General features: G+C 35.8%; 2 protein-coding genes and 1 long non-coding RNA gene across 8 annotated transcripts; 2 read left to right on the forward strand and 1 right to left on the reverse strand.

The window, feature by feature from the left end:
- The first annotated feature begins 609 nt into the window (after positions 1 to 609).
- On the forward strand, positions 610 to 16,427 carry POU1F1 (POU class 1 homeobox 1). Its single transcript, XM_047794372.1, has 6 exons — positions 610 to 751; positions 3,785 to 3,934; positions 11,763 to 11,987; positions 13,964 to 14,128; positions 14,844 to 14,904; positions 15,696 to 16,427. The coding sequence occupies exons 1-6, from the start codon at positions 610 to 612 to the stop codon at positions 15,904 to 15,906; spliced, it is 954 nt and encodes a 317-aa protein (XP_047650328.1). The 3' UTR covers positions 15,907 to 16,427.
- Positions 16,428 to 24,324: 7,897 nt separating this feature from the next.
- Positions 24,325 to 60,593, reverse strand: CHMP2B (charged multivesicular body protein 2B). Its single transcript, XM_047794373.1, has 6 exons — positions 60,326 to 60,593; positions 45,843 to 45,934; positions 32,646 to 32,840; positions 28,965 to 29,067; positions 25,403 to 25,509; positions 24,325 to 24,926 (listed from the first exon to the last, which is right to left on the reverse strand). The coding sequence occupies exons 1-6, from the start codon at positions 60,357 to 60,359 to the stop codon at positions 24,816 to 24,818; spliced, it is 642 nt and encodes a 213-aa protein (XP_047650329.1). The 5' UTR covers positions 60,360 to 60,593; the 3' UTR covers positions 24,325 to 24,815.
- Positions 60,594 to 60,604: 11 nt separating this feature from the next.
- LOC125134813 (uncharacterized) lies at positions 60,605 to 110,983 on the forward strand. Of its 6 annotated transcripts, XR_007136833.1 has the most exons (9): positions 60,605 to 60,712; positions 63,997 to 64,090; positions 66,022 to 66,092; positions 66,806 to 66,835; positions 71,582 to 71,701; positions 75,673 to 75,706; positions 83,344 to 83,385; positions 108,412 to 108,463; positions 110,958 to 110,983. It is a non-coding gene; the product is annotated as an uncharacterized LOC125134813 (long non-coding RNA). The 6 variants fall into 6 exon arrangements; XR_007136814.1 differs by lacking the exon at positions 110,958 to 110,983 and having other exon boundaries at positions 108,412 to 108,692; XR_007136829.1 differs by lacking the exons at positions 108,412 to 108,463; positions 110,958 to 110,983 and adding an exon at positions 85,924 to 86,420.
- The last annotated feature ends 33,196 nt before the right edge of the window (positions 110,984 to 144,179 follow it).

Here is a 144,179-nt window from a genome sequence, read left to right on the forward strand (position 1 = left end):
AGTTTCTCAAAATTATATGGAATGTGAATCAGTAGTTGGCAATATATTAATTCTCACATTTAGTCTTCTATGCTTCTTTCAATCTAAACTTAACAATTCAGTTTCTTAAAATTATGTAGCATGTACTTCTCTGTTTTATGTTATTTTTCAGATTTAATGATTAGTAATCAAAAATCATTGTATTAGCAAAAAGACACCTAGAGTTTTTCAATTAATTGTAGCATTACTTCTTTGAGGGACACTTTTTTTTTTTTTTTAAATATTCCTTTCTAAAAGATCTGAATTACTGAAGTTGTCCAAGTTTAAGATTTCTCCCTTGCCCTCAGTCTCTATACAAGAACCAGCTTCCTCTCTTGGGCATGCATTATATTTGGGTAAGAAGGAAGACAGTCCAAATTGATAAAGCAATACCCCTGGGAAAAGATAATTAACATGTATAAAGGGATTTCCTTGGCGCATAAATACCAGCACGCGCCCTCCCAGTGCTTCAGAACCTCCCTGATGTATATATGCAGGTAGTGAGATTTGAAACGGCCCTTTGAGATGATAATATAATAAAACTCTGAATTGGGAAGCAGCAGTTCTCCTCATTTTTCTACTCTCCCGGGAATGAGTTGCCAACCTTTTACTTCGGCTGACACCTTTATACCTCTCAATTCTGAGTCTTCTGCAACTCTGCCTCTGATCATGCATCACAGTGCAGCAGAGTGCTTACCAGCCTCCAACCATGCCACCAACGTGATGTCCACAGGTACTGACTCCAATAACGGTCTTCGGGTGGCTGGGCCTAGAGATGGTCAGGATGGACGCTTTGAATCTTGTTAGTTCACACTCTCATTGCTTCTTTTATTTTCCCCTTCATTTTAATTTGTGTTAAGTTAAATATTCGGGGTGTTCAAGAAGCCAAAACACCTAAGAAAAATTTCAAGAAATATTAGTAAGTGTAGTACTTTTGATTATTGTTGGTTTTATTGTAAAGAAAATCTGTTTTCTATATAAGTAAACAGTAAGTTTGAAAAACATTTTTATGTAAACTCATACGGATTAAGGGCAAAGCTAAAAAATAGTGTGAAATAATTCACTGTTTAAAAGGTGTTACTCCCTTATATTAGAGATGTATTTGGGTTTTTAGATTACATTTACTACCATGTCTCGAAATAGCCTCAGAATAAGCATAACCAGATGATTCCCAATACCAACAACCATGGGTTTCAAAGAATAAAATAATTCGGTGTTCCAATAAACATATTTTTAGCATAAATAAAAACTCAGAAATCAAATCTGGAAGCAATATAATATTTAGAACCCAAGAACTGAGTTGAATATTCTCAAAACTGAGTTCCGAAGAGACTTCACCTTCTAAGCAAGTTTTTTTTTTTTTCTTACATAGCTTTCTTAAATAAAAATTAAACTTGAGAATTAAAATATATTGTCCCAAACACAACCAAGAAAGTAAATATGTTTGTTAATGGGTCTATTTTTTATGCAGTAACAAAGTGCTTTGAAGTAGATATATGAAAAAAGTCTTGAGTAAAAGTTTCCTATTTACCTGCACTTTCCACTTGTTTTCAAAGCAATCTAAATATGAACTAAATTTTATATATTTAAAAATAAAAATTTGAGTTGATAGATTTATATGCTGATTTAAAGTATCAAACCTTATATTCTATTATGATTAAGCAGCGTCCAAACTTATATGTAAGCTTGGCATTAATCTTCAGCTGTATTTTAAAGTATCTAGAGATCATATATCTAGACTTTGGTAAAATTATTAATGTAGAGATTTTTTCTATCTACTAAAGATTCTCAGAATTTAACTAAAAATGTACTACAGAAAATATCCTCAAACATATTTTGGGGAAAATATAATAAAGTATTTTTATCACTTTATATCAAAGAGGTATGATATAAACAAACAATTATCTCATAGTTAATTGTATATTTTAAATAATTGGTATTTATATAGGTTGGGATGAGAAGAATAATATGTTGTTTAATCTACTGTGTGTGGATAGGATTTGGTCAGAATAAAAATAAAATTTGGTATTGAGGTTATAATTAAACAAGTTTATTCTCAAAACCCTATTTATTTACTTAAAAATAAATAACATATTAGTAAGTTAGCCTATCTTTTATACTATTTCCCCAAAATGGAGAAACAAAAAGTATTTAAACCTTGGAAGTAAAAAAAATTCGTAATCAGTAAAAATGACCTAACATGTTCTAAATAAACATAACATTGATTTTATAAATTTTCCATCAAATTGTAATCATATACACCTACTTGTCTAAGTAAGGAATTAGAAATACTGAGTACAATGATAAAAACACTTGGATATTGAATGTGTTTCGTATTTATTTGTTTAATTTGGGAATGCATTGTAATCATTATAGTGTAAAATGACTTCAGTTCTCTCTACGTGTCAGTTGTAAAGTGAAAATTTATGCAGGTATTTCAAAATATCAAAAATTGAGCTATATGGAGAGAAAATGTGTTACTCTCTGAAGAGAACTTATGTCTTTAATCACTAGATTATATCTTAATATTTTCAAATGATTCTAAATCTGTGTTTTATAGTAGCTCATATTATTCAAGAAGATACAATTATATTTATGAAAATTCACTACTATGAAAATTCAGGATATGGTGGGGGAAAAAAGAGAGAAAATAAAACACATCAGGAAACATTGGCTAGTGATGTTATTGTTAGTGGTCCATATTCTTAGCCAACTTGGTGATTCATGTTTAAAGCTTGACAAAAGTTTGGCGATGCAAATTTACTTTCAAAATACACATTAATTCCATGAGACCTATCACTATTTATAAATGAGGTTGTGTTTGTATGCCAGGTTCAACCTTTGTAAACCTCAAGTTGTTCAACAATCTATGAACTTTTTTTTTAACCAGCTTTATCATTAGAATTGTTGAATTAGTTGTGTGCATGCAAAAAACCTAAATCTCATGATTTCAGCATCAACCAAATACATCATACCTTGTCACAGGTTTTTCATAAACCTCTGAATTTAATGATGTTTTATGATTGTATTCAACTAAAGGTTAGTTTCTCTGCCATTCCCTCTTTAGTGGAAGAAATTTGTTAAGGTGAATAAGCAGAAATAAAGACTGTTCAAGAGTTGATTTCTGAGAGTTCCTGCTGCGGCACAGTGGGATAGTGATCTGACTTGTCTGTATTGAGGTTTTTGTTCGATCAACCTCCCCATGCAGTGGATTAAGGATCCTGTGTTGTTGCAGCTGTGGAGTGGGTCAAAGCTCCAGCTAAGATTTGGATTAGATCCCTGGCCCAGGAATTTCCATATACAGTGGGGCGGGGATGTTGACTGAAAAACAAACAAACAAAAAAATAGTTGATTCATTGTTACAGAAATATTCATTGTTAAAAATATTCATTGTTACAGAAAAAGACCATTTTATAATACCATGTAAAAGAATTTTAAGAGACTATCCTCTAGTTAGTTTTTTTTTTTTTTTTTGCGGTCTCTATTGGGTGGAACCTGCAAGAATTCTCTAACTCCTAGTTTTCTAAGGTTCAAACTGGTTGGTCATCCCAACACAGAGCACAGGATAATTAACGAAGGCTGTAGTCCACTTTAACAACTTATGATCTCATTACTTGAGACAAATTTCAACTCCTAGTTTTAACATACTCACTAGAGAACTACCCACAGATAAGAAATTATTGGCGTATAACTTTAAGAATAGCATAAATGTGTACTTTTGAAATAAAATGAATGTGTCTTGAATCCTCATACATTTTCTTACCAGTCCCGTCTATTTTGTCTTTGATCCAAACTCCTCAATGTCTGTGCACATATTTCTTGGTGACAACACTGGGAAACACAGCAACAGGACTTCATTATTCTGTCCCTTCCTGTCATTATGGAAACCAGTCATCGACCTATGGAGTAATGGCAGGTAAGAAAAATTGTCTTCATATCTGAGATTGAGTTTTGGGATACCTAGGTGGATTTCCTGGATGAGAGTATCAGGACCAGATTATATCAGGAAATTCAGATTTCTTGACCTTGGAAATTTCTGGTAAAACCACTGTATATTTAAGTGTTTACTGATCTGTATGCCTTTATAAATCATAATTATACCTGACTGCCCATATTCTGCATGACACTGAATGGCTATGCTTCTTAATTCTTATGTTTATATGATTTTTATTCTGATTCACAACTGACAAACAGCTGATTGTCATTTTTTAATGCCATCGGGGGGCTTACCTACAGAAATAATGATAGCCACTAGGTTAATGTGGCTATTTAAATTCAATGTAAATTAACTAAAATAACATCAAATTTAAAATTCAGTTCCTCAGTTGCACTGGCCATATTTCAAGTGCTAAATAATCTTATGTGGCTGTTAAAGCAGACAGGACTGGCTTCAACATCCTCCTCATCTCAATACTTCTTTTGGACATTTAGGCGATGGAGATAAAAAAGACATTGAAGGCTAAGAGTGATTTGCAGGTGCTTTAGCAGTCATTTTTGTTTCAGTCTTTGTTTTTTTGTTTTTCTTTCTTGTTAGGGCTTCACTGGCAGCATATGGAGGCTCCCATGCTAGGGGTCTAATCAGAGCTACAGCTCCCAGCCTACACCACAGCCACTGCAATGCCAGATCTCAGCGGAGTCTGCAACCTACACCACAGCTCACTGCAACGCCGGATCCTGAACCCACTGAGCAAGGCCAGGGATCAAACCCACCACCTCATGGTTGGTTACTAGTTGGATTCGCTTCTGCTGTGCCACAACGGGAACAATTTGAATCTTTGGCAGCCCTCTCTGAGTCTTAGATGAGATTGAAATAGTTGAAGTTACATATCTTTTTTCCTTCTAAGTAAAGCAGCACTAGATACAAGATAAATTATTTGTTTATTGACACTTGTATGAAGGTATTGACAGCACAAATCTTACGGGAAAGAAAATCTGATGTAAGAGATCCACTCATCACAAAACTTGTGACTTAATTCTAGGCTATGTCCAGGGAAAAAATTTTGTTGTGCGCAGAGGTTTTTTTTTTTTTTTTCTACGTATTCTTTAATCTTTTTTATTTATTTCTTCAGCAGGGAGAAAAATACTATGGGTGACAATAAACTACAAAGGCTCTATGTGAGAATGTTTGTGTGTGTACATGCACACTTGTGTGATATTGAGAAAGTCTGGATAGAGAAATCACACATTAGGGAAATCTTGTGTTTTGTTATCCATAGTGGGTAATTAAAAAAATCAAAAGTGAGTTTATGCCTACAAATTTGAAATAAAGTTGAACAAAGAGGAGTTCCCTAGTGGCCTAGCAGTTAAAGATCTGGCATGGTCACTGCTGTGGCCTGGGTTCAATCCCTGACCTGGGAACTTTTGCATGCTGTGAGCATGGCCGGGGTGGGGCGGGTGGGGGGAGGAATACAGCAAATAATTTAGTTCACCAACTTTTAATTTCTCAAAATATCTGTTTCAGACTCATTAAAACATTAAAAGTTTAAAATAAAATATCCCGGAACAAATTAGCTTCTCTTAGATTCTATTAAGTAGCATTCTGAATAAATTTGTATCCTCACCTTTGTGGTAAAATGAAACTGATATTCTTAATGGTTACCTTTAAGTCCTGCTAACTCTTTTTAATAATTAAGAAATAAGGAAAGCCATATTTTTCTTCCCCCCTTTAAAATGGATTTTATGATTCATATACTGAGTAATGAGTATCCATGGTTAATAAGAACAGCTCACATTCTTGAAGAACTACTTTCATTATAAAACAGTAGAATGATATGCATTTAGCCACTAGAGGTGCAGGCAGGATGTTTTCTATGGCCTTAAATGACCTTTGATTATGGAGACAAGAAATGAGAAGCTCATGGCCAAATGTTGCTCTTTCTTGGAGGAGATTTGTTGTTCATTCACAGTAATTCCCAGGAACCTAACTTTAGGTGCTTTCTCTACCAAGCAAGGGGCAGCAGTGGATTCAGGTTAGTACAAAAATAAAACTAGGCACAGACCAAATGTTTCAAGATGGTTTTTGCTATCACTTCCCTCCCATAAGATGCAGGCCAGTGGCTGCTGGCCTGGTGACTTCACAACTGGCCTGAGAAATCTAACATCCTCCCAGTTTCCAGGATTGGTGAGAACAGGCCAGGTTCACATGGAGAGTCTGCAGGTAGCTCAGATGGTGCTGGTACAGGTTCCTCTGGCAGGCACTCAGCAAACTCTATTCCTCATTACAGTTAAAAAGGAGAGGGCCCAGGAAAAGCCCTTTAAAATGATTCAAAGTCTGGGTTAGTGAAAATCAAGAAAAAAAAATGGTTGTCCTAAGATTGAGAGTTATCACTGTAGTCAAAATAAAATTAAATATATTTTGTCACTGAAAGAAAAACTCACCATGGTAAGCATAGAGATTATATTTGAATATTTTTGAGGAACAACTTTAAATTGTGACATGCTTTACAATGTGTTAAAATGTCACTATTTTGACATATATCCAGTATTAGCCTGTGTATCCTGGCAGATTAAATCTTGGGAAATCTGAACCCTTCTGCCATTGTCCCCAGAGATGCTACACAAATTGAGTTATAAAACACAGCAACTCAGAAGATTGAAAAGGTATAAAATACAGAGAAACCTGGTTATGTCATTTGAATTTTCTGAGAAGTCTCAAGACAGTCATCAAATCAGCCACTTCCACACAATCCACAGAAGTGTCTTATCATCAACAACCAAGACAGGTTCATTGTCACATACTCCATATGAAAGTGGAGCTGCAGAAAGGATAGTATTTCAAAGGGTATAAAATTGCTTTATTTGAATATGGTTATTTTATTATCATACTCTGATGCTTACATTTAATTTGAGCATTTCATTAAATTAATAACCTACTGGAAGGCAAGAGCAATAGCCAATATTCTGTAAAAGTTGGTAGGGAGGACTTTAGTCATTGGATGAATTCACTGTGCCTCATAGTTCAGGTGTGGGGATACCAGAGAATGACTGATGGGCTGAAATGAATTAAGCCACACCAGGAACTAATTACAAATCTCGCTCAAGTCAACATCTCAGAATGTCTCTTCATGTCCAAGTTGTGGTGGGTAGCTTCCCTTCAGATACACTTGCAACTAAATTCCTTCTTTTGTCTCTTCTCTCCTGAGAATTTAGAGTGTTCAACAGTGAATTATAAATGCTATTCAGAAGTCTCTCCTAGATAAGCACAAAAGGAAACAAAATAAAAAAACCCTTCAAAACTCTGATTCCCTGCCTACCTGAGATTGTGTCTGTTCTCTAAAACTGGGTGAAAGTTAGAAAACAAGTTTAATGAGCTGTGTACCTCATCCACTGTCCTGTGAAAACTGAGGTTAACTATTATTTAGTAATGATTGCTAAATCCTGCAAGGTTATGTGACGTAATGGCCACCTAAGACATGCTGTAACAGCCTTTGTGTAAAAACTAATTTTAACAGGAAAGCAAAATAGCTGATGTTTGGGAATTAATCCAGAAAAATAATGTTTTGGTTTTTTTTTTTTTTTTGACAATTGGATCACAAGGGAAAAGATTAGTATGGCCGAAAGTGCCTTTTCTACCTGGACTAAAGCAAAAGGTAACAGAAATCTGTTTGACAGTGACAGAGAAATAAACTTCAGAGTCTACCTCTTCCTTCTTGTCTTTTTTCTTCCCTCTTTTTTCCCTTTTTTTCATTCTTTATTTAGTTTTATTTTTCCCTGACTTGCTCTGGTTGTGTTGACACTAAGGGAGGGAGTAATTGTGACCATCTTTTGCCTCTGGATCTTGAAAAAATTTCAGTAGCATTCACACCTTGTTTTCCCTATGTTTTGTATGACTCTTTCTCAACTACACAACTGGGTGATTGTAAAGCAGACCTAGGCCTTATGTAAACAAATGGGCGTGGCCGTTCTCCAAATCAACTTAATTTACAAAACCAGGCAGAGGACCCCTGTTGCTCAGGGATAGGATGTGCCAATGCACAAAAGAGAAACAGGAGTTCCCATCATGGCGCAATGGTTAATGAATCTGACTAGGAACCATGAGGTTGCAGGTTCAATCCCTGGCCTTGCTCAGTGGGTTAAGGATCCTGTGTTGCCGTGAGCTGTGGTGTGGGCTACAGACTTGGCTCGGATCCTGCGTTGCTGTGGCTGTGGTGTAGGCCAGCAGCTGCAGCTCCGATTAGACCCCTAGCCTGGGAACCTCCATATGCCTTGGGAGTGGCCCTAGAAAAGGCAAAAAGACAAAAAAAAAAACCAAAAAAACAGAGGAACAAAAAAACCACAATACAAATTTATGATTTGTTATATATTGTCATGCATAAGGAAATAAAGAAAAATATATGGAAATACTCAAATGCACTTTGCTGTGCATATCTACGTTAAGGTGGGATTTTTTTACTGTGTCCCTCTGCCTGTCAGCATCTGGCAGAGCCATGCTGCAGAAGAGCAGTTTGCCCCGTATCATGGGGGCCTTGAGCCAGGTTCCCTGTAAGGCAAGCCAGACCTCGGCCTCCCCATCGCCTGCTTTAAAAGACTTAACTCTGTTCCTCTCCCAGCTCCACCACCCAAGTTCAGAAAGGCTGTGGTGGATTAATCAGCAGTGTGAAAATATGCTTTGGGCTGTAAACAGTGTGCAAACACTTTCAAGCTATTTAGGTGTATGCTTGTTCTAGGTTTTTAGAAAATTTTGCTGTCACGTTTTGGAAATTGTGAGAGACTTCTATTGCCTGTGATTCGCCGTGTCTTTTATATTCTTCCTTTCCCCTCCCCTCCCCTTTTCGATAATCTAAGCTTTAGAAAAAAACTTCAAAGTATCTTGGCACATATACCATACCGATCACTCCCCACTTCCCCCCCGCCAAATAGGATCATATGATAGAAGCCGCAATTTGTTTGGCTGTGCATGTGACTGTCATGAATCTCTGTTTAAGGTTAGTTCTAGGAAAACTGTGTCCCTGTGGATAATTATGGATACTTTCACTTAATGAAAAACAAAAACATATTACATACTGTGTTTTCCATTTTTCTCTGGATGCCAAACCTTGGAACATGGTATTTCCTGTGTACTTTTTATGGACCCATGTTCAAATTAATTTTCTAAATGTCCATTTTCTAAAAGTATTTATAATGTATAAACTAGCTTTAAATTTTTCCAGAAATAGATGGCACACTTCCAATGTTTTAGTAAATCATTATGGTACTTATGTCTGAAAGTGGAATTTTAATGTAGCCAAATGTGTTTAAACTGCATAAGTCTTTTAAAGTTATTTGATTTCTCTGCGTACAGACTACCTGAAAAATGAACGAAGTGATTATTTTGATGTGGTTTATGGCAATGTTTATTGGAATTTAGATCTAGTTTCATCTGTACAGTGAATTCCTCAAAGCACTCAAGGAAAGTTATTTAACTTTTTTTTATTTAAATTTTAAGTTATGGGTAAAAAATACATATCTTTTCTACCTCATTTGTTTACATAAGGATAAGAAGATGACAAATGTAAAATGAAGACAGCACATAGATTTGTAGCAGTGTAGCAATAATCAGCAAGAAAAATTGAAAATAATGATCAAAATTGCTAACAAACTCAGACTTTATGTCATATCATATGAATGAGATGCAACAAATGACATGTGAAATAAATAATTTGACCTAGGTTAAATGAATTATCCAAAGTGCCCTAAAATACATTAAATGTGCAAAATCAAACAGCAGACTGGTTTTTCCCTGTTTTTACTGTTTCTCAGAGTATTTCATCATTAAATGTTTTAAGCGACAACTGATATTTCTGAATGATGAAAGAAGTGAAGATTTTTTTTATATTTGTAAGAACAAACTCTGAAAGCAAAAGCAAAAGAAAAGTCATGAGATAATATTAAGTAAACGTTAAAATGATCAGTGTTCCTTTTTCTATATTAGGCTTTTCTTTGACTAGCAGAAATCTAAAACTAATTAGAAAGCTGAAAATGAAATCTAAGGTAATAAACATTTTCAAAAAATGAGCTATGTAATAAACATTGATACAATTTTTTTTTTTTTTTGCTATTTCTTGGGCCGCTCCTGCGGCACATGGAGGTTCCCAGGCTAGGGGTCTAATCGGAGCTGCAGCCTCCGGCCTATGCCAGAGCCACAGCAACGCGGGATCCGAGCCACCTCTGTGACCTACACCACAGCTCACAGCAACACCGGATCGTTAACCCACTGAGCAAGGGCAGGGACCGAACCCGCAACCTCATGGTTCCTAGTCGGATTCGTTAACCACTGCGCCACGACGGGAACTCCTGTTTTTTAAATTTTTATCTGGCCTGTTCAATATACCACTACCAAAGCAGAGAGTGGATGATTAACTTTTTAAAAAGCAAAACTGGATAATTTTGATTTGTAAAAGCAACAGGAATAGTTGCAGAAAGGAATAGTTTCTTCCATATATTTTTTACATCTGTAAAACAGCCAAATTAATTTTATGCTATTTTGTTTAATTTTTCAGTTGTATATGTATTTTGCTTCAGAAAAATAATATAGTCTGTTTCATGGGGTATACTTTATAATTACATATTCTCATATAAATAATATAAGCAAACAGTTTTCTGACTTATACTATTCTTTGCTCATTACATATTGATACATTAAGATTTATATATTCTGGCAAGATGCACTATTACCCATGTCTGAATTGTGAATGTATTTCTAGAGAAAGTACAGGTAGCATAAACTCAATGTGTTTTTTTCAGTAAGTTTCTAAGAATGACTACTGTATATATTCTGTAGTCATTATTTTTAGTTTAAACATTTATAAGAAAAAATTATTAATAATTGAATATTTTAGTCACATCAAAATGTCTTGATTATACATGTGTCACTGTATATAAATTAAAGTGAAATCTCTATGAATAAATGTGTAATGTACTGATGAAGAAAACAAAAAGTAAAATGTGTGGGAACTTGGCTTATACTACCCCCTCATTCCTGCTCCCTAACTGAGACAAACTCTTCTTTCCAAATGACAAATGAAATCTAGAAGCAATTAAAAAATTAGTCTTTCAGCATTTTATGATTTATCATTGAACTCAATGGACTCAATGTTTCATCATTTATGGGTGATTATCATTTCTAGAACTGCACCCGTCTTTCCCACTTATTTTTGCTTTTTATATAATCATCCAGAAATGATGCCATTATATACTTAAGAAATCTTGTTGCTGACTTTCTAATAGAACTTTAAAAATTATTTTTGTTAATGTCTATTCACTCCTTGAGTCTATTTAACCATATTAATGTATTTTATGTTCTCAATTTTTACCCGCCTTTATTAAATTTAAAAAAGGCATGGTTATTTCCCCTTGAAATGAAACATTTACTGATAAAACAGTGCAGCTTCTTGATACTGTAACTTTCAAATCCTAGGAAAATCTGCCAGCACATAAGTAACACTTAACCATGTGACTTGATTATAACAAACCTCATAGATTATTTGTTCAAAGAATTAGGAAAACAGAGGTAGAAATATACATTCTGGTTAGAGCTGAACCTTCTTTGGCTTTGCATTATCTTTGTTTTTGCTGCTTCAAAGGAAGGTGAAAAATAAATCATCACATTTATCCTGAACTACTCTTCTACTTCAAAAGACTGTCTGGTAACCTTTCAGAATTGAGACCCACTGTTATAGAATAATGGGCTCTAACGGGCCAAACCCCTGCATATATAGAAATGGGGGATAACAACAAATGGCACTTTCCTTTTCTTGTTGTTACAGGGAGCTTAACCCCTTGTCTTTATAAGTTTCCTGACCACACCTTGAGTCATGGCTTTCCTCCCATGCACCAGCCTCTCCTGCCAGAGGACCCTACGGCCGCTGATTTCAAGCAGGAGCTCAGGCGGAAAAGCAAATTGGTTGAAGAACCAATTGACATGGATTCTCCTGAAATCAGAGAACTTGAAAAGTTTGCCAATGAATTTAAAGTGAGAAGAATTAAGCTAGGTATGTTCTTGTTAAGAGCAGAGGGGCACAAAGTGTGGTCTGCAAATTCTTACTCTGTTACTGTTCAGTTTCTTGTACTCAGTGCAGGAGGCTATTCTCACTTTGCATCTCTACTATGGATTTAAGTTACTCGAATTATGAAAAACCTACAAAAATCTTCATTTACTTCTAAATTCTTAGTAGCCAAAATACATGGATTTTTTAAATTAATGGCACTCTTTATCAAAGATTAGTTTGGAAGTGTCTGTTTTTAACTATATTTTGAGTATATGATACATTGATATGATTCAAGGGCTAAAAAATATAAATGAAATGTATCCTTTCTGCTTGTCCTTCCTGTTTATCACTGTTGTTGGTTTCTTGTGTATCCTTCCAGATATTTTATGCATAGACATAGACATATAAGCAAATACATATATTTCTTCATATAGATATTTTAACTATTTACTTTGGAGAGCCTTTAGTATTAGTTTTTAGAGAGCTTTAAATTCCATTTTATGAATATACTACCAGTCTCCTACCAATGGAATTTAGATGGTCTTCAAGCTTATGCTATTAAAAGCAATGCTACAGTGATTAACTACATGTTATTTTGCACCAATATAAATATATGTGTAGGGAAAGTGCTAAAAGCAAAATTGCTTGATCAAAGAGTTTGTGTATTTGTTATTTGGATTGATGTTGTCAAATCGGTTTCTAGGGAAGTTGTACCAATTTTAACTACCACCATGGGTATCTCTTTTGCCACCCATTGGAATATGAGCTCTGTGAAGGCAGGGAGTTTTTTTAATCTTTTTGTTTCCTCCTTATTGGCATAGCCTTAGCCCTTAGAAAGGTGACAGACACATAGAATACATACATAGTTGTAGAAGAAAAAAATACTCTATAAATCCTTTGGACCTTTGCAAATCAGGTCAAAGTGGTATCTAATGGCAGTTTCATTTTAAATTTCTCTTATTAGCAGTAGAGGGTTAAAGGATGTTCTTTCATGTGTTTGAGTCATTTGTAATTCCTTTCCTGTGAATTCTCTGTTCACAGCCTTTGATCGCTTTCTATTAAAAAGTGTTAACGTAAAAAACTAGTGATTAACCTTGATTAGATTTATGAAACTGTATTTTTAATGGATTGAAATGGTAGTTCAAACTGCACTTGTGGAATGAACTATCCATAGTTTGTAATAATATTTATTGATGGGCATCATATGTGATCATTGTATGCATACCGGTATATACCCTTAGGCCCTGAATTAATGTATACTTACTATTTGTAATAAACATAGCAGTAGGCATGTGTATAACATTCATTTTCAATTTGCTATTTGTATTGCTGTGAATGTTTCAAATTCTTTATTGATGGCTTATATCAACTTGCATTCTAAAAATGTTTGAGACAGTCTATGAGAATTTTTTGCCTGGAGATAGAAGCATTACCAAATGACATAATAAATATGCTTGGAGGTATACATAAAAAGTTGTGTGATCAAAGTCTCATAATAAAACACCCTTTTCAGGAAAGTAAACACAATTCTTGGTTTTATTTGATACCCTTCAGCCTGTGGACTTTTTTCACTCTTCTGAGATACAAATATTTGTGATATAGCACCATATCTTTTAAGAGTAATATACTATATATTTTTGAGCATATACCATATTTGACAATGATTAAGAATTTTTAAAGTGTCTTCTAAAGCATTTATGACACATCTAAACCATCTGGCTAACTATTATGAATGGCAGATATTCCTACCTGAATTCTTTGGACTTCTAAAAAATTTATTAACTGGAAAGAATATTTTTTTGAAATACTAGATAATTCTATACTCAACCTTACTGTTATTCTAAATTGACAACAAATATATGGTTAAAGGCAGTATTTAATAGTTGACAAAGAAAAATACATAAATTTGTGAGATAATGGACCAAAATGAGTGTTTCTTAAAAAAACTGAAGCTAATGGTCTTTGTTGTTCTTTCACAGGATACACCCAAACAAATGTTGGAGAAGCCCTGGCAGCTGTGCATGGCTCTGAATTCAGTCAAACGACTATTTGCCGATTTGAAAACCTACAGCTCAGCTTCAAAAATGCATGCAAACTAAAAGCAATATTATCCAAATGGCTGGAGGAAGCTGAGCAAGTAGGAGGTACTAAAGCTGTGCTTCAGAAGACTGTGTTTTAACCTAAAAATGATGGCTTTCATTGGTTGGATTAATGCTAAAGCAAGAGGTTTGAGGTTTGGTTTGGTTTTTGAAATGAAAAATATCTTGTTTCATCACATAGCAAGGCAAGTGCAAGTGTAGAAATAATTTTTACTGAAAAGATAGTAAGAGAATAAACTGTGTATGGAGAGCTTCTGCACAATGTAGCATGGGTGTGAAGTGATGAAATTACTTTTTTAATACATTTAGATTTTTTTGCCCCATGCTATATACTAGAGCAATTGTACATGAATCATTTTATAACCTAATATTAGTGTAGCCAGAGCATCTGCACACACCAGTCTTCCTAGAGAATAACATAGGCAATTTCCAGTGAGCAATTTAATATGATAAGATATTCCACTTATATTAATGTCAAGCATGGATAAAGATCAAGGTTTGAGCATTTAGGGCAAGTGTTCCAACAAAAGGTACGGATGATTTAAAGACAGTTGTTTTGCAAACTTAGTATTTATTTCTGTATTAACATTTTAATCTAGGGCTTGTAATATAAAATGAGGTATACTGCAAAAACAACACAAAAATGTATGGTGATTTTATTTTGCACAGTCTTATAAAGAAAAATTGAAATCAAACACTGATAATTTTTTTAAAAAGCCCTACTTTGTTCATGTAATTCTTACTCTTTTCCCTATCACAGCTTTATACAATGAGAAAGTGGGAGCAAATGAAAGAAAAAGAAAACGGAGAACAACAATCAGGTATCTTTTGAAATTTTTTTTTTTTTTTTTTTTTTTTGCTTCTCAGGGCCGCACCTGCGGCATATGGGGGTTCCCAGGCTAGGGGTCTAATCAGAGCTACAGCTGCCAGCCTACACCACAGCTGCAGCAAGACCAGATTCTAGTGGCGTCTGTGACCTAGGATCACAGCAACACTGGACCCTTAACCCACTGAGCAAGGCCAGGAATCGAACCAGCATCATCATGGATCCTAGTCAGGTTCCTTAACCACTGAACCATGAAAGGAACTCCTACTTTTGAAATATTAAATTACTAGAGAAGAAATAGATACTTTGAAACTAGAATGAGCATTTGAACATAACATAGGGGCAATACAACATAAACATGAGTAGGGTCAATTGAAAAAACAAAATACAGGTTATATTTTGGTTGGCTAGTTGTACACAAAACAGTTCATTTATTCTAAATAACTTTAATAATTTCTATAGACATTTAGAAATGACTGCAGAATTATTTCCTTCTCAGAAAGTCAGTGCCCTCTTGTGGCACAAAGTAGGATACACATAAAGTCTAAGTTCCCCTGCTTATTTCTTCCTGTGACTCTGGTAAATGTAGCCTGCATAAGAAGAGCATTTAATGTTTGACAAACTGAATGTTTATCTTCGGTGAAGAGCTTTGAAGGTGTTTTCAAATTCTTTAACTTTTCTTTTTATGTTAATATTTAATAAATTCAACCTAACTTAATTTTGATCTAGCAAAAACATCCCTAAAACGGCATCTCCCTCCTTCTCTTGTCCCATCTCACCTCCCAGTATTGCTGCAAAGGATGCCCTGGAGAGACACTTTGGAGAACAGAATAAACCTTCCTCTCAAGAGATCTTGAGGATGGCTGAAGAACTGAACCTGGAGAAAGAAGTAGTGAGGGTTTGGTTTTGCAACCGAAGGCAGAGAGAAAAACGGGTGAAAACGAGTCTGAATCAGAGTTTATTTACTATTTCTAAGGAGCATCTTGAATGCAGATAATATTATCTATTGTGTAATAGCCAGTTTTTGTATTTCTCATTCTTTTCTCTTCTCCAGCCAAAATAGAAATTAGTTATTTGCTTAGCTTTAAAAAAAAAAATCTTATCAGTAACTTTTGCAGAGCCTTTTCGTTTCTACTTAAAATACAATTTAAATTATATTGATGAATTATTCTAATAAGCCACACTGTACATTATAAGCTAGACTAATGGAAGTAAAACAATGATTTTTCTCTTTCTCAATAGATCTCTCCCTCTTTCTCCCCACCCCCACTTCCATACATGAGTGTGCAGATGTGGTCTTTTAGTTTAAAGGCTTCTTTTCCAAAGGCTGTATATCTGCTTTTTAATATTCCAGTCAATAATGTCACATAAAGAACATCACCAGAGAAGATCTTATTAGAAAATTCTTTAACCAATGTTCTGGTTACCATCAGCTCTAATAGTTCGTTTGAACTAACAGTTTTGCATTTAAGAACTAGGGGTGCCTTAGAATTTTATTATTGCATTTAGGAATAAATCTGAATTACAAGTGACACCTTTGAAGTTAACATTTAGGGCATAGAGCCCAAAGAATTGTTTCAAAAGAGATTTGTAGAAATATTAATTTATGATCTTTTTATTCTTCCCAGACACTAGCTTTTTTGATGTTTAGCTATAAAAAATACGCTTTATAGATGCTTAAGCCCCACATTACTATTTCCGTAAGTTGTAACTGTTGAGGGAAGAAATCTAGCTTGTTTGCTGTTGCTTCTCCAGTGTCTGGGAAAGTGTTTACTCACAGTGGAAATTTAATCTTTGTTGAATGATAAAAATGGCTACAAATTTGACAGGTGTCTAATTTAATAACATAGCATACTTTTGAAATCTCACAACCTAAAACATCATCTGGGCTCCTATTAGAAGAGATGATCAGAGTTCCCGTCGTGGCGCAGTGGTTAACAAATCCGACTAGGAACCATGAGGTTGCGGTTCGATCCCTGGCCTTGCTCAGCAGGTTAAGGATCCGGTGTTGCCGTGAGCTGTGGTGTAGGTTGCAGACGCAGCTCGGATCCCATGTTGCTGTGGCTGTGGCGTAGGCTGGGGGCTACAGCTCCGATTCAACCCCTAGTCTGGGAAACTCCATATGCCGGCCCAAGAAATGGCAAAAAGACAAAAAAAAAAAAAAAAAGAAGAGATGATCATGTTTGGTTTAATTGGTTAGAATATGATTTATTCTTTTTTAAAAAAAGTTTGATTTATTGAGATTTCCAATTCAGGGAGCTGCACCTTAGTGAACATATTTATTTAACTTATAAAATTGTACGCTATACAGAATAGGGAATATAGCCAATATTTTATAATAATTTTAAGTGGAGTATAATTTATAAAAATACTAAATCACTATGTTGTATACCTGAAATTAACCTAATATTGTAAATCAACTATATTTCAATTTAAGGAAAAGGAATGCACTCGTTTGAAACTTGTAGGTAGAAGCAAACTGTAATGTGATATCACTATCAAATAGTGACTTTTCTGCATTTTGAATGTAAATCTGCTGGCAATGTTTAACTTATTTTATAGAACAAAATGGGAATAAGTAGACTAATTTTATTATTGACTTAGAATGTTTACTAAGCTATACTGCCCAGTCTCTTGCTTTTTATAATATCAATAAAGATCAAGCATTATATAGGTCATAATCTATGTAGATTACAAATGTTTGTGCACACATGCTCAACATTAATTGCTTGGCTAGAAACTGTGATATAAATAAAAAAAAATTAGTTTTCAGTGGCCTGATCATCCGTACACACCTAGCACCTAGGAGGTGTTAAATACAATATAAAGGCTTTTCTTATTAAAGAGAAAATTCCAAATTATTCAGCTATGTGTATTTATAAATACTTTATCTTGAAACTTCACCTGCTTAAAACATACAGTATAGGAGTTCCCACTGTGGCTCAGCAGTAATGAACACGACTAGTATCCATGAGAACACAGGTTCAATCCCTGGCCTCGCTCAGTGGGTTAGGATCCAGTGTTGGCAAGAGAGCTCTTGCATAGGTCACAGACATGGCTGGGATCCCGCGTTGCTGTGGCTGTGGTTTAGGCTGGCAGCTACAGCTCTAATTCAGTCCCTAGTTTGGGAACTTCCATGTGCCATGGGTGCAGCCCTAAAACAAAACAAACAAAAAAACCACACAGTACAGAGTTCTCTGGTGGCCTAGTGGTTAAGGATTCAGCGTTATCATTGTTGTGACTGGGGTTCTTGATCCCTGGCCCAAATTCTACATGCTGCAGGTGTGGCAAAAAAAAAAAAAAAAAAAGCAAAAAACATTAACTGGGAAGGGATTCTTTAGTTTGCAAAAGGCATGGTAAAATGTATATGCATATACACATAAAAATACATATATGCATGACTTTTAGACTTGCAAATGTAATGCAGTATAAATCCAGAATAGTGACTTTTGAACTTAAAATATGAATTTGTTAGGAATGTTTAATTTGACTTAATACAGCAAAAATAAGTATCTATGCTTAGTCATCATTACAATGTTTAAATCATATTATCAGGTATTTTTCTACAAAGTCATTCTTTTCAAGTTTAGATACAATTGGCACTGGAAAACAGTTTTTCCTCCCAAAATATTCTGAATCAATACTTAATATTGAAATAGCAATTCTTTAGTTATTTAGCTATTTGCTGGTTGTACATGAACTGGTATTTACTATTAACTCATTTGTATAGATGAGTTTTGAGACTATTTTTTCTCACTATATTGAAATAATATTTTAATACTTTTTAAAAAAATAGAAAATGGTTAATGTTATCTAAAATCCCAAACTGCAATTAAATAAATGACAAATGTAATTTACTGTGCAGTATATATGTTCATACATTTGGAAATAAATGTCAAAAGCTGACTTTAGCCACACAGCCTTTCTATCTCTTGTTTTTATGAGATCTTCTATTGTAAATCTTCAGGAATTCAGTAGAGTTCCACTGAAACAGAAAGATCTGTTTGTCACTTACACATGGTACACTTGTACCCACAATTTTACCCTGTAGAGGTGGCTGAGAAACTCTTTCATGGAATTTACCTTTCCATCTCTAATGGTGAAAATATTTGTTTAGTGAAAAGAAATATTTTCTGTGTTTGAGGACAGGGGTGTGTGTGTGTGTGTGTGTGTGTGTGTGTGGTGAATGGTAAAGTATTTGTTTAGTGAAAAATATTTTCTGTCTTTGAGGACAGAGGGTGTGTGTGTGTGTGTGTGTGTGTGTGTGTGTGTGTTCTCAGGTTCTTGGGAGAGTGGCTTGGCGGGGAAGGGAAGTGTGTGCTGTTCCATCAGGAGAGTACCTGAAATGAGGCTTCCCAATCCTCAGGCTTCCTGGAAGGCAAATTTAATCCAATTTATTCTTGAAGGAACTGAGTTAACAGGAACAGTCTTAAACACCTTTAAGGGTCTCAGCTTCTACAGAGAGGAAATTAGAATGCTGATCTTTTTCTGTAGCTGCAAAACCTTATGCACGAAGAGGAATGGCATCAAAGGAGAAAAACATCATTGGTAGGTCTTTTTTCAGATGTGCACATACACTGTTTTAATATGGGAGTGTATCAAATAAGAAAACATATTTAAATCAGACCCAACGGGGAGTTCCCATCATGGCGCAGCGGAAACAAATCTGACTAGGAACCATGAGGTTGCAGGTTCAATCCCTGGCCTTGCTCAGTGGGTAAAGGATCTGGCAATGGTGTTGCTGTGAGCTGTGGTATAGGTCACAGACGTGGCTCGGATCTGGCATTGCTGTGGCTGTGGCATAGGCCGGCGGCAACAGCTCCAATTAGACCCCTGGGAACCTCCATATGCCGTGGGTGTGGCCCTAAAAAGTCAGTAAAGACAAAAAAAAAAAAAAAAAAAAAAAAAAAACAGACCACCTGGATCAAGCTAGAATCATGGCTACTGGGCTAGAAAGGGATGTACATGTGGCCAAGGGGGTGAGTGCAGGCTTCTAAAGGCATTCAAATGCAAATGATAAAGTAGACATCACTAGGCAGGTCAAATAACATAAAGCTCAGAGGCTGCCAGACTCCTCACTCTGGTCTACAGGGTCACAACCCTCAAGTTCATATCCACTATCCCTGCCATAAGCACGTACTGCCCTCAAAGCACAGAGTACAGGCTGTGCAACACTATCACCTGATAGATGGCCATTTCGTTTTCTAAGATGAGTATTGATATTTTTTGTGCCACATTCTACTTTTGTGATACTCTGAAATCCCCATCCATGATGTTTACGTGCAGTAATAAAATGTGACATTAGGCCGTACCCCTTTTGGTAACAGCAAATTTGCTCTACTCTTCTGTTCTCTTTCTACTGGCAACCCTTTGTTTGAACATAGTTAAAGAAATCCTTTTGCCAAAAGAAGGAAATGAGGGAAATCAAGTTCTCAAAAGTCAATATTTTCATTAAACTCCATGTATAAGAATCCTAATTTCCCATCTTAAGGGTCTAAAAGGAAGTTATTTTTAGCATAACATGACAAATTTATAGTGCCTTTTTGTGAAAAATGCCACCATCCTTGAAAAATGTGGCCAAATCAGAATGACCCTACTCTCTCCTTTGGATCCTCAAGTGTTACAAGACATCCATGTTTAAATAAAACAAATCACTAAGACCCATCTTGTCGCGAGACATGTTTCCACAATATTTTCTTAGCCTCTTTGTTTCTATTTTCTATGCTGAAAACTCCATCTTGTCCTGCTTTTCTTTACCCCATCTTCCTGCTTGGAAAACAGTCACAGTGCTAGTAAATGACTTAAGCTTAAGAACAAAGACTTAAGGCATAAGTTATTCATGTGGTCAGCTGGATAAGGACATAATGCCTTGGTTTAGGCATGCCATTTGCACAGCATGATCTGTCCTCTAAAGAATAACAAGAAGATGAGCCTTATGGCCCCAAAGGGTTTATGAGGGGTCATTAGCAGGATATGCATTAGCAAGGAGAACCAAGATGAAAACCTAGGCATGCCAGGTTGTTGCCTATGGGTTGCTGCATATAGGCACGCTGTCTGCAGAAGCTCAATGGTGACTCTCTACAATACTTTGCATAGATAGCTGACACCAAGCTTCCCCAGTGCTAATAAGTGTTAAATGCCTGAAGGTCAGAATAAAAGCTCAATTAGCTACCTGCTATGTGACTTTTAAAATAATTTTAAAAAACTTATATCCTGCACCTACAACTCCCTCCTCACTTGATGTAATCCTAAAGAGCACAATAAAAGCAGTGTGGTTTCTTGAGGCCAGGCTCTTGGTCCCTGAGACCTTGAGTCCCCCGGTTCCCACCTTTAATTAAGATAAATGTCTCTGTGTCTTGTTTTATGTTAAATTTTTCCTTAAGTTTTACAGCACCTGTTCTTCAGCCCTAACCCGCTGAGATGGTCTCGGCACTATCTGTTTTAAAAGAATTTTTAAAAATGGTTATCCCCTGGAAGATCTAGGAAAGAAATTCTCAGATAAATTTTATGTGAACTGGACAGCTACATGTAAAAGAATAAAATAGAAAACTCTCTTAACACCAAACACAAAAATAAGCTAAAAATGGATTAAAGACCCAAATATAAGACCAGATATTATAAAACTCTTAGAGGAATACATAGGCAGAACACTCTATGACACAAACTGCAGCAATATCTTTTTAGATCCATCACCTACAGTAATGAAAATAAAACAATGGGGGAGTTCCCATGATGGCTCAACGAACTGACTAGTATCCATGAGGATTCAAGTTTGATCCCTGGACTTGCTCAGTGGGTTAAGGATCTGGCTTCACTGTGAGCTGTGGTGTAGGTCTTAGATGCGGCTTGGTTCCCACATTGCTGTCGTTGTGGCATAGGCCAGCAGCTACAGCTTCCATTTGACCCCCAGCCTGGGAACTTCCATATGCCATGGGTGCAGCCCTAAAAGGACAAAAAATAAAATAAACAGATAGGACCTAGTTAAACTTAAAAGTTTCTGCACAGAAAAAGAAACCATAAACATAACAAAAAGACAAGCCACAGAAAGGGAAAAAAATATTTGCAAATGAAGCAAACAAGGGATTAATCTCCAAAATATACAAACAATTCACGCAGCTCAATATCAAAAAAAGCAAACAACCCAATCAAAAAATAGGCAGAAGACCTTGATAGACATTTTTCCAAAGAAGATATACAGATGGCCCAAAAAACCACACAAAAGATGTTCAACATCACTATTACAGAAATGCAAATCCAAACTACTATGAGATAACACCTTACACCAGCCACAATGGCCATCATCAAAAAGTCTACAAACAATAAATCTGGAGAGGGTGCAGAGAAAAGGAACCTTCCTATACTGCTCCCTCTTCCCACTGGCAGGTTTGTAAATTGGTACAACCACTATGGAAAATAGTATGGAGATTCCTCAAAAAACTAAAAATAGAACTACCATATGACCCAGAATCCCACTCCTGGGCATCTAACCAGAGAAAACCTTAATTCAAAAAGATACACACATCCCAATTTGCAGTAACATGGATGGACCTAGAGATTATCATACTAAGTGAAGTTGGACAGTGAAAGACAAACTTCATATGATATCACTTATAAGTGGAATCTATAAAAAGGATACAAATGAACTTACCTGCAGAACAGAAACAGACTCATAGACTTCGGAAACAAACTTACGGTTACCAAAGGGGACCAGTCGGGAGGAAGGGGAGACTGGGGTTTGGGACTGGCGTATGCACACTGTAGTATATGGAATGACGGGCCAATGGGGACCTGCTGTATAGCACAGGGATCTCTACTCAATATTCTGTGATAATCTATATGGAAAAAGAATTTGGAAAAGAATTGGATATGTATATAACTGAATCACTTTACGGTACAGCAAAATTATCACAACATTATAAATTAGCTATACTTCAGTACGACTTTCAAAATGAAAAACAAATTTCATGTGAAACCACCAATTCTTAGACTTACTCTCTCAGTTCTGTAACAACTGCTAATTCTTAAAAAGATAATCATCTTAAAATGTAAATAGCATAGTTATCTGATTTTTCCTGCCTAGAAAGTAATAAATATAATCTTTGAAAAATTACCAGACACATATAAAACTTTTAACTTTAGTGGACACTAAAAGCAGAGTAAAAGAAATAGGGAAAAAAAGTATAAGTAATACATTTTTATTGGGATTTTTTTTAACAAAATAATTAAAAACAAAACCCCACATGTAAACAAGAAAGTAAAATAGTTAGCTGGCAGCATTATGTACATCCAAGAATCAAAACAAGTTCTGAGTTAACATTTGATAATCCAGTAAAATGTTTTGACCCATCAATGTTCAGGGTAGCTTTATTTAATACTATCAATAATGGAACCTTATCTTTGAACATTATAAAATGGATTATGGATTATAAACTGTATAGTTGAGGTTTTCATTTTTCCCACCAATCCATATGCCACATGTGTACTAATCCTCAAATATGTAATAATATTGTCAAAATTAGTCCAAAATATCCATTATCCCAAATTAACCAGTGTACAGCTAACTAACCTCCTCCAGAGATTTTGTGGTGAAATGTGCTAGAACCCATATATGACATCATTTTTCAAAGCTCACCTAATTCTAATCTCTAACTAATCTGCCACTTCTTCATTTCTCACTTTCTCTACATACATTAAATATCATAGCAACTTTACCTTTAAAAATACAGCTAAGGAGTTCCCATGTGGCTCAGTGGATTAAGGATCTGGCACTGTCACAGGAGTGGCTCGAGTCCCTGCTGTGGCACAGGTTCAATTCCTGGTATAGGAACTTTCATATGCTAGGAGCGAGTCCAAAAAAAAGAAAAAAAAAATACAGCCAATACATTAATATACATTCAAGCAATAATTTCTGACAAAGTTGTAGTTTATTTACCAAGGAAAAAATGCTAATTTTTATTATAAAATTCAGGTTGAGTACTGTCATAGTAGTGTTATTTAAATGAGAATGATGGCTTCAATTTAGAGGGTTCAGTATGTGTGTGTGTGTGTGTATATATATATATAAATACAGTTCAAAACTAAAGAGATTAAATGGTAATTCATATGGAGAGCTCCTCAGTTCTCAGAAAACCACAATATATTGTTTTATTACTATAAAGTGTTACTAATTCAGTGTCTCTTTTTGCTAATTCAATTTGTTTTTATATGCTTTACAAAAAACAGCCTGGGCAATTTTTCTAAGAGGCTTCAATTTAGGTTTAAAATGTAATTTTTTTCTGTCAGTTAAAATAATTTAAAGATGTGCACAATATGTTTGTGCTGTTTAAGGCAGGTGCCAAGTACATTTTGAAAGGTAATAAACTTACCAACTACAATGTTCTCCCAAAGGAAAAAAAAGAGAGAAGAAAAGCTCTTAAGTTTTTAAGACAGATGTTTAAATAGCACTTTTCTTTTAGATGACTTAAAAATAATTTGGCCTATGGTCATAACACATACCACTTACAAAGGACAAGTAACAGATACGGAATTAATGACATATTTTAATATTTTTACAAGTCTCTTTAAGTCCATGCCTGGTGGCTTTAACAAGATTTGTATTCAGTGTAAAAAGACTTAAGAACATAAACTACACTAAGTAATGTATATAAATTCTATATGCCATGCAGAAAAGAAGTCAACTTTTTACATATCATCACCCTAAACAGTTCTAATTAAAATCCAAACTGTTCCCATTTATATATCATTGTCATTCTTTGGCAAAAGATTCAAAATAGCCATGGGTTAGGAAACAACTGTTTACTCATGGTCTTCATTTTTGCAAAATAAATGTGTTTTGTAAAAGGAATCTGCACTGTGCCTGGTTTATACTAAAAAATTATAATAAGCAAAATATAATGGCTTTTTTGATTAATCTACTCCTAAAGCTTTGAGTTGCCGTTCAATCTCTTCATCGGAGATTGTAGCCTTTGAAGTAGATGCAGATGGTAAGCTTCGGGCAGCTGATGGAGCTTTGGCCATCTGTATTAAAGAGAGGCAAAGAGAAAAAAAGTATGTGTGTTATCAAACTTTTGGGTTAGGACATAAAGGATGTGCTATAAAGATGTGTAGTTATCTTTTCAAACAAATATTAAAAACATACAAGTAACATAAAGGAAACTTTAAAAAATTTAAGTGATGAAAGTGGTAGAGGAGTTCCCGTTGTGGCTTAGTGGTTCATGAACCCAACTAGTTAACCATGAGGTTGTGGGTTCGATCCCTGGCCTCACTCAGTGGGTTAAGGATCCAGTGTTGCCATGAGCTGTGGTGTTGGTGTAGGTCACAGACACAGATCAGATCCTGAGCTGCTGTGGCTGTCGGCTGGCAGCTACAGCTCCGATTTGACCCCTAGCCTGGGAACCTCCATAAGCTGTTGAGTACAGCCCTTAAAAAAAAGACAAAAAACAAAACAAAACAAAAAGGGGTAGACAAAATATTCCTAACTAAGACATTCATACCTTTCCAGAGATTTCAATTCCAATTTCATCAAGAACTTGATTCACAATATCTTGGCTTTCTTCTTCATCATCAGAGCCATCAAAGATGTCATCGAGTGTGTCATTGACTTGAGGGAAGGGAAGCAAACAAAACAGTTACTTTCGAACAGATTTATGGTTAGGCTGATATTTTTAGAAGTCCAAACTACATAAGTTTACACAGTATAAATAAAATTTATGGGAGTTCCTGTCGTGGCACAGTGCAAAGAAATTTGACTGGGAACCATGGGGTTGCGGGTTCAATCCCTGGCCTTGCTCAGTGGTTAAGGATCCGGCGTTGCCTTGAGCTGTGGTGTAGGTCACAAGACACAGCTCGGATCCTGTGTTGCTGTGGCTGTGGTATAGGCCAGCAGCTGCAGCTCCAATTAGACCACTAGCCTGGGAAGCTCTGTATGCCATGGGTGAGGCCCTAAAAAGACAAAATTCAAATAAAATAAAATTTATGGATAGATGAAGACAAGTGAAGAACTTAGGTACTTTATATTAAGTAGAAGAGAAAAAAATTAAACATCTTGTGATAAACAGAAAGGTAAATGATTATAAAACTTCAAAGGGAAGAGATTACATCCACTTGGGAGGAAGTAACACATGAGATGGTCCTGGAAGGACACAGGATTTGTCTAAACAGAGACAGAGCAGCATGAGCAAAGACATGGTGGAAGGCAACAGGGACAGATAAAAGGAAGAGTAAGTCCTTCTGTTTGTTTAAGATACATAAAATGGAAAATGGTTGGGACGTAAGGAAATACAGCAACTGGCTCATGAGCACTACTAACATGATCACTGGGGAATGTTGCCAAAGAAAGACAAGTCACGTAGTCTGATCTCTCTGTAAGCATGCTGTTAACTGGGCTTCTGGTAAACAGAAAATATCAACTATTTTCAAAGGAGTCACCGATATAAACCCACAGATTGTAGCTGTAACAATCCTAAAGTAAAAACAGCCCACTAAGAGCATTCCATAAACAAGGATTCTCTACCTAGCAGATATGACTCTGTTTACCAGCAGCCCAGTCAACTAGCTGACCATCTGAGGTATAAATTTAATAAATTTCCTAAGCTAAAGGCTCCCTTCAACACAGGATGATAAACTTATTAGATACATCATCTTTCATTCTGGGTCAAAGAGCTTCTTTCTGACATGGGAAGAAAAGATTTGGGAGTCACTGGAATGTCCTAGGCCTCTCCCCGTTTTGCCTGTGCATCTTAATAGCTTGTATCCTTGACACTGCTAATTAAGCTTAATATTGAAGATCTCTGATTGGTATGAGCATGGTTTGACAATTTGATTTTTTTCTGTTAGCTTAATAAAGTCAATTTGGAAAAGGCTAAAGAGCTTAAGGCCAAAAAAGTGGAATATCATCTCTGAAGAAATAAATCGAATGTTAAAAGACTTTAATTAGAATCTCTATTCTTTCATATAATACTTGTGCAGCCTTAGGGGAAGTCACTTTACCTCTCTGGGCCTCAGTACTCTCCCTGACAAAATAAAGGGGCTTGATCTGAAAACTGCTTTTGATTTATGATCTAGGATTTTATTCTGTAGTCAGAAAGAAGCCACTGTAGGAATCTGATCAATATGCTCAGAAGTAAGCTTCTAGAAAAAAAAAAATTAGCACTGGTGACACTCAGATGGCAGCAGAGTAGCAAGGAAGGTGGGGAGTCCAGGTCAGAGTTTACAAGGGCTTGAATGAAAAAGTACTTGCAGAAAAAAATGAAAGGATAGAGGAGAACCATCAGAATGGTGTAATTAGGGATTAGCAGAGAAAAATGCTTTCAGAAGACGTAACAAAATTAATCAAAGATAAAATAAAAAATTTCCAAAGATTTTGTTTCCAAAACTTGAAGTGAGTTAAGTTTTGGAGCAACACTGCACAATATAATTGTAACTGGAAAAAGATATGTCCATTTAAACCCTGAATTTATCTTTGGATGCAAATACTAATGTTAATATACATTCCTGAAAAATTGAGTAACCACCAATAACTCTATTCTTTCAAGCTCACTTGCAAATTACTAAAATACAAAGGAGAACAACTGTGATATGAGTTTTAAGTACAAGCTTAGTGATTCTCATTACAGATTAATGGAAAAGTTAATTCCTTTGCTAAGATCTGCTCACACCTGTGCCATCATTGGAATCCACATGAATATGTTAGATACTGCAATCAGTATATAAATGATGATTCTCTGTCATTAAAAAAATCACTAATTATGTTTTGTAAAAAATTTTATTTTTTGAAGTAAAAGCTAAAGAATTTTTGGAACTATCAAAGATTCATATACAGTATCATTAAATCTTGCAAGGAAAATAGACACTCTAAAACAGAATACTAGAACAATGGTGAATTTAGTAATCCTAGTTATTTAATTAGACATGATTTTACACAAGAAATGCTGTTAAATTAAAATGCTAGCAGATAAGCAGAGCTAAAATGGCATATCCCTACATAGCTAAAATAATACCAATTAAGGGAAATAATAATGAAAGTTTTGACATATTACACAAATAATGATTCAACATTGACCAGGGTGCTGTGAATGGTCACTCATTTGTTATCGGTGAAATAAAGATTGGGATAGCCTTTCTATAAAAAATTTGGCAGTATGAACCAAAAGCTTTATACAACTTAATACCCGAAGAACAATGAAGAAATTCAGCAGAGATACTATAGAAACATATTTATCAAAGGATTATCAAATACACTAAACATTTTAAAACAATCTTATTGATCAATATAAGGATGGTTAAATAAGTTAGAGTATATTGATTTGTAATATTAATATGTAATATATAATATTATGTAATATTAAACCCACTTAAAAAAAGACTTCAGAGAAAGTTCAAGGTAATGAGTACATGCTAATGTTATATTACTATGTTTTTAAAAAGAAAGATAAGATTAAAAACTATATATATTATCTTACCTTATAATATTTGGGGAAATACAGGAAAGAAACATACAACATTAACACTGTATTTGGGTGGTGTGAGTGATAAATATTTTTACATGCTTTGTTCCTTTCTACCACATATGCAGTTTATATTCAAAAAGAAGAAAAATAAATATTAAATTTAGACTTTGGAAGGAGAAAAAGCAAAGAGAATGAAAGAGCTCCATTAACTCTACTTCCAAAATAAATAGATCTTCTATAGTATGAAAGATAGATCTTCTATAGTATGAAAGAATCAACACAACTCTGAAACTAACTAACTTATACCAGAAAGAGTTATTTTATTCACAATTTGGTTTTGGCCCACTAATCAATATAGTGAAACTGCTTAGGCATAGAAATATGGCATAACATTTTTATTTTTCCTATTAATCATTAATAGAATAGAATTTTGAGCCTTTTATAAAAATATAATTATAATATAGTCATCTATCTGTAAGGGAGCTGTAATCATTTCTATTTTCATCATTTGTGCCTTCATAGATGAGAAAATGTAGTTGCTAGTAAATAAATTTGCTAATTCACAGATAAGAAAACTATAAATTTCATTTTAAGTTATTAAACTTACTCATTTCTTCAGTCATTTCCATTTTCATGTTTTCCTTCTGAAAATTCTGCATTGTTTGTAATGTCTTTTGTGGATCCATCTTCTTGTTAACTGCCTGCATTGTCTTTAAATTTATGAAAACATTCATGTTAGCTACATAATTATGAAAATTTTACTATGGAATAAGTCCAAAGGGAACACATCAGAAAAGGCAGGGTTTTTTTTAAAGATGTACATTCTGCCATAAACATAAGAATGTTAGTATTTTACAAAAAAAAATGAATACTCATTTGGAAACCATCTGCTTAACATCTACATAATATAAGACCACTGTGAAAACCTTATCTGAACAGTAGGCAAAAAATTATGTAATAAAAAATACTGCCAACATAAAACCCATTGCTATTCAAATGGGAAAATTACACTGGCCTATTATGTGGCAAGCAGGCAATGACTAAATTAAAAAGAATTTTTCAAAAATTTTCAAAAATTTTTAATGTCTAAATTAAAGGATATACTAGCATACATACTTATTAATACATTTTAAACCACTGTTTCAAGAAATGATCAAAACATTGAGTTCTGCAAAAACATGGAAAGAATTCTCTCACATTTTATATTAACAACTATTTTTTTAAAGGAAATTAATGCTAACTAGTATGGCCAAAATATTTTACCTATTATTGTTATCATATATGTGTCTGTAATATGTGTGTATTATATGAATCATGTTGGTTTCTGAGATACAAAACAGTCTTTTATGCGTGCTGAAGCCAAAATAACCATATCAAGTATGACAATGCACCCTCCCTACCCCCACCAGTATACACATACCTAACTCTCCAGTGGCTTTGTATTGCCCTTAGTATTAAAAGCCAAATTCCATAATTGACCTGTAAGACCAAACATTATTTGCACTCTGCTTAATAAGCCAGCCTCATTCTATACCACTGCCCTCTAGACACACTGATCTTTCTTTCTTTAAAAATTTAATTTTATTGGATTATAATTGATTTACAATGTTGTATTTGTTTCAGGTACACAGCAAAGTGAATCAGTCATACATAAAAAAACTGATCTTTCATTTCCTTAAATGGGCCATGATCCCTCCTGCCACAGGACCTTTGCATATACTGCCTCTCGCCTCGAATGTTCTTTTCTATTTGCTTTCACTATGAATACTCAGATTTCAGTTAATGTACCATTTTCTTATGGAAGTAGTCTCTGACACCCTAGGTTAAAATAGGTTAGTTAAATTCTACTCACTATAGATGAAATTTTATCCTATTTATTGGTGTAAATTATATTAACTTATAAATTATTGTTACAAAAATAAACTAACAACAACAATGATGATGACAGTGATAATATGCAGCTAATGCCTATATAGGCTTGCTTTGGCCAGGCACTGTTCTAAGCACTTTACATATAATAATTTTAAAGTAAATGATATTTAAACCTAACAAGTCTTTATGTGCTAGGCATTACTTTTTCCCCTCTATTACAAATGGAGAATGAAAGTACAGGAAGATGAAATAGTTTGTCAAGGTCAAACAGGTACTAAGTGAGATCTGAACCCAAATAATCTGATTCCAAAGCTTATGTTTCTAATCACTGCACTAAACTACCCCTCAAATGGGCTGCTTTTTAAATGAACTTTAACCTATTAAAACCTATTTAACCAGGTTAAATCCTTGCCTAGTTTTGCTTTCTATTTCATTCTCATTACTTATTATAGTTCTACTTAAAGGACCTAAACAAATATTACCTGAATTAACAATTTCTAAGAAATTTAAGTGAAAATTCTAATTCACACATCACTATACAGCAAGACCACATATGGTATCTTTTCCTACCCTATCACTTGCACAAAATTTCAAAATGAGTAGTTTTCCTCTTTAACATTACTCAAAGGTTATCCAGCCCAGTGTGTGATCTTCATATGTGATCTTTTCCGCAAACAAGAGATGCTTAGTTCTATTTGTAAAACCAAAAGAGGAAAACAAAAGTTTTTGCCCTTAATTGTGTATTTTTCACTGTAAAATGACTTAGCTATATCTGGAGTAAGATAACTGACAGAACAAAACTAATATTAAAATATTCTACTTTTTTAAGGAACAGAATGTGCCAGTGCACTTACTGTACACACATTCTATTTTCATGTGATCTGTAGTCAATTACAGCTGATCCTCATTATTCCTGGATCCCTTATTTGTGAATTTGCCTACTCACTAAAATGTATTCATAACCTCAAGTCAATACTCAGTACTTATGTGTACTTATGTGTTCATTTGTGGACATCCACACTGGGCGACATTCAAGTCGCCCAATACACGTTTCCGGCTCCGGTCAACCAAAGAGGCACTCTGCCTTCTTGACTCAGCCTTCATACTATAAATTAGTATCTTCTCTGTGGTCTATTTTGTGCCTTTGGCTGGTGATTTCACTGTTTAAAATGCTCCCACTCATAGTACTAAAGTATGGTCTAGTGTTCCTAAGTGCAAGAAGGTTGTGATGCACCATGTGGAGAAAATGCATTGGTTAGACAAGCTTTGTTCAGGTGTGAGCGACAGTGCTGCTGACCACGAGGTTCAATGTTTATGAATCAACTACAAGTAAGGTGTCTTTCAAAACAAACACCCATAAAACAAGATTAGGTACAGACTGGTTAACAAAAACTGTGATCAAAGGCTCAGAGGAACCCAACCCTGCATTTGCCCTAGGAGCAATGGTTTGATATTCCCTCATTCAGTGTTTCCAACTTTATAAACCATAACTATTGCAAATAATGAGAATCAACTATTATGTACTATTTTCCTAATACACATCTGTACTTTCTCTTCTCTGTGGCTCTTTTTCCTTTTGTTCTTCATACTCTTCCTTCCTTTCATTTAAGACTCAGTAGTACTTTTAAGATCTAGATCCCTTCTGCAAAGGCTTTTAGATCTTTCTATTCAGGATCTGTACAGTTCACTGAAACCTAGCACAGACTGATGTATACTGAGTTTCTTTTTTTGGACATATTTTAATCTTCTCCCACCCTCAAATGAACTATAAGATTTGTGAAAGCAGAGCCTTTGTCTTAAACTTCTGATTTCTCACAGTTCTTAATATACGACAAGGAGCTCATTATTTACTAAATGTCTGAAAGGCTCATAGTCCTTTAAGTTCTACAGTAAAAACACTGTTTTTTTTTTTTTTTTTGGTTTTTGTTTGATTTTTTACTATAAAGACTGTAAGGCAAACATAAGTTTCTAATAAAATTAATGGATAAATTCCACTGACAAGATTCATGTGTTTGACACATTCATGAAATTGAATCAAGAGGAAATCATTATTCAAATTATTATATCAAAATTTATGGCATAATTAAATAAGCACAAAAATATTTTTGAAATTTAAGCAAAAAAAGCAAACACCATTTTAAGTCAATTTAAAAAATTTAGAAGCTACATGTAATCTTGGGACTGTGGAATTTTCCTAAAACAAAAAATTTTATATTAAAACAAATCAATAAAAAAATCCAAAAATAATTATTTGGATTATATAACTCATTTTATTAAAAATTACAAGGTTCTATACATATATATATATATATATATATGAAGGCATTTTTAAATTTGATTTGAATACTTACATTTAAATATCTTCAATAAAATTTTATATATGTATATGGATATGGATATAAAGGTTCACACTTACTTTTGCTGTAGTAGACATTGCTCCTGCCATCTTCATCTGGGAATTCATCACTTTTGTTTGTGTGGACATAGAAGTGACTTTTGAACTTACAGCAAAAGTTCTTGTTTTCTGTTTCCTTAGATGTACAAGTTGTTTGGCTAAAACTCTACAAGCTTCTTTATTACCAATCTTGGCCATTTTCTTAATTTCTAATTCCTAAGGGGGGAAATAAAAAGAGGTGAACAAAAGCATTAAAGGGGAGTCCTCAATGTTTTAAGAAGAATAGATGGAGCATACACAATATACCCTCTCACCCTGATTATAAAGAGGCTATTATAAAGTCATAGGGAGAAACAGTAATTCGAGAGGGCAATTTATTTTTACATGGGGAAGAGAGAACTAGTACCTTCATCCACAAATACAAAACAAGTCTACAAAATAGTATTCACATAAAATAAAGCCCAGAAGAAAATTTAAAAACTCAATCCAAAAGTATGTAGAAAAAAACAAACAGTTGGCAGATTTAAAAAAAAAAAAAATAGCATAGTGGTAGATTTAAAGCCAGTAATGCGGACAATTACATTAAATGAAAAGGTCCACCTACCATGACAAAAAAAAGGCAGATTGTCAGACTAGATAAGAACAAAAAGCCAATTACATACTATCTCAAGAAACCAAATTTAATTACCAAAACAAAGCTAGGTAAAAAGATAGTAAAATATATTCTATATAAATACTTATTAAAATCTAGAAATCTGGAGTGGTTACATTAACATCACATTAAAAAAAAAAAAACAACTTTAAAAGAAATATTACCAGAATAAAAAGGACATTTCATAATGATAAAGGAATCAATACACAAAGATGTCAAAACAATCCTAATCATGTACACCCCTAAAACAGTTGTTTCAAATTCATGAAGCACTACTGATAGAACTGAAAGGAAAAACAAACACATACACAACTAGCAGAAGTGATATCAACAATTGTTTTTGTACTTATACTGCTATAATTGCTAGGACAATCTGTAACTATATGGAAGATTTACAAATTAACTATCACCAACTAAACCTGACCAAAATTTACTAAGAACTCCAATACCAACAACAGAAAACTCACTTTACAAATGTACCCTAAGAATAAAAAAAAATCACCAAAAGATACCACATTCTGCATCATAAAACAAGGCTCAACAAATATAAGAGAACTGAAATCAAAAAAAGTTATGTTCTCTAACTACAGTGAAATTAAACTAGAAAGCAGTAAGAAAAATATTAAAGGAATATCACAAGCAGAAATTAACATGGTTTGAAATGTTATGGGCTAAAGAAAAAATCAGGGGGGAAATGAGATAATATTTTGAACTCAATACAATGAAAATACCACATAACAAAATGCGTAAGCTGCAGTTATAATAGTTCTCAGAGATAAATTCAAATCATTAAAGCTTATATTTAAAAAGATGAGTATCCTGTAGGCTTTGAAACAGAAAAAGTAGAAAAAAGAATAGTAAAAAAACAAAGTAAGCAAAAGGAAGGAAATACTATAAACAAGAAAATATTTATAAACTAGGAAAGAAAAAATACAGATAATGAATTAGATCAAAAGCTGTTTTTTTACAAGAAACTGATCAAGCTGATAAACCTTTAGCCCATCAGAAAAGGGAGCAAAAATGAGATAGAACATACAAATGACAAATATTGGAACTGCAAAGGGGTAATCACTTTATATCCTAAAGATGTTAAAGGATAAAAAAAGTACTAAAAACATGATGTCACCATATTTTAAAATTTCGCAGAAATGGGAGGCGGATCAAGGTGGTGGAGGAGTAAGATGTCTCGTTCACCTTCTCCCACAAACACATCAAAAAAACACATCTACATGTAAAACGACTCACAAGGAACATCTACTGAATGCTGGCAGAAGAACTTAAACCTCAAAAGAGGGCAAGAAACTCTTGACAAGACTGGGTAGAACAAAAGAAAAAAAGAGAGACAGAAAAGGAATCAGGACGGGACTAGCATTCCTGAGAGGGAGCTGCAAAAGAGAAAAGGAACCCACATCCTGGGAAGCCACCTAACCAATGAGGAGATCAACCGAGAATGGAGGGACCTCAAAGTCGCAGAGAAAAGCGCAGCAGCTGGACTGAGGAGGGCAAAGCAGAGTGAGAGCCACACAGATCATCTGAACCACCGGCCGGGACACCACAGCTTGGGTGGGGGCTAGGCACTGAGACTTAGGCTCTAGAGTTCAGTCCTGAGGAGAGGACTGGGGTTGGCTGTGTGGGGACAGCCTGAGGGGCTAAGGAGCAGTGTGCCACAGGCAGGGGAGTAGAACACCACGGCAGAGGGAACATGGGACAGGGTCTATGCCGGCACAAGAAGCAAGGGGCCACTCTTGGGGAGGGTGAGAGGAGGAAGGGTGGACCGCCATAGGAATCTCCCTGCATATGCAGGCGCGGGCTCTCAAGAGGATGGGGCGGCTCTGGCGCAGACTACGGGTAGCGAGAAGCCACTTGCTCAGACTATGGGAGACTGGGCACTTCTTATGTGGTCTGTGGGTGGCCGGGCCAGGTGCTTCTTGTGTGGGCTGGGGCAGCGGGGGGCTAAGTAAGATCTGGTGCCTCTTGTGTGATCTACAGGTGACAGGGACAGACTGCAGAGGCCAGAGGGAGGCATGGTCTGTACCACACGTTGCTCTCACGCCCCTGGGAACACACACACCTTGCAACTGCCACTGCCAAAGGCTCTGGGTGGCACCCAGACACTTGATCACTGTCCCTTCTCAAGACCCTACAACTAGGACTAGGTGGTATAGCACCTCCTGCATGGGCTAAATGGGACAGGGTGCTTCCCGTGTGGTCTGCAGGTGGCAGGGGCAAACCACTGCAGTTATCACTGACTCCAGAGTTAGGTGTGGCCTACTGCCACTGGGGATCCCTGAACAAGAACCACTTGCAGCCCCAACCACCTCAAAGGGCACCACAGAGGAGGACATTGTGACAGAACACCACCTGTTGTTGCTCTTGAACCACCAGAAGCACACCAGCCCAGAAGCTGCCCATGCTGAACCCTCCAGGCAGTGCCCACATGCTTGATCCATGTCACTTCCCAGGATCCTGCAACTAAGAGCAGCCTGTGTGGCACCTCCTGTGTGGCCTAAGTGAGACGGGGTGCTTCATGAGTGGTCTGCAGGTGGCAGGGGCAAACCACTGCATTTATCACTGACTCTAGAGGTAGGCATGGCCCACTACCATGAGAGGTCCCTGAACTGGCACCACTGGTGGCTCCAAACATCGCAGAGGAGGGCACTGCAATCAAACACTACCTGCTGCTGCTCTCACTCCCCTGAGAACTCAGACACCCTGCTGCTGCCATGCCAAATGCTCTGAGCACCTTGTCAATCTGCATAAGGCTCATTACCACTTCACAGGGCCCTACAACTAGGTGTACCCACCAGTGGCACCTGTCAGCAGGTACTTGCTACAGTTAGGAGCCCAGTAACCAGGCACTGACCACTAGCCCTACCCATTGCCTCCTTCTCCCTGGAAACACACTCAGCACCCTGGGGATAATAGCCTGCTCACACTAAAGAAAAAGATAGCAAATACTCAAACTCCCACACCAAAAATAACTAGTAACCCCCCCACAAAATACATAGGGGTGCTCTTGCATACACGTAGCCCTGCAAGACTACAGTTTGGCTTCCCTAAACTCACAGAAAAAGAAAAACATAAGCAAATGAAGAAGCTCAGAAACAATTCCCGTTAAAGAAACAGGAGAATTCACCTGAATTGGCAAACAATGAAACAGACCTTTGCAGTTTGACAGACACTGAGTTCAAAAGGGAGATAATGAAAATACTGAAGGAATTAAAGCTGAATATCAATGAATTAAGAGCAGAGATAAAAAGTAATGCAGATTCCTTTAGAAAGGAACTAGAAAATATAAGGAGGAACATAGAAAAATCAGAAAATTCATTTGCAGAGATGCAAACTGAGCTAAAGGCACTAAAGGGCAGACTGAATAACACAGAGGAACGAATTAGTGACATGGAAGATAGAATACTGGAAATCACCCAATCAGGACAGCAGACAGAAAACCAAATGAAAAAACATGAATGCAATATAAGAGATCTATGGGATAATATGAAGCAGGTCAATCTACACATAACAGAAATTTCAGAAGGAAAAGAAAAAGAAAAGGGGATTGAAAATATATTTGAAGAAATTATGGCTGAAAACTTTCCAAATCTAAAGGAAACTGCTATCAAGATACAGGAAGAAGAGAGGGCCCCAAACAAGTTGAACCCAAATAGGCCCACATCAAGACATACAAAAAAATGGCAAAAGTTAAAGACAAACAGAGGATTCTAAAGGCAGCAAGAGAAAAATCGAGCATTAATTATAAGGGAATCCCCATAAGGCTATCAGCTGATTTCTCTACAGAAACACTACAGGCCAGAAGACAGTAGCAAGATATATTTAAAGTTCTGAAAGGGGAGTTCCTGTTGTGGCTCGGTGGTTAACGAATCCAACTAGGAACCATGAGGTTGCGGGTTCAATCCCTGGCCTTGCTCAGGGGGTTAGGGATCCGGCGTTGCCATGAGCTGTGGTGCAGGTCAGAGACACGGCTCAGATCCCGCGTTGCTATGGCTCTGGTGTAGGCCAGTGGCTACAGCTCCGATTAGACCCCTAGCCTGGGAATCTCCATATGCCACAGGAACAGCCCTAGAAAAGGCAAAAAGACAAACAAACCAAAAAATAAAGTTCTGAAAGGAAAAAATTACCAATATACAATACTCTATCCAGCAAGAATATCTTTTAAAATAGAAGGGGAAATAAAGAATTTCTCCAACAACAAAAAAAAAAAAAATAAAGGAGTACAGCTATACCACACCCATTCTAATAGAAATACCAAAAAGGCTTCTCTAAATAAAAAAGAAGTAAGAAGAAAGAGGATGGAGGAAACCACGATTGGAAAGCAATCACTTAAATAAGTCAGCATATAAATCTAAAAGAGGAAAAAACAAAAATAAAAACTACAGTAAAAGTGATGATAAACACAAGGAAGAGCAAAAAAAACCACTTGAAGATATTAAAAAAGGACTACAAAATTACAGAATGTGGGGAAGGGAAGGAAGAAAATATAGACTTTTTAAATTATTTTTTCTAATAATGTGTTCAATCCTATATGACTATCAGACTAAAAGCAAGCAGATATAGGAAGGGATTAACATACTTAAAAAGGGGAACCAAAAATCAAAACCAAATATTACATTCAGAAAAACTAAAAAGAAAAGTACTCAAGCATAAAATAAATGGAAATAATCCAACCAAAAAAAGAAAGGAACTGAGGAGAAACATAGAATCAACTGGAAAAAAAGGTTTAAAATGGCCATAAATACATATTTATCAATAATTACTTGAAATGTCAATGGACTGAATGCACCAATCAAAAGACACAGAGTGGCAGATTGGATAAAAAAGCAAAAGCTTACGATCTGCTGTCTACAAGAGACTCACCTTAGGGCAAAAGACACATATAAATTGAAAGTGAGAGGATGGGAAAAGATATTTCATGCCAATGGACAAGACAGGAAAGCAAGAGTTGCAATACTCATACCAGACAAAACAGACTTTAAAATGAAGGCCATAAGGAAAGACAAAGAGGGACACTATTTAATGGTTAAAGGATTCTTTCAAGAAGAGGATATTACAATTGTTAATATATATGCCCCTAATATATACCCAGATACCTACAACAAATACTAACAGACATAAAAGGAGAAATTGATAGGAATGCAATAATAGGGGACTTTAACATGCCACTCACATCAATGGACAGATCCTCTAGACAGAAAATCAATAAGGCAACAGAGATCCTAAATGGCACAATAGAAAAATTAGACTTAATTGACATTTTCAGGACATTACATCCAAAAAAAATCAGAATATACCTTCTTCTCAAGAACACATGGAACATTCTCAAGGATTTATCACATATTGGGGCACAAAGCTAACTTTAACAAATTTAACAGTATAATAATTATTTCAAGTATCTTCTCTGACCACAACGCAATGAAAGTAGAAATCAACCACAGGAAAAGAAATGAGAAAAAAACTAACTACATGGAGACTAAACAACATGCTATTAAAAAAACCCAGTGCATCAATGGGGAAATCAAAAGGAAATTAAAAAATACTTTGAGACAAATGATACTGAAGACACAACCACTCAAAATCTATGGGATGCCACAAAAGCAGTGCTCAGAGGGAAATTCATAGCAATAGAGGCCTTCCTCAAAAAAGAAGAAATCCCAAGTTGACAACTTAACCCAACACCTAAATGAATTAGAAAAAGAACAACAAACAAAACCTAAAGTCAGCAGAAGGAAGGAACTCATAAAGATGAAAGAATTAATTAATAAAATAGAGATTTAAAAAAAAAATCAATAAAACCAAGAGCTGGTTCTTTGAAAAAGTAAACATAACTGACAAACCTCTGGCTAGATTCACCAAGAAGAGGAGAGAAAAAACCCAAATAAACAAAATCACAAATGAAAAGGAGATATCACAAGGGATACTGCAGAAATACAAAAAACCATAAGAGAATACTATGAACAATTGTATGCCAACAAATTCGAAAACCTAGAAGAAATGGAAAACTTTTTAGAGACTTACAGCCTGTCAAAACTGAACCAAGAAGAAATAGATCAACTGAACAGACCAATCACTAGAAATGAAATTGAATATGTCATAAAATCACTCCCTACAAATAAAAGTCCAGGACCAGATGGCTTCACAGGAAACCAAACATACAAAGAGGAACTTATACCTATCCTCCTTAAACTTTTGCAAAAGTTTGAAGAAGGAACACTCCCAAAGACATTCTATGATGGCACCATCATCCTAATACCAAAACCAGACAGATACCACGAGAAAAGAAAACTATAGGCCAATAACTCTGATGAAAATAGATGCAAAAATTCTCAACAAAATTTTAGCCAACTGAATCCAACAAGATATAAAAAAGATCATACACCACAACCAAGTGGGATTCATCCAAGGTGCACAAGGATGGTTCAACTTAAGTAAATCAGTCGACATCATATACCACATTAACAAAAGAAAAGTCAAAAACCTCATGAGCATCTCAATAGATGCAGAAACAGCACATGACAAAGGTGAATAGCCATTCATGATCAAAACTCTTACCAAAGTGGATATAGAGGGAACATACCTTAATATAATGAAAGCCATTTATGACAAACCCACAGTAAACATAATACTCAATGGAGAAAAGGTGAAATCCTTCCCACTAAAATCTGGAATAAGACAAAGATTCCCACTCTCACCACTTTTATTCAACATATTATTGGAAGTCCTAGCCACAGCAATCAGACAAACTAAGGACAGAAAATGTATCCAAATTGGAAGAGAAGAGGTAAAATTATATGCATCTGTACGCAGATGACATGATACTATATATAGAAAACCCTGAAGACTCAACCCAAAAACTAATTGAACTGATCAACAAATTCAGCAAAGTAGCAGGATATAAGATTAACACTCAGAAATCAGTTGCATTTCTGTATACTAACAATGACATATTAGAAAAGGAATACAAAGATACAGTTCCATTTAAAATTACCCCAAAAAATCAAATACTTGGGAATACACCTGACCAAGGAGGTGAAAGGCATATATGCTGAGAACTATACAACATTAATCAAAGAAATAAAGAGGATGCAAAGAAATGGAAAGATATACCATGCTCCTGAGTTGGAAAAATTATTATAAAAATTTTATGCCACACTACCCATAGCAATCTACAGATTCAATGCAATCCCTGTCCAATTACCCATGACATTTTTCACAGAACTAGAACAAGCAATCCAAAAATTTATTGGAACCACAAAAGACCCACCAAAATTGCCAAAGCAACTCTGAGGAACAAAAGCAAGTAGGAGGCATAACTCTCCTAGACTTCAAACAATATTTATTACAAACCCAAGGTAATCAAGACAGTGTGGTACTGGTACCAAAACAGACATACAGACCAAAGGAACAGAATGGAGAACCCAGAAATAAACCCAGACAGCTACGGTCAATTAATCTTCAACAAAGAAGGCAAGAATATAAAACGGGAAAAAAGACAGTCTTTTCAGAAACCGGTGCTGAGAAAACTGGGCAGCCTCATGTAAAACAGTGAAACTGCAACACACTGTCACACCATGAACAAATAAACTGAAAATGGCTGAAAGACTTAAACATAAGACAAGACACCATCAAACCTCTGGAAGAGAACATAGGCAAAACATTCTCTGATATCAATCTTACAAATGTTTTCTCAGGTCAGTCTCCCAAAGCAACAGAAATAAAAACAAAAATAAACCAATGGGACCTAATCAAACTGACAAGCTTTTGCACAGCAAAGGGTAAGAGAAAAAAAAAAAAAAAACAAAGCAAAACCTTACAGAATGGGAGAAAAGAGTTTCAAAGGATCCAACTGACAAGCGCTTAATATCTAAAATATATAAACACTTAAACAACTCAACAGCAGAAATGCCAACAACCCAACTGAACAATGGGCAAAAGACCTGAATAGACATTTCTCTAAAGATAAACGGATGGCCAACAAGCACATGAAAAAATGCTCAACATCACTGATTATTAGAGAAATACAAAGCAAAACTACTATGAGGTATCACCTCACACCAGTCAGAATGGCCATCACTAATAAGTCCTCAAATAACAAATGCTGGAGAGGGTATGGAGAAAAGGGAACCCTCTTGCACTGTTGGTGGGAATGTAAATTGGTACAACCACTATGGAAAACAGTGTGGAGGTACCTTAGAAAACTATACATAGAACCACCATATGAGCCAGTAATCCCACTCTTGGGCATACATCAGAAAACTTTAAAAAAGACACATGCACCCACATGTTCATTGCAGCAATATTCACAATAGCCAAGACATGGCAAGACACGGAAACAACCTAAATGTCCATCAACAGATGACTGGATTAGGAATATGTGATACACACACACACACACACACACACACACACACAGAGGAATACTCAGACATAAAAAATAACACAATAATGCCATTTGCAGCAAAATGGATGGAACTAGAGACTCTCATACTAAGTGAAGTAAGTCAGAAAAAGAAAGACAAAAACCATATGATTTCACTTATACCTGGAATCTAATATATGGCACAAAGTAACCTTTCCACAGAAAAGAAAATCATGGACTTGGAGAACAGACTTCTTGTTGAGAAGAGGGAAAGGGAGGGTGTGGGAGGGACTGGGAATTTGGGGTTAATAGATGCAAACTACTGCCTTTAGAATGGATAAGCAATAGGATCCTGCTGTATAGCACTGGAGACTATGTCTGGTCAGTTGTAATGGAGCATGATTTGAGAAAAAAGAATGTATATACGTATGTTTGACTGGGTCACCTTGTTGTGCAGTAGAAAACTGACAGAACACTGTAAACTAGCTATAATGGAAAAAATAAAAATCAGCATAAAAAATTGAAAAAAATAAAATTTAGTAGAAATGGACAAATTCCTTGACAGATGCACACTAAAAAGCTCATTCAAAGAGGCAGATAGGAGTTCCCTTGTGGCGCAGTGGGTTAAGGATCCAATGTTGTAACTGCAGTGGCTTGTGCTGCTTACATGGCTCAGGTCTGATCCCTGGCCATGAGTGTAGCCAAAACAAAGCAAAAGACAGATAGCCCAATGCATTATATATCTTTTTCTAAAAGTTGAATTTATGGTTTAAAAATCTATCCACAAAGAAAACTTCACTCCCAATAACTTTAGGATCCTTTCAAACATTAAAGGAAGAAATACACAAACCATTCCAGTAAACATTAAGCGAAATTTGCCTCATACTTTAAGGTCAGCAGTATTCTGATGGTAAAATCACACAAAGACACTATACAAAATGATAATTATAGAAATAGCTTTTATGAACACAGATGATAATATTTGTATGAAAATTTCAGCAATTTTTAATTTTAATTTTTTTTTTTTTGGTCTTTTTAGGGCTGCACCTCCGGCATTCGGAGGTCCCAGGCTGTGGGTCGAATCAGAGCTGTAGCCGCTGGCCTAGGCCACAGTCACAGCAATGCCAGATCCGAGCTGCATCTGCGACCTATACCACAGCTCATGGCAACACCGGATCCTTAACCCACTGAGCAAGGGCAGGGGCCGAACCCGCAACCTCATGGTTCCTAGTCGGATTCGTTAACCACTGTACCACAATGGGAACACCAAGAGGAACTTCTTAATAAAAATATTTTTAAAAAAATTCATCATTACCAATGAAGCTTATCTCAGTAGCAAAGAAAAAAGCTTGATTCAACTTCAGAAACTCCATCGATGATGTAATTCACTACATTAAGAGACTAAAGAAGAAAAACTACATGATCATTATTTCCACAGGTGCAAAAAAAGAAGAAAAAAGTGATAAAATTTATTCCTGGTAAAAAACTAAAAACACTCAACAAACTAGATGAAAAAGGAACCTTCTCAATCTGAGGACTTCCTCCACAAAAAGCCTACAGTTAATATCATACTTAATAGTGAAAGACTGAATGTTTTTCCATAAGATCAATAAAAAGATGAAGTTATCACTACTTTTAACAGTGTTCTGTTAAAATTCTGGCCAGTGTAATAAGGAATGAAAAACAAAAAAGCATCAAGATTGAGGAGGAAGACAAAAAGTTTTATTTATTCTCAGATGGTACTATTGCCTATGTAGAAATCTAAAGGTATCCATAAAAGGGCTACTAGAATAAGTGAGTTCAATAAGGTTATAGGATAAAAGATCAATATATGAAAAAAGGAATGTGTTTTTATATACCAGCAACAAAAAAGCAGAAATCTAATGAAAGAAGCACAGGACCAGTATAATTACAAGTACAAATACTGCTGAGAAAAATTTAAAATTGAAATAAATGGAACAAGAGAGCATGCTTATGGATTGGAAGACTTAATATTAAGATGTCAAATCTTCCCAAATTGGTTCAATGTAATCCCAATCAAAATCTGATCCTTTCTTTTGTATAAATTGACAAGTTTATTTTAAAGTTCATATGGAAATACAAAGTACCTAAAATAGCCAAAACAATTTTGAAAAAGAGAAGTACAGAGCTGAAGGGTTAATGCTATATAACTTTAAGACTTAATTATTAAGCTATGGTAAAAACAGTGGGGTGCTAGCTTAAGAACAGTCACATAGGTCGATGGAATACCAGAGAGTTAAAAATGTGGCCCATGTGTATGTGGACAACTGATTTTCCACAAAGATGACTGGTGGAACAGAGAAAGATGTCAACAACAAATGGTATCAGAACAACTGAATTTCCATATGCAAAACATAAAGCTCCACCCTTACCTACCTATCCTACTTACCCACCTACCTATCTGAAAATGTGGTTAAAATTTAATTCAATGAGATTCATAGTCCTAAATGTAAGATCTAAAACTATAATGGTTCTAGAAGAAAACATAAGAGAATATTAGTGACTTTGGGTTAGGCAGATTTCTTAAACAGGATGCTATAAGTACTAATCACAGAACAAAAACAAGTAATAAATTACACTTAATAAAAATAAAAATCTTCTGTTCCTCAAAAGAGACTCTTCCAGGAAAATAAGTAACCAGGCCAAGAACTGGAAAAAATATCTGCAAAACATATATTTAATGAAGTACTTGTATCCAGAATATATTAAAAACTCTTACAACTTAATAATTAGAAAACAAGTTGATGAAAAAGATGGGTAAAATATTTCAACAGAACTTTGGCAAAGAAGATATGTAACTAGCAAATAAGCACAGGAAAAGATGCTAAATATCATTAATGATTAGAGAAATGTAATTTCAAATACCAATTTACTACATACCACCAGAATGGCTAAAATAAACAGACTGTCAACTCCAACTACTGGCTGCGATATGAAACAACTTTACTTGCATATATAACTCATGGGAAAAACAACTGTGCAAAATTGTTTAGCATTTTTATATAGTCAAGCATACATTTAACCTGTGATCTACACAGCAACCCCACTCCTAGGAAACATATGTTCAAATAAAGGCTTCAATTGACTGCTTATAGCAACTTTATTTAAAATAGACAAAACCTGGATATAACCCAAATGTCCATTGGCTGATGAATGGATAAACAAATTGTGAAATATCCACACAATGTAATAACATTAATCAATAAAAAAAGAGTTAATATTGATACATGTGACAACACTAATTAATCTTAAAATAATTATGATTGAAGCCATATTATGAAATTATGAAAGAAGCCATATTAAAAAATTCATTTTATGATTCCATTTATATAAAATTCTAAAAAATGTAAATTAATCTATAATCACAGACGATTGTTTGCCTAATTGGGGCAGGAGACAGGCTAGGATGGGTATAAGGGAGTACAAAGGAAATAAACTTTGGGTGATGTTAGATATGTTCATTACCTTCATGAGTTAATACATATGGCAAAATGTATCAAATTGCATGCTTTAAAAATGTACGGTGAGTTGCATGTCAATTATACCTCAATCATGCTAGTTTTTAAAAATACTTTAAACAACATATATTTTATTTTATTATTTATTTATGTTTTGGCCTCGCCTGTAGCATGCAGAAGTTCCCAGGCCAGGGATGGAACCTGAGCCACAGCAGGGACAACACCAAACCAGCAGGCCAGCAACATACATTTTAAAACAACATAAAAATATTTAAAGATAGTCAGATAAGCTATTTTAAAAAGTACACTCATTATCACAGACCCACTAATAGTTAAAATATCAAATAAGGTGCCTATGAGTTAACATAATTGTTTTCTTATAACCTCTCTCTTGTTTTCTACGACTATTTTATTTTTACTGTTAACTGAGAAGGGGCCTTTATTTTGAGCAATATTTCTTCTTAGACATTCATGTCTTTCACCAACTGAAGAACAATGTGATTTTATAATCAGCAGAATAGAGATTCCTGATAGAAGTCAGCAAAACGACACAGTAAACAAAGGTAAGCAGAAATTGCAGGAAGGCGTTAAATGCCATATCTTAAAGTAAATCACTTACCACCTGCCATGTGTCTTTTTCCTAGTTAGCTAATTATTCCAACACTAATTTCTAAATTTGTTTGAAAAGTTAAACTGAAATTTAATGTTCTACTTACCAGCTGTTTTTCTTGTTTCTCTAAAGCTGCCCGATCTCTGATTATAGCTCTCTGTGTGCCTCGTAACTCTCGATTCTGTTCTTTTATTACATCTAGGAGAACCACAAAAGAAATCTAAATGTATGGGTTTTAAAATCTTCTTCAATACCTTTTAAAATATTGAACTTAAAAATCTCAATAAAAAATAAACCTAATTTACTAGATATTAAAATGTTTGGTTTTAATTCAATATACTAAAAAATTAGACAAATGTTAGAAGTTGAATTATTAAAAAAACTATAGAAGTGCAAATATGCTATAGTCTAAGGGTAAGCCAAAAGTAATATAAATCACAATAAAATATTCCCTTAGAGAATTGATTAGTATACAATGTTTTATATGGTGCATATATATGTCACACACACACACACACCCTTTTCACCTCTCCTTACTCCAGTATTAATATGAAATTCTAAGAAGGAAGATAGGCAATGTGTTTGTTAAATCTTTTTTTTCTTCACTAAGTAATCATAACAGAGTGAAGCAGCAAACTTTCCAATGAAAAACATCTGGATTTGAATTGCACCTCTGCCATTTGATCCTTATATAATAGTTAATACTCTAAACTTTAGGTTTCTTACAAAACAGGAATTGTTTGTTAAGCGGTAAATAACACACACAATGTACTGATAGACTGTTAAGTGTCCACTCATTGTTAATGTCTTTCTAATTTATCTCAATTCATCTGGATCCATCACTCTTATCATCTGAAGAATCAGCAGTATTAGTTAAGTCTAAGCCTAATGGACTATAGTTTTGGGTTAGTTGTTACTAAACAGTAATTTCTTCAAAGGATCACAAACATGGATTGTAATTCTTGCCCAAACTGCTCTCTCACTGTCAGGAATCTTGCTAAGTGCTTTACAAATATTATACTGTAAAATGTTCACAATAATGCTATGGAGTTGGTTTTTCTATTATGTTGTATATAAGAAAATTGAGTGTTAGGAAATTTAAATAACATGCCCAAGGTCCCAACATAGTAAGCAGGGATGCCAGATTTGGATCCAAGTGTTATCTCCTGAGTTGGTGATCTTAATCACTTCACTAGAGCACCTTTTTAGTAAAAGAGGTAGATTTAAAACCACTACTACCAAAACAAATAAATAGTCTCTTCATCAAATGGCACTGGGAAAAACATGAAAAAGAATGACAGTGGACCCCTACCTAAAACCATACATAAAAATTAACTCAGGAGTTCCCGTTGTGGCGCAGTGGTTAACGAATCCGACTAGGAACCATGAGGTTGCGGGTTCGATCCCTGCCCTTGCTCAGTGGGTTAACGATCCGGCATTGCCGTGAGCTGTGGTATAAGTTGCAGACGCGGCTCGGTTCCTGCGTTGCTGTGGCTCTGGCGTAGGCCGGTGGTGCGGCCCAAGAAATAGCAACAACAACAACGACAAAAAAAAAAAATAGCAACAACAACAACGACAAAAAAAAAAAAGGAAAATAAACTCAAAAAAGATTAATGAGCCAAATATAAGAGGAAAATGATAAAACTCTTATAAGAATACACAGGAATAAATCTGTATAATCTGGGATTTGGCAATAGATTCTTAGATATGACACCAAAAGCACAGGCAACAAAGAAAAAAATAATTTGGACTTCATAAAAATTAAAAGCTGTGTATCAAAGGCAATTATTAAATGAAAAGACAATGCAGAAAACAGAAGAAAACATCTGATTATATATGAGTCTAGTACTGGAAAATATAAAGAACTCTTACAACTCAAAAATAAAAGACAACCCAATTAATAAATGAGTGAAGGACTTGAATAGACATTTCTCCAAAAAAGATATTCAAATGGCCAATGAACAAATAGAAAAGATTCAAAATCTCATTCATAAGGGAAAGAGATATACCACTTCACATCTGTCAAAATGGCAGAAAGCAGGTATTGATGAGGATGAAGAAACTGGTACATTTGAACATTGACAGTAGGGATGTAAATTATTTCAACCACTGTGACTAACAGTTTGGTGGTTCCTCAAAAAGTTAAACATAAAATTACCAAGTCACCTTACAATTCCTCTCCTAGGTATTTACCCGAAAGAACTGAAATAGGTATCTAAACAAATATTCTACACAAATGGTCATAGAAGCACTATTTACAATAGCCAAAAGGTAGAAAGAACTCAAATGTACAAATGAATGAATAAACAAATATATGATTATATATGATTATATATATGATTATATATATATGATTATATATATGATTATATATGATCATATATAATCATATATATAATCATATATATGATTATATATATGATTATAATGGAATATTATTCAGCTATAGACATAAATGAAGTACTGATACATATTACCACATGCATAAACCTCCAAAGTATTATGTTAAACGAAAGAAGGCAGATACAAATGGTCTTTTATGATTACAGTTACATGAAATATCCAGAATAGGTAAATCCACAAAGTCAGAAAGCAGGCTGAAAGTTGCAAGGAGTTGGAAAAAAGGGAGCCTGGTGAGTCACTGCTTAATGGAGTCAGGGTTTTATTTTGAGGTGATAAATGTTTCAAAACTTGTTCTGGTGGTTATACACATTGTGAATGTACAAAATGTCACTGACCTGTTCATTTTTAAAATGGTTAATGTGGGAGGTCCCCTTGTGGCTCAGTGGTAACAAACCCAACTAGTATCCATGAGGATGTGGGTTCAATCCCTGGCCTCACTCAGTGGGTTAAGGATCCATCATTGCCATAAGCTGTGGTGTAGGTTGCAGACTCAGCTCAGATCCCACGCTGCCGTGGCTATGGTGTAGAAACTCTGATTCAACCTGTAGCCTGGGATCTTCCATATGCTGCAGGTGTGGCCCTAAAAAGCTAAATAAATAAATAAAATAAAATCATTAATGTTATGTGAATTTCATCCAAATTAAAACAGCAACAAAGCCAGCAACTATTACCCTTTTTGTGATGGTTCTACACATTTCTGTTTTAACTTTATTCACAACACAAATAACTAATTATACTAAGTAACAGGCACTGTACAAAGTGCTTCACAACAACCCCAAAAGGTAGAGACTATTACCTCACTTTTTTCAGAGGAGGTAATCTGCCCAAGAGAAAAAAGTGCTATGATTCATATACAGACATTCTGATTCCAAGGCCTCTAATTTTAAATATAATATTATGCTATGAAGCTTTTAGGAAAACAAAAAGTGAAGTTATCAAAGACATAATCCCTATAAATATAGATCCATATTAAAAATACACAGTTCAAACAGGATGAAAAATATTTCAAGTTATTATACAGAACATAACTAATCAATTACAATGACTTCCTGAATAAAAGTTAAAATAAGATGCCAGAGCTCCTACATCCTACATAGAAGACATCTATTTTCCCTGCTTTGCTCACTCTGTTTGTCAATGAAGTTATATTGGTGGATATCTCATGCTCAGGATTTGCGAACAACACACTCTATATGTCCTTAAATATGGGAATAGGAAACCATACAATATCTATATGGGAGATGAAACGACAGCTGACTCTCACTTCACCTACCTTCTTCTAATGGGAAATGCATATTTCATTTTAAAAAGACGAAGGAGATAGTTTTTTGGTTTTTGTTTGTTTTGCTTTTTGTTTTTTTTTAGGGCTGCACCTGTGGCATATGTAAGTTTCCAGGTTAGGGGTCGAATCAGCTGCAGCTGCTGGCCTACACCACAGCTACAGCAACACCAGATCCAAGAAGCATTTGTGACCTATACCACAGCTTGTGGCAAGGATGGATCCTTAACCCACTGAGCGAGGCCAGGAATTGAACCTGCATCGTCACAGAGACTCTCTCAGGTTTTTAACCTGCTGAGCCACAACAGCAACTCCAAGGAAGCAGGTATTCTATACAGTTATACTGGGGAAATTTTCAAGTTCAAAAAAAATCAAACCTATTTATTTGCTTCCAGTCTTCTAAGAACATTTAGTATATGAATATGCATTGTTGATGTATATTTGGACTTTGTCCTCAGTTCTTGGCACAGAGCTCCATAAACTCTTGGAATTCCCTGAGTGAGAGGAATATCTTTGACTCAGAGAAGGGCAGCTTCAGGATGGGACTAGTGACCAGAAAGACCAAATATATGATTAGAGGGTGAGGACTTTCAGCCCTACCACTTAGGGGAAGAGCTATGTAGGGCTGGAAATTGGGTTACAAAAACTCCTGAACAAAGAGACTAGAAGAGTTTCTGGTTGGTAAACACATAGAGGTTCTGGGAAGGTGACATGTCCAGAGAGGGCTTAGAAACTCTAACCACCCACCCCGAATAATAACTTCCATTTGGCTGTTCCATGATGTATTCTTATAATAACTGTAATGAAAGTACTTTCCTGAGTTCTGAGAGTTGTTCTAATGAATTATCAAACCTCAGAAGAGAGTTGCGGTGATGCCGAAATTTATAGCCAGTCAATCAGAAGTACTGGTGGCAACCTGTGACTTGTGACTGGCCTCTTAAGTGAGGACAGTCTTGTGGGACTGAGCCCTTAGCCTATGGAGTCTGTGCTAACTCCAGTGTTAGGATTGACTAAATTGTTGGAGACACCTAGATGGTGTCAGAGAATCAGAGTAAAGAACAGAGTACAGAGAGTTCCCTTCGTGGCTCAGTGGTAAACGAACCCGACTAGGATCCATGAGGATGTGCATTCGATCCCTGGCCTTGCTCAGTGGGTTAAGGATCTGGCGTTGCCATGAGATGTGGTGTAGGTTGCAGACGTGGCTCGGATCCCACATTGCTGCGGCTGTGGCAGAGGCTGGCAGCTGTAGCTCCAATTCAACCCCTAGCCTGGGAACTTCTATTCTGCAAAAAGCAAAAAGCAAAAAGCAAAAAAAAAAAAAAAACCAACCAGAGTATAGCCGTCTTTATCGAAAAACAAGTATTATAACAGGAAGTTTCAACAAATTATATAATTTATTCAAAACAGCCTGACTTTACTTTTCTTAATTTTATGCAACTATATTTACCATAACTGTCACTGTATATTAAAGGAGGAAAATAAAGAAATTAATTATTGCATATTCCATAGCCTATTCTTAATAGACCTATTAATATTTAAGTAGATCTAAGCTATAAACCGAGAGTATCTAATGTTATATACTGAAACAGTCATAATACTTTAAAATATATTATGCAAAGTAGAAAAAGACAGTAAAATATTTTTTCATATGAGATGGTAGGCATATTTTATAAAACAAATTAATCTTTAATTTTTTTAAAAATAGTCCCTATACTAAACTCACAGTTAATAATGATCTTCAGAAAATTCAGAAGGAATAACATGAGGATGGCTCTGAAACATTTTTAATGTTTTTAAGGCCAAGTTTATTTTCCATTATATTTATTTTTTAGTAGGTCTGATTTCTTGTTAAGAAGTTCCTCAGAGTTCCAATTGTGGCTCGGCGGAAATGAATCTGACTAATATCCATGAGAACACAGGTTCGATATCTGGCCTTGCTCAGTGGGTTAAGGATCTGGCATTGCTGTGATCTGTGGTGTAGGTCACAGATGTGGCTCGGATCCAGCGTTGCTGTGGCTCTGGTGTAGGCTAGCAGCTACAGCTCTGATTCAACCCCGAGCCTGGGAACCTCCATATGCCTCCTGTGTGGCCCTAAAAAGACTAAACAAAAACAAAAAAAAAACAGTATTATGAAGTAATAGGTGATTACATGAAATTTTCAAATGGTTAAAATGTCAAAAGTACATGGATATGCCTATGGTATGCTCTGTTACCATCTGGTTAGGTACAAAAACCCTAGGAACTATCCTACCCAACACTCTTTTCCTCACCCATATCTAGCACAACACTTAGAAAGGGCCACTTAGGCCAACTCCACTATGGGAATCAAATGCCTGTCTTGAGCTTTTTTGGCTCTTCTTACTGAACTAATTAACACATGAGTACATAAGAGTGCTAAGATCACTGACTTAAATTTTAGACTTAAGAAGACATAGAAAAGGTCATTTTATACTCTTTGGTTCCAAGTCAATAAGGTCTCTCTGCTTACAGAAAAAACGAAAGAAAAAAAGCCAAAAAAAAAAAAATCTAAAAAGGCCTCACATGTTGTCTAGCCTAGCTCACTAGAACTCCCTACTGGGGTTTGAGGCCAAGCTCCAACTTGAATTAAGGCTGCCCTTCTAGACCCTACTTATTTACATACCATTTGCACATCTGTGGATTAAAGAAAAAAGTAGTTACCAAATGTAAATACGGAACTCATTAATTTGTGAATAATATCCTTTAAAGTACTATCTTTCGAAAGAAAGGAGGGGGCCTGTCTCAAGCTTGCAAGGTAGTTCAGAATTACTGCCCCAGTAGCACTGAGACACAACTCAGAGTTCATAATATTCAGGGGATACAAGCTGGTCTCCTAAACAGCATCCACTCCACCATGTATTGGGTTTTGTGCTTTACTGTAAGACTGAGGCAGAATATTAACTCAGGTGCATTCTTTGATATGGCCATTGATTAACATTTGTGGTTTAAGGGCTCCAGGGAGCAACATCCCCAGGCCTTGTTTACTATAGGGAGTGTACCTAAACCCAGAAGGACATTAATCTCTAATCCCCTGTGACCCAGTTTATGGGAAGAAAAAGGCAAAGAAACCAGGAGACCTACAGGACATTTCCACGCCTACTGGATAAGGACTAATATAGATAACTGAGCAAGGCCAATGGGAAAACACCATATCTTTCTAGACCCCATGTTGGTACCCTCCCATCTTTAAGGGATTAAAAACCCCTATAGGACAATAGAGAATGGGGGGGGGGGGGCTCCTCTCAACCCCCCAGCAGCCCTGGGAGCTATTTGCTTTCCTGTAATAAAGACTGTTTGGGAGTTCACAGTGGTTAACGAATCCAACTGGACTAGGAACTATGAGGTTGAGGGTTCGATCCCAGGCCTTGCTCAGTGGGCTAAGGATCCGGCATTGCTGTGAGCTGTGGTGTAGTTTGCAGATGCGGTTCAGATCTTGCGTTGATAGGGCTCTGGCGTAGGCCTGTGGCTGTGGCTCCAATTCGACCCCTAGCCTGAGAACCTCCATATACCATGAGAGCGGCCCCAAAAATAGCCAAAAGACACACACACACACACACACACACACAAGACCGCTTCCCTGGTGCCTGTGTGTTTGCGGAGTTCATTCTTCGACTGTGTGAACAAGGACCCAGATTCTGGTAACATCTTCCTGGCATCAAGATAATGATGGACTTTTTTAATCTAATATATTATCTGCTTTTAAACATATTTCTTCAGAGAAAATATTATTTTGATCATGCAACTTAATTGCCTATCAATTGTCCTGGATCTCACCACACATGAACTGACATAGGAGCATGAAATGCTTGAACATCTTGCTTCAGCATCTCCATTAACAGGCTTTTGGAGATCAAGATCAGAGAAGAAAGTGAGCTTCTGCCTTAGATTTCATCTGCAAGTTCTGTTAGTCTGTATCAGTGGAAACAGTAGGTACTCTAGCTGTGGTAGAGTGGGATAAGGGAGATTATATAAACCCTGACTGTGGCTATGAACTGAAGAGCTGGAGTGTGAGTTCAGCTAGAGAAGAGATGGCGGAGCTCACCAATTAAGAGTAAAGGGGAATGGGGAACCTCGCCATGTGGGGATATGCCATCCTCTTGGATTGATGGGGAGAAAAAAACTGTAAAAATGCTGCAAACTCAAAGGTTAAAGGGTAAGAAGAATATTTAAGGTCAATAACTAGAAAATGCTGGCTGTAAAAACCAAACTTACTCAGAGGCAGAAGAACAATGACAATGAGAGAGTGGGAGGGAGAAATCAGAATGTGATATGCAAAGCAACTTTGTTTCTCAGGCTTTGGAAATGGTATATCAGAAATCAGGGAGGAATGGTATCTGCCTAATTAACCAGTTTTGATACATGGTAAAGAAAAAGTAAAAACAAAAATAAAAACAACTATGGGAAACAGAAAGGACAGAGAGGATCATACCAACAGCTTTATTCTACATATGGTCCAGGGAGCCAAGGATCCATTTGGGAACTAGGATGAAGTTAAAGACTCAGCAGGACTTGCTTGCAAGGAAGAGGTGGGACACTAAGGAGAGAATAGGGGTCCCGCCCTATGGTAGCATAAAAGGAAGTAACAAGGAATTTTTTTTTCCCCTCTGCCAGTAAAATCTTGAACATCACTCAAGCTCTGAGGAATTTATTATTATTATTAAAATAGTATTTTAAAGAGCTGAAGGAAGATCTGTCAGCAGATCTTTGGGTCTCATGTGGTTCTCAAATACACAGGCTTTGGTACCATTATCAATCAATAAGAGCTTCAGTTCAGAAAACTGTCAAAGGACATTTTTCAGCTTAGATAAGTGAGGGAATGAGGGAAAAATCCTCTGAAAGAACAATCTCACAGACATATGGACTTAAAGGTAGAAAATGGTAGAGTGAAAAGAAATACTTCTTTGCTGTTATGCTAAAGATGGAGAAATAGAGAAAACATTTTCCTACAGAAATACCATTCTAGGAGTTCCCATTGTGGCTCAATGGTGAACAAATCCGACTAGGAATCATGAGGTTGTGGGTTTGATCCCTGGCCTTGCTCAGTGGGTTAAGGATCCAGCACTGCAGTGAGCTGTGGTGTAGGTCGCAGACTCAGCTCAGATCCTGAGTTTCTGTGGCCCTGGTGTAGGCTGGCAGCTACAGCTCCAATTCGACCCCTAGCCTGGGAACCTCCATATGCAGCAGGTGACTTTAGAAAAGACAAAAAATTAAATAAAAATTAAAAAAAATAACCATTCTAAAAGTTGGAGAACTTTTCCTCAGAAAAATGCTGAGGGTACTGTGCTCCTGAATCCCACATTCAATTACCTTTCTTCAGTGTTCCAATAATGTAGAAACCAAACAGAAAATAAAATTTGAGGGTTTGTTTGTTTTTTTTAGGGCCACACCCATGGCATTTGGAGGTTCCCAGGCTAGAGGTCGGATTGGAGCTGAAGCCTCTGGCCTACGCCACAGCAACTCAGGATCTGAGCTACATCTGTGACCTACACCACAGCTCACAGCAATGCCAGATCCTTAACCCACTGAGCAAGGCCAGGGATCGAACCTGCATCCTCACGCACTGTGAGCCATGAGAGGAACTCCAAAATTTGAGTTTTAAATATTCAGAATAATTAGCACCAAGGGAACACTACAGTACTCTAGGAAGCACCATGATATTGTTGTATTTTATTTAGAAGAAAGCAGAAACATTTCTAGAGGGGATTTAGTTTAATTAGATGGTGGATTTTATTCCCTCCTGAGCTATCAGAAATGCAGCATCACAACTGACTCTTGACATATTTATCCAACTTAGTCAAAGATTCACAGTTCTGAGCTCTAGACCACTAGCATACATGGATACCACCCCAATGAGGGAAAACCCAAGAAGCTTTGTTCCTCTTCTGTCAGTATCATTCCTAAAATTATCTCCAAATTTGCACTGAGGTTCAAGGTAGGGGGTGATAATATGAATGTAGACTATAGTAAGCTCTGGGTACTGGGAACACTACTTTTGGTTAGTAAACGCTACTATTTTGGAATTCAGTCTGTAAATTCTAAAATGCTGCAGAGTTATTTTTCTTTTATGCTTTAGACTCGACAACAAATATCGAATACAGGAAAAACTTAGAATAAGCCTAATCCTACTTTGGAAGTGTGTAAATATCTACTTTAATTCTGGAGAAAGCAAGTCAAGAAGCAGATGCTAAACAAACAAAAAAAAATGAAAAAACAAAAAAAAAATACATGAAGAGTGAAGTATTTAACTACTTAACATAGTTTCAGGTGGCATTAAAGAAGAATTTCTAGAGAAGGATAAAACCCTGAGTTCAGGATAGCTAAAGGAAGAAAAAAAGAGAATTCTATGCATAAAGGTATCATAAGCAAAAATACGTCAGAGTGAGAAAGAGTATGGTATATCCAGACAAATATGAGAACAGTGTTGCTGGACAGTAAAATGTCCAGAGACATGGCCAGAAAGAAAGACAAGGACCAAATCAAGGAGGGCTATATTTGCCCTGTTAAAGAGCACTCACTGGATCCTGTTGGTGCTAAAGACTCAACAAATGGGTTTACACTGAGGAGTAGCATAGCATTTGGATTTCAGGTATGTCAATCACACAAGCATCTTGGTAGATGAATGATTTAAGGGCTATAAAGGTACAAGAAAGAAACACAGAAAAGTAATGTAGTAAAGTACAAGACAAATGAGATCTGAATAAGAGCAAGAAAGATCATGTGCCAAATATTTAAGAGGCAAAAGGAGTAGAACTTGGTAATTAATTGTGATAGAAGGCAAAATCAAGAACTGCCAAACAGGAAGAGGAGAACTCAGAAAAGGAAGTTGCTTGTAAGAGATGGTGATGAATTCTGTTTAGGATCTCTTAATGTGAGGTACTCTGGGGCATCTAGGTTGAAATACTCAGCAAACTATTGGTATACTTATCTGAAACTCAAAAAAAATATCTCTAGAGATATACTAAAATAATAAAAGTTTAGATAAGATTACTTAGGGAGAAAATGTATAATTAGAGTAGTGGTAGCCCAAAACATTAATATTTAAAGGGAAGATTAAAATAACAAAGGAAGAGGAGTTCCCATTGTGGCTCAGTGGTTAGTGAATCTGACTAGGAACCATGAGGTTGAAGGTTTGATCCGCATTGTCATGAGCTGTGGTGTAGAACACAGATGTGGCTCAGATCCTGTGTTGCTGTGGCTCTGGCACAGGCTGGCGGCTATAGCTCCAATTGGACCCCTAGCCTGGGAACCTCCATATGCCGCAGGAGCGGCCCTACAAAAGACAAAAAGACCGAAACAAACAAACAAACAAAAAAAAAAAACAAAAAAAAAAGAAAGAAAGGAAGAGAGGAAGGAAGAAAGAAAGGAAAAAGAGTAGTTAGAAGAATTTGAGGAAAATTAAAACACTGTCAGGCTACACAAGCTAAAAGAGAATTTCAAGGAAGACGTTATCAAGACCAAATGCAAAACATAACCCCAGAAGATGATCACTAAAAAGGATCATTGGATTTGGTGATCTAGAAGTCACTGATGATTTTAGCAAGAGCTCATTACATCAGATGTAAAGCAAACCACTGTAGAAGGAGATGAGGGTGGGGGGTCAGAGAAGTACACAAGTGGAGGTAGGAGACATTACCACTCCTTTGAGATATTTAGATGAAAAGCAAAAAAAGACTGAACAATACTTCCTAAGAAAATGTTGGCTTAAGAGAGAGTCAGGAAAATGAGGGCTGTTACCAGCATTAGAAGCTACAGTTTTACTACTAATAGTGAGAGAAGAGTCTGGTTCAGACAAAAGGTAAACATTACATGTACCAACCAAAAGCTGCGACTCCCATGTAACTTATTAGCAAGAACAGCAAAATTGAATTGTGCCACAGGATCTCTAATAAGAAACAAAGAAACAATGATAAGACTCAAAGGGATGAGGTTTCTGGCTCTGCCACTTAGTAGCTGTGTGATCTTGGGCAAGTTAGTTCTTTGGCTCTCAATTTCGTCATCTAGGAAGTGAGGATAATAATAGTACTTATAAATTTTCTAAAAATTGAATAAGATACTGATACAAAATGCTAATAAAGTGCTGGCTTAGAGTTGGACCTCAAATTTGTCTTTATTGAAGACAACACAAAAATTATACAGTGCTTAAAGAACTTCACTTTTTTAAGAGGCATAATTAGTTGTGCCTTCATGACAGGTCCTCATGGCATCCTGATTTACAGGTTCATAATTTAAATAAGTATAATCACAGGTCCATAATTAGTTTCAATAAATAGGTCATCATTAGTCCACTTAGAAGAAAAAAAAAAAAAAGCAAACCAAAAAAAAAAAAAGACCACTGTAGGTAAACACACTAACACCACTGTCATACATGTATATATGTATACATGCTATAAATCAGTACAAGAAAAACCAAGTACTCAACTGTGATTTTAAATTCAAAAGAATCTTTCTCTTCTATGGCACTGAGGTACAATTCTCATTAATTTCTGTAACAAAGTATACACTGCAGAGACTTGTTCATCTCCGTGTCAAAAATGAATTAAACATAACTCTGAATAGTAATAAGTGCTGTAATGTTGTCTCCCTTTTTAATTTACATGTGCAGTATTCTTTAATGATATAGTATGCAACTCTGCTAGCCAATCCAAAGACACAAAAAAGATTCAATTATTCGCTAGCTCTGTAAGCAGTTACATATTTTCCTTATGTATCAGAATTTCATTACTGCTGAAACAGATAAAAAGACAACATATAGTAAAATATCTTATGATCAATAATCGAGTCTAAGGATCTGGGAAAAATGCTTAAGAATACGTTTAATTTCATAATATAAGTCCTCATTATTGCTAAGATGAATGCTGTCACCTTTTAAAACATCTTCTTTTTAATAAAAAAAAGAATAAAAACATTTGTAAAGCTTTAGGCAAAATAATAAAAATACAGGTCTATAATTAAGATGTCATTAAGTAATCTGAACTGACATGATTATTTAAGAAAACATCAAGTATGCTGTTTGGTAGTTACAGAAAATGTATATAGTGGCCAAATTTACATACAGAAATTATCATGCACAGATTTTTAAGTCAGTAGGAACTACAGTTTCTTCCAAAAGTCCTTAAGTTCTTTTTCTCCAAATAAGTTTACCTAGCAGAAATATTATTTCTTGGGTGAATTAATGCAGCTGCAAATAAGTATACAGTTAAAACCTTCACAGCACATCCTAATTATCTTTTTAAAATTCAGCTCTATACTTCAAGTACAGTAGTCACTAGACTGCCAAAAGGACAGGAAGCACAGCAATGAGACTAAAGAACTGGAATTTATGCCTTTGAAAATATTTGACAGATATTAAGCAACTAAAACTGGGATGTTTGGCTTTTAAAGTTAATTTTTAAATTTAATTTGTAACATCAAAGTAAGAAAGATGCAACCCTTTTCCTGTTTAGTAAATTCTCACTTTATAAAACTGAAACAAACAAACAAAAAAAACCTTTTTCCTCCCTGCAGTACCATACAATAACTGAAACTCACAATATTAGTACTGAAACACTGAAAAAATAAAGTGCCATGTTAAAAATTAAATAGCGTTTTCAAATAAAACACACATAAAACTCATTTCACATAATTGCATTACTTCTTACACCCACCTGGTAGTTATTTCAGGTATTGTAAATGGTATTTCTGTTAATAAAAGGCAATTTCACCCACTCAGGGAAACCAAAAATGTATTACGCTGTGTGATAAATTAAGGGTAAAATGACATTATATGTTGAAGTGAAGGGTAGGGTGACAGGGTAAAGACAATGCCTTTGTCATCCTTCACAAAATAATTTTGCTGGCATTGGAATAGTCAATACAAAGGAATGAAGGAGTTACCCCAGGTCTGGACTGAATACCCTGTTTGTACCAATCACTGTCTAGCTACCACTGTTCCTTTTGTGGCAGTTAGACCCTTACAAAGAAGTGATTCTTTGATTAAACCAACAACAACCTAGATTCAACATGTAATGAAAAATATAGTTTTTAAATAACTTGAATGAGTTTGATTCCTGGTAGAGTCAATGAAAATATCAAGATTAATTAAAGCTACATAAACATATATTACAGGCAGTGCTTATAAAAACCAATTTGTATTTCCTGTACACTTCACTTTTCTTCCCCTTAACAAGATATTGAGCAAATGTCTAAATTAATTCAAGTATCTTAAAATGTAAACTTCTATGCAGGTAACAGATACCACATCTCTTTAGATAGCAAAAGATAATCATAAGGTAGAAAGAAATATAGGATGAAAACTAAATCCATTTCTTTCATTTTTTCTACTGAAGTCAGTCAAGAAGCATTTGTTTCACATCTCTATTGATGAGGTGTTCCCAGGGCAAGATCGGCCCAAACGCAAGTTCATTTAGTAGCTGGAGCCTATTACACTTTCCCCTCCCCACCTCAATACCGGTTTCGGGTTTGGATGCCCTTAAATAGTACGGTTCCAAACTGAAGGAAGAGAAAACCAAGCACACTGAACCAACAAGAAATTTATCGAAGCACCAAGTCTAAAGACACTGAAGGGCTAGCTAGCTGCATCCTGCCTCCAAGAAAGGCTCAGGATCCCGCTAAAGGAGAAACCTGAGGTGGGGGTGGGTTGGGGAGGGATGGGGGGCAGGGTTGTTAGCTGTGTTATCAGAAGGAAGAAACCAGACTGCTCAGGTGAGTTTGAGGTGGGGCAAGTCGGAAGAGACAGGGAAGCAAAAAAGTGACGCATGAAGGCGGTCACCTGTGGGGCCACTAGATCCCGCCCCGCCCCCAGGAACAGCAACAAGAATCGCGGCCTGAAGCCCCCAAAATACGCCATGAAAACGCAGGGCTGGGCCTCTTCGTGCCAGCCTGGAACTCACCATCCACGGTTTTCTTCTTGAAGAGGGACGCCATGGTCAGAAACCGCTCCCGTGCTGCCCGGCTCGGCCCGGTCCGGCCCGCGACTGGGAAAGGACAGGAGAGAACGGACAGGCCTTTGGAATGTTCGGGATGGCGGAGCCGATGAACAAGAGAAGAAGGGGGGGTAGCCAGACAGAACCCGCGGAGGGCGAGTATCCACCAAGCCTGCCGCAGCCGAGTTGCCGGAGCTCAGGTGACCGCGAACTAAAGCACTTTTTGGAGAAGTCACTTCTAGGCGGCGCCTGCGCGGTCTGCGCGTGCGCCTGCGCACTGCGGTGCCTGAAGCCGCGGCTGCTGCCCTCACTTCAGACGCTGCCCACTCCTCCCTTTTACCGGGTGGCGGAGGGGTGAGTTCCGCAAAGCTTGCCCTGGTACAAGCGAGCTGGCGACCGCGGGTGGTGTTGGTGGGCTTTTAGGTGCGGGTCCTTTGCTGAATGCTGACAGAGATGAGCCCTACCTGGCACTCTCCTAGCCCCGAGAGAAGCTGGAATTAGGGGTTCCCAGGGTGCTGAGATAAGTGTGGGTAGTTCTGGAACCAGTTGATTTACGACCGGCCCTCTTGCAGTCAGTATGAAGGCTTCCCTAAGTGTAGGGGCTGGTGGTAAATGCTGAGGTCCGTGCCCGGGTAGTGTGTGTCTCAGGAGTTCACACCCTTTTCTGCCCTCTCTTAGAGATCTCCCGAAGCCCACCGCGCAGTCTTGCAGGACCGAGGCCCTCGCTTCGACCCCGGGTGTAGGGCCAGGGGATTCAGTTTCTAGGCTTGGGGGTGGCAGGGGTGAAAGGTTTTGAGGAGTAACTTTCTTAATGTGGCATTTTTTATCTAACGTTCTTGGCTAGAAACAGGAAAAAAAATCTACACAGATTTGAATACCAGTTTAAATGTCTAAAACTATTAAAGAAATAGTTTTATCTAAATATCTAAATATCTAAATATCTAAATTTCTAGTAATTGCTCAAGAAAAAATTGATGGCCCACACTGGGAACCTGTTAGACTGTTACATAGCTGTATATTAGTGTTCACTGTGGAAAAAAGCCCTATATTATGTAAAAGGAAAAGCATAATGAATTATTTAGAGTCCTGTGTATAAGCATAAATATGGGAAATACTGTCTTTGGATCAAGACCTTGAGTTCATTGTTCATTTTGTGAATTTGTGTCTCTCTCTGTGTGTGCACATCTCTATTTAATATATTATTTTATTATTTAGAATCTTAATTTTGCTTTGAGCTTTTTTCTCCCAAACTAGTCATGCTTTAAGCAATGCTACCTTCCACAGGATGAAAATAATAGTACCTTTTTTCCAAAGATGTGTTTCTGATAGGAAAACTTCTCAATAACAGTGTCAATATTATTAGTCACCTCTGGCTTTATGAATCATGTCTCAAGGGTTTTTATGTATTTGGGGTAGTCAGACTTCCTTTACCCATTTCTCACTGCCCCCCCCCCCCCCATAGGACAGCAAAGCCCTCAGGGCCGCTGATAATCCTGCTGTTGCTGCTACAGTTTAGCTAAGAGTCTGTTCATGAAAACTTTTCTCAGAACGACATAGTGGTATGCAAGGCATAAGTGTCTTACTCCCTCTCAAAGTACTTGAGATATTGTGAGAAGGTGAAGAGCTAAGGAAATGGGGAAAAAAAATGTAGGCAGAAGATAGTCTTTGCACCCAAGGCCTGGCCTTTCCTGCAGTAAGCTGTATGGCAAGAAGGAGGTTTGCCCTGGCTGCCTACTGTAACAAATGGCATTGAGCTGTGCTTGAATGCCTGAGAGGCAATAAGCTGTTATGTGTCTAGTAATCGTACTCCTCCCTGCTGCAGTCACCCTTGTTTTATTACTCCTATACAATCCCCCCCACTGACCCAATTGTAACAGTTGGGAAAATGCCAAAATACTTAGCAGCAACCATATGGAAGACCCTCAAAAGTGCTCAGCAGGAGCTAAAGATAGGGCTTGTTCATTACAATAAAGACAGAATAGAAATACTTAGTATTTACACTCAGCACTCTAATAGCTTAACTCTCCCCTAGTTTGAAGCAGGCTGATATTCAGCTGATGTGCACCAGGCTGATGTGTATCCATTCTGTTTAGTTCTTGGCCAAACTGTACCTGTTCATTTTTGTAGATCACTTCTTATTGAAGGGTATATGCACTTAAATATAACTGAGATTTAGGACACCAAGGAGCCATAAACTAGAATGCAATGGTATTTTTCATTAGTTTAAAACCATCATCATCACATACAAACTCCCTGAATCCAGACACATTTATAAGCATAGCAGATAGAGAAAACATTTTAATATTATTCTTTTTAAGTCTCATTTAAAAAAAATGAACTACTATCTTATGGCCACATCATTATGACCCCATACATGTCTTCCAAATTGCTCAGTGAAAAGTATTATATATCTAATGACATAAACCATGTTATATGCTAGGGATATAACTATAAAGAAACAAATACAGTTCCTCCACCATTTTCTCTTACCCACCTCCCTACCAGATTTTTCATCTTTTATCATTCACTTGTTACTCTCTGACACCAGTTCCAACCTGTGGGATTTTTTTCTCCAACACCAGCTCTGTCCTACAATTCAACTCAGTTAGGGTTAGGGTTCTGACACTGTCTACTGAGAGACAGAGTCAGATCCACAGCATAAGGGCTTGGTCCCAAAAGACTGTCCCCACTTCGGGTCCCAATAACAAGTCTAGGTGGTTACTTGTGCTTCTGACCATCTAGCTGTTAATCAGAGTTTTCTATTACCCCTACCTTGGGTTCAAGTGACTTCTTAGATTATCTCACAAAACTCAGGAAACCAGTTTACTCACTAGGCTACCAGTTTATTACAAAGGATATTGAAGGATGCAAATCGACAGCCAGAAGAAGAGATATATATAGGGCAAGGTCTTGAATGTAGGACCTTCTGTCCCCAGGGGTTTGAGGCCCAAGTACAGTGGCACATGGATGTGTTCTGGTTCACCCAAGCTGGAAGCTCCCTACACCCTAATCTTTTGGAGTTTTATGGAGGCTTGTTCCATGGGTATGCATCATTAAATCATTGACCAGTGGTAACTGAACTCTAGCCCCTCTCCCCTCTCCAGAGTTTGGAGGAAGGAGACTAAAATTTCACCCCTCTAAACTCATGGTTCCCCTGGTAACCAGCCCCAACCTTAGATTCTTTCCAAAAGTCACCTCATTAACATAAACTCGGATGTGTTTGAAAGGTATTTGTTATGAATGTCAACACACCTTTATTGCTCTTATCATTTAAGAATTCCCAAGGGTTTTAGGAGCTTTGTACCAGAAATGAGGATGAAGACACTATATATATACATATATATATTCCTCATTATAAATCATAATATTGCAATTGTCCATCACAGAGAAATAGGATTATGCTCCATATAAGAAATAGAGCTTTTAAAAGCAGAGCTTTTCTAAAATAGGATAGGTGCTATGTGAGTTTTTTGTCACAGAAGTGTTCAAGCAGGAGCAGGCTGTTGTAGAAAGAATTCCTTTAAATGATCAAAGGCTTGACTGGAAGGTTTCTAAGGTTCCTTTACATTTTGGATTTTTGTTATAAATAAAATATTGCTCAGACCAAATTGTGTAATATGATTTTTCATACCCTACAGATAATCCTATCAAATCTTCTTGGCTTCACCTTTAAAGATATGGTAAAACCAAAAAAGACATAGCATTTCACCACTTTGAATCATCTTAATTGAGGTAACTTTCACTTTTCTTCTATATCATTACCACCTGTTATTTGTCTGCTTGCATCCTTACCTCACTCCTCTCTTGTCTTAGTATAAGAGTGATCCTATTAAAATGTAAATCAGGGCATGCTATTCTGTTTCTCAGAAAGCAACATAACCTGAATACTTACGTCTGGACCACATATATGTGTGTGAACTCGTGCGCCCACACATATCTGTTCTACAGATTGAACTTCTGTTATTCATTCATTAAGTGTGCAAATTTTGCCATCCAGGTTGAACTCCTAATTATTTCACTTCCTTTGTCATTCACATGGAACATAATTGTTTATATGTGATCCTAAAATTATACTGTCTATTGTCTGCCTTCTGTACATGGAATTTCTGATAGCACCTTCTTTGATTTCATTACCATTTTTTTTTTTTACCTTTAGAACATTCCATCTGACTTTTAGTTATTTTTGTAATATTTTTATTTTTTCTATTATAGTTTATTTACAATGTTATATTTATGCTGTACAGCTAAGTCTAAGTGACCCAGACATACATACATATATATATATATATATATATATATATATTCATTCTTTTTTTCATATTACTCCATCCTGTTCCATCACAAGTGGCTAGATATAGTTCCCTGTGCTATACAGCAGGATCATATTGCTTATCAACTCCAAATGCAATAGTTTGCATCTACTAATCCTAAACTCCCAGTCCATCTCACTACCATTTTTGACTATCATATTCCTTGAATTGCGTCAAACTTTTAGTCAAGTAAAACTTTTAATATTTTTAAAAAATATAAATTCTTACTCAGTTCTCCCATCCTATACTTGATTATGGACAATTTTAACCTAAATACAAAAGTTTTTATGCATCACTAGAGAGGACATGCATACATCTTTGTATTGATTCACTTATAAGTACTTTTGGGGCATTGAAACTGTGAATCTATTCACACAAAATCATCAAGGTTTCATTTAACTTTCATTTTAAAGACCATTCTGAAGATTTCTGTAATCTTTAAGAAGACAGAAAAACTTTTCTGCCAAGATCAAGGTATAGTATGCCTATGTTGTATCACATTTAATCAGTTACAGCAACCAGAAAGATAAAAGAGGTGAGTTGAATTTGGCATAATTCATTCAAGTGGAAATAATATTCACGCCATGAGATCAACAATTTCTTTTCTGAATATTAATAAACATAACAACCTATTTAAGAGTGTTTTCTAAAGTATTTTATAACAGTTTCCTCTTTGAGTACCAGTATATTTGCCATTTTTCAATCCTTTGATAACTTAGGTTATAATTTTAATGGAATCCTCTTCCATTCTTTTGTCCCTTGAAGGTATATATCATGGCATCATAGTTGATAGTGATAACTTTGGACATAGACTGCCCAGGTCTGTAACCAGCTCATCCTCTGTATAGCATCAGACATAGAGCAAGTCATTGAACCTCTCTATGTTCATTTTATCCCATGTAAAATAGGATATATTAGTACTACTTGGAAATGAGTGTTGAAAGAATTAAATGAGCTAATCTATATACGCACAGAGTAGAACCTAATACACATTAAGCACTGTAGGATATTGGGTCTCTATGTTATTCTTCCTAGCTTTTACCTTTTCTGTGTTTTCTCAAGAGTAATCGCTTCACTTTGAAATCCACTCATCTGTAATGGAGAAAATATAAATCTTCAATTTATGTTTTTTGATTCAGATCCTGGTTACCTTCACTCTATCAACCACCTCACCCCACTCTACCCCCCCATTAGCCCATATCTTTCTCCTTAATTAGAAAAAAAAATCTGTTTTTCTTGTCCTTGATTTTGTCATTTATATAAGTTGACTGTGGGAATATGTGTCTAACATTGGTATTTATTGTATTGAGAGGATTAATTACAGGTTTGTTTGTGTTGTTTTTTTCTCTCCAGCATCTGATCCTAAGCTCCTTAGGTTCAGAGAGACTCTCTTGCCATACTCTTCAGTCATTTCCTACTGGAATGTAAGTATATTTAGTCAAAACTTAATAATACAATAACATCTTTTATTATCTATGTTTCATATTTTAATTCCAAAATGACATGATATATATATTTAGTACCTTTGTGTTGACTTGACACAGTCAGTTTCAAGTCTTAATCTATCTGAAAGTAGCCAACAGATCCATCCCCATAACCAACATAGGTCTGGAGAGCTTGGTTCCAAGTCAAAAATAATCTAAAGATAAATGTGGATATCCCTTTTTTTTTGTTTCTGGTTTCACTTAGGTTCAAATTTGGACAGACTATAAGCTGTTTTGCTATTTCACTAACTTACCCCCTATATTCTGCCTTACATTTAATAATACTATAGTATAAAATATGACTCTATAAACAAAATTAGGAATAGCATGTCAACTTATATAGCATTAAAAATTTTAGAGAAATAGAAACTTAGGATAGAAAGAGTCATTGGCAAAGTCTAAATTCTCTTGTTTCTTAAAAGACATAAACAAGAGAGACATTTAAAAGCCCTTCAAAGTTGTATAGCTAACAGGGTGCTGAGTCAACATGTGGGGACAGACTCCTTTGGTGTGTTTATGCTTCATTGTCAATGATGTCAGCTCTGTTTGTCAGTTACCATGTGACTGTGACTAAATAGGTCATATGTGCTCAGGGAGCAAGACTATGAAGAGTATGGACTGTCTAATGTTCCCACTTCCCTATTTGCTCACAGGTGAACACAAGGTTTGATTTCAGGAGAAAGGTAAGCAAGAGTAGGATCTCCTGTTGTACCTTCTCTTTCTAGTTCCCATCTCTTGTCAGGGCTTATAATGTACATGTAAATCCCTCTCTCTCAGCTTCTCCAAATTCAGAGCAGATTTGGCAGTGCTTGTTCTATCTATCTATCAGGACAACACTCAAATGAGATTATCTCACTACATGGGAATAATTTTTGTCCATTTCACATCAATTAATGCATGCAGTATTTTCCCATGTTTTACCGTGTTCACCAAGTTTTGGCATTAAAAGACTGATTTTTTTGCTATAGTTTCTGCCCCCATGATTTTATAGTTCCAGAAATTCATCTTTTTTCTCTTTGTCAAATCTTGCTTTTAAAAATATCTGCAATAAAGAATGAGTCAGACTAGTCAGACATTTAGTCAGTGAAAAGCTAAATGAGTATCCTAAATGTGTATGGTTGCACATCATTGGTTTTATAGTGGAAAAGAGTTCATATGTTATTTGGAATATGTAGCAACATGATCCTTTTTGAAAAATAAACTAAACTTTGCCCTGAATTCCTCACAGTGTTAATAGGAGTTGCACATGAGTAAATCAAGACAGAATTTCTGCCCCCTGGCACAACACAGCATATGTATATATTTGCTCTTCAATCCAATAAGGACTCTAGAGTATAGAACTACTACCATACAAAATAGAAATGAACTTCAACATAGGGGTAATGGATTTGGTTCTTCAATAAAATAAACCTTAATAGCTATCTCACTTTCTTTTTCAAATGAATAGAAATTAAGAGAGGTTCTGGATCTTGGTAAATTAGTAAGTATGAATAATTTACTAAAATAATGGCATTACATTTTCTATACACATAATCTGGCCTTTGATAGAAATACTTATTTCAAGCTACATTTAAGTGGCCTTCTTGTCATTGCTTTACTCAGTCATGTAACAAACACTTAAAGAGCGCCTATGGTATGAAATATTTAGTGCTAGTTAGTAACTATGAGGGATCTAAAAATGAACTTGACATGGATTTTATTCTAAAGAAGTTAAAAGTCTATTAATATTATTAGAGGTACATCAAGAATTAAATGATAAGTCATAATATATGGCCATTGGAGCATTAACAAAATTAATTTATGACTGTAAATTTGAAATTTGGTAATCTTTCAGATAGTTGGGCTATAATTAATATATTGTGTTTAGAAATATATCTTCATTGTTTTTATAAAGTTTTCCTCTTAAATATGTTTCTCTTACATGCAAGGACGTGACTCAGAAGCTCAAAGGTGCCTAAGAGTAGACAAAAAAAAACAGTTGTGAAAATAATTTTCAATATTATTGATGCAAAGAAATTTAGGAATCATCAACCTGAACTTACTGATAAACACAATAGCAGTGATAAGTAATATCTGAATTATGTAATGTTCAGACTCTGGAGGAATGCGGTATTACATTTTCACAGTTTAATATGAGAATTGCTTATCTCCTCTCCTTATTTCTGCTTTATTTGCAAGAATTACAATTCAGTTTTCAAAACATGTAATTAAAAAATTAAACACAATGTTATTTTTTATTATAAAATTTTTAAGATAATCAGTCATAAAAAAAGGACCTGGGCCTGGGCATTCAGTTTGTTGAAATGTTGTTAATATGTATGTAGACCCAGTTGTGGGATTAGTCTCTCTACCTGAGACTAAGTTTTTACAAGGTCCTTAGGATAACACAATCAATCATCATATTTGATGGTGATTTATTTTGTGTATGGAATAAATAGGTATAAAGAAGGGAGTGCCCATTGTGGCTCAGTGGGTTAGGAATCTGACATAGTGTCCTTGAGGATGAGAGTTTGATCCCTGGCCTCACTCAGTGGGCTAAGGATCCGATAGTGCCACAAGCTGCAGTGTAGGTGGCAGATGTGGCTGGGATTCAGCGTGGCTATGGCTGTGGCATAGGCTGGGAGCTGCAGCTGATTCGACCCCTAGCCTGGGAACTTCTATATGCCACAGGTGAGGCCCTAAAAAGAAAAAAAAAGGTATTAAAATATGTTTTCTGCCAAGTTAAGAATAATCTATTTTACAAGATGACAGCCAATCCCACAAGCAGAGCAACTTGTATTAAGAGGGTTAAATTGGTAGTTAAGAATAACAAACTGATTTGTCACATGGTAACAGACTTAATTGGTTAAAACCGTTTTTATGACAACAGCTACTGCCTTTGGAGATGTGGAAAGTCTCAACTACAATTTTTAGATTAGTTGGAACAGGATATTGATCTATAAAAGAAGCTGTTCAGAAGTAGATTACTCCCAACTTTTCTCTTGGATGTCTACCCTTGGTTTTACTACCAGAAGGATATTGTATGAGTTTCCTATTACTGCAGTTACTTACCACAGACTTAATGACTGAAAACAACTCAAATGAATTATTTTTCAGTTACGGAAGTCAGGAGTCTGAAATTGGGTCTTAATGGACTAAAATCAGGGTTTCATCAGGAATGTGTTTCTACTAGTGGCTGCCTGAATTCTTTGGCTCATTGCTTCTTCTTCCATCGTCAAAGCCTGCAAGGCAGCATCTTCAAATCTGTCTCTCTGACTGTTCCAACCTCCTTCCACGTGTAGTAAGTTGTTACATTGGGCCCACTCAGATATTCCAGGATAATCTCCTTATTTTCAAGTCAGCTGATTAGCTACCTGAATTCTATCTGTAAATTCCTTTGCCATGTAACATAACATATTTGTAGGTTCCAGGCATTAGGATGTGAACATCTTTAGGGATAGCATTCCATCTACCAGAGGTGAGACTAAGTTTTTATAAAAAGTATGAATCGTCAGTCCTGCGTCAACATTCTTTGGGCTATTCCAGTTGTAGATCATTTCCCCAATGCTATCTAATTCCTCTCATTTGGTTCTAAACAGTACTGTCGACCTCACTGATATGATAGACTACTCTTTTCTGCTGTTGTGCATCATGGTTAGATGTGTTCAAAATGTTAACTTAGCTAACTTTCATTTGTCAGGAGTGTTCTTTTTTTCTTTTTCCTTTTTAGGGCCGCACTTGCAGCATATGGAAGTTCCCAGGCTAGGTGTTGAATCAGAGCTGCAGCTGCCTGCCTACACCACAGCCACAGCAATACCGGCTCCGAGCTGCATCTGCAACCTATACCACAGCTTGTGGCAACCCACTGAGCAAGGCCAGGGATTGTACCTGCATTCTCATGGATACTATGCCAGGTTCTTAACCTACTGAACCTCAGTGGGAATTCCAGCAGGAATATTCTTAATGCTTTCTCACATCAGCTCTAGCAGATTTCTAGGAAAGGGACTAAAAGACATTTGGATGAATCCTGACATGGAAGTTTTCATTCAAACAGACTTGGCTTAATACTTTGTTCCAAATTCTGCCTTATGGATAAGGTGCATTTGTATTGAATCAAGTTTTTTTAAATTGGTGTTTAATTTGGGGCTCAAGCTGCATTCATAGTGTTGACAATCAACATATTTAGATGTTTAAATGATGGACTGCCTTTTTCTTTTATCCCCCACATGTCTGGCAAATAAGCTTTCAGTGAACATTTGTTATATCAGTCAATATTCACTCAGTATTTAGCTTATAATTTAAATATATTTCAAAAATACGCCTTTGCATAATACCACTGAATTTTATTGTAAGAAAGGCAAACTGTATAGAACTAGATCAAAATGCTCAATAATTTATTGTCGTGTATTTCTTCATTTGTTCATTCACTTATGCTAGAATTTTAGAGGTGAACTGTACCTTATAGGTCATCTATTACAAGCTCTTTTTTTTGCATATAGATAGCAGAGTCCATAACAAAGAATTGCTGAAGCTCACTGTTGGTCAGTGGAAGTTCTACAACAAAAAGCCTCAATGACCCAGGACTCAAGTCAATACTTGTCCTATTCTATAGATATATGCCTTTTATTTATTCATTTATTTATTTATTTAATTTACTTTTGTCTTTTTGCCTTTTCTAGGGCCACTTCCCGTGGCATATGGAGGATCCCAGGCTAGGGGTCTAATCGGAGCTGTAGCTGCCGGCCTACGCCAGAGCCACAGCAACTCGGGATCTGAGCCACGTTTGCAACCTACACCACAGCTCACGGCAATGCTGGATCCTTAACCCACTGAGCAAGGCCAGGGATCGAACCTGCAACCTCGTGGCTCCTAGTCGGATTTGTTGACCACTGTACCGCGACGGGAATTCCAATCTGTGTGTTTTTAATTTTTTTTTTTTAACAAAATGAAGTATAGTTCATTTACCATGTTGTATTAGTTTCAGGTGTAGAGCATAGTGATTCAGTTATACAAATATGTGTATATACATATATATATATTTTATAGGTTATTACAAAATAATAAGTATAGTTCCCTATGTTACACAGTAGGTCTTGTTGGTTGTCTACTTTATGTGTGGCAGTGTATATATGTTAATCCTAACCTCCTAATTTATCCCTCAGCCCTCTTTACTCTTTGGTAACCATTAAGTTTGATTTCTATGTCTGTAAATCTATTCCTGTTTTGTATATAATTTCATTTTTATCATTTTATTTTAGATTCTACATATAAGTGATATCATATATTTGTTTTTGTTTTTTTCTATCTGGCTTACTTCACTCAGTGTGATAATCTCTGTGTCCATCCAGGTTGCTGCAAATGGCATTATTTCATTCTCTTTTATGGCTGAATAATATTCCATTGTATATATGTATCATTATCTTCTTAATGCATTCATCTGTCGGTTTCAGACCCTGAAAGGAATGATGCGGAAATGAGATTGGGATTGTGGAGATGGGGTTTTTTTTTGAAGCCCTATCCACAAACTGCTAAAGGACCTAGAAAGTGAAGAAAGCAATTCCCATGACCAGGTAGGGATGTACACATGTACAAGCTCATCATTCAATTTTTAAGCCATTTGAAGCAGTTCTTAAGTGTTATATCCCCTTCACACCCAGTCTAAATTTATTCACGTTAGGGTGGTGAAATAGAGATTGAGAGAAAAAAATATCAGCATTTCTGAGGGACACATTCTGCTATGCAGAAGGAAATGGCCTTTTTTAAAAAATGCAGACATTTCACCTCAATTAAAATTCTGAAGATTTGGTATCTTCCAGAATATTGTTTAAAATTGAAAAATAAATTACAATAAGTTTTATATCAAGAAAATGCCTAATGATAAGGAAGACTTTTCCAAAATCAAGTCAGAAATGTTGGTCAGAGAGGTTATATGAATACCAATACAAATTGTGGTTAATCTTAGTCATCTTAATAATGTCTGACATTACAAGAGGGGGCATTTTCTCTTTCTACATTTTGCATATAACCCATTAGATAATAAAGCAGAACTAAGCACAGGGTGGTGTTACCAAGGGAGGTTGGGGACTCTCTCCTTGGGGTCATAAATACAGTTTTCCATCTGCTGGAAACAGTTTAGGTGAAACATGCCTGAAGTCAGGGGCTGCATCAGATGATCTCTGGGGGTCTCTTCCAGCCTTTTGAGTCTTTGTGAGAAATTTCTAATCAGCATGTTAATGAGTACTTTAAATTTGTATTCTGGTTTCCTTGAAGATAATTACCAGAAACACTAAGCAGAGAATAGCATTTCTTAATGCCTGTTTAAAAGAAGAGAAAGAAGAAAGAAAAAAAAATGGGATTCTGTTGAAAAAGAAAAAAAGAGGTAATAAAATGTGACCCATTTGATATCAGAGAAGGCAATTACCTGAGAAGGTAGTATGGTTCACTGGTCATGATAACATCTGAGAAAGTCCAAGGTTGCTGGATCTTTTCCTTGCTCTTATGATGTCTTGCTGTGTGACCCAGGGCCAGTCACTTGACCTAGTGTCCTCATCTGAAAACACAAGACCCCAGGAGTTGTGCTTGATTACCTGACTAATATCAAGCTATAGGAATTAAATGAAGAATGGAATTTCACTTTGAGCTTCATCACTGTTGCAGCGATGACAGATGGGAATCATATGAATTAGGTTAGGCCCCTGCGCTTCATTAACTGACAAAAAAAAGTCTGAGCCACATGGATGGTAAACTAAACTTGAAAACCCTTTAAGAATCTTCATTTGGATATTATATAGGTGATAAATAGAGCAAAGATATATTTTGATTTCTGTATTATTGAAAATCAAGTCTAATAATATTCTCTATGTTCAGTTAATTTAGTGACTCCAAAATTGGTCCCAGAAAAGGAATGGGAAAAATTCATACATTAGGTCAATATCTTTTCTTCCTATACTTAGTTTTTGGAGGGAAACAACACTTTTTATTATTATTGATGTATAGATACTTTATAAATAAGAACAATCATGTATCATTCAAAAGTATATTTCTCCCTATGTCCTTTCTTTTACCAGTAGTAAAATAAGTTCAGTCTAAATTTTCATGTATTTATTGGCATAAAATATCATTTACCCTGGGTGACTAAGCTGAAAGGTTTCCAAATGTGGCATATTGGGTTAAATGCATAGCTTCATGCTATTTCCAACAATACATTTTCCCCACCAGAGATTACGGCTTGTTTTAATAAACCTGCTCTAAAGAAGAAAGCAAATGAGGAAGGAACTAAACTTATGCCTAACACAGAAGATAATGTTTTCTAAAATTAGCTAAAACTTATCTCCGGGTACTACTAATACCCAGTATTTATATCTTAATAAATAACATATTCTTGATTCTAGTGAGAGAGCCAAACCTATTCTGAAAAACTAGTTGGCATTTTGATTAAAGATTGCAATTATGTGCAGCCTTTTGTTCACGAACATTAAAGAGAGAGCAAGGGTATCACAGGAAATCCTACTCTATAGGAGGTTTGGGGAATCATAAATTCTGGTTCCAACTCTGCTATTCAGGTTTTAGATGGCATTATACCTTAGTCCCACCATCTGTACAGTGTGAATAATCATATTTTGCTAACTCACAGGTGTGTTGTAAAGAACAGAAAGTAACTCTGAATAAACAACCATTCTTAGAGCCCAGATGATAAGGAAAACAAATGGTTAAGAGATAGAAAGTAAGTGGGTTGAACTAACTTACTTTCTTTCTTTCTTTCTTTCTTTCTTTTTCTTTCTTCTGTCTTTTCAGGGCCACACCCGTGGCATGTGGACATACCCAGGCTAGGGATCTAATCAGAGCTACAGCTGCTGGCCTACACAGCAGCCACAGCAACGCCAGATGCCAGATCTGAGCTGCGCTGCGACCTACACCACAGCTCAGGGCAACACAGGATCCTTAACCCACTGAGCGAGGCCAGGGATTGAACCCGCAACCCCTTGGTTTCCAGTCGGATTTGTTTCTGCTGCGCCATTATGGAATCTCCTGGGCTGAACTTTCTAATAAAACTCTGAGAAGCACATTTAACCTGACAACAACATATTCTAACAATGTTTACTTACCAACATTTTTATACAGCTCAATTTTATCTACAAAATACATATGATTTGGACTCTGGGACTTTATTCCAAATTCTGTGAGGGATAACAAAAAGAGAAAAACACAGACCAATCCTACAGTGTTTTGTTATCTCTTACATGAGGGATCAGCTAATGGTATATTCTCACTGTAAGTCTATGCAATATTTAATAATGAATTACACCTTTAATTGAAAGATTGAACAGTATACCTTAGTTGCAGAACAAGGAGTATAGCAACTGTTAGGATTTGAAGAAATGCCTTTTTACTCCAGATATTGGCATTTGTTAACATGACACAGGCAAAATGCCCAGCAAGCCTTTGTGTTTCTCATTTTTAAATTCTGAATTCCAAGATTACCAAATCTATATTCCCAAATTAGGCCAGACATTCAGATACACTCAGAATAGAAATGTTATAGTGTACCTATGGCCCATTTTAAGCACCCGTTTTAGCTTTTTAGTGGGATATTCCTAGGTATAGAAAAAATCACTGTGAACCAAAGACTCACCCCTGGTGTTGACTTCTAAAAGCATGTTACTACATGTGTTGCTATTAAAAGTTATTAAAAGCAAGTTAGCATTCTTTGGTATATGGTAGAAAGATAACATGCTCACTTTTTTCATTCTCGAAAGAACATTTCCTATCTCTGCTGCCTGATAAACAACTTTAAAGTCTTAACTTTTCCCCCTCCACTGAAGAAAATCAGAGTTTTGGAATGTGGAGTTAGAAGTTGTATGTTTCCAATTCCTTTCTTTGTATGACTTTCTGTGAAGATTTTGCCTCAACATACTTTTTTTTTTCCAACCAATCTCTCAGATTCTTACTTTTGTAAATTTGAGCTCCATTAAAGAAAAATGAAGTAAATGACACAAATAAGTTGAGGAGCCCTGGTTTAGTTCTAGGAAAGTCAGAAGGAAAGAGAATTTCAATGATAGGTAGTCAAAACTGTGAAAGTCATGTTCAGTAGATGAAAAGTATAGGGCAGAGAAAAAGGCCATTTGATTTTGTGATTGTCACTAGTGACCTTCAGAAATGTAGTGTAGGGTAGAAGGTCAGAATATTTTGAGATAAAGAACAAATGATGGTGGGAAAAAAAAAAGTGGAATCATCGAGTAATGAATACACTTCAAAATTTTGAGAGTTAAATAAAAGGAGGTAGCTTGTGTTCAAGATACTTAAAATATAACCTTAGGACATCTGATGGGATGTGTGTGTGTAGGTCCAGGAAAACTCTTTTAATTAGTGGGCCTGAGCATGCTTAAGGAAAAATGTGAGAAATACCTTCATGTTTTGCATAGGATTATTTGTAGTCTGTGCCCTATCAGCTTTGAATGGGCATTAACAAATACACTTACTTTACAAAAAATCATTAATAACTTTTACCTTTTTTAATCCTTTTCATTCTCCTCACCCTCAGAGGACCAAGGTCAACAGTGTACTTTGCTGTCAAGGTAACTAATATTGTTTTGGCGTTTCATCCTGTCCTGAGTTTGAAATGGTTTTGAGCATCTGAATTCTTTTGAGTGAAATATCTAAACGGTAAACAGCTCTCTGCTAATATTGATGACTTTAAAGGAAGGAAGTGCAGAGAAAGAATAGGAAACTCTCTTCCCCCATGAGTGTATTTATAGCAACATGAGAGCTTCTAGTAGAGACAGAGATGAAAGATGGTGGCACCATTGTTTATCAAACTGGGCTAAAGACTACCTATATCACAATCATCTGTGATATTTATCTGTGTCATAGATTTGCCAGGCAAAGCACAAAGGAAAGCTTATCTTTAGAAAGGAAAAGGAGTATCTTTGCCTCTGAGATTTGGGGGGGGGGGGAAGAAAAGAGCTTGGATGTCCTCTATGGAAAAGTGGACAAGTGAGCACATAAATATCTTGTTTATAATATCTTGATTCTCTAAGTGATGTGGAAAGTAAAGTCCTCTTTGGAAAAAGAAGTAAATAGGTGGAATTGTGGGTGGGGAGAAAATAGAGAAGTTTTGGGAGGGTCACTATATTAAATTCCTTAGGAATCAACAATATTTTTTTTTAAGGCATATTTTTTTTTAACATTCTAACAATTTATGGCAACTTAAAATCAGTGCTAGCTAAGTCTTAATGAAATTGCTATTTCTGGCACATATGGGAACTCTATCACAGCTATTCATATTGTCACTTAAATTGAGTTATGTGCATTGCTGAAAATGTCATCAAAATGATTACTCTGTGATTCAGCAAGGAAACAATAAGTTATTTTATACTTAGAAAGGCATGGCAACAGAGCAGTGGGACATGAATTTGATATTAATGAAGGAAATATTCATCAGAGTAGGAATGAATACAATTCTCTAATTTCTTGCAAAGAACAATCAAATGCATTAATGAGATCCAGGAATATAAGATATATATATATATATAATAACTGAGATGTTTGTAAAAAGATTGGCAATCACACACCAGGCAATGTAACTGAAGGAAAGAGAAATCCCCATATACCTCAGAATAGATGAATGAACTTTCAAATCAATGAGAAATTGATGTGACCAATGAAGTTGTAACACAGAATTATTTTAAAATTGTTTGACATCCATTTGCCAGAAATTTCAGCTAATTGAATAGTAGCACTTGCACTTCCAGCAACAAGTGATTCAGTTGAAGAAAACTGAATATAAATTTAGTCAAATAGGATAAGCTGATGAATCCTTTAGCTCTTTGACGTACCCCCTAAATTAGACTGTCAATACCAAAGCACTACGAAGATGAAGATCATGAGCATGAATGAAGAAAGGCAATCTATCACCGTGAAGCTGTGCATAATTGCCAATGACCAAATAGTTTCTCCATGCTCAATTTTAACCTCAAAATATTTCTGGAAAATATCTCCTCAGAAATGTTACTCTATATTTGCATGCACATACATGGATACATGCACACACAGAGATGGTTGGAAAATGACTGAGCTATTAGACCAGATATATGTCTTCTGGAAGAGATACCTAGGAATCTTTCCTAATGAGTACCAATATTTTACTTCTTGATTTTAGCTAGTGGACATGCATTGGACTTGTTTAAAAATAAACTTAGCAAAAACTATAATGACTTAGTCGTTACTGCTGCCAGTATGGGTATACAACTGCAACCTTGTGATTTTCAGTCAACCAGTGAAGGGCCATTTAAAGAAGGGCATGAAGACTTATTGCTGAAAGAAAACTATTAACATCTACTAGTAAAATTAATGAAATGTTTCAGAAATCAAAACCTGCCAAATAGGAGTCAATAGTCTAGATGAAAATCTTAAAGAAAATAGTGAAGATATAAGAAATAACTGTGCATCAAAAACACATTTGCTAGGACAGAAGATGATAATTAACATGAAAACTTGCCCATTGATGAATGAGTCAAAAAGAGATTTAAAAAAGTAGGCTCTGAAAGTAAACAGGAATTTACTTTAGGAATTCCATACCTGTTGAAATTGGGATTTAGAAAATTAGGCATCCTTCCCAAAATGATATAGTCTGCTTATATTTTTTTAAACATATGCATAAAATTATATTAAAATTATTTATGTCTAAATAAGTCTAAAAGCTCTTTCAAAAAGTGTAAAATAATGGAGTTCCCATTGAGCTCAGCGGGTTATGAACCCAACTAGTATCCATGTGGATGTGGGTTCAATCTCTGGCCTAACTCAGTGTTAGGTTAAGGATTCCATGTTGTCACCTGCTGTGGTATAGGTTGCAGATGCGTCATGGATCCAGTGGTGCTGTGGCAAAGGCCTGCAGTTACAGCACTGATTCAACCCCTAGCCTGGGAATTTCCATATGCCACAGGTATGGCCCAAAAAAGGAAAAAATAAAGTATGAAATAAAAAGTATGTAAATTTAAGGAAAGCATGTTATAGTTTAATTGGCAGATTTTTTTTTTCCTTCTCAATTGCACATAAACAACAGTACTTCTGAGAAATGATGGAATCTTAAAGTACCAATCTGGGAATTTTTATAGTGTTATATGTCACTTTTTTCCCTATATATTCTCACTCATATATTTGAAAAAAAAAAAAAAAAAGCAATTTTTTTTTCTAGGAATTCCACTAAAAACTAGGGGGAAAAAGGCTAATGAGCTATAGTCTTGGAATTAATATATTCATAGTCTAGTTGAAGGAAAAAGCAGAAGTAAATTATAAGGTGGTAAGCACTGTACTAAAGGTAGATATAAAAGCACTAATATTGGATAACTATGAAGAAGTCACTGGCTCTACCCAGGAGAGTCTAAGAAAACTTAATAGAAGAAAGATTAGGGATTAAATCATGAATAAGTGTTTATTAAACAAAGAAACATTTTGAGCAGAGAGAACAATATCTGCAAAGAAACAATATATGCAAAGTGATAAAGTGTCCTAGAATATTCAGCAAATAGAGTGAAAATCAGAGTGACAGAAATGTCACTATTGGAGGAAATGAGGAGGGTAAATTGGAGCCAGATTTTGAAGTACCTTGTTTGCAGTGATGAGGACAGTGTTGTAATGGGGATCACTTAGTTTTTTCTCTGCATTTTTGTGTTTGATTTTTGAATTTCTTTTTATTGTGGTAAAAATATACATGACATAAAATTTTCCATTTTAACCATTTTCAGTGTACAGTTCTGTAATATTAAGTATATTCATGATGTGCTAATTTTTTATTTTTGACAAGGCAACTTTGTGGCAGATAAACTTGAGTACACAGCCACTAGATTAAAAAAAATGAATTGAGTATTTCAATTGAATATTTGATAGGACCAAAATTAGACTTGAAGACTGGGAGATACAATTAAAGTTTGCAGGAGGAGGATTATTTAAGGGGAATGCACATGAGTTCCACTCTAGATATCATGATTGCTACATTTATGAGACGTCTGTGGGAAGCCCTCCAGTATACAAGAGGAAATATAATCCAAAGCTCAGGGAAGATGTAGAGCAAGAGTCATTAGCCTTGTTGAAGTGAACTCTCTTAAGGAATATGCAAGAACATGAAGAAAATGGAATCAAGGATGGAACTATGATGAGACTCCACATTTAAGGACTCATTAAGGACAAGTCAATAAAGGAGCCCATGAAGGAATAGCAGAGAGAAGACCTAAGAGAGACAGATATTGTAACCATCAAGTAAGGAAATTGTTTCAAGTGACAAGAGCATCTAACAGTATCAAACATTGATATTCAGACAGGATTAAGCTTTTAAAACAGTCCATTGGATCTGACAATTAGGAGTTCATCTGTGAGTCTAGCAAGAGCAGTTCTATAGGATACTTGGGGATGAGGTCATGAGCAGAAGTGGATTATAGTGAGGTGAAGAACAGTAGTAGAAATAGTAAGACTACAAAAGAATAAGAAAAAAAAAGATAGATAATATTTATGGAGCACTTAGTGCCAGGCACTGTGCAAGTATTATGTAAAATTGTAACATGTAACTCCCCTACCAAATCTTCACAGTAGATATTAAAATTTTATAGACTTAGAAAAGTTATATAACTTTCCCAAGGACATTTAACTTTCCATAGCCTTTTATAAGGCAAAAGTCAGGTGTATATTACTCCATATACCATTGACAAAGAGTAAATAGAAATTTAGGATATTTGTAAAAGTAAATACAAGGTATTCTTTCAAGACATTTGACCACAAAAGGAAGAGGTAGATAAGTCAGTAACTAGCGGATGTAGTAATATTTTTTTTGTCTTTTTTTTTTTTTTTTTTTAGGCCCACACCCACGGCATATGGAGGTTCCTAGGCTAAGGGTTGAACTGGAGCTGTAGGTGCCAGCCTCACCACAGCCACAGCAATGTGGGATCCAAGCTATGTGTGCAACCTACACCACAGCTCGCAGCAACACTGGATCCTTAACCCACTGAGTGAGGTCAGGGATTGAACCTGTGCCTCGTGGATATTAGTTGCGTTTGTTAACCTCTGAGACACGATGGGAATTCTGAGCCACGACGAGAACTCAGAATGTAGGAATATTGAGGCAAGTTTTTTTCTTTCCTTCTTTTTTTTGGGGAGGTGGGAGTGGGGATGAGAGTCACAGTTGGTTTTGTCTTGGTTTTTTAAAATTTTTTTCTATTAAAGTATAGTTGATTTATAGTGTTGTACCAATTTCTTCTGTATAGCGAAGTGACTCCATCTTACATATATACCTATATACCTCTCTTATATTATCTTCCATCATAGACTATCCCAAGAGACTGGATATAGTTCCCTGTGCTGTGCAGTAAGACTTCATTGTTTATCCTTTCTAAATGTAATAGCTTGAATTTAGTAACCCCAAACTCCTCACCCATTCCACTCCCTCTGCCCTCCCCCTTGGCAACCACAAGTCTGTTCTCTATGTCTGTGAGTCTGTTTCTATTTTGTAGATAGGTTCATTTGTGCCATATTTTAGATTACACTTATAAGCGATATCATGTATTTTTGTCTTTCCCTTTCTGACTTAAACTTCACTTAGTATGAGAGTCTCTAGTTGTATTCATGTTGTTGCAAATGGCATTATTTCATTCTTTTTAATGGCTTAGTAGTATTCCACTGTATATATGTACCACATCTTCTTAATCCATTCATCTGTCAGTGGGCATTTAGGTTGTTTCTATGTCTTGGCTATTGTGAATAGTGCTGCTAATGAACATAGGGGTGCGTCTATAGAGTTGGTTCTGGACTGATGGAGACTTGAATTATTTTAATTAGTTAAGAAAGACAGAGTTTCAATAATGCAAAAGAAAAAGAGAATTCAAGTAATGAGAACTCAGAGAAGGAAAGAATGAAATTTCCAGTTCATGGGTCAAAGGTTTACTCTCTGCAAACAGAAAATATCTGAACTCATAGAAGAAAATGATAAAAAATGTGTGGCATTATACATAGATAACTGAGCATTGTAGAGAAGTTATGGAATTTTTGACTGATACTCATCTCTTTTAATAGTACATGATATGTTTGGGGATTTGAAGAGTATAGTAAACATTTACAAGTGTGTCAAGGAATTGGAAAAGAATATAATTATAGTAGTAAGCACTTTATGGTGGTGCAGTTTAAATTAGAAACCATAACTTTGTGTGAACACCAATAAACGTTGCCATGTGATTCATCATTACCACTGTGTGAGGCACTGATAATAAAAGAGAACTGAAGGTGGTTCTTGTACTGATCCATGGACTGCGATTGGTTACTGAGGGTGTAATAGAAAGATGAGAAAGGATGAGAATTCAGGAAAGTGGTAAAAGTAGCATTAGGATGAAATCAGCACAGAGCTGCTAAGTAGGGTGTGGTTAGTTCCTAATTGGTGTCACATCAGAACTGTCGTGCAGACAGAGAGTGAAAAATATGAAGTAATAGGGGGTCGTGAGAAGAGTACCAGAATTTCAGAGATTAAGCGTTTAGGATCACCTCTGAGCGTTGGCTAGGTTGAGTATTTCACCTTGAAATAATTTTGCTAAAGAAGGAGAAAGAGAGGTCCCCAAATTAAAATCATGTCTAGTAAAGTAAATAGGTGTTTTAAATAATTTGAATTTCACTCCTGGTTGAGTAGTCCTTCCAGCCTGTCATTCACTAGCAGCTTTGACAGGGAAAAGTAATTCTCAAGAATTCAGCTCCAACAAAAACACACAGATTCCTATGCCTAACTTTTTATTCCATGAAAAGAGATCCTTTTTCTCATCATTCTCTGAAATGCATCTGCTGGTACACAGGACAGAGAGCATTACCTCTTGGATCCCAAATTCTAGTTAATGTAGCTACTGCTGTTACTCTACTTCTGGAAGCCTGTATGTATTTCTCTCAAGGTTAGAGTTCAGGTCTATAAGAACATAACTGTTATTCTTCCTCAAGGGCTAATTTTTGTATTCATGGTCAGTCACTGATGCTTGACAATCATTTTTGAAGAAATTTGCTCATTGTTTCGTATCTCTTTATTACTAAGACCATGCTTAGGTATTTGCATAATATAAATTTGCATAATGTACTCTATCAGCATTTATGTGGTATTTTATTATTTCATCTCTTCTGTTATTTTCTTGCCCTTTGCCTTTAGTTGTTACATGTTTTGATTTTTTTTTAAGCTTATTTCAGTGACAAAAGCACTCAGAAATGGAGCATAAACAAGCATCCATGCCTATTATTTTAATATATTACTATTTAGATAAAGTTCTGGGTAATAAGGCAAGAGATTTCTTACTTAGGTGCATCTGATTGATCTGTTTTTTTTTTTTTAATCAAAAGTATAGAAACAACCTGAAAGCTAGAATCCATATACCATCAGCTAACTTCTATTTATATCATTTATATATTTTCTTTGATGCTAACTTACTTTATATGTAAGCAAGATGGGCTCTTACCATGCGTCCTGACCAATTCAAACACTACTTATTACAAACTCTTTCCTGATTTCTACAGGCAAAGTTAATTACCTCCCCGTCTGTTTTCTCAAACAACTCTGCTCATGTATGTTATTTATCATTTATCACATTGTATTGTGCAATCTATTTATAGGTCTAAATCATTCTTTAGACTTTGACCCATTTGAGGATTGAGGCTGTCTTACTTATAATGAATCCACAAAAGCAATAAATGTGTGACTCAGATTCTGTGTAATTCAAAACAAGTTATTAAACATTTTACTTATAGTATAAATTATATAAAAAACATAGTACAAATTCTAAGTGTACAAAAAACATAGTACAAATTCTAAGTGAAATGACTCCTCAGAATCACTCTCAGGCATCTCTCACTCAGAGGTACCTCTCAGAAATACTCTGGTGACTGCTCAGGATCATGGAACCTTTCCCTGGTCCAAGAGTAGCTACATTCAGACTTTTAACATTATAGCTTTGTAGCAAATAGTAAGAAAGAATTTTATACAGTTTTTGTGATCCTATATAATTTTGGAGTAAATGAATTTTTTCCCTCTTTATTCTAATATACGTATGAATGAAACACAAACTGATGATAAGTTCAAGACCCAGAATAATCCAAATTTAATTATACCCATAAAAGTGTCAAGTAGTGTTCATAATGATTATCTAATTTGAACACTCAATAGGTATGATATACTAAAAAGTAACTACTATTATTTATCTTCTAGGAACAGAGAAACGGACACCCCAGAGGGTGATGGTATTTGGAGGTAAGGTCTTTGCAAAGTAACTAGGTTTAGATGAGAACTTGACTGGGTCTTTGCGATGGGATTAGTGCTGTTGTAAGAAGAGACACCAAAGAGCTTGCTGTCTCTCTCACCTTGTACACACAAAGAAGAGGTCATGTGAGCACACATGAGAAGGCAGCCATGTGCGAGCCAGGAGAAGATCTCTTACTAGAACGCAAATATGCCAGCACCCTGCTTTCAGACTTCCAACCTCCAAAACTATGAGAAAAAATTTCTGTTGTTTAAGCCACCCAGTCTATGGAATTGTGTAATGGCAGCCAGAGAAAACTAAGACAAAATCATTTACAAATGTTCATAGTATTTGGACCTTAAGCTTCTTGTATGTGCATAATAATACTTCAGTTTCCCAGAATGTGTGTAGGAAGAAATGTACATGAAGCCAGGCTCTGTCTTGCCATGGCTCGTACATGTATCATTTTCTTAGAACAAATGAAATTTGCACCTGAGAGTTTGGTGATAGTTCCTTTTCCCAGTGTTAATGATGCAATTAAACATTATCAAATTTAGATTAGGTCTTCCACTTAGAGCAGTAGTTCTCAATGAGGGTGATTTTTGCCGCTCAGGAGAAATTTTTGTTTGTCACAACTCATGGTAGTGTGGAGAGTCCTAATGAAATCTAATGGGTAGAATCCAGAAATGCTGCTAAATACACTATAATACATGGAAAGATTCCGTACAATAAAGAATCATGCTCTGCTAAATGTCAATAAGGCTAAGGTTGAAAACACCTGGCTTAAAAGAAATTTCCATAGAAATAATTGTATTTTATGTGAGCTCGTTATTTGTTGGATTTTTATGATCCCTGAGGTTTAACAAATGTTGAATTCCATTCTTGTGTTATTTTTGTTTGGCTTTCCATTTTTAATTTCAAGTCTGGAATAATATCAATGTAAAGAAATTTAAGGGAAATTAAACTAGAAACACCTAGAGAAATTCAGGAACTAAGAATGCTCAAACATCCTTTCACATACATTCTATCTTATCATTTTCAAGGAAGGGGCTGCCTTGGTTTATATGTGCTTTGGATCATGCTCAATTCCAGATAGATATTATTTTTACATAATAATAATTGGATATTCTGAGTCATAAAGCAACATTTTCCACCTCTTATTTCACTACTGCCTTTTATTTCATGAACTATAGTACCACATTCCAAACACTTTGACTATATTTGCATTCTCTGTGCAAATTAACAATACTTGAAAACAACTTTTCTAGTGGAAAGGATACCAGAGATAGCTTACTCTTCAGAGCATGAGTTGTGGTATATTCCTATACTTGAAAGCTGTGTTTAGCTTTTTAAAAATGGTTGCGACCACAAATGTGTGAGAAAAAGAATATATTCCATGTGTGTGGGTGTATGTGTGGAGGGGTGTGTGTGTGGGTATCTATGTATATGTATGTGTGGCTGGGTCACTTTGCTGTACAGTAGAAGTTGACAGAACGGTGTAAATCAACTATAATGGAAAAAATAAAATCATAAAAAATGGTTGCATATAATCAGACTCTTTATATGATTTTGTTGAAGGTAAAACTCCAATTGGTGGTGTCACCTAAGAAGAAAAATGTTATTGTTTACTTCTTATGCTTTACGATAAGACATGTATACTAGTAAAGAATGAAGGGAGGGGAGAGGCAAAGAAAGAGCAGCAGAAGAGACAGATTACACGGGCTGTATATATTATCACCCTGAAGTCAGTAGGGACTGCTGCTAAATGCTCTTACAACTGTAATAGCCTATCTCATGTTAATTCTAGCCTGAAGCTTCCTGACACTTCTTGTTCGGAGATAATGGGGACAAAACTACTCTTTTTTTTTTTTTTTATCTTTTCTGGTTGAACAGCAGATTTTTTTTTTCTTTTCCCAAGGACGGCAAATAAATTAAGCAGTCTTTGCAAACAGCGATATAAAAGGCTTTTGCTTTGTAGGAATTCCCAGTAATAACATGCAAGAGTTATTACCCTTGATACTTAGTAGATTTTTTAATGGCTAGCAATAATCGTTTTGATTGAATATTGGCTTATAATAGGCTTGTAAAGGAATTCAAGCACCCTTAACTGCTTTCAACCTTAGCTTCATGTGCCTCAGGAAAATCCTTGAAACAATAGATCTTGGAGTCATTAACATGGAAATATTTTATAAAAATGAAAGCTAATACCTATCAACCTCAAAAGTGAAGTCAATTAAAATAGACTCTTTATATTAATTTTTAATACTTTAATATATTATTGATCCTCTTCTTTGCAAGAGGAAATCTTTTATGGCAAGTTGCAGTTTAATTTCCTTGGAATTCAGCCTTTTTTTTTAAGCAAAGAAATTTTATGTTTAATAATTTATAAATCAACTGGGATTTTATATACTGAGTGCCTTGTCTGAATATTCCAGATTTCTTCAAACAGTCAGGAAAAAATTGGGATGTTTTTTAAATTGACTACATTGTTTGAAATATCGAAAAGCAAGGGTGTTTTAATATTTTGTTTGATATTTATGTCTCCTCAGTGAGAATGCTTATAGGCCATACTCTGCTTTACTAGACTTCGAGAATAAGAAAGAAATACTCCAGAGGCTAATCTAATGAGAAATATGTGAAGTGATTCCACTCTCAGGCTGTGGAATCTACTAAAACTCAGCTTCTGTAGCATGAAGGACTGCAAGAGAAGCAACTCTGAAGCGAGATTGGACTCTGAAGAATTATGAAAAATGATTTCTTACTTGTTGTTTTGTCACTTCCTATCTATCAGTGCAGGATAGTATCAGTAATTGAAAAACACACTAGTTGAGACCCTGGAGTGTTTCTGCCCAAAGGACACCACAGCATAAAGCTGTGGGGAAGATGGTTGTAAATTGAAAGGTCTGCATCTGCTACTTTTTGCCTCCTTTGAAGCCATTGATGGTACAACATGACAGAAACTCTTAAACTGCCAAGGACTTTCTATTATTATCACTTTTTTCAAAGACACTAAATAAAGCACTCTGTACTCCTATTGCTACTCTCCCATGTGGATTTTAATAGTTCTTTAGTTTTTGTTTGATGGTTTTTATTCTATTTTATGTGTAGCGTATTGAAATGTTTACTTTGTCTTTACAATATGGCAAGAGTTCATTGCCTTCTGGAACATGCATAATCTTACCACCATATCAGCATTATTAGGTTGGGAAACCACATAAAAGGCCTTTATCTAATTGTTACTGAATTAGTGAAGAAATGCTCACATATTCTTGCCCATTTAAAGTGCCCACTTGATTAAAACAATGTCAAAAAGCAAATTTATTAAAAACCAATTGGTCATAGTTTTAGAGAATACTTTGTGACTTGTATGTAGAAAATTAATGTCAACAACCTATAATCAATAGAATATGTACGTTAAATAATTTCCAGTGCTAGTGTTGGGTTATGCTAGTTCCTTTACTAATCACAGGGCACATGTGTGATATTGACCTCTGGGGATGATGATAGGGTCTGTGACCTTAAAAATGTAAATAATAGGGTAGGGGAAACTAACTGCTCATGGTATAAATCAAACACATGACTTTAGACCAACTAGCATCATATTCCAAGTAGGCATTTAAACATCATAGTAAATTCCAGATTATCCACAACATGCATATTTTTGAGGGATCACCTGTGTTAACATTTCTTTCTCACCAGGCCCCCTCCTTGGTCTTTTCCCTGACACTCTATAATCATCTTGGGCCTATAAGCCTCCCTTCTCCCCACCGCACATCCCCTACAATGATGTCTCAGGCCAGACTCTTTGCTGACACCTGCACTAATAGCAGGGTAGATTATCTACTCTTCTTAATTATCTCTCCCCCAGCTGCCTCCATTAGCTTGGATAATTGACTGTATGTATAACATTCATAAGCAGAACAATGTGCTATGGAAAAAAATTAAGGGAGAGAAAAAAATGAATCTTTATATAAGATTAGCTATGTGTGGCATCAGACGTATGGCATCTGGAGTTTTGGGGGGAGCATCTGCTTTTCTTTTGTTGGGAAAGTCGTTAAGAATTTGGAATGAGGTTTTTCAAAGAATAGGAGGAAGTGTTGCATACATTTTACATGGAGAGGGCATTCAAGAAAGAGAGTTTCAGTGAGGGAAAGTTGCACTCTCATGAGTGAGAAGACAGGAAGCAGCAAATACTGAGAGCTAGAGAAGACAAAAAGTTTGGCCATGAGATACAGAGCTGCTGAGGAGGCCTGAGAAGGTGAGGGTACCAATTCAGTGGCAAATATTCACTAACAGGACAATTGTGGAAGAAGAAAACTATTTTTTTCCAAAGCCTTTGAGTCAATCCTATCAATTGCCCCTGCAGTTTTTTTCCTATGAAATAGGTATTCATCCCTATTATATGACCAACAAATCCAAGCATTAAAATAGATGTAGTGATTTCTGCAAATTGACAAATGATGAGACTGGAATTTAAAGCCATAGAATGTGATGCCTCGGAATGGATTGTGATCCAGCAGGCTATTTGAACCATTTGAACTCTTTAAAAGAGCATAGCTCAAAGTTGCATTAATTTAAAAGAAAACTTATTTGAACAGAAAATACAAGTCCTATGAAATGATTACTATAAGTTTTATAATGCCTTAAATATGTGAACAGTGAATACATAGGGAGGGCAAAAATGAAAATAAATTTGTGATTTAATTGTCAGAATACTTCTTTAAAAGCAATCAGGAATACTTAGATTGAAAACAGAATTAGAGAATTAATTATCTGTAAAATAATCAAAAACATTTCATTTTTCTTTGTGTGAGATTAAATAGTTTGCACTTTAATTTTGTATATTTTCAAATTCTCATAATAAAGATTTAGGTCGCTTATATTCTATCTTGAGCCTCTTGGATGACCTAAGAATTCCTGGTATATTATTTTTGAGGTTTTAGAAAAAAAGGTGGAATTTTGTTCTTATACCTTTTATGGATTGACCTCATAAAAATGAGTATACAAAAAAGAAGGGGAACATTGAGGTGATTTATTCATTGATCTGGTGTGTGATGTTGTTAATTAAAGCTTTTTTGAAAATTCAGATTTCATCTTGCTCTGTTTTCATGCCAGTAGAAGTGTTTGAAGCCTGAAGGTTTTCATTTGTGTTTCTGCTGACTTGCACATTTCACACAATAGGCCTTGTTATTAAGGGCCTGATCATGGTCAGTGCAATTTGCAGTGTTGGCTAATTTTTGAAACTAGCAGTGAATTTGAAATTAATTACAGACTATTTTGGGTTCATTAGTGTCCATGAAGGATTTTATGCCTGTTTGTTTGTTTTTAATTGAGTAGAGGGGACCAAAAATAACAAAGCCTGCTTTCTCTTATATGCAGAGATAAAGTGGTACAATCTTCAGCTGAACCAGTGATAACAGTAGTAGCAAAGATAGTATAATCAAATGATTTGGCAATGAGAGAGCATATGCATCTCTCCTATTTACTATTTGTCCATCCCAAAGCATGGAATGGGAGGGACAAAGTTAAAATAATTAAGTGACAAAACAAAGGAAATAATATAAGTTTACAATTTCATGCATATTTACCAAAAGGGGTCACAGTTCTAAGCATTCCATATAATCAAATAATTTATTAGGTTTGTAAGGTTAACTGCTTACAGCTAAACAACTTGTAGCTTAATTGCTTCTCATAACTAGAGTAGAGTTTGAAATGTCTTTCTGCCCCCTATCCCCAAAGCGGGAAACCCAGCCTCAGGCACTGAAAGTGCTATACAGGAAACAGTAGGTAGCATAATTCAGCCATGTCAAATTAATGTTTCTATCCTGGGAACATAGATAGCATAATGAAGGAAGAATAAGGACATTTAGGAGAGAGAGTCCTTCAGTAGGACGTCCCTTCTGTTTTTATTTATGTGCAGCAAATAATGATTTATTTCCTATTAAAAATAATATCCTGAAAATTAATTTTGGGAGACTAAATATACATTTTGGATTCATCCATTCATACTTCTTCTACTTTTAATATTTGGTTAATTCCGTAATAGCTCTCTAAGTTTCCAAAAGGGTTTGCGGGGGCAGGGGTGTGGGTGGAGCATTGTGTAAAAGTTGAGCAAGGAAATATCGAACTGAATACGCTTTGTACATGTAGAGTTCAATGTATAAATCTCCTTGTAAGCCAGGTCCATGACTGCTCTTTGCCTCTGTGGTTTAAATCCATCCTTGCTCTCGTTAGATGATAGATTATCAGCAGAGAGGAACAGCAGGTCTGAATTCACAATGATAGATAAGGGGCTGAACAAAAGTGTGTTCTTGAACTTGGTTGAACAGCCAGCCTCATCACCTGAGACATTTAAAAATACACAGGATAAAGAAAAGGAAAATGCCCTTCAGGGAAAATCATTTCCTATACACATAGATAATCTGTCTTTTCAAGATTTTGTCTTAATATGAAAAGTGGAACTAATGATATGCCAACAGGAGTCTGAGAAATCTTTAAACTCACACACAGAAAGGAGCTAACAATTGGGATGTGAGTGAGAGTGGAGAAGGGCGATCTGTCCTCTAACACTGAACATGGAGTGACAAAGCCAGATGGGCTCAGCTCTACCATGGTCTATCACTTAGCTGAGAATCTAGTGGCATGTTGTAGGCCATCTTTTTAAAGTACCATTTCTATAATTCACAGAGAAAAGATGGGAACTAGAGATAATTCATGTCAATGATTATGAAATGATCTAAGGTGGTTAATTAGAGGGGATTTCACTTTTCCATGATTCAAGAAGTGATATTTCGGCACACTGTAATGACTGTGTGGAAATGATCTTCTTGAAATATTCGACAAAATACATAATATATTGCTTGAGTTTCTCAATCACCACTAAGAAACGTACTCAAAAGAACTGTTCTCAAAGTAAGTTTCATATGATTCATACAACTTAGAAAATTACATCTTTTCAGGTAGTAAAATATTCACCTTATTTCCAAAATAATCTTGGACACAAGCACAGTGGTGATTAAAAAAAAAAAAAAAGTAAGGGAAAAAGACAGAAAGCCATCTTACTCCATTATTTGTTTTAATCAGCAATAGCAAATGAGATATGACCTGTTCCAGATATTTGGATTTCTTAATGTGTTGCAGTAAATAGATTGTTGCTCATATTATAATAGATTGGACTCACTGCCTGGGGAGGGGGACTGCATTATAATTACAATGTTGCCAGAGGGGTTACCACAGAATATTTCCCCAGGTTCTTAAATTCCTTTAACTAGAGAGTTTATTGTGTTTCATGAACATTTATTTGTACTATTGAGGAAACTTTGGAAGGTCTGATGTTTTATTTCCCTTTCTGAGAGAAACAGGGCATTTTATATTATCTATTCAAATACATAATGTATCTGTGGCTAAGAAGAGTTTAGTCCTATAAAGAAAAAAATACTACAAAAGTATGTTATCAGATTTTTATATATCTCTGAATATTGTGTATAAATATATTTTGTATAAAACTTTATAGTAAGTTCTGGGGGTGGGTTGTGTTATTTTTCCTGATCCCCAAATCCTCCTCTATCTCCCATTCTCACTTTTCACAGTACAATTCCGATTTCTTTGCCAGGGGTAAGGAGTGTTTTCCAAGGCAAGATTCACCTTGTTCACTCTCATCCCTGATTCATTCCTGGGCTACTCTAGACCCCCTTCAGAGTTAATGACTAGAGCTGGGGAGATGAAAGAAATAGAAAGGAGCTTATTGACAGGCATAGGTGTAATCTAGTGGCAGTACCATGGGAATATTTGCTCATACCAATGTTCCCTTGTGGATGCTTCCTTAGGTCCATGTCTTGCTGGGGCCTCTGACTGAGGTAACTTTGAGGTGGGAAATGCTGTCCTCAAACAGTCCATTCTACTTCTGATCCCTCCGTCAGGCCTCTGGGAGTGCAGATAGCCATCCTGCTGTTGGGGTCCCCTTGTCCTACCGAGCAGTCATCTATGTAACATTTAAAGGGCAGAATGCACATCTTGCCCACAAATAAGAGAGCATCAGATCAGAGAGCATCAGATACTTTTCCTCTGCCTTTGGTGAAATTTACTCCCATTGTAGCCTCTTTTCTTTTCTTTTTTGCTTTTTAGGGCCACACCCATGGCATATGGAGGTTCCCAGGCTAGGGTCCAAGTGAAGCTACAGCTGCCGGCCTACACCACAGCCACAGCCACGCAGGATCCGAGATGCATCTGTGACCTATGCCATAGCTCATGGCAATGCCAGATCCTTAACCCACTGAGCAAGGCCAGGGATTGAACCTGCAACCTAATGGTTCCTAGTCAGATTCCTTTCCTTTGCACCACGACGGGAACTCCCCATTATAGCCTCTTTGCTGTGCCATCCAGTGCATCCTCTGTGGACTTTTCCCTATAAAGTCCAGGTAGAGGCTTCCGTACCTAATAAATTTCAAGAGCCCAAGCGTTTCTCTTAAAGACCCTACCACTCAGCTTAGATCAAGAGGAAAGAACTGCCTCTCTATTACCCAGTGCTTGAGAAAGAGAGAGAGAGAGAGAGAGAGAGAGAGTGTGTGTGTGTGTGTGTGTGTGGTGTGTGTGTGTGTGTGTGTTTGTGAGAGAGAGAATGTGGAGAAAGATGGCTGTTAAAGCCCTTTAAAACTTCTCTACAACCTCAGCCTAAGTGATAGGTTGGGGTTTCCAAATCAGATTTTGCCACTGTCTCAACTCCACCTAGAAAGTGCAACATCTCCTTTTAGGAATATGGCAAAACATGGCACCTTTGTTGCCTTGTTCTAGACCTTGTAGTAACAACTTAATTAAATATAGAAAGAGTTGTGCTTTAATTTTTTCCATGTGTATGTGGGTTTGGCTTTTATCCTGAAGGCCATGAATTATCACTGTATAATTTTAGGTGCGTGAATGACATAGATAGAATTATGTTTTAGTGAGTTCACTCCAGCAGCAGCGTGGGCAATGTGTTGGAGAGTAGGAGGCTGATTTTAAGATGTGTCAGACGTAGTTGCAGTAACCTAAATAAGACTCATTCGAGCTTGAAGTTAGGCAAGTGCTGTGAATAATGGTGAGGTGGAGTCACATGGCAGAAGCATCAAGTATTAGAATCTGTATGACTTGGTTACTCATTATAGATAGGGAATAAATGAGAGGAGGTGTCAAGGTTTCTGGCTTAAGTAACAAAACAGAAAGTTGGTACCATTAATTGAGATGCGAAGTATAGGAGGATGAGAAAACGTGGGTAACAGATGGTGTCAAAGATCCTGTCAGTTATGGACTAGGATCCATGAGGATGTGGGTTCAATCCCTGGCCTCGCTCAGTAGGTTAAGGATCTGGCGTTGCTGTGAGCTGTAGTGTAGGTTGCAGACACAGCTTGGATCCTGCATGGCTGTGGCTGTGGTGTAGGCCAGCAGCTACAACTCCGATTCCACCCCTAGTCTGGGAACCTCCATATGCTGCAGGTGCGGCCCTTAAAAAAAAAAAAAAGATCTTGTCAGTTATGTAGCAAAGACAGATATGTGTTTACACATACGTGTGCTTGTAATCTATGCTAACGTTGTGTATATAATGTAAATTCTTCTTAACCAATCTTTCTTCCACCTATATAAGGATACAGGTTGGGAGGCTCTTTCACAAAGAAGCACGGGGAAGCAAAATGGGAAGGAACCTGATGCTTGGAACAGAAAAATACATAATAAGCAGTGTTTGTACATTTCCAAACTATAGATTGTTATGGATACACTTTCAAATAGCAAAATCATAGGCACATAGCTGGAATACTAACTTTATACTACACTATTATGCTGGAGTTTAGGAGGCCAGTTCAATTGGGGTTCAACAGAGTATTTTTAAATGAATATAATTTTGTTCATCATTGCAATGACTACTCCTATTCAGCTAATTTAAAGTAAAGAAAGGATAGGAATTTGACTTGTTGACATGAAATATTTTCTTGTGAATCAACCATCAAATAGTTTAGTTGAACCATGGGTAAAATATTTCAGGGCTTTCTCAGGCCAAATGAACTGGCTGTTTTTTTCATGCTTCCTATCTCCTTATTAATATTATATAGAGAAGTCCCCAGAGGCAAAATAAAAGAAAAAAAAAAAAAGAAAAAGGGACAAAAAAGTTAGTTTTTTAATTGTAGGCCTCATAATATGTACCTTGTTCTTAGATTAGGCCTCAGCTCAGTTAAAGGAATAAATATGATCCAGAGAGTCTGTGGTAGATTTCAGAAATGACCATAGTTCTTCAAAGTTACCCCCTTCAAGAGATGAAGTTCTGTTTCTCCATTCCTTGAATCTGGGCTGGCCTTAGAACTCGCCATGGCCAATAGAATTTGGCAGAGTGCTGTACTTGTCCCTAAACCAAAACATCAAGAAACCTTGTGTATTTCTTCCTTTTCTCACTCTTGACTACCATGTGAACAAGTCTAAGCTCAACTGCTACATGATGAAAAAATGGTCCAGTTATCCTTGTTCACAGATGTCACCTGACCAACATCCAGACATGTATGTATGCTAGGCTACTCCAGACAGCCAGTACCCAGCCATTAAGATCAGCCAAGTCTAACCCAGATCAGCAGAGCCATGCAACCAACCTGTAGACTTATTATCAATGATGAACGGTTGTGTTTGATTTATATTTTTAAATTTTTTTAATTGTTATTTCTCCAATACACTTTTTTTCTACTGTACAGCATGGTGACCCAGTTACATATACAAACTACCATTTTTTATGGGTGGTCTGTAACACAGCAAAAGCCAACTGGAACAGGAGCTATTCTTAATAAATTAAGAAGCTTAACTTACCCAAATCTCCTACTTTTTGAGAGATTTATTAAGGTCTAACTACAGATTTTTGAATGATAGCTATATGAGCTAAAACAGCTAGATTTTGTCTGTAACTGTAGCTTTTCATTTGTGCTTTATTTATATTTATTATAAATTATACAGATGGACAGATTAACTGGGGTGTTATTTTCTACTTCGGGATCTTAGAAAGATTATTTTAATACTAAACAATATTAATTATATTGATATTTTAAAAGCAGGAAACAAATGATAGTTTCCTTTATTGTTTGCCTTCTATTTTAGAATTTATATCAAAAATAGAAGGGAGTTAAGCAAATTTTTTTGTCCATGTTTCATTAGTGTTTTACTATTACTTACAAGTATCTGGTAAAATCTTCCATCCTAAAATTAAGGATATTCAGATCAAGGCAAAGATAAAATATTTTTAAAACACATTTTTAAAAGGAATTTGTAAGCAAATAGAGAGTAATAGCACCACTATTTATTCTCATCTTATACTGTCCATTGTTAGTTGTTTAGATTTAGCTAATATCTATTGGGATCAGCAAAGAGCACACTGTGACTAATTATCTAATCTATACCTCCAGGGTTTTAGTTATGGTCTCTTGTTCAATTAAAAATATTCAGATGCAATTCAAGACTTTCTGTAGCTTTAAAAAATTGGGTATATTGACTAATAAGCACAGTTAAGTTATACTAATTGACATAAGTTTCATTTGAATACTCCCTTCCTCAAAAAAAACAGTCAGTGTGAAAATAGATATCCTATCTTTCAAATGTTTCAAATGAAAAATTTTGTTTTATTCATGGTAAAATGTGGATAAAAGTCAACTGAATTCATTCTATCGCAATATTATTAACATTTAATAAAACTATTTTAAAAAGAATAATATGAGAGCAGTAAGAATTTTATGATTAATTAGCATGAGAAAGGTTTTGGGCATCTCCTACAGTTTCAGGGCTAAAATGAATGAAGATAAGATAAGCATAGTGTGTTTATTTCTTTTTATTCATTTAACAACCACTTACACTATTTACTCTGTGACAGATATTGTTATAAGTATTTATGTATCTTAACTCCTCTAATCCTCTTGACAACCCTAGAGATACTAATATTATGTTCATTTTACAAATGAAAACATTGAAACAGAGAGAAAAATTAAGATGAATACAGATAAAGAAATTTCCAAGTTTCCATGGTTACTAAATAGAAAAATATAAATTTTTACCCAGGAGGTCTGATTCTTATCCATAATTTCATGACCATTATGTAAAATAATTTTGCTTTCTGAGTTTATCACATTGATAAAAATTAAATATTTGGTCTCACATTCCAGAAAAGATAAATATTTCTTTTCTTAAACCATTGACATCATTTCCCTGGTATGAGATATTTTTAGCTCTTCTATGTAATATTTTGTATGATCTTACTCTCACAATGCTCAGAGTTGATTTTACCATCTTTAAAGATCAAGAAGAATGCTAGAGATAGAGATGAAGGGTAGAAATGTCTTTCAAATATCTGCTATGTAGCCTAACCAATGCCAGATACAGAAAATTTCTTGAGTACTTGAGGTAATAACATTACTTATTTATTGCATTATATAATATATATGCATATCATATTATATATATTTTAAAACTAAATTTCACAGCACTGAAAACATTCCAAATACTCAATATTCTAGTTGCCTAAAACTCAGGGTGAAGCAACAGATGGAGGGGAGGATACAGAGAGTCACCAGGGGTGTTAGCTAATTATCATGGACTACTGTAGGCACAAGCACTGTATGTAAATTGTCAGTTGTATATTATATTTATCACCAATGTCATCCTTTATCTGCAGGCTATTTTCAGAAGCTAAATACTCTGCCCAAACTATTAACCACCTCATTTAGTCCAAAGTGGAAAAGGGGCTTTTAGGAGTAGAAATGTATGGAGGTGGCAGTTGAATTCATAATTTAGCAATGCATCATGAATCCTTAACTTTCTCATTTAAATATTCTACTCTGTGGGCAAACATAGAGTCTCTTTCAAAAGTATGGCCATAAAATATTATCTCCAGGAAATAAAAAATTATTCTAATGTGGCATAGCATCAAGATATTATTTTTCAGTCAACTTTTAGCTGTATTTTTTCCTTAAGGCACTATTTAATGCTGCCATTATAAAATATTTTGACAGAAAATAATTTCTGTAAACCTAAATGCTGCAAGGGATTTTTTTTTTTGAGATAAACTCAACCTTATTGTAGAAAAATCAAATTAGGTTTTTTAAACATGGGAAGTTATGCTCAATAGAAGGAATATGATTAATATTCAGACAAGACAATACAATTTCAGTTGAAACAATATTACTCCTGCCATATTCTATCAAGGCTGAACCAAATTTTATATATTCAAATGGAATATATAGACAGATGATGGTTAGAAATACAATGGTAGGCATCATTTAGAAACAAATTATTTTTAAAATCAAGAGAATGACATTAAAAAGCAAAAGAGTTGATGTTATAGGATTTCAGGTGTTCTGGCAACAAGTGTTTGAAGACCCAAATTGGTGAAGCAGTAAGAAGCAAATTTGGTGACACAATAACGATGGATGAAGATAAGCGTATCTTTTCTGTTTCCTTTCCTATGACTTTTCTCCTGACTTGCACCTGTGAGGACAGAATGAGGGGGAAAGAGTGCTAAGTTTATCTTTAGGTAAACTTTAAGGGAGATTATGTACAACAAACAGAAGTTAAACTGATAATCAGTGTTTCAAAACAGAAGGCTCTTTTTCTGGAAGGGTCTGTAGGGTACACACAGAGCAGCTGTGGCACATATGAAGTCAGGGGGACTTGGGCGGGCTTTTGAGCTTAAGATCTACCAGAACAGTCAACCACAAGTAACATAAATTTGCTTCAGCTTGCTAGAAAGTGAAAATGTGAAGAGATTTTGAATTGAACAATTAAGATTCAAAGTTAAAATACAAAGTGAAAGAGAAAGAAATCAACATAAGGAAGATCATAAAAAGGGAGACACAAGAACAATGATCCAAATAAATGCAAGTTAAAACAGGTGATATATTATTCTTTGTCCATCAAAATGAAAAGATACTTTAAACAGTAAGTTAAAATACTGAGTATAGTGTTTTACTTGTATGATATTTTCTTTACTTTCACACAAACATGGTCAAAGCATTTTCATAATATCACTTGCCCTTTTACTCTCAGGTTCTCTCACAAGTGTACTGGAGAGTTTTCTACAGGTTAATGTATGAGTCATCACTCTGATAATTAATGGAATGTATAATAGTTGTTTATATTTTTTCTAGTTTTGATTTCTAATATGGTAAATATAGATAGCTCTGACTCAAATAAATGAAAGCTCTCTGGGGTCCTCAGCAAGTTTTAAGAATCTAAAGGAGCCTTGGTGACTCAAAATACTGAGGACTACTTGATATTACAGGATTTCAGGTATTCTGGCAACAAGTGTTTGACTTTGAGTTGTTGTGTTACTTGTATTGATTGTGTTGAACAATCTTTCAGAGTGTGAACTATTTAGTTTTAAATTAAGGACCTTAAACATAATCACTTCTTTGATTTAGTACTTCCTCTGATAGCAATCAAATCTCAAGTAATCATCAGAGAGCAGGCTAAATATTAATTACAATAAACATCACATATTAAAATAGCAAAATCTTGGAATTATCCTCCAAAAGGAATTGTTTTAATAAATGCTACTAAATCCAGGGAATCAAAATTCAGGGATTTAGGAAATGTTTACAAACAATAGCAGTGCTAAAATAATAAACCCTAATTAAATGACGTAGTTTATCTGCCAGTCAAGGAGGCAGAATTGTGTAGTGGCTGGAAGCATGCCCTGCCACAGCTTAAACTGTTGACTACTATGTGACATTTTACAGGTAACTTAATCTGTTTAAAGCACAGACTCTACACTCTACCATTTGAGCACTATACTGGTTCCTACCAAACTAGGTTGTACTAAATGAGATGTTGCATGTAGCATTTAGCAGGAAGCTTGGTATATTGATTGATGAATGTTAGCTGTTGTGAATATCTATATAAAGTATTTTAAATTAAACTAAAAATATTCATTAACGCATTAAACAAATATTTGTTAAACTTGGGTCAGATCTTTGAACAACTTTCCACCAAATTACCATGGTTGAACATATATTAGAAGTAGTTCTCTTTGGATAGTAGGGTTGAAAGTAATTTTTTTCCTACAGATGTGATCATATTTTTCCAAATTTTCTACCATGACCAATAGTAATTTTAGCAAAAACTAGAAACATGTATTGAACTTAGAAGAGTTAAATAATTTATGTTGATCAATTTTTTCCATTTTTTTAATTTGGAAAAATCTAAAATTTTGAAGAAATTATTATTAGGAAAAAGGAAATACATTTTCTAAGAGACTGTGATTAGCAATAATCCAATATCTAGCTAATCTTTTTAAAGTGCAAAACCAGTGGAATTAAAATAATTGTATGATATCTGGAAAATAGAATTTGGGGATAGAGTAAATACACTAAATGAAAGTCATATGGTTAATGGTTAATTAAAATAAGTAACATGATGTTTCAAGTTTTCAGGAAAACAATTTTAAATATTCATAAAATATTGGAAATGTTTATACCCTGTGACAAAATAATTCCACTTCTTGGAATCTATGACAAGTAATTTATCATAAAAATATAAAAACAGGTTAAAAAAGTATTTATCAAAGCACTGACTTCTAAATTTAAAAAAGTAAAGAAATAATCTAAATATCAAAAAAGAGGGAAAAGTTAACTATAGAACAGTTATAAAATAGAATTTAATATAACCATTAAAAAACTTTAGTAATGCCAAAGAATAATTTCTAATGATGGGGTTATGGCTTTAATAGTGTCCCCCCTTCATATATTGTAATCCTACTCCCCAATTTGATGATATTAAGAGGTAGGGAATTTAGGAGGTGATTACGTCATGGAGGCAGAGCTCTCTTCAATGGGATTAGTGCAGTTATAAAATAGACTCCAGAGATTTCCCTCACCCCATCCACCATGAGGACAGAGGGAGAAGATGGCTGTCTATGAATCAATAAGCAAGCTCTCACTAGACATAGGATATGCAAACACCTTGATCTTGGACACCTCAGCCTCTAAAATAAATAAATAAATGTTGTTTAAGCCACCCACTCTATGGTATTTTTGTTATTGCAGCCCAAATAGACTAAGACAGATGGGACCATGGTCATGATATAGTATTAAATAGAAACTCAGACTACAGCAGGGTATAAAAACTGGATTTCAACTGCACACAGTCATAGATGTGCACACTCACTCCCTGCCTCTCCCCATTTGCCTAGAAAAAAAGCCTGAAAGGAAATACTCTCAAATATTGCAGCAATTATATTTTCAAATGTCTAAACGTAAGCTTCTTTTATTTTTATAATTGGAACAGACAGGCATAAGAATGAAAATACCATTTGTATGTTATTTATCCTGAAAGTTACTCAGCTTTTGGATATTAGGACTATGTAATGATTTCTGATACTTTTGAAAGAAAAACACTCTATTAGGGTCTCAGTTCCCATGACAAAGCTGTTAGCCTTATTCCCTACTTCATTCCAGGCATCCAAAGCCAACATACCACCAAGTCCTGTCCTAACCTTCTAAATATCGTCAAATAGCTCCCAACTTAGTCCTCTCTCGGACCCTCTCTTCTCCTGTTGAGCATAAATCTAAATCCTTAACTTTTCATATTTTTGTGTTGCCTCTAATTGTGATCCTTGCCACATTCCCACTCTTTCTTATCCTCCACAGAGCTCCCAGGAGAACTTTCTAAAAAACCTGTTTATGGAGTTCCCATTGTGGTACAGTGGAAACGAATCTGACTAGTATCCATGAGGGTATGGGTTTGATCCCCGGCCTTGCTCATTGGGCCAGGGATCCAGTTGCTGTGAGCTGTGGTACAGGTTGCAGACATGGTTTGGATCCTGCATTGCTGTGGCTGTGGCCTAGGCTGGCAACTTCCATATGCCATGGGTGTACCCCCCTGCAAAAAAAGACCTATTTAGTCATGTCACTCCCCTTCCTAAAATCTTTCAAAAACTGTTGTTTTCTTCATGTAACAAGGCTCTCATAAACTGATCCCTGATTACTATTCTAGTTCCAGGACTTACCCTACCTACAGTCTACCCCATCATTTGCTTTCCCAAACAACCAACATATCCTTTCAAACTTTTATGCCTTTGTCCTGCTTATTAACCTTCCTGGAATGTGAGTTACCATCTATGAACTTAATTAGCAACAACTTAATTTCCAAGATTCAGATAAAAACTTCCTTTCTCCCTTATCCTTCTCTAATATTTCCCAGGAGGACTTTGGGTGTTCTTTCTCCATGCTCCCAGAACACCACGATACCAACTTTGCACTGTTACTGTTTACTTAGCAGTCTTCTTCACGACCCTAGCACCTTTCTGCTTCCTTATCCCCAGAACTTAGAAAAGCATCTGGCACTTTGATGGTTCTCATAAAGTAATCTTGCCTTCATAAACATTTCTCTATTCTGAGTTCCATTTCTCTTGCAGAAGGAATTTCTCCCTCCCACAGAAGGTTCTTCTATCACAGTACACAATGAGTGGGGATGCATATTTCAACAACCAACTCCCTTTAAATATGCAGTACTAGTGAGAAAGACTTCCATAACCTAATTTCCTGATTGCCATTTCCATCAAGAACTGTTACACAAATGGTGAATCTAGTATGACTTAAAAAACATTCCATGAGTCTTTAGGTATATAGAGAAAAAGATATTCTGTGGTCTAATGTGCATAGGCAATACTGAATACAGTATTATCTTTTTGGGTATGATAGTGCATATAAGTTTATAAAAAGTGTTGAAAAGACCTGCAGGAAGGAAATACTTAGTTTTAATTCAGGATTTCCCCCAGATCATTTAACATGGGATCTCCTTCTAATTCAGAAATAAAGAAATCAAATAAAAATAGAACCTATGAACATTTCAGAGAATTACTGTTCTGAGGTATACCAAAAAGTTCCTTTATACCCCAAGCACTGACAATGCCTTATAGATTTCCAAACTTTTTTCCAGGATACTTTTAGAAATAACTTACCCACTTCCCCAAATTCCCAGGGTTTTTTTTTCTGGATAAGGATCAAATTTTCCTGCCAAATTGTTGTGAGGATTAAATGTTTTTATAAAGTACCTAGCATGGTGTGTGGCACACAGACAGGACTCAATAAATCTGAATTATTATTTTCTGTATTATTATCATATCTTACTAAAAACTCTGTTGCTAGCCCCCAGTTTAAAACAATTTTGCTGTAAATCCTGTTTTAGCTATCAAAACTTTTTCTAACTTTAATATCTGAACTACACATTTTCTCTATAAATAATTTATGTACTGCTTATATTACAATAACAGAACTTGACATTTTATCATTAAACTATGTTTTAAAAAATCATTAAATTTATAATTAAAAATGTTATATCATAAATGGTATTAAGTAAAAAAATATAGTACATGGTTTTAAAACTATATTTTATAAATTAATATACAAAAATCAAATTATAGACAAGCTTACATCAAAGAAGGAACCTATAAATAGGGGAATAATGCTTACAAAAAGAATGATGAAGATTTAACATATTTGATTTTAAAAGCACATAAAACTTAGAAGACTGTAGAATAACAAGCCCCTAATAAGTGGTAAAATGCCATGACAAGCACTTTGCCTAATAGAAAATGAACTAGTAAACATATGAAAATATGTTGAACCTCACCAGTAATAAATATAAAATGTGAATCAAAATACATTTTTGGTAACAACAAAAATATAAAATAATTAAAATGCTCCTTCTTCATAAGAATGGGTTGGAACTTTTAATACAGTTTGAATAATAGAAATTTTTGGCAAAGTAATTTACGTTTGTGTTTAATTTTTTTAAAGTTTATTCTCTTTGAGAGCTAATAATCCCAGTCTTTGTAAAATCCCTTCTTGAGAAGGAGAAAAAAAGAATCTTAGTATATATTGATTGAGAACCGTAATTAAAGATGTTTTGGAGTGCTGATGCATTTTGCCTAGTCAAACGCAAGAGAACAACCTGTTTTAGTCTATTTTCTCATTTAACTTGTCATTATTTTAAATTAATATTCAAACCAACTAATTTGACTTTCCCAATAAGTCTACGATGAAAATAATAATTATATTTTAACCTTGTATGTTTAAAATATACATAGATTTCAACCTGAGGACTCTATTATTGTCTGAATTTCTTTTTTATGGCATTATTTTTAACCCTCAGAATGACACTTCTAGACTAGATTGTGAACTCATTGCCAAACTAGTACTTCCTTGAGAAGAGATTCTCTCCTTTATCCTTATACCGTCTGTCCTTTGCAGGGTAGCTGGTATGGTGAACCCATTTAATACATATTTTGTTGACTGAATGAATAAATGAACAACTTCTAAAAATTAATAGCTTCTATTTGGAAATTCTGTTTTTTTCTTTACTTCGCCGGTGTATTCTTTGTATTTTAGCTTGATTGTTTTCATTATATATGCAGACCCTAAGGGATTATTTCCATCTCATTTTATTCAGATGGTTCTAATCTTAAAAACAAACACAATCTTTCAAATCATGTACCGTTACTAATTTTTGGCCATTTTCCATATTTTCTTTGTCTCAACTTCTGGGATATTTTATTGGTCTAATTTTTTAAAGCTAAGCCACAGTTTCAGTGACAGAATGAAGAGTCAGGAGGGATTTTAGAGACCTAGTAATCCAGTAAGTAAATTTATAGAGATGTAATAATTATGTGTCACATAATTTGCTCACAATTATAAAAAATAACTAACTGCAAAGTTAGGACTAGAACCCAGATCTAGATTGTATTGCTTCAGTCTTCTTTCCATTATAATCTCACATTTTGAAGTTTTCTTCCTCTTTTTTTTTCAAGTTTTTCATTCATTTGCAAACCATATTATTGAGGACATGCTTTTTGCCTGGCCCATTAAGGGTCATCATTTGATTTGAATAGACACACCTGGCAGGTAGGAATATGGAAATGTTCTCTCTCCCCCGTGTAATACTTCTCAAATCTTTTCAGATTTGTTGTTTTGCATCTTAAACAAGCTGATTCAGCCTAGTATTCAACACTAAATTTCTTTACTACTTTTTAAATTATAGCCTTCCCTTGAGAAACTTGATTAATTCATATTGCTGAAATTATCACCTTAGTGCAAATGACATATGGTTTCATTCTGTTTCTAGTCTCTCTGGTTTGGAACATATTTTTGAAACACTAATAGATTTCTTATCCTGGAAGCCTCTTAATGCTTTGACATTAAACATAGGCATTAAAAAATGTAGCGATGTTAATTGAGAATGGTAATCAGGATGTCACCACTGGGTCCCATTTCGTGAGAGTTAATGTAACTCAATTATGTCTGGTAACCTTAGAATGGAAGTTTAACAATGAGCTATTGTTTTAATTTTACATTATTTCTATATAAAACTGTGCTCTTTGTAAAATAACAGTATTTAAAATTTGCAAAATATAAGTAATGTGTAATTGCTACTGTAGTTGATGCTAGTGTTTACCAACATTCTTGAGGTCCCTTTTTTCAAGTTCAATCCTTTTGAAGGAATTCAATATTTTAAATGCACATATTCCTTATAATATTTATTTTTACTTTTTAAAGAAAGCCATTTACCCTTAAGCTTGAGAATTCAATTAAATATTTACAAAACTGCCAGAGGACTAAGCAATATTAATAATAGTTGGTTGCCCTAAAATACCCATTTAAAATATGAGATTTAAATGTTTCTCCTATATCAAATTCATTTTCTCCTGTTCTCTACTGACTCTATTATGTGTAAATATTTCCAAAGAGTGAAACTAGGACCAAATGCAGAAATATCAGAGCAGCTGAGAGGGCTGTTCACAGGGGATAGTATGGTCATTGTAAGGAAATTACCAAGGCCAATGCTATTTGACTCTGGTAGGATACTCTACAACCTGTATCTTAAAGATTAATAAAGACTACTTGAAATGATGAATACTAAATCTACTCCTAAAATTCTGGAAAAAGCATTATTTTTCCTCCCAGAAAAACTTTTGGGAAGGCAACATGGTGATTTGTCTTTTCAGTACTTGATTCTAGTTCTTTTCCTTATATTTTTGTTTGTATTTATTTATTTATTTATTTGAGGGCTGCACCCCAGGCTAGGGGTCAAATCAGAGCTGCCAGCCTACACCACAGCCACAGCAACACATCTGTGACCTACATCACAGCTCATGGCAACACCGGATCCTAAACCCCACTGAGTGAGGGAAGGGATCGAACCTGCATCTTCATGGATGCTTGTCATATTCATTTCTGTTTGGTCTTTCATTGGTCATTTTCTTTCTATCCTTTCAACATTGCTCATCTACCTGTTAAAATTTGGATTTTGTCTCTCTCTTTACCTCCCTCACCCCAACCCATAGAATACTCTTTGATTCTGTCCCTTCAAAAATTTAATGTTTGCCAGTTATCCTTGAGGATAGATACTTTGATTTGGTTGCTGGTCTGTGTGTCAGGTTGGCAAGTTTTAGCTACAAAGACAATATATCAGTTTGTAGTAGTTTACACACTGGGGAGCCAGGAGATTATTTCACATAACTAAAGTCCCTAAACAGAGAAGGCCATAAAGTAGTATGACCAGATACTTAGTAATGTCACTGGGTACCTGTGTTTCCTCTATCATTCTGTCATCCTCAGTGTCAGCTTCATACCAACTTAGTCTCCTTTATGCTTGCATCACAAAAGGGAAGGATAATATTTTTGAAAGAATATCTTTGTCAAATGTCTTCAGCTGACTTCTCATGTCCCACAAGTCTAGGCTGGGTATTGGACATGGGGTTTCCATGGCTGGTTTAGAAAATCCATTTGGACATCAACTACTAACATATGTATCCTATGAGCATGTATACTATCTAACCCATGACTATGCCCAATGCCTAGGTATTTCCCAACCCATAATAAGGTTTAACCTTATAATTTTGAGTAGATATTTAAACTTTCATGACTGCTACATATGGCAGGTAACTCTAAGACTTACAGATAATTCTCCCAGAAAATCAGCTAAAAGACCATCTGTTTATCTCCCTGTGCTTTTCTCCTTTCCTTAAGATCCCTATCCATGCAGTCAACACAGCTTTAATTCCTAGGCCATTCTGGACTTAAGAGTTTAAGTCAGCCCCTTTTTTTGTCTTTAACTCTTTTCACTAGTATGGATGGAATTAATATTATCTACTTTAAAGAGTGGTTGTAAGGACGAAAAAAAAAAAAGTATGCAAAGCATCTGACACTGTGCCAGACAGAGATGGAGTCTGATTGATGGAAGTTTATTTTATGGACTCTTTGTACCCAACTAATATCACCATATTACCTCAGGGTCTGTCCTATGCAAACCTGACCTGAGACCATGTTTCACAAGATTGACATGTGGATCTCACATAGTTTTGAACTATCTATGGTGTCCTTGCTCTGAAGATATTTTTGGAACCAGAGTGTCTATACCCAAATTCTAATTGTATCTGTCTCTAACTTTAGCTTTTGATTTAGTTTCTATTTTAATTCATGTTTTCATTGTCTGTTTAATTCCTTAGTGACCCTGGGATGCTTGTTGAATTCTGCTTTGCTCTGATCTGTCCCCTTATGTGGGAGCTAGAACTGCCTCAGAACTCAGCTGGTGACTTGGATTTCCATGTTTAATGGCTGACTTCCTCAAAGCCAGAGTCTTCCTGCCTAAGTGGACATCCAAATCTAACTAGATTACCCATCCTTCTGCCTTTCTATCTTTCTGGTATTTCTCATTTCTAAAGTTTCAAGCCCAAACCTAGGTATTGAATGAAAATCACCACACTTTGATACTTTGTAACTCTATGACTTATTTATCCAGCAGAATGGTTGTTGGTAGCCAAACCCACTCATAATAACCATTCCACCCTCCAGAATATTTCAAATGCCAATCTTTGGTTCTATTTCCACTTGGGCTGTTATTCAGGCATTTGCAGCCATGTCTCCTTCCCAAATTTACACTTGACACAACCCACTGTTCCTTTAAATTTGCATATATTTTAAGAGGTTATGGATTTCCTTCTCATGGCTTATGGTTAAGAGATAATATATATGAATAAGTAATGGAATGAAAGAAATATATATTGAATGTGATGGAGGAGAGGTAAGCAGGAAGAGAGAAGAAAGCTTATTGGAGCTTGTAGTTTTTAATATCAAAAATCATGATTGGTTATTTCTATCTCAAAACAGTTTTTAATAATTTCCTTTATTAACGCCCTTGTAGAGCTTTTTTTTTTTTTTTTAAGGGAAGACACTGTGGAAAGAAAAGCTCTCTGCTTATCTTATTTAATTACAAATAGGTGATCTCTTCTTAGTGAGGAGAGAAAGCATTTATGTAATAATGTCTAGTGGTAAGTACCTGACGGCTAAATGACACCTCACCAGGTATTGTACCATCTATGGGAGACTCAGTCTGATGATTAGAATAGTTTATATATTACCTCTGTTCATGGTATCTGATGATGTACTAGTTTGTACTTTTTCCCTCTCTATCTACTTTTATTTTTCATAAAGACCTTGTCTTATGAGAGATCTATTTCTGGTCTAACTCAAATTATTTTTTGGATTAAAATGGACTATAAGGGATATGGAAGAACTTCTGGACGATCTCCTACATGTGTCATAAGTGTATTTGCTTTGCCTATGCCATGATTTTCATTTGTAGAAATCAGACTAATTTGACAAACCTATGACTTGTTCTCCAGCAAAATGTCATTAAGTCTCTGTTTGCCTTCTAAAAGTCTATGTAGACATCATACTTGCTTTGGTAAGACAGCTGCATATATAAACTGGCATGTTTTGATTTTATATGTATATATTTACTTATATAAGTAATCCAACTAGAGAACTAAAATTCACATAAATATATGTATATATATATATATAGTCAAAACATGCCCATTACACATACAATTCTAAATTTACATCATCTTTGATATAAATGCTCTGTGGAGGTAAGGGAATCTTTGTTAATTAATGAATCACAAGTATCTAGGTAAGTGACTCACTTCCTTTGAATAAAGGAAGGGATGCTGTTAATGTATGTTTTATGAAATATTTGAGAAGGTTTGTCTACTAGTGTTCCAACAAAAAAAGAGAGATTATGGTTGATAAATTTGTGAAATAATTATAGTGCTTAGAACTTCTTTCCCTCTAGTCTAGACATCTAATCTTGCCCATGGGGCTTAGCTATAGCTCTAGGGAAAACCCACCACTGTCAGCTTTTAGTGTCCTTTGAACCATCTAGGACCTAGAGTCCTGAGATTCTTTGCAGTATGATTGACTCTTACTTTCAGGCAGAAATCTGGAAGCAGTTGGGGCATATGAGACAGCTCTACTATTTTAAAATTTATAAAGAGAGAAGCTAGTATATAAAAACAATAGGGTTTGCATTTTTAAATGGGTGATATGGTGTCCGTGCATTTCCTAATAATGGCTATGGACTTCAGAATATATCAGATCTAATAGTGTGGAAAAACAATAAAAATGCAGTCAATGTCAAAAGTTTAAGAGCAAATTTAAAAGCAATGGTAACAAAAATCCCACATGTAGGAAATTCCTGGAGCTCTTATGTCAGTTGAAAAGAGGTGGGTAAACATATGGTTGGTATAGTTGCCTGCATGTTATTCATTGTTATCTTAAAAAAAAAAACCCTTTAATATATAAACTTAATTTCAATTGGAGTACAAGAATCAAACTCAAGGGTTTGACTTTGCAACTGAGACAACACAGGTCATTTTTAGTGATGGGAATTGAATAATCTCATTTCTACTGTTTTCATCTGCAGTGTAGAAATCTATAGCCCTCTGAAAATAAATTTAATCATTAAGTGATGCCTGTGCAATAGAAATACCCCCTTGCACAGGCATCACTTAATGATTAAATTTATTTGCAGAGGGCTATCCATTCTGGTTCTACAGAAAGCAAACAATATCATGAGGTGTGCATCCCTGTATTCCTGACCTGTAGTAACCACACCCTCTTCCTTTTATGGATGAGGACAACCCTGGGCACTCTACAACAATTTTAACTGGAATCAATCCTCATTTGGCTCTGTATTTTCTATTTCAGTAACACACTCTGATTTCAAAGAAATGCTGACATGTGGAAGATTAGCATGAAGGTGAGAGGGAAGAAAGAAATCAAGTCAGTAATCCCTAAACTTATGTATGTGTTGAATATTTCATGGGTAACTGCATATGGGATTGTATTTTTTCTAAGTATGTGTAACATCTGTTTCTTTTTTTCTCTGAAATCATGTGCAGTGCTTTTTTTTTTTCCTTAAGAGCAGATTTTCTGTTGTTTCATAAATAATTTCGCTTTTGTACCAAAGGCATTTGTATTAATTCAGTACGGTACAATAAAAGTACTCTGTGGAATGGATATGTACATTGAGTTCAATGTTTATTGAGTTCTCCATTTATTTGCCTTATGTTTATCTTTAGCCAGCTTTCATGTCAATTTTTTTGGTATTCATCTGGACATAGAAATTAGATATAGAAGGAAATCCTACTAATAATGTATTTGTTTGTTTTTGCCTGGTGTTTGGAAGGCAGGAGATAGGAGGGAAAAATAAAATTTAAGATCACTTTGTTTTTTAAAGAAACATATATATGCAAATGCTTCTGCTACTGCTTTTCACTTAACAGAGCAACAGCATTACTATGAGCATGAAACTTACCAGTACATGATAGACCAGCAGAAGGGCTCCATTCCATCTTGGGGTTGCATTTTGCCACACAGATTGATGGACATAAAGGAGACCTGACATCTTTTTGCATATGTGGGAATAAAAGTGAATTAAAAGAGCAACCTGTCATTTTTTTAACCAGAAAATTTTAGAAATTTTCAATTTCATAATTATCCCTTCTCTTTACAATTCCAGTTTTAACTTCAATTGTGATACAGGATGAAGAAATCCTAGCCTCATGCTCAGTGATCAAGCCCAATTCTCTCTCTCAGCTTGTACATACCCCAGAAGATGTCAGTCTTATATGTTTACCTTCATGCTAAATTTCTGTTCTGCCTCACTGTTAACTTAAAATGAGCATGCCTAAAACTGAAATCAATATTTGCTTCTTTTTCAACTAGCATTTGCTTCAACCTCTCTTAATTCTTCTTTTTTTTTTGTTTCTTTTTGCCTTTTCTAGGGCTGCACCCGTGGCATATGGAGGTTCCTAAGGTAGGGGTCTAATCAGAGCTGTGGCTGCCGGCTCACACCAAAGCCACAGCAACGCAGGATCCGAGCCGAGTCTGTGACCTATACCACAACTCATAGCAATGCAGGATCCTTAACCCACTGAGCAAGGCCAGGGATCGAACCCACAACCTCATGGTTCCTAGTCGGATTCATTAACCCTGAGCCATGACGAGAACTCCTCTTCTTCTTCTTTTTTTTTTTTTTTAATGGCCTCTCCCCCTGCATATGGAAGTTCCCAGGCCAGGGATTGAATCTAAGCCACAGCTCTGGCGATGCCAGATCCTTTAACCCACTGTGACAGAACAGGGATTGAATCTGTGCCTCTGCAGAGACCTGAGCTACTGTCATCAGATTCTTAACACACTGCACCACAGCAGGAACTCCAACCTTTCTTAATTCTAATAAAGGACCTTCACTATTTCTGCTGCCACCACACTTCATCTAATTTACATGACTCAGAGTTTGACAAGTTCAAAGTTCCCCCATTGATTTGCATGCTGCCATCTTTTAATTGGATCAGAAAACTGATATATTGATCTGTATATATCTTTTAATGATACCTTCCTGCTCAAATATTTTTGATGATTCTTTGCGTCTTAGAGGGTAATCTGTAACCTCTTAAACCTGGCATGAAAAGTCCTATACAGTCCAGGCATCACTTACCTAATAGTGCATCCCTTGACACTGTAAAGTGCTTTTATAGAGGCTTCCTGGTTGTGAAAGCCATGGTTGTGATTGCCACATTTGAGCTGGGTGATATCTTGGTTCTTTCCAAATTTATGACCCTATGATTCATGACTTTTTTACCTTAATTCTTACTTATTCCCACTCTTCCTGACACAGACATTGTTTATGCTTAATTAATAAGCATTTTGGACATAAAACAACATTTGGGATGTATTTTTTTTGCCTATCTAAGACTAGTTTACCTATTAAATACAATTTTAAATTTCACTTCATTCAGTTATTCTTTCCTGGCCACTTAAGCCCATGCTTTTGATGTCGTGTGCACTGACTGTTGGAATCTCTTATTTGGCATTATAGTTTGGTGGTGTGAATTATATGTACTTACTATTGTAAGATCCTGAGTAAAGAGATTGTGTTATAACACTTTGTGTCCCCCACTTCTTGTACAATCACCGGCATTATGCATATTACAGATACTCACTAAGTATTTGTTGATGATATTAATGATCCTTTAACTTCACCACCTGTGTGACTCCTGGTTCCCTTTCAATATCTACTGGCAATCTGAGTGCTGCATTCAGACTTCCCTGAGTATGAAGCTTAAGTAACTTTACAGTCTCCAAAAGTTCTTTTGTACTTTGAGGCAATATCATTTCTTCTTGTCACCACAATTAATCTTCTCTCTTTCTCTCTCTTTCCCTCCCACCCCCTCTCTCCCCTTCTTTTAAAGATTTTGGTCACACTGCACATATAGTAAGTATTTATGATTGACTGGTAACTCCTCTGAAAACATTTGAATCTTTTTCCATGTCACAAATCTGTAGACTTCTATGAAAGTGTTGTACTGGGATACAACTGGGTCATCAGTATATCTGAAACTTAACAGGAATGTATGTAAAACCATGGAGTATAACTCTTTAACCCCAGAAAACATGTCCTGTAAAAACCTAAACTAAAGGGCTATTTGAATAGCTCAATGATAATTTGCCAACCAGCTGGCAGATTGAGGTGACATCTCTCCACTAAGGTACTCTACTTCACATACTCTGTTTCTGTGTTCACTGTTCTTGAGTGTGGGAAGTTGGGCACACATTTATCATGCCAGCCCCAAACCTGCATAGCGAGGAGATAATTCAGAAACTGGGACACACTGCCAGATTAGCAGTCTCCACTATCACAATCCCAGGCATCTCCAATGACTAGACACATATTTTTGCATGACTTTATCCACTGCTTAGTGCCAAAGAAAGACAACAGACAGACGATCTCATGTAGACAGCTGTGCCAAATGGATGTGGCGCCACTACTACCCAAGAGTGTCAGTCCTAGGAAAGCAGGGCTGTGGAGACAGCCAATGGGTGGGGCAACTCAATATAAATATAGATAATATTTGTGGTTTAACTCCCCCACAGTTATGCAGAAGGCATTATGGACTGGCTTACAGTTAGAGCTGGTATTTTTAAAAATACTAAGGCATAAATAAAAACATGACCTAAATGCATAAATAGAGGTCTCTGCTTACCATGTGCTAGAAAAATATCTCAAGCTCTCAGGACTGAAATAAACATGATTTCTACCATGTGCTCAAACAATTGAATTTTGCCCAATTCAAAATTAGGCAAAGCATGAGTATTTACTAGTAAAATTCACTTTTTCCCCCTCTCTTTTCATTATAGCTACAGGCAAAGAGGAAAAATGAACCATTATATGGTGCTTTTTTAAAATTGGTACATGAAGCCAGTGACATTAACTCATTATAGGAAACCAGCTTCTCTCCCTGCCCCTCATTTCTATGTAGAGAAAATTTGAATACTGAGAATAATTACCTGAAATTTCCCCTTTACTTTTTTCCTGTAAACAGGTCACTAGACTTTATTGTTTTGAGTAAAAAAAAAAAAAGAAAATGTATATATGTAAATACAGGAAAAACAATAAGGGGATAAATTCAAAAATTTTAAAGTTTTGTTACTGTTTAAATTACTATGAAGAATTTTTTCATCCCAAAGAGAAACTAAGAATAAAATGGAATAAATTAAGGGATGAGTGAGTCATAGGCACAAAGTAGGGTTTCCTGATAAAGTTATCAACTGGTATTTATGAGTTTGTTTTGCTCCAAGAAAGTGAATAAATTCCTTTTCATCAGGGGGAAATTCAAATTATATAAGTGATTTCTCTAAAGCAAAATTACCTTTTCCAACAAAATTTATAAGTAGTTGGGGCTTGTATAGTATTTCCATGGTTATCTGCCTGAATTAGTCCACATATTTAGATTTTTTTCCCTACCTTAAAGAAATACCACTTTTTCTTTGGTGGTAACCAGTCTTCTCATGTTATCTAAGACCTGAAATAGCACAGCTAATGTTGGTATTTTCATATAACAGATTAATTACCACAAAATTGGTATAGTAAAAAAAGCACATGTTTTGCACCACAGAGATACAAGTTCAAATCTAAACTCTGTGTCCAAACTCTATGAAATGTTGTATCACTTCATTTCTCTGCACCTTAATTTGTTCATTTCTAAAATGATTCAAATTTGCAGCTTTGTTGAGATAATTTATACAGTGCCTGGTACATGGTAGGTCTTATTATGGCCTTTTAATTGGAGAGAACCGTGGGGTAATTAATTTTCCATATATGACCTTGGGAAAATGTCATTCCTAATTTCGTTTTTTAACAACGATGAGCAAAAAAACCCCCCAAAAACCAACAAAAAAAACCACTTGGAATACAGAGATGGTTGTAACAATTCAATAAGAATATGGGCTAATCAACCCAGCAACACAATCCAGAAAGGAAAAGAAAGGTGATGATAGTAGAAAGTATAAGAAATCAATCACGAAGCTCAAGGGAGGAATTCATTTTGGTAACCCAGAGAACAGATGGGATGGTGTGAGTACCTGCTCTGGAGCACAGGCTCTTTCCTAGGGCTACCGGAAGGGCTGCCTTGGAGGGATCGCCTCAGCGGGGAGGGGGCAGAGTTCTCGCGGGGCCGGCACAGCTGTGCTGCTCAGCCTCCAGATCGCAGCCTATCTGCACACGGCCCGCTGCCGCCATCTTGAATTGGACTATCCTGCGCGGAGCTTCTGCGCAAGGTCTCAGCTGTAGTACCTAGAGCATCCGTTCCCCACTGAAAACTCCAGTCTGAGGTGCTGGGTGTAAGGCCTCCGCAAGCGGGCACCCTGTGAGCAATGAAAGGAGAGGAAGCGCAAAGGAAAAAAAAAAAAAAAAAAGGTTTGGCTTAATCTAATTACCCGGGTTCTATTTTTAGTTCCTGAGGATTGTTAGCAACCCAGTTTTTATCACACAGTTTATTCCAGACATATCATGCACTTTTTTTTTCTCCTTGACTTTTCTACTGATCTAAGATTCTTCATCCGTTTTTCAAACAAAAAAAGGACAGCAATTGAGATCATGGTTATAGAAGCAATGCGTGAGAATACTCCTTTGAGAAGAAATAAAAAATTGAGGAAGGGGTGAAGCTTTGAAAATTGTCTCTTTTGACTAAAGAGGTTTGGGTTTGTAATATGCTGGAGTTCCCGTCGTGGCGCAGTGGTTAACGAATCCGACTAGGAACCATGAGGTTGCGGGTTCGGTCCCTGCCCTTGCTCAGTGGATTAACCATCCGGCGTTGCCCTGAGCTGTGGTGTAGGTTGCAGACGCGGCTCGGATCCCGCGTTGCTGTGGCTCTGGCGTAGGCCGGTGGCTACAGCTCCAATTAGACCCCTAGCCTGGGAAACTCCATATGCCGCGGGAGCAGCCCAAGAAATAGCAACAACAACAACAAAAGACAAAAAAAAAATATGCTTCATCCCCCAAAGTTTAGAGCCATAAAATTGAAGATCTTTATTTGCAGTTTCAGGGTCAAAATTTTATAAGCAAAATATTAGAAATGTAAACTTTTTTTTCAGATGTAAAAGATAATTTTGAATTGGTTTCTTTTTTTTTTCCTTCTATTTTTCTTCTCTTTCTTCTCATGCTAGTATTTCTCCACTTTTATGTTTTGAAAATATTATCCCACGGTGCATACATTAAAAAAATCATTTGGTAACTGTATTCCTTCACTGTATATTCAAATGACACAAAAATACTGTACATGAAAATGCAGGGAATGTTTCTAGACTTTCAGAGATAAATGGATTAGAACAGAAAGATCCCTGCATCCACCCAGCATGAAAGTGCCTCTAAGCTGAACACATCTTCTAAACATACCTGAGGGAATTCATTCTGCTCAGTATTCAGTCATGCTTTCATACCAATTAAGATTATGGACTATACATTTCATAAATTTTCCAGTTGTGAAAGAAGATACATGTTGTGAAAAACAAATCACTAAGTCATGTTTTTATTATATTATAAAAATCTTTAAAACAATTAGTGGCAATAGGAAATGGCTTTTTGTCATAATTATTTTGAAGTTGTGTTTCTTTTATTCTTCTCAGTTGACAAGCTGTAGTATTTATACTAAACTTGACAACCTGTGGGCCGTTCATCAGCAAGAGGAGGCTTACACAAGAATGAGTGCAACCTTTAATGGGAAGATATTATCACATCATTATTAGTAATATTTCTATAGTATAATAAGTAATACTTATTTCTAAACTGGTGTCAGCAGAGAGAATCCCTGCCTTGAGGATCCAGCTCTAGGATGCAGTTATTCTTAGAGATCACATTTGCATATGGCTTGGGCCAAGTCATGCAAATGCTTCTCTGTTTATCATTCTGACTTAAGTATCTGGTAGCTGTTTATGTGACTGAGACTGAGGTGTGCTGAGTAACCTGAATGGAACCCACTCTTTCTGAATTGCCCAAACTCAGTAAGAGTGAGGGCTAATTTGAATTGTTTGTGAATGATCATAATTCACAATCTGGAGATTGACCATGTGGTTTATTGTCCATCCCATGACAATTGCGAGAGTGTGTGGGGATCCCATGAATAATTAACCAGGGAAAACTATAAACCAGACTGTTTTATGCAAACTGGACACCTTTGTAGTCACCTTTGTTGTGTGTGAAGCAACTTCATTAATATATGCTTACCTGCCTTGCTTACGAGTTGATCATGTGATTACAAAATAGGAACTTTCAGGTCTACCATTTATTCCTCCTACAATTCATTAAGACCTCAAATCCTCTAAGCATCTCTTTCCTCACCTTTAAAATTGGCATACTGAGGGAGTTCCCATTGTAGCTCAGTGGAAATGAATCCAACTAGGAGCCATGAGGTTGCGGGTTTGATCCCTGGCCTTGCTCAGTGGGTTAAGGATCTGGCATTGCTGTGAGCTGTGGTGTAGGTCACAGACACATCTCGGATCCTGCTTGGCTGTGGCTGTGGTGTAGGCTGGCAGCTACAGCTCCGATTCGACCCCTAGCCTGGGAACCTCCATATGCCGTGGGTGTGGCCCTAAAAAGCAAAATAAGTAAGTAAATAAAATGGGCATCCTGATACGGTGGTTGTTATATATAAAGGTCTTGTTACGGTACCTGGGAAATAGCAAGTATTCAATTAATGATAGAGATTATTATTATTACCATTTTCCTTGAGTATCTTCAAACTAGAATTATTGGTGGTCTCATGGAACATCTAGTTTATGAAGGTCCCGGTCCATAGCATTTGGCTGAAAGGTGAGAGGTGGAATCTGGATTGTGTCACCTTTGGAAAACATTCTTGTCTCTGTGTAACATAGGAAGGGAAGAAGGGAAGGGTTTGGGGGAGGGAGGGAGGGAGGAAAGAAGGAAAGAAAGAAGGAGGAAGCCCTGCTAGATGCACATGTAACGCTGGCGAATCTTCATTGCTTTTCCCCACTTGCGCACCACTCAAGTATTTCTTGCACCTGTAGAGGGGCGCTCCTTGGTAATACAGCGAGGTGAGACAAGCATACCACAGGTGCTTCCTCATTGCCATTTCCAGCATATCTTTCCCTACTCCCAGCGGCTTGGTTCACAGCCCCTACTCCAGCCTCTTCTCTCCTGTTCCTCATACTCAGAGTTTTGAAAATTCTTACTATCTTGGCAGTTTTGAATATCACTTTCTATTTGATACATGCCTTTCTTATATTTCTGGATCTTCAAATTGCCAACTCTTTGGCCATATCTTTCATATCCTCTCCCTGAAGTGTCAGACTCTTTCCAGTTATTAGTCTTCCTCCTACTTCTGCATTAACAAAAAGTCTCTCAGAAGCAGTAACTTTATGGTTAAGAGCATTTGGAATCAGATAGACTTGTTTGTATCTGAATCTACATTTATAGTCTGTATGTTTACATGGAAATTTATTTAAGTCTTCATTTCTAGCTATAAAGTGAGGCTGATTATAGTGCCTCTTATGATTAAGTATAAAATGCACGTACTTAGCAAAATGGATGGTGTGTAGTAAGTGCTCAGGAAATATTAGCTATTTTTATTATTACCTGCTTTATGCTTCATCCCTCTTTTTCTGCTTAACAAAATAATGCCTACTATATTCCACATAATCAGACCCAGTCACTTTCAAGGTACATCATTACAATATATATCAATAAAATGAAAAATACTACTGCTAGCTAAAATATCAGATATTATAGTTTAAAATATGTGTCCTAATTTTAAATTAAACACATGCATTTTAAGAATCAATAAATGTAAAAGGAAAACATCAAACATTCTGTTTTGAAGCATTAATGAGAACAAACCAGAATATCCTTTTTTAAACTTTGGTGTGAATAAGAGTCACAGGAGAATCTTTTTGAAATGCAGATATGATTAAGAAAAGTCAATTTCTAAATTAGATTCTGACTCTTGGATTGAGCCTGTGATTTGGTATTTTTAGCAAACAACCAGGTAATGCTGGTGCAGCTGGTTTGGGGTCCACACCTTGAATAACAAGGAATTAGTATTCTAGCTTCCTAGTTAAAGATAATTTCCTGAGGATAATGTTCTTGCCAGAATGATAAAAAAGGCATTTCAACCTACTTGTTCCAAATACCAGGAATATTTGCTAGATCACAGCTTCTCTCTTCGTCCTACCTTCTTTTCTGCCACTACTCATCTCTTTCTGTCCTCCTTCCCTCCACCTCCACCCCCCACCCCTTTCACACACACCTGGAAGCACAGGGAATCCCTCTTACTTTAGTTCTGAGCTGAACTGTTTTTGCAGATCTCTGGATTTTTGTTGGGGTACAAACATTTCCTTCTTAAACAGAAAGTACCGGGAAGGAATGGTGTGATGCACAGGGCAGAAAGAAGTTTATTTGTTTGGTATTCTAACAGAACACTAGGTTTATCAGAACACATGCAGTCAGTGTTAGGAAGAGTTCTATTTGGGGGGAAGATTTTGTTTTATTTGACCAACAGATGGCAGTAGCAGTCTCTCTTTCCCTGTTGCAGTAGTCAGAAAATTGAAACTAACCTGCTCATAAGATCCTTCTAAGAGCACTCATCAAATTTTTCTAGGTTCCTTGACTTCTTGGCTGATTTCAAAACGTTATCTTACTCTTAGTGCATTGAACCACTTAATCACTCTTTTAAATGTAACCCTGTTTTCAGGAGACATGCTACCTACCAAATCCATATTTGCCTAATAAAGATGGAAAACCAGGAGACCGTAACTGTCTCATTTCCAATATGCATAATTTTTTTATTTTACATATCTGGATATTTTGGCTATACTAAAATACATTTCTTTAAATTAAAAAGGAGAATTCATATTTTTGAAAATTACATATTTGCAAATGAGCTAGGGTAAATCATTCACCAACAAATGTCCATCAAGATCTGATTTTTAGAGCTATGCAGTTGTACATGTCAAAGATATAAAACGTTTCTATCTGTAGTGTCTCTGAGAATGTGTATTACTTTTGTCAGTAAATTTTGGTAGGATGTGTATCTACTAAAACCTGATGAATAACCCTTTTTACAAACCTTTTCCTCCTATTGGGAAGAACTATATTTGAATATTTTTTAGAGAATTTCAGTTATGAGATATAGAAAAAAAATACCTTGATCCGCAGTGTTCTGTAAGAGGGTACATATGAAAAACTATACATAATTTGCTTAATGTTCTAGAATTATAAACACTTACATATATATATATAATTGTTTTCTTTTCTTTTTTTTTTTTTGCCATTTCTTGGACCGCTCCTGCAGCATATGGAAGTTCCCAGGCTAGGGGTCGAATCGGAGCTGTAGCCGCTGGTCTACACCACAGCCACAGCAACATGGGATCTGAGCCCACGTCTGCAACCTATGCTACAGCTCATGGCAATGCCGGATCCTTAAACCACTGAGCAAGGGCAGGGATCGAACCCGCAAACTCATGGTTCCTAGTCGGATTCGTTAACCACTGAGCCACGATGGGAACGCCATTGTTTTCTATTTTAATGACTACTATTTAACTACTACTTGTCTGAGCGTCATAATTTAGGTGCTAACCTGAAGTTTAAATTCAGAATATTATTAATATATTTAAATGCATTTTTATTCTATCCCATAAGTTATAAAATGAATCAATGAATCATTATAATTCATCTTGTTACCTTCTTTCCTTGATACCTATTCTAATTCCTTGTTAGGGCTGAGGATTAGAAAGTTTTTGTTTCAACATTTGCCTCGGCTTCATTTCACTCATCTGCTTTGCGGATTCCTTTTGCTTTTAGACACTTAGTTCAGAAATGCAAATAAACAGAAACTGTTATATTCATATTCTGTGAGTATTCAAAAATAGATTAATGGAAAAACTGAATGATGTCCCCTAAGATGGTGAGCAAGGCAAGGATACCTCTTCTCATTTCTCACTCAGCACAGTACTGGATACTCTAATCACTGCAGAAAGTTAAGAAAATGAAATAAAAAGTCATACATAGGAAAAGCAGAAGATATAACATTGTCTCTATTTGTAAATGCTGGGGTTATCTACATAGCAATCCCAAGGGATCCACAAAAATACTCCTTGAAGTAACAAGTGAGTTCAGCAAAGTTGTAGGACACAAGAGCAATATACATTGCTCTATACCACAAGTGTGCAAAAGCCAAAATTAAGGATTCAGTATCATTTATAATTGTTTCAAATAAATAAAATATTAGGTAGAAATTTTAAAAAGTACATGAAAATTACAAAATGCAATGAAAGAAATCCCAGAAGACCTTAATAAATGGAGGTGTATACTATATTCATGAATTGGAAAATTCAGCATAGCTTTGATATAATGCTTATAAAAATTATAAGAAGGCTTTTTTAGACACAGCCATACTTGTTCTAAAATTTGTATGGAAAGGCATAGGGATTAGGATAACTAAAACAATCTTAGAAAAGAATGAAGTGAGAGAAATCACTCTATCTGATATTAAGACTTTATAATAACTACAGAAATCTAGACTATGTGATATTGAGAGGGAGGAATAGACATATAAATCTATGAAAAAGAAAGAGAACACAGAAAAAGACCCACAAAAATATGCCAAACTGATTTTTGGAAAAACTGAGAAACAATTCAATGAATGAACATAACTTTCTCAAAAAATGGTGCTTGAGGAATTGAACTATGAACATAGGCAAAGGAATGAATCTCAACTTAAAACTCATACCAAAAATTACATCAAAATGGACCATGGACTAAAATGTAAGATTGAAAACTATAAAACTTTTATAAAAATTGAGTGAAAATCTGGGAATCTGAGCTAGGTGGAGAGGTATTACACTTGCTATCCAAGCATGAACCATAAAAGGAAGGTTTGGTACATCGATCTAATCAAAATTTTAAAGATTGCTCTGCAGAGGACACTGTTAAGAGGATGAAAAAACAAGACTATGAAGAAAAATTACAAACTGCATACCTGACAAAACTGGAATATGAAATATATTTTAAAAAAACTTTCAAAACTCAGCAGTAAAAACACAAACAATTCAATTGGGACACAGGCAAAATCAGTGAACAAACATTTCAATGAATAGGATTTATAGAAAGCAATAAACACATAAAAAGATATTCAATATCATTAGCCATTAGGAAAATGCAAATTAAAAGCTGGTGGGGATGCAGTCATATATTTCCACTTATGCATCTATGGTTACAAAGTGGTACAGTCACTCTGGAAAAAATTATTTTTCTTGTATAACCAAATATACAGTTACCATACAGCTTAGCTAGTGCACTCTTAGGCATTTATCCTAGAGAAATAAAAACTTACATTTGCACCAAAATATTTATAGAAATGTTTACAGCCACTTAATTTGTAATATCTCCAAACTGGAAACAAGATTCCTTTCAATGGGTGAAGGGTTAAACAGACTGTGTTACATCCATATAATGGAATACTATTCTGTAATGAAAATGAATGATATAGTGATCGGATACAACAAATTGAATGAATGTCCAGGGAATAATGTTGGTACAAAAGGCCAAATCTCAAAAGTTACATCATGTGTGATTCCTTTTATAAAAAAGTAATTGATACCAATTTAGAAATTTAGAGCAGATTAGTGCTTCCCAGAACTTAGGACCAGGAGGAGGGAAGAGAGTGGGGCAGGCAGGAGGTGGACAGGGTTATGCAAGGACAATAGAAGGGATCCTTGTGACAATGGAACTGTTCTCAATGTGTTCTTAAATGCGGTGGTGGATACATTATGCTATAGATATAAAATTGTATAGAACTAAGTACACACTCATGCACCCATATACACATAACAGTAAAACTGTGGAAATTCCAATAAGGCTGGCATATTAAAACCAATACTTGTTTTATGTTGTACTGCAGTGTTGCAAGATGGTACTATTTGAGGAAACTAGGTAAATGGTGCACAGGATATCTCTGTATTATTTCTTACAACTCCTTATACTTCTAAAATTATCAATATCATTAGCCATTAGGAAAATGCAAATTTAAAGCTGGTGGGGATGCAGTCATATATTTCCACTTATGCCTCTATGGTTACAAAGTGGTACAGTCACTCTGGAAAAAATTATTTTTATCATTTTAGAAGTATAAGGAGTTGTAAGAAATAAAAAGTATGATTAAAAAGTTACAGAAAGAAAAAAGAAACTTAACTTTTTAAGAAGTTTAATTTTTTTATGAGTTAAGAAATAATAGTCCCAGAAACAACAACAGTAAGAAAACAGATTAATGATATGCTAGATACAATTTTGAACTCCTGAATATAATAATAAAAATATTGACTTATGGTCCTTTTTGTTTATAAAGCATTTATATACAGAATTTCATTTTAATTTTTGTAACAGCTCTAAAAAGTTGTATGGATTTTTTTCATTAAAACAGAACACTGGAGAGCTTAAGGTCAAGAATCTTTTTGGTCCAAAACCAAAATGTAAGAGCTGAGATTTAATCCTCAGAATTTCGGTACATATATTCTGCCTAGAATAAAAGGGAGGTTTTTCCACTTCAAATTTAATTGCTTTTAAACCAAGAGGATAGACATTAAAAATAAATTGAAATCTATGAAATACAGTAACTACTAAATAAATTTAGATGTGAAGGTCCTCCTACAAAAAGTGTATTTATATTAAGTTCCTTTTACAAAGACATCAGATATCTATTACATTTTATGTTGATGTTGTAAGCAAGCCGAAAAATAAGTACAGAGTAACTTAAATTATAAGGTACTCTAGGTAAAGAAAGTTAACTTCAACAAAAATATCTTTCTACCATTCTCCCTTTATTTTTAAAATTCTGTTTATTTTTTTGCTTATAACACTGAAGTGCCTTCCAAGAAAATAATGTACTCAGAAGTGTTACCTATCTCTTATGTATTTATCACATAGAAAGGGTAATAGGACAAACCAGCAATTAATGAATATTCTCAGAAAGATTTTTTGATACAAAAAATGTAGGATCTTAAATAAATGATTCATAGGACCGACGAGTTTGCTTTAAAGAAGGATCTAAAACATGTCCTAGATCAGGACATGTTTTAGTGGAAAGCAGAAGTGGAATGGATCAATGTGAAGACTTCAGATCTTTGATCCTCAAAATGTTTTCCTAAACTCTAAAGTTCTAGGTCTTGGAATGGATTAGCAATGAGATCCTGCTGTGTAGCACTGGGAACTATGTCTGGTCACTTATGATGGAGCATGATAATGTGAGCAAAAAGAATGTATACATGTATGTGTAACTGGGTCACCATGCTGTACAGCAGAAAAAAAAAATGTATTGGAGAAATAAAAAAAAAAAAACAGTAAAAAAATAAAATTCTAGGTCATTTATTTGATCCAATAGGTCAATACAGAAAAATTCCCTAGAATTTCATTTGTACTATGAAGGATAACGTTTTGTTTGGTTTTGTTTTTTGCTTTTTAGGGCCGCACCCACAGCATGCGGAAGTTCCCAGGCTAGGAGTCGAATCAGAACTATGGCTGCTGGCCTACACCACAGCCATGGCAACACCAGATCCTTAACCCACTGAATGAGGCCAGGGATTGAACCCAAATCCTCATGACTGTCAGTCGGATTTGTTTCCCTTGAGCCACAGCAATGGGAACTCCCGGGTAATGTATTTTTAAGGGCAATTAAGAGAGACATGTTTACCTCAGGAAGATAATTACTGGTCTTCAGGATAGGATTATTAAATTATTTTGCAGAGTTCCTACTATGGACACTCACAGATCATGGGAATTAATGTTTTTCTGGGTGCACACAGTGGTGTCATGCATGAATCACTTTAATTTTCAGTTGATTAGGGTCCTTTATTTCTTACAAACATATGTTTGTGTGTGTGTGTGGTGTGTTACAGTGAGCTTAGCTTCTTCATTATCAGTTTAATTTACTATGAATTGCTGTTTATATGTCAAAGGAGAGTAAGAACCATCTATTTTTTGCTTTATAGTAATCAAAATTTAAGATGTATACATTGTAATTAAAATATGAATCTTTCATATCTGCTGCTAAGGCACATAGATAACACCATCTCTTCCTTCCTCTGAATTTGAGTCATTTAATTTAAAATATACTATAAAAATAAGTAAAATAAAATTATTGAGTTACTTTAAAAATATTTATAGGATATTACCTCACGAGAAATAAAAATCATGTATATAAACCCAAATTCTTCCCTTGTAAATTGAGTTATTACTAAGTAAATAAACAAACAAAACATTGGAATACATTGTAAGGAAAAAGTTTGTTGCAACCTATTTATTTTATCCTCTTTTTACTGGAAAACAAGAACATGTGGGGCAGGCAGATCTCAGGATCCTTTAGTCTAAATCTTCAGTGAATGGTGGTCTATACTTTTGAGACTACCCTGACCCCAAGAAGTCAGGAGGCTGTACAAAGGTACAGACATTCAGAGAAAAAGGAGGTTTCCAAGGGAACGAGGGTGAACACAGTGCAGAAGGAAGGCCTGCTGGAGACACTCATGGATATCTCCCATTTAGAGGTGAGGATGACCTTGTTCACCTCACTCTGAACTTTCACAATTTATTATATTCTATTTTTAGCTTTTATCAAATGTTAAGTGTGTGCATTAGAACATGAGATAGTCTGTGGATATAGAATAAGGAGATTTACACTCTAGATCAAGAAAGTTAAAATGGATTTTGGTTGAAGAAGGGGACGCTCTAAAAGATTTAAAATAGTACATGATACACCAAAAGCAAATTTGTTTGCATATATGTTAGCTCAAAAGCCTTCTATGTGTGTGTGTATATATGTGTATATGTATACATACAGTCTCTTCACCTCATATATATGATTGTTTTAAGTTGCTGATCTCTTAATTTCAAGTGCATTTTAAAACTCTTCTGTGAGTATTCTTCCTCTTTGTATGTGTGTGTGTCTGTATATACACCAAAAGAGTGGATACTGTTGAATGTTAAATTTCTATTTACAAAAGACAATATGGTCTATATTCTCATGCATAAGGAAACTGAGACAAATTTTATTAACATGACTGTTATTGACATCATCAATTCTAGAACCATGTTGCTCAGGGCTACTGAGTTCTAGCTCTCAAGCACATTTCATGTACATTTTGACTTTTAACTCCCACGAGTAGTAAATCCCCATGGATATGGATTGAGAAAGGGAACATATAAAGTCATAATTTTATTTTTTGCAATAATTTTTCTTGCAAAATTTCCATTGGTCAAAGAAAGTAAAACTCCATGTGTTGTAATATTTGCCTATTCAGTGATTCTTTTATATTAGCACTTTTTATATCTGCTGAATGAAAATACTGGGTTTATTAAGATAATGAGCAAAATACAATTTTTTTCAAAATAAATGATGTTTAGGATATGTAGAAATTTCTTACCACTGCACATAAATTTGAAAGTTTCTGCCATAGCAAAGAATTGTCAATAGCAGTGCATTTTATTAATGATGTGAAAATTAAACTATAATGCCAACTTAACGTCTATAATGGTAATTAGAAAAAAATAAAATAAAGGCAATTATGGGGAAATAAAGCCACAAATTGAACTAAGTAGTTTGAGATGAAATTAAATCTTCCTCTGTCATTCTCTATTTTTTTTCTTTTGGGGGCAAGGAAAGTGTTAGAAAGTGGACAGGAAGAATTACGACTCCTTATTGACAGCTAATAGGTGCTTTTATTCTAATTTCACATAAGCTCAATTAAACTGGAAATGTTAAGACTTTCATTTAATTTGTTGGAAGAATTCTAAAACAAGTGATTTCAGGAGAGCAGATGGGCTTACATAACAGTTCATTAGGGTTAGCACTTGGAAAGGAAGGAAGGGTGGAAGAGAGGGAGGAAAAGATGCATGGAAAGGAGCGAGGGAGGGGGAGGGAAGAGCATGTGTGGCAGGAGATGGATACAGGTAGTGTGCCTTCCCTGAATATTGTATTTAGAGTAGTGTATTTTTGTGGCTTCAGCCTCACCCTCTGCTGCCTCCATGAGGCAGTTTCTGGACTCCATATTTTAAGTTTTTTTCATATAGAAAAATTGACCTTCATTCTCAAATCTTTAAGCTTTAAACAACAAAGTTGAAGCTCTTGAAGAGGAGCTTTGCCTGACCTTGCTTGATTTGTTCTTGGATCAGGGTTTGTCACCTGGGCATATTGACATTCTGGGCCAGCTTCTATGTATGTTGTGGATGGCTGTTCTGTGTTTTATAGGGGGTTTAACTGCACCCCTGGCTTCTACCCTCTAGGTGCCAGTAACTCAATGTCTCCTGATTGACAACCATTGCCTTAATCACTATGGTCAGAAATATAGGATCACATTATATCAGAGCAGGGTAGTGAGGTGGGGTTGGGAGAAAGAATAAATCCTCAATTTATTGTGAACGAAGCAGCCATCCCAACTTGAGTGTTCTATTTGCCTTAAGTCTTCCAGTCCTGCTTTTTTCATTTAGGCCCTCTCTAAGCTTCTGCATTAATACATTCCCTAGTCTTTGTTGTCACATGGTTATTTCATTACCATGGAAAGTTATTTGAAATGTGTAGAGGAATAAAGAATAAAATTGGGTAAAAGATAGCATAAAATTTTTCATAGTATTTACCTACTTTGAAACATAATATGTATATTCAAGAAATTTATATCTGATGAAAAATAAGAAAAATCATTAACCATAATTAAATTTTTAGATTAATGTTTTACTTTGATAAGGGGGTGAATAAATAATTCATTGTTTTTGTATTTTTCTTATATCAAGGAAAATCAATTTTTCATTGGTTAAAAAAGGGGAGCATAATAAAGACTGCTTGTTATAACCATGAAGGTCAATTAAATAATTTTGAATGTTTCACAGAATAAATATTCATATGGTTATCACTAACTAAACAAGCTCATATGTGGTTCACATATTATTTTATATGTTAAGGTCTATTGATTAAGTAGGTTTTCAAGATTATACTTGATTCCTTGTTTACAGTTATTGCAATTAAATCTTAGGAGTCTACCCTATATCACTGTATAGTATCTGTTCATTAGGCCTTGTGGATGTGGACATGAAAGGGTATGCATGAGAATTCTGGCCATCTGATTTTATAGAATCAAAGTAAAACACCTAACTCACCCAAAAAGTCCTCAGAAAATGATCAGAGTATGTGTTTTGTCCTTGAAATTTCTGTTATTCTTTTGATTTATAAGCAGTCTAAAGAAGAATCCTATAAATTAAAACATATACTCCTGCATCTTAATTTTCATACAGAGCCCAGTGGCAGATTTACAGTCATTCAAGACCTACTTCATCATAATTAAATTGTACTTGTCAGCTTTTTATTGCTATTCTTGGAGATAAATCCTTATCTTAGAGGTTCCCACAGTGATTATCATCATGGCCTCTTTCTTTTATCATGGAGAGGGGATTCTGACAGAGTCATAACTCCTGCATATCTTGTATGACTTACCTTCAGCTTCATCTCTTTACCACGAGACACTCTTATTTTGTTATCTAAAAATATTCCAATTGCTCTTGTTTCTTTAAAGTTTTCCAGAGCATTTTTCCCTCATTCTCTTTCAATCCTTCTATCCCTTCCATTCTTTCCTCCTTCTTCTAAGAAATAAAAATGTTAATTTTTCTTGGCCTTGTTTACAGTCACACAACTTCCTATTCTGCTGTTTAATGGAAATTTGCCTCTATATTACTCATTTGAGAATAATAAATATTCTTGCTGTAAGTGAGATGGTCTATGATGAGGAAAAATCTCCTTTCTCCCTAACCTGCCCTTCATAAGAATAAAACTACATGTACAGTCCTTTCATTGTTTTTTTTTTCCCCTAAAAGACTGTACTTTTTAGACTTTCAATGTGATTTATAGATATAATTTCCTAGAGAATCTCATACAAAATCATCAAATGAGGGAAAACAAGGCATATTTTTGTTATTGGTAATTTGACAGTCTATTTTTAAAAAATATGTATTTATTTTTGCTTTTTAGGGCCACAAGCATGGCATATGGATGTTCCCAGGCTAGGGCATGGAATCAGAGCTACAGCTGTCAGCCTACAACACAGCCACAGCAACACCAGATCCTGCACCCACTGAGCAAGACCAGGGATTGAACCCACATCCTCATGGATACTAATTGGATTCGTTCCAGCTGTGCCACAACTGGAACTCCGACAGTCTATTTTTATGATGTAAAGTATTTTATAAACATTATGAAATGATTCCTGTTTATTTTATACATTTAGGCAGTGAGTTATATAGCAAACCAAAAACTAGAGGAAAACATTTGTAGGAAATGAGACAGATAACAAGTGATAATATATTGATGAAAAAGAATGCTAAAGTTAAAATAAACTGGAGATAAAATACAAAAATATTGAGAGACAGGAGTTCCCATTGCGGCACAGCGGAAACGAATCCGAATGGTAACCACGAGGTTGAGCGTTTGATCCCTGGTCTCATTCAGTGGGTTAAGGATTAGGCGTTGCCAAGAGCAGTGTCATGGGTCACACACTCGACTTGTATCTGGCGTTGCTGTGACTGTGGTGTAGGCTGGCGGCTGTAGCTCCAATTGGTCTCCTAGCCTGGGAACCTCCATGTGATGTGGGTGCAGCCCTAAAAAAAAAAAAAAGAATATTGAGAGACAATTCATAAAAGAGGACATGAATTTTTAACTTTAATAAAAATCAGAATGATGAAATATCATCCTGACATTTAAATTCACAGGTATTTTTGAAAATCAGAACAGGTAAATATAAGTCTTAAATTAGCAGATGTTTTGCAGTGTTCTGTCAATTTTTTGCTATACAGCATGGTAACCCAGTTACACATACATGTATACATTCTTTTTGCTCACATTATCATGCTCCATCATAAGTGACCAGTCATAGTTCCCAGTGCTACACAGCAGGATCTCATTGCTAATCCATTTCAAAGGCAATAGTCTGCATCTATTAACCCCAAGCACGCCATCCATCCCACTCCCTCCCCCTCCCCCTTGGCAACCACAAGTCTGTTCTCCAAGTCCATGATTGACAGAACACTGTAAACCAGCTATAGTGGAAAAAAAAAAATCTATATATAGATATATATATGTAAATCATCAGATGTTTTGAAAATAATGCTGTACTAATCTCCCACGTTGCCATAAAAAAGTACAGCAAACTGGATGGCTTAAAACAATATAAATGTATTCTCTCAGAGTTCTGTGGGAAAGGAGTCTGAAATCAAGGTGTTGATAGGGCCATGCTGCCTTGAAGAGAGATTTCTTCTTTGTCTCTTCCAGCATTTGATAGCCTCAGGCTTTCCTCAGTTTGTGTTTCTGTAACTCCAATCTTTGCCTCTGTCTTTATATGACCAGCTTTCTTCTGTGTCTGTCGCTTTCCTTCTTATAAAGATATGGGGTCCACCCTAATTCAATATGACCTCATCTCAAATTGAAAACATCTAACCCTAATTCCAGATAAACTCAAAATCATAGTTCCCAGGAGCTAGGACTTCAGCATATCTTTTAACATAATATAACCCACAACAAACTCTATTCCATGCTGGTAAATTAGTAAAGCCTTTGTGCAAAGCACTTTAGTGATAATCTTTCTTCTAACTAATTTCCTATGGGAATTTATGCTGAGACTAAACAAATGTAAATTACAGTTGTATACAAAAGTGCTATTTGAAGCATTAGTAATGGGATTATTTAGAAGGAATCTGTAGGTTAAAAATGGCGAATTGAACACTTTTTGGTACCTCCCTAGGATGAAATATTAAGAGGCCACTAAAAATACTGACAATTTTTCAATATGCAAAATCTCAGATAATCCAAGAAATACTAACACAATCAGTTAGATTATATTTTTAACTATAAAATTAGCCAAAAATCAAAGAAAACGAACAAGCATCTAGCACCAACATAAAGTGCCGTTGGTAAGTGAATAAGGAAGCGGGCATTCTACAGTTGGCCAACAGGTATGTAAAATGCTCAAAAGTGTCTTGGAAGGTCATTTGACAGTACATGTTAATGCCTTAGAAATATTCCTGCCTTTGGTTTACTAATTCCCCATCTAGAAATTCTTTTTAAAGAAATAATCTTGTATTGGTAAAAAAATTTGTTCATGAGACTATTTACTGGAGTTAATTGTATTGAAAAATTACAAACTAAATATTCAGCAGTAATCAGTAGGTGTAACAAGTAATAAGACATTCTGATAATAAAATACTATATTTAATGACATGGGAAGATGGGAGATAAACACTTTAAAGGGGAAAAAAATTATAAAGTAGTATTTGTAATATTATCTCATTTGTATAATAAAGCCCATCTATGAGTATAGAAGAGAGTATAAGTTTATAAACCAAATTTCAAGAACGGTGAGATTGTGGGGAATACACATGCTCTTGAGCATTAGATAAGTTAAAACAGCTTTCAAAAGCATATGATTTGCTTTCTTGAAGTTGTTCACTGACTCAAAAGGGATTTTACTGTCATTTTCATATTGGATAATTTGTAGTATTGAGTAGATGAATACTTTAAGTATGTGGATACTTAGAAATGGAGAGGACCTAGAAGGAAACTTAATTTTGTTCTGTTTTCTAAAAGATACATGGGATTTAATCAGGAAATGGGAAATTTCATATTGATAATATTTAGCTTTTACACATAGAAAAATAAAATACAATTTGGCTGTTATCATAAAAAAGATTGCTTAGTTTCCAAATATCTGAAAGCTAGAAAAAATATTTTAGAAATAAATTGAGCCTGCAACAAAGTTTAAAAAAGAATAAAATTACATTTAAAATGTTAGTCTAAAAATTGCAAGGTTTTGGGGGTTTAGAGATTACTCGATTAAGAAGTTTATTACATAAGAAAAAATGTTAGGATATTTTTCTTAGAAATAACCACAAGTTGGGATCTGTGCAATATCATCACAATGTTGGAACTTCTTTCCCTGCTCTGTTAAATTTGTGGCTCGATTATTATAATTTCCAATATGCTATACTTTATTTTTATTCTACAGCCCTTTCTGTGTGGTCACGGTTTTAACATTGCTCTCTTGTTCCAAGACACATGAGTGCCAAATGAACTTCAGTAACTCTTAAGAAGACAATGTTTCACTCTTTATTCTCTGTTCCTTGCCCTTAACTAATGAAGTTCTTTGTGTAAAATCAGGAAGTTGGCTATTTTAAAACAGCCAGAAGGGGTCTCAGCAGATATGTATAAAAGATTTTACGCTTACATAAGGTTTATCTTATTTCTTCCAACAGCTTATTTTGTAGGCAGTTGTTATATGTTTCATATGGTTTGTTCTCTTGTACGTGGCCTTTCGTAAAATGAGAACTAGAGGTGAGCCCTCCTTATTGAGCCTGTTAACACTGATTCCTGACTTAAACTGTCCAACGGGATTTTTATGCTCACACGATGCCTATAATATTGCTTCCAACAACTTGTTTTATGGCAGTTGGTCCCTTGCCAGGTGCGCTTTTCCATAGGCTGCCTCATGACATGTCAGCTGTACACTTCCCGGATGAGCCTCTCCAAGAGAGTGGGGGAGAAACACTGCCAAAATGGAAGCCCTATTCTTTTCATAACTGCATCTCAGAAATGATATCTCCTCACTTTGGCCATTTTATGTTTATTAGAAGTAAAATAAGTCAAGCCAGCACTCTACATGAAGGAATTATACCATGGTATAAATCTGGGGAGGAAAGAATCATTGGTTCCATATTACAGGTTGCCTAAAACACCAACCAAAGTTCGAGGTGGGGGGAAAGGTAGGCTGGATAAATGGCTTAAGAGCTATTTATTTGGGAATGGACAGTGGATATATTTCAGGATCCAGGCAGGGGGACTGGCCAGAACAAGGTGCTAACTCTGGCCATAGAGCTGGCATTGTAAAGAAGGTGCTGTGTGTCCTGAATACTGCAGGAAAGCTTGGGAAATAACAACCTAAGCTTAAGCCTAGGGACTGGGCACATGGATGGGGAGGAGTTTTGATTCAGAAGCTAGCTTGGAGGCCATCTGCATCTGCTAGGGCAATTTCTGTTGAACTCCATTACTTCAATTTAGGAACTGGGTAGAGAAAGGAGAAATGAATCTGGGAAACCATCAGTTCAGCTTTAGGAACCAGAAAAAGGCAGGGCTGACATGATCCACAGGACAGTGGTTCTCAAACTTTGCTTGGTATCAGAATTACTCGGCAACTTAGTAAAAATGCAAAGACTGAGACTCTCTGTTACTGCAATAAGCCTAGCCTCTGGGTGCTTCATTAACATTCCAGGTAATTCTAATACATAACTAAAGTTTGACAGCCACTGTCTTAAAAGGACTATTGTGTTCCCTAAGGAGTATGCCATTTAATGATTCATGATAATTAATTCACTAAATTAACAGATGAGCACTAAGCCCTGACACAGTTCATGGCAGAAATATGAATGTACATCCTTGCAGGCAGAAATGGAGAAAAAGATGGTTATAACTAAAAGCATTCCAAGGAAAAGGCCTGTGCTTTTGTGCTAGAAGAACAAATCATGACTGGCACTGATTAATAGATTCTGCTCATTTAGGCTGGCAAAATGCAAAAGAATTCTCTTTGCCAGAAATAGCAAAATGGACACCCAAGCCAGCATCTGGAAGTTATTCTTAAAGAAATATGGCATTAGCTAAAATTGGAGCGGTGGGTCAATTTCTTTTTATCCATTCAGTGGTCCATGCTGAAGAAAGGTTAATGCAATTTAAACTAAAATCTTTGTCCTGGTTTTCATTCTCTTCCTTCTTGTCTCATTATGTTTATTTTCAAATGTGTTTGACAAACATATATTGTTGGCACTTTTTACTGATGCTTATATGGACTATAGACTCCGAATAGTTTTTTTTTTTAAATCAGTCTTAAGTGAGAGGAATCCAAGATGTATACAATCTTGGTTTAATTCCAAGTGATGCCACTTGCTATTAAAAACTTAGGCAAGTTATTCAACTTCTCTAAAGTTTTATATATATTCATTGACTGCTTTGAAAGATTATTTTTAGAGGTGATAGAGGCAAAATGCTCAACTCATAGTAGGTGTTCAGTAAACTGAACTTTACTGTTATTAATGATTGATACTTCCTAACTCTATAAACATCAAAATACATTAGAACCACAAGTTGTTTAGGGTTATGTGCAATTTATACCCATGAGATTGTAGATCTGGTTTTCTATTTTGAAGTAAGAATTTTAGTGTGGTAAGTAAGAGTATAGATTCTATATTCAACCTACCAAGTTCAAATCTCCCTTTGCCATTCACTACCAGTGTATCTTTGGATGATTTATTAGACAATTTATTTAACCTTTCTCTGTCTTGCTTGCCTCATCTTTAGAATAGGAATAATAATTCCTGCCATGGCTCAGTGAGTTAAGAATCTGACTACAGTGGCTCTGGTCTCTATGGAGGTGCAGGTTCTATTCCTGGCTGGCACAGTGGGTTAAAGGATTTGATGTTGCTTCAGCTGTGGCATAGGTTGCAGCTGTGACTTGGATTTAATCCCTGGCCCAGGAACTCCCATATGCCATTAGTGCAACCATAAAATTTAAAAATAAATAAATAAATTAGGAATAGTAATGATGTATCAACCTCATAGGAACTTGTAAGGATTGAATTTGTATTTGTAAAGCCCTTATTTTAAAATGCACCATATGTGTTAGTTATTGTTAGTCATTTTTTTTTTGTAAAGTTCATCCTTTAACTATGCTTTTTTACCTGATCTATCAATTTTGGATATAGTTTATCGAAGAATATAATGGGTTAAATTGTCCTTTTGTGCAGTCTTAGCTTTTCGATGGGGTACCATATTTCTCTGGATTATTTTATATCTCCTTACCCTGATTATAGGATCTAGCTCTTTGAAGCATGTGAGCTGCTCACCAGGTGCCAGTTACTTGCGGGGAAGCTTCAATTAATTATCCAAATCAAGAGAGCTCCATTCATAGGGGTATTTTGCTCTCAGCAAACTAATTAGTACCCAGGTGATCTGAACACATGAAAGAGCTATCCCTTCATGCCTGACTGGCTCTCAAAGAGTAATATTCCTTATGAGAATTTTGCTCAGAATTGAAATAATGGGAGACCTAACATTCTTTCCTCTCTGACAGCTTATAGCAGTATAATGATCTGTGCAGTGGATGCCAATATATGTGATTAATGCTAATATAAAAATAGAACAATATTTTCCTATATATATGAGAGAATATCATATTAACTCACCTTTTCCATGTTGTTTAATGGCGATATTTACTTCAAAAGATTCCCTTATTCTTTTTTTTTTTTTTGGTCTTTTTTCCTTTTCTAGGGCCGCTCCCACGGTATATGGAGTTTCCCAGGTAGGGGTCTCATCAGAGCTGTAGCCACCAGCCTATACCACAGCAACTCAAAATCTGAGCCGTGTCTGCGACCTACTCCACAGCTCATGGCAACACCGGATCCTTAACCCATTGAGCAAGGCCAGGGATCGAACCTGCAACCTCATGGTTTCTAGTCGGATTTGTTAACCACTGCGCCATGACGGGAACTCCAAGACTGCCTTATTCTTAAAACAAAAACTGTTATACCAGTGTCGCTAGAAAGAGAAGTTTCTGAGATCATGAAAGTTGTTGTCATGGCCGTTTGGGCAGGGAAGGGGGGAAGCTCCTTTGGTGACCAGGACTTGTGATATACTGCTGCTGATGTTAATACATTCTCTAGGCTGGTGGATGATAAGTCTATGCTGCCTTGAGAAAATTTCCTAGAAAGGGTTCCCTCCCCCCCCCCCGTGTGTTTTTTGATAGTACTCTTGAAACTAAAAAATGATGCATCTGTAACTCACATCAAATTGATATTAAGCATCAAAATTTTCCAATGTCTGCACAGCCCTAGGGATAGAAAGCCACTTTGATTTCTAATGAGCACTTCAAATGAATGGAGAAGCAAAGTATCACATGTAAAGCTGTTTGGGATCCCAGGGAGAGGGCAGTTGTCTTCTTGGTGGCTTCTCACTAGGCATTTAGGGGTTTCTTTCCACCAACACTGATTTCCTCGAGGCTATCCTCATGCAATGCAAAGCATGAAAAAGCCTGAACGTGGTATTGGAAACTGAGGGGAACAGGTCAGTCACTGAATGGGAGCAATATCTTGAAACTTGGGCACCGAAGGGGCACCTGGACGGAAAGAATGAGCCGTGAGTGTAGGGCAGGTGGCCCCAGGAAAACAAGAAAAAGCAAAGCAGCATGACAGTCCAAATATGTGGAAAGAGAAGCTCAAAAGAGCTTCCCTGTCCAGTATGTGCAGCTGGGAAAAAAAAAAAAAAAGGAGACTATAAAAGCAAAGGAGAGATGAAGAGAATGGAAGTATATGAAAAGGAAAGACAGCTTATCTGGATTCACCTCCAAAACTACAGGACACTGGTAGGATCATACTTCGATATTGAATAAATCCAATGGGTTTTAAATTCTCTGGGTGTAATAGGGAAAAACAAATCTAACTTCTCATTAGATCTGTTCCTTTTCCTGTGTGTGATTAGTCATACTGGCTCTGCACCTTTTGCAAAAGAATGTTGCCTATAGCCTGAAAATGCAGGATAGTGTATTCCCAGGGCTCTGAATCCATTCATATAGAAATAAAAAGTTTCAGAATAGAGAATAAAATTTGTCTTGTTAGACGTTTACAGGGACATTGTGACCTGACCTACTTGGATGGCTGCAAGAATAAAGGATTGTGACACCAAGAAGTTTGCAACAACTAACCAGGTCCCTTGCTCACCTTGCCTTTAAAAGTGCTTTGCTGAAATGCCTCAAGGAGTTTGGGACTTTGGGGATATAAGCCACCTGTTCTCCTTCCATGGCCCTGCAATAAACCTTTCTCTGCTCCAAACTCCAAAGTTTTGCTCCGGCCTCAGTGTGCATCAGGCACATAAACTTGCATTTGCTACCATGGGGACACATTCACAGATTCAAGAGAAAAGGGGAGTAGAAGGTAGTTTTTCAAAAGTAAGAATGACATGTTGATGGCGTTATCTATGGCTATACCATATTTACAAGCTCTCTTTGTGAAGCAGGCTTACTATTCAAAGCTAAATTCATACTTGTCTGATATGCTTATAAGTGTGTAGCAGGTTTAATTATTCATGAAGTCAATTAATGGTTTATCTTTAATATATAATAATGTCATTTTTAAGGAAATCTCATTTGTTTTATGTTCAAATGAAATAATTTACAAAAAACTGCCAGTTTAGTAAGGTGTTCCCTCACTAGTACCCTTGGCATTAAAAAGTAGTTGTCAGGTTGGCTTGCAGTTTGTCTGAATGTGAAAGTATAAAAATGTGCACATAACAAGCAGTGTAGAATATCTGAAACTTTTCAAGGGATGTACTTTGATGTAGAACTGTTCAATATTACCAAAAACACTGTGGAAAAAATACTATCTAGTACATTCAGCTCATGGAATGAAACTTTCCATGGAAGACCCTTGTTTGGGTAATTTGCAGATTTTCACTGTAATGATTCATCACTTCATCAGCATATTAAAAGAAATTTCCCTTTATTATAAAGTCTGTTTTTAAGAAAACATTTGTTGTATTACACAAGTCTTCTTTATGGGAAACATTTTTTTCCATAGCTGGAAAAGTACTGAGCAATTAGTTTGTTTTTTATCTTATGGACAATTAAATCATATAATTTATTAGGTATCTTACTTTGTGTAGCTTCTAGAGAGCTTTTCAAGGCAAAAATGTGACCTATCTAGATCAAATTCACCAGATCTTATGGTATGCACTTCATGTACTAGCCTCATCTCTGGTTTCGTTTTTTTTTTTTTTACCCTCATTTTTTTTCTTTCCTCCAGTTTCTTCTAATTAAAAAAAGAAAGGGAAATTGTTTAAAGCTCTAATACTTTTTGAAAAAAAAGGCAAGCAATAGATGGAATTGATAGATACCTAGATATATTTAGTAAAGCTTATGGGTCCTAGCATTCTCCCTGCAGGCCTCCTGGTTTAGAGGCAGGTCAGGGTTAGTAGTTCAATACAGGTCAGTTCCACAAACACTAGTTGTTCTCCCTGATGATAAGTTCTTTATGTTGTTTCCTTCTGCCTCCCTCCCCCCCAATTTACTGCTGTGGCTTTTTTGTTACCTATTTCACTTGCCTTTTTGGAGCAGAGTTTTGGCTTTTTGGTTATTCAGAGAAGATTTTACTTCTTTCTGCAATAAAATATTCGTGTGTTTTGATGAGCGGGCTCCTTGGTTTCATAAGTGATTACTTATAAAAGATTTACAAAAAAAAAATCAATGCTTCTCTGCCCTCTCTTCACATTGTATTTAACTAAATATGTGGAAAAAATGTATTCAATCAAAATTTATCCTTTAAACAGATGTGAATTTGTCTTATGTCTTTTTTTTTTTTTTTTTGATTCTTTTAGGGCCACACCTGTGGCATATGGAGGTTCCCAGCCTGGGAGACATAGCTGCCAGCCTATATCACAGCCACAACAATGCAGGTTCTGAGCTGCATCTGCAAACTACACCACAGCTCATGGCAACACCGGATCCTTAACCCAATGAGTGAGACCAGGGATCAAACCTGCATGCTCGTGAATGCTAGTCAGCTTCATTTCTACTTAGCCATGACGGGAACTCTTGTCTTATGTCTTAAGCCAAGAAAAGGAAAAGATCCTTGGACTTATAGAACAGGTAGCTGGGGGGAAAATGTGGTAATATACTGTGGCAAAATCTGTTAAGTGAAGTTTTCCACAGCAAATTAAATTAATAATACTGTGTTTAGGTACATAGAATTTAGCGTAAAGAAAGTTTTACTTAATAAATTGAATGATAGGATTATTCTGAGAATCAAAGAAAACTAGGTTGCTAAAGTATTTGTGTAAAAACAACAAGAAAACAGAATCCCAGTACATTCAGTTCTTCTTATAGAATACCTTTAGGATACCAAGAAAACATGTGCATATATGTTTCAAGTTCTGGCCTCATCCTGAAACCCTAGCCTCTTATTTCTAACCATATGACTTTCCCACTATTAAAATGAACCTAATATTCAAACATAGGATAGATGGAAAGTGGGGCAGCAGAAGTGAGTATGGCAAGGAAGTCTGATAAAGTAATTTTGAGCAGAAACCTGAAACCCAGTTCCAATTTCAGTCCTAGTTATTCTATTCCTATTTTTAGTTATTCCTGATTGCATCTTGGAAGGTTGTACCCTTGTAAGAATCTACCCATTTCTTGTAGGTTGTCCATTTTATTGGCATATAGTTGCTCATAGTAGTCTCTTATGATCCATTGTATTGTTACAGTGTCAGTTGTGACTTTTTTTTATTTCTAATTATATTAATTTGAGCCCTCCCCTTTTTTCTTGATGAAACTCCATTCATATTCGTACTACATCTTCTTTAAGCAATATGCTGCTAAACAACCAAGGGATCAATGAATAAATTAAAAAGGAAATAAAAAAATATCTATAGGCAAGTGACAATGGTATCCTAAATGTATTCTGTAAGAAAGAACTGAATGTACTGGGATTCTGTTTTGTTGTTGATTTTATACAAATATTTTAGCAACCTAGTTTTCTTTGATTCTCAGAATAACTCTATCATTCAACTTATTAAGTAAAACTTTATGCTGAATTCTGTGTACCTAAAAGTTTATCAACTTTGTTTATTTTTTTATTATTCAATGAATTTATCACATCTGTAGTTGTATAATGATCATAACAATCCAAATTTCACAGGATTTCCATCCCATAACCCAAGCACATCCGCCCACCCCCCAAACTGTGTCTTCTGGAGACCAAAAGTTTTTCAGTGTCTGTGAGTCAGTATCTGTTCTGCAAAGATGTTCATTGTGTCCTTTTTTCAGATTCCACATGTCAGTGAAAGGATTTGATGTTGGTGTCTCATTGTATGGCTGACTTCACTTAGCATGATAGTTTCTAGGTCCATCCATGTTGCTAAAAATGCTGGTATTTCATTCCTTTTAATGGCTGAGTAATATTCCATTGTGTATATGTACCACATCTTCTTGATCCACTCCTCTGTCGAGGGACATTTAGGTTGGTTCCATGTCTTGGCTATTGCAAATAGTGCTGCAGTGAACACTGGAGTACATGTGTCTTTGTGAGTCATGGTTTTCTCTAGATAGATGCCGAGGAGTGGGATTGCTGGATCAAATGGTAGTTCTATGTTTAGTTTTCTGAGGAATCTCCATACTGTTTTCCACAGTGGATGCACCAATTTACAATCCCACTGACAGTGTAGTTCCTTTTCCTCCACACCCTCTCCAGCACTTTGATGATGGCCATTCTGGATGGTGTAAGTAAGGTGGTACCTCATAGAGGTTTTGATTTGCATTTCTCTAATAATGAGTGATGTTGAACATCTTTTCATGTGTTTTTTGGCCATCTGTATGTCTTCTTTGGAGAACTGTCTGTTTAGATCTTCTGCCCATTTTTTGATGGGGTAGGTTGTTTTTTTGGTATGAAGCTACAAAAGGTGTTTATAAATTTTGGAGGTGAATCCCTTGTCAGTTGATTCATTTGCAAAGATTTTCTCCCATTCTATGTGTTGTCTTTTGTTTTGTTTAGGGTTTCCTTTGCTGTGCAGAAACTTTGAAGTTTGATTAGGTTCCATTTGCTTATTTTTGTTTTTACTGTCATTACTCTAAGAGGTGGATCTGAGAAGATGTTGCTGTCATTTATGTCAGAGAGTGTTTGGCCTATGTTTTCCTCTGAGAGTTTTATAGTGTCTGGTCTTCTATCTAGGTCTTTAATCCATTTGGAGTTTCCTTTTGTGTATGGTGTTAGGGAGTGTTCTAATTTCATTCTTTTCTATGTGGCTGTCCAGTTTTCCCAGCACCATTTATCGAAGGGGCTGTCCTTTCTCCATTGTATATCCTTGCCTCCTTTGTCATAGATTAGTTGGCTGTAGGTGCGTGGGTTGAATTCTGGGCTGTCTATCCTGTTCCACTGATCTATATTTCTGTCTTTGTGCCAGTACCATATGGTTTTGATGACTGTTGCTTTGTAGTATAGTCTGAAGTCTGGGAGCCTGATTCCTCCAGCTCCATTTTTCTTTTTCAGGATGTCTTTGGCTATTCTGGGTCTGTTGTGCTTCCAAACAAACTTTAAAATATTTTAGTTCTGTGAAAAATGTCCTTGGTAATTTGATAGGGATTGCATTGAATCTGTAGATTGCCTTGGGTAGTATAGTCATTTTGATAATATTAACTCCTTCAATCCAAGAGGATGGTATATCTTTCCATCTGTTTGTGTCCTCTTTGATTTCTTTCATCAGTGTCTTATAGTTTTCAGAGTACAGGTCTTTTGTCTCTTTACATAGGTTTACTCCTAGATATTTTATTCTTTTGGATGTGATGGTAAATGGGATTGCTTCCCTAATTTCTCTTGTGATCTTTCATTGTTAGTGTATAGGAATGCTGTTGATTTCTGTATCCTGCGACTTTGTATCCTGCAACTTTGCCAAATTCATGGATGAGCTCCAACAATTTTCTGGTAGAGTCTTTGGGATTCTCTAGGTATAGTATCATGTCATCTGCAAATAGTGATAGTTTTGCTTCTTCCTTTACAACTTGGATTCCTTTTATCTGTTTTACTTCTCTGATTGCTGTGGCTAGGACTTCCAAACTATGTTGAAGAGTAGTGGCGAGAACGGACATCCTTGTCTTAACTTAAATTCTGTATAAAAACTGTACATATCCCAAAAGTAACTTTCAACTAACATTTCATGAATATCAACTCTTCCAGTTTATTCTGGAGAACAGAGTCAAGGCCTGTCTCATAGCTCAGTGAAACTGAACCTACAAAGTTATACCCTTCTGCATATGCTACACAGAATGATTTAAAAAACAAGTAATTATATAATTTGTTATTACAATTCGTCTTGTTCTTCCATTCTTAAGCTTAACCAGGATAACGAGATTAACTGCAGGGGGCAATGCATGTATCATGGTTTGTACAGTGCATGCCTGGGGGTAGTAAGAGGAAACCAAACACCAATGTCTTTGTGTCACAACTTACTGGCTTTGTATTTGTTTCCAGGAAGGCTGGTGGCCTTGTCTCTTTCAGTCCTGAGATACAGGGCTCCCACATTTCTGCAGATCAGATAGCCATCTGTCAGGCTGAGTTGAACCAGATTTCCATGATGTGGAAAAGAATATTCAAGAGAATCGTAGATAAAGCCATCAAAATTATGTTCCACCTGTGGCCATAGCCAAGCAAAACCTGCCAATTTTATCCCATGGCAGATATAGTGACAGCTCTCATCACTTGGCTTCGCCTGCTTCATTCTGCCTTCCTAAATTTCACTCCAAGCTGGATTTTCTTCAAGACCCTATAGGGTCAGGTGAATCCAAATGATGAGGAATTCACTGGAAAGAATCTGAGCCTATTTCATGTGCATAATTCACATTTGTAATGGTTTTATTCAGGTGGCTTATTGAATTCTTTTAAATATAGTTGGGTTTTTGCATGTGCAGGCCTTGACAAAATGGATTTATCTTACACCATATATATATATATGGTGTAAGATAAACTGTCTGTATAAACTATCAAAAATTGTCTCAAACTGACCGAAAATAATTTCTGTAATATATATTGTGTATAAGCGAGAATATAAAATGTAAAACTTGTGGATTTTGCTCTTTAATTTTTATCTTTCTAAAGTAAACTAGATGGTTTCCTATTTTCCTCCAGTCATTGATACTATATTAATAACAAGAGAAAAACTAATACAACTTAATGTAGTTGTTTTTGTAACATATTGGGAGTTATAAGGAGCCCAAAACTTTAAAGTTGGAAGGTAAAATTAATTCAAATACAGAGCTCTTTTTGTTAAGAGCTTTGCTTTGCTTTGTTTTGTTTTGTTTGCAGATATGTTATTGTGTAAATATATAAATACATCTATATATAATACACATGTTACATGCCAAACTAAACCAACCTCACATACATACACCTATACCTATATATATACTTACACATACATATATATACATATATTTACATATATGTGTATGCAGAGGTGTATATGTACATGTATGTGTGTGAATTGATTTGGTTTGGCAACTAAATAGGAGACAACCATCTTATAAATATTAAATTATGATTCTGTCTTTAACTCCAAGCTTGCTATTGACATGTACTAACTGCCCAAAGTTTGATTTTCCTACAATGTAAAGAAGAAGTAAAGGGATAGAGTCTATTGGAGGGGACTCAGTGATTTTACATTGGCATAAAGACCAATAAATATAGATGGAATTTTTTTTAACTGGCTATACTATTATGCATGAAGTGTCTGTGGATTATTCTACCACTGTGAAGCTGTATCTTAAAACTCCAAAGTTGAAAGATAATCCAGATGTCATCATTTGTTATTTTCAGGTATGCTTCAGCTCCCTAATATTGACAGATGTCATCTTAAACTCTCCTGGAACAAGGAAGAAAATAAATAAGCTCATTCACAGATACAGATCTTACTGAACTTAAAAGAATTTCAGGCAAGAGGCCAGTTGGAATTTGGACTGGAATTGACAGTATGTCCTTGATAATATTAATAGCTAACATTTATTGAGCTCTTACTAGATGCCAGATACTGTTCTAAATGCCGTATCATGTTAACTCATTTAGTCCACTTAAAAATGAGTATCCCTATTTTATAAATGAAGAAACTGTGGCTTAGGGTGGCTATGTAACCTGGTTAAGTATGCCTCCCTGGCAAGTAGTAGAGCCTGGATTCTACTAAGTGGTATGCCTATTTTCAGGCTAGTAACAGTCATCATCTACTGCCAGATTTTGAAACTGCGTTTCTCTGCACTTCTATGATGTATATTTTTAGTCAAGCAATTGGTACTTTATACTGGGTTTGAAGATTTAGTGCAATATCCCTCGGCACAGAGATTCTGTCAATTTAATTTTAACTCTTAAGTTTTCAGGGCCTAGAACAGTGACTGGTGCATAATAGATGCACAGTGTAATATTTGTTTAATAACAAACTACTCACTATAGTGATGTTTTCTAAGCATGAGGTAGAATAGCTGGGCTCTAATCCTGACCTTGTAATTCACTGAAATGCAGCCCTGGATAAGTCACTTCATCTCTTTAAGCCTCAGTTTTCTTATCTGTAAAACAAAGGGAAACCAAAATTCTTCTTTCCTAAGATTTAAGTGAGATAATGTAGATAATAGGGATTTAGTATTCTAGGGATTAAATGAGACAATACTTATAATCACTTGTCACAAGGAAAACAGTTTGGTAATTTCCTAACATACACTTACCAGGTCGCCTAATGGTCCCATTTTTGTATGTTTATGAAAGAGAAATGAAAACATGTTACCATAAAGACCTAAGCTGAATAACTGCTTTATTCATAATCACAAAAACTGGAAATAATCCTAAAGTGAGTCAACAGGTGAAAAGATAGAGAAATTATGGTATAATAGAATATTTCTCATCAATAAAAGGAGCAAACTATTGAGATATGCAACAATATGGATCACACACAAAACCATTATGCTGAAACAAGAATTCAGACAGAAAAGTTTAGTAAGTTGCAATCCAGTATGGAAAGTTATAAACCAACAGGTATAGAAATCAGATGACCATTGGTATCAGGGTCTAAAGCTTGGGTTAGGGGAGAGAATTAATTGCAAATGGGCAGAAGGGAATTCTTTGGTGTGATAGAAATATTTTATATCTTAATTTTAGTGGTAGTAACATGATGATATACATTTGTCAGAACTCAGAACTCTATACCCAAACAGGTTGAATAGTACCCTATATAAATTAAACCTCAACAAACCTAATGTTAACAAATAATATTTAGAATGTCCCTGGTATATAAGTATATTAAATTGCTATATGTTTTCATTTTTCTTTTATATTTGATCTTTCCTTTTTAAAAATAAAATACAAAGACTGGGTCTAAATTAGAGTAAAACTGCTTTATTAACTGAGTGGCTATTAAAGTAATGCTCTTTAAGACGCTGAGCACAGTACACTCAAAAAAACAACCGCAAATTTACTTTTGGCTTGATTTCTTGTGAGTTTGTGGCTTCCTTCCAGAAGTCTTCACCTTACTGAATAGTCTTAATTGCCTGAGTTTTATCTTCAAATGATGAAGATGACTGTTTTCTTAGACTATGTACTGCATTGACATTGTTCAGAAAATCCATCTTAATAATTTTCCGTTGAAATACACCCCTCTGTATTCTGCACTTACTGCCAATGAGATTTTTGGGGATGAATCCTCGCCTGTCTTCCAGCCCTCCTGCTTCAGTCAGGGATTTGGGGATACCACCAAGAGAGTGTGTAGTACTATGGGGCTCCCAACATGATAGAACCATCATCACTGCCAGGTTTGAAGGGAAGGGAGAGAGAGTGGTTCCTGGAACTCAGGAGAGAGAGCAGCCTCATTAGAGGGGATCTTTGGAAGAATTTCATAGCCAAGCCACAGCAGCCCAACAAGAAGGCAACTAGGGAAGAAATATGTGACCTCATATTCCTTCCCTCCAAAGTCCTGCTGGTGACTTCCATTGCCAGAGGAAAGAGAACCTGCTGGTAGAAGCCATAGAGCTCATTATCCTAGACACGGGGTGAATATGACTGGAGAATGGATCTGGAGGGGCAGCTGGAAGATAGCCAGTATGCCACCCTCCAATATTCAGAACCAGAAAATTCCTTTTCTCCTGAGCATCCTCTCTTTTGCAGAATAATTTCCCCTACTCTTCTTGTTTTGCATGTTTTCAATATTTCTCAGTCTCCTTCTATTTATCTGTTGTCAGATCCCTTTGTCAGTCTGGAAATGCAACTGTCTTATGTAGGACGCCTAGTTTAAGGTCTTCAAATGGCCTGAACCAAAGTTTAGGTGGATCTAGAAGGGTGTATGAAGCTGACCTATGGCTGGAGCAGACGAGTTGGTCCCTGGAAAGAGGCACAAGTCTGAGAAGAGGGTGAGTAGGACCAAAGTGGAAATCTATGGTATTGAGATAAATTGGGGATTCTGGGGAAGTGAGGAGCAGTTTGTCATAGTGGAAAAACTTGGGAACTTGAAGTAAATTATCTGGGCTTTTTTCTGGCATCAGCAAAGATG

The sequence above is a fragment of the Phacochoerus africanus genome, chromosome 1, assembly GCF_016906955.1.
Source record: "Phacochoerus africanus isolate WHEZ1 chromosome 1, ROS_Pafr_v1, whole genome shotgun sequence".
NCBI classification, from domain to species: Eukaryota; Metazoa; Chordata; class Mammalia; order Artiodactyla; family Suidae; genus Phacochoerus; species Phacochoerus africanus.

Excerpts from the sequence above, each read along its gene's own strand:
- POU1F1 (XM_047794372.1), top strand. The coding sequence starts at position 610 with ATGAGTTGCCAACCTTTTACTTCGGCTGACACCTTTATACCTCTCAAT. Across the intron at positions 752-3,784 it reads CACCAACGTGATGTCCACAG|TCCCGTCTATTTTGTCTTTG; the intron begins GTACTGACTCCA and ends TTTTCTTACCAG. Across the intron at positions 14,129-14,843 it reads GGAAGCTGAGCAAGTAGGAG|CTTTATACAATGAGAAAGTG; the intron begins GTACTAAAGCTG and ends TCCCTATCACAG.
- CHMP2B (XM_047794373.1), bottom strand. The coding sequence starts at position 60,359 with ATGGCGTCCCTCTTCAAGAAGAAAACCGTGGATG. Across the intron at positions 25,510-28,964 it reads GGAAATGACTGAAGAAATGA|TCAATGACACACTCGATGAC; the intron begins GTAAGTTTAATA and ends CCTTCCCTCAAG. Across the intron at positions 24,927-25,402 it reads GAATTGAAATCTCTGGAAAG|ATGGCCAAAGCTCCATCAGC; the intron begins GTATGAATGTCT and ends TCTTTAATACAG.